The 144179-nt window shown below is 33.9% G+C and overlaps 1 protein-coding gene across 2 annotated transcripts; it reads right to left on the reverse strand.

The window, feature by feature from the left end:
• Positions 1-19266: 19266 nt before the first annotated feature.
• Positions 19267-108106, reverse strand: Hfm1 (helicase for meiosis 1). 2 transcript variants are annotated; one of them, XM_026403104.2, is made up of 38 exons: positions 108036-108106; positions 103011-103123; positions 101473-101770; positions 86879-87135; positions 86573-86620; positions 82290-82360; positions 81700-81832; positions 80657-80808; positions 80025-80102; positions 79658-79816; positions 76466-76666; positions 76295-76383; positions 73283-73326; positions 73077-73178; positions 72524-72669; positions 71114-71208; positions 70293-70426; positions 67770-67817; positions 62429-62509; positions 56983-57074; positions 55289-55395; positions 55149-55196; positions 53537-53634; positions 53323-53454; positions 52535-52620; positions 52240-52323; positions 51956-52113; positions 50109-50212; positions 49510-49656; positions 37936-38016; positions 37579-37694; positions 34859-34938; positions 33773-33876; positions 22650-22763; positions 21148-21238; positions 20575-20686; positions 20333-20484; positions 19267-19336 (listed from the first exon to the last, which is right to left on the reverse strand). In XM_026403104.2, exons 1-38 carry the CDS (start codon positions 108104-108106, stop codon positions 19267-19269), a joined length of 4296 nt encoding a protein of 1431 aa, XP_026258889.1. The 2 variants fall into 2 exon arrangements, with proteins under 2 accessions (XP_026258889.1, XP_077647527.1); XM_077791401.1 differs by having other exon boundaries at positions 22650-22895.
• Positions 108107-144179: the final 36073 nt, after the last annotated feature.

The following is a 144179-nucleotide window of genomic DNA, read 5'->3' on the forward strand; positions in this document are numbered from 1 at the left end:
ATGATTTACAAAAAGAATGTAAACAATTTGTGATCTGGCCAGTTGTACTTTTTAGCTCCCAGAGAGTCGGTAGTGTTAAGTAAAAACCATTCAGGAAATTTGAGGGAGCAGTCTGTTGCCAGTAATTGTTCCATGTGTGTGCCATTAAACCACCTCCAGATGACTGGGGCTACATTCCCTTTTTAATTTTTTAATTGTATTTGGAATTAATTATTGCTGTGTACTAAGAATTTGACCTAAATAAAATCACAAAGTATATAAAAAAAATAAAACACTTGGATGCAGGAAACGCTTTTTTTTTTTTTATAAATACAAATAATTCAGAGAGAAAAGCAAATGTTTCTTCCTATGTAGAAATATTTCACTTATTTTAGTAGGCAAAAATTTCAAAAGACAAAGTTATTTTGAAAGTGAAAAGTAGTGATATGAACTTATTACAGTGTGTTCTCACTATATATTAAAAATGAAATTAATATCATTTAAAATAAAAGAAGTATGACATTGTAATGCAAACAGAAATTAAGGAAAATCCCAAAAGAATAGGAAACGGTTGATGGACAGCACAAGAAAATGAAAAGACAGAGGAAGCAATAAAGTCTATTGGGAAAAACTTGAAATTTATATATTGAAAGTTCATAATTTTTAACACAAAAATCTAATAATAACTGCTAATCCCTTTCCTTTCTTTAAACTTTAATTTAAGGATAAAAATAGAACTTCAAGAGTAACTTTATTCAGTCATATTTTTTATAAGATAGACATCTAATGCTCTTTGTAAAGATTTGTGTTTAATTTTCAAACTTTTCTTCAAAACAACCTCATATTCCTATATGAGAGGTATAAAAACAAAAAAATCACATAGACTATATATTATGAGAGGAAAATGGAAAAATGGTAATCAAATTTCAAAGTAGATGTCAATGGAGTGCTATGATCCCAGAAAAGGTAAGAAAGAACTGTGCTTCTCTCCCCTATTAGAATAATTTTCACTGGTATCAGCAGAGGAGCTTTATAACACATTTCTGGCAGCCAATACCAAGCAGCTCTTACTAAGAATGTTTTGTTGAAAACAGAGCTCCCCTTGACCAGATATTTGGTTCCAAAATGAAGTCACTTACCCCGGAAAGATAAATAAATGGTCTTCAGAGACCCAAAGGCAGGTCAAAAAAGCTCATTAAAGTACAGAAGTTTAAGTGTGAAAACAACCAAAATAGGCGTCTGAGGGTTCAGGGATAAATGGGAAGAAGGGATGTATACTATTGTTGACAGACCTAAATTCAGAAAGTGACCAGAACAATGAACAAATGATCTAGGGAGAAGTCATAACTATCTTCCTTCTCTAGGAACTAGAGTTAAATTAGAAACCAAGAACATAGAATATGTCTTAACTAAAAGGTTGCTTGAATTTGCCTTAGATTCTCCAACCAAAAAACTATAAAGATTAGGAAAAGCATGGGTTTTGATAGACAATTTGTTGTAACTTTAAAGATGTAGCCATCATCTCATTCATTTCTAGGCAGAATAGCTTATTGGTTCTGCTAGGAATTTTTGAATTCCTAAAGTTCAAGCTTTGGAAAACTTTCGTAAATTTAGTTTCCTCATCTGTAGAGTAAGAAGAAAATACATAAATGTGTGTATATATATATATACACATATATGTATATATATAGATAGATACAGATATCTACATATACATATCTAGATATAGATACCTATATATCTACACACACACACACACACACACACACACACACACACGAGAATTCATACCATAGGATTATTGAAATGATTAATCTAAATAAATCTTCTAAAGGGCTTAGGAAAAGTTCTGGCACCTAGTACATATTCAATATATGTTAGCAGGTATTGTAGTAGTTTGTAGAAAAAGCGAGAGTGGTGAATGTTTACCATTTGTGCATCCATCTGCCTGAGACATCGATGGGAGGTTAGTATGTTGAAATGTTTTTGATAGATCTTATTCAATGTGAAGAAGACATTATTTGCTACTCACATTAGGAAATGAAACTTCTTTCAGATCTATCACTAATAATACAGCGGGCACAAATCTCACTCCATAATTTCAAGTATACAGGAAACATTGTTTTAATTTCTATTTTAAGTCCCCATTCCACTAAGATGTTAGAAAATAATCTCAGTCAACTCAAGGCTCCCCCACCCATGCTCATAATAATCCTGAAGGACACAATCCTGAAAAATTAAAATCCCAAATGATGAAATCCTGAAAGCTGAAATTCAGAAAATTGCAATTCTCCAGGGGTTGGGGGAGGCTATATAAGGTGTAGAAAGCCGAATTCTGGGGAAAGGACTGGCCACGCTATACAGCAATGACAAAAACTTCAGTTTAATAATACACCATTTGTCAGCATTGGTATTTCTTTCAGCTAATGAAATTACAGGAAATTTTAAGGAAGTAAAGTTGCATTTACCTGAAGAAGCCAGTGAAGGAAACTAGTATAGTTTCTGCCAAATCTTTGGTCTGTACATGAGTGCCTAAAGAAAGGATTTCTGCATATCCAATACAATATAGAAGCATGGCACAGAAGATGGGAAATGTATTAGGGAACACTCATGTTGGTGTATACTGAATCATTAAAGAGTGTGTCTTGTAAAAAGTGAATGTGAATTCATTCTCCAAGCAGAGCCATGTCCTAAATGAAAAAAAAAAAAAAACACTATTCATCATGATGCGAGACTTCAAAATATAGTTCATTGTAAAGTTGGCCAGTTTATAAGAACTCCCTCCCCACAATTGCCTATAACCTATCTTTGAAACACACTCTCATGTGTCACAGGCCATCCATGGTATGTGTGTGTGAGCTATGCACATTTGAGCATATGGGAGGACTGGCCTGGTGTTGCATGCTCTTTGGGCCATGCAACACGTGTGCACTTTCCTCTTGCTCTGTGTTCCCACACAGCAACTGAGATGGGTGTGACTTGTCAAGATGTCCATCAATCTAATGACCATAAGACATCACAAAGCTAGACTCAACCCCTGGAAATCTGACCCCTTGCCTTATTTGGAAAGAACATTCCATCGAACCTCCCTATGTGTGCCACCCCCCCCATAAAAATAAATAATCCAGATGCAAGCTCTCTTTCTAATGAACCCCTAAGGTAGAGAGCCATCCCAGATTTTGAAAAGGTATTTCGGAGTGCTTGGGTGCTTTCTTCACCATTTTCTCAGTTATTGATGTAGTCCAATTTTGTGAACCCAACATAGGTCGCCAGCTGGGCTAGCTGGCGATACTCATATGTTGAACTATTTTAGTTTTTGTTTTTCCTTTTTAAAGTTTTTTCTCCAACTATTTTAAATTGTTTTTTTATTTATTTTTTATTTTTTATTGTTGGTTGTTCAAAACATTACATAGTTCTTGATATATCATATTTCACACTTTGATTCAAGTGGGTTATGAACTCCCATTTTTACCCCATATACAGACTGCAGAATCACATCGGTTACACTTCCATTGATTTACATATTGCCATACTCGTGTCTGTTGTATTCTGCTGCCTTTCCTATCCTCTACTATCCCCCCTCCCCTCCCCTCCCCTCTTCTCTCTCTACCCCCTCTACTGTAATCCATTTCTCCCTCTTGTATTTTTTCCCTTTCCCCTCACTTCCTCTTGTATGTAATTTTGTATAACCCTGTGGGTCTCCTTCCATTTCCATGCAATTTCCCTTCTCTCTCCCTTTCCCTCCCACCTCTCATCCTTGTTTAATGTTAGTCTTCTTCTCGTGCTCTTCTTCCCTAGTCTGTTCTTAGTTACTCTCCTTATATCAAAGAAGACAATTGGCATTTGTTTTTTAGGGCTTGGCTAGCTTCACTTAGCATAATCTGCTCTAATGCCATCCATTTCCCTCCAAATTCTATGATTTTGTCATTTTTTAATGCAGAGTAATACTCCATTGTGTATAAATGCCACATTTTTTTTATCCATTCGTCTATTGAAGGGCATCTAGGTTGGTTCCACAGTCTTGCTATTGTGAATTGTGCTGCTATGAACATCGATGTAGCAGTGTCCCTGTAGCATGCTCTTTTTAGGTCTTTAGGGAATAGACCGAGAAGGGGAATAGCTGGGTCAAATGGTGGTTCCATTCCCAGCTTTCCAAGAAATCTCCATACTGCTTTCCAAATTGGCTGCACCAATTTGCAGTCTCACCAACAATGTGCAAGTGTACCCTTTTTCCCACATCCTCGCCAGCACTTGTTGTTGTTTGACTTCATAATGGCTGCCAATCTTACTGGAGTGAGATGGTATCTTAGGGTGGTTTTGATTTGCATTTCTCTGACTGCTAGAGATGGTGAGCATTTTTTCATGTACTTGTTGATTGATTGTATATCCTCCTCTGAGAAGTGTCTGTTCAGGTCCTTGGCCCATTTGTTGATTGGGTTATTTGTTATCTTATTGTCTAATTTTTTGAGTTCTTTATATACTCTGGATATTAGGGCTCTATCTGAAGTGTGAGGAGTAAAGATTTGTTCCCATGATGTAGGCTCCCTATTTACCTCTCTTATTGTTTCTTTTGCTGAGAAAAAACTTTTTAGTTTGAGTAGGTCCCATTTGTTGATTCTAGATGTTAACTCTTGTGCTATGGGTGTCCTATTGAGGAATTTGGAGCCCGACCCCACAGTATGTAGGTCATAGACTACTTTTTCTTCTATCAGATGCCATGTCTCTGATTTGATATCAAGCTACTTGATCCATTTTGAGTTAACTTTTGTGCATTGTGAGAGAAAGGGATTCAGTTTCATTTTGTTGCATATGGATTTCCAGTTTTCCCAGCACCATTTGTTGAAGATGCTATCCTTCCTCCATTGTATGCTTTTAGCCCCTTTATCAAATATAAGAAAGTTGTAGTTTTGTGGGTTGGTTTCTGTGTCCTCTATTCTGTACCATTGGTCCACCTGCCTGTTTTGGTACCAGTACCATGCTGTTTTTGTTACTATTGCTCTGTAGTATAGTTTGAAGTCTGGTATCGCTATACCACCTGATTCACACTTCCTGCTTAGCATTGTTTTTGCTATTCTGGGTCTTTTATTTTTCCATATGAATTTCATGATTGCTTTCTCTATTTCTACAAGAAATGCTGTTGGGATTTTGATTGGCATTGCATTAAACCCATAGAGAACTTTTGGTAATATCGCCATTTTGATGATGTTAGTTCTGCCTATCCATGAACAGGGTATATTTTTCCATCTTCTAAGATCTTCTTCAATTTCTCTCTTTAAGGTTCTGTAGTTTTCATTGTATAAGTCTTTCACCTCTTTTGTTAGGTTGATTCCCAAGTATTTTATTATTTTTGAGGATATTGTGAATGCAATGGTTGTCCTCATTTCCATTTCAGAGGATTTGTCGCTGATATACAGGAATGCCTTTGATTTATGCGTGTTGATTTTATATCCTGTCAGTTTGCTGAATTCATTTATTAGCTCTAATAGTTTCTTTGTAGACCCTTTTGGGTCTGCTAGGTAGAGAATCATGTCATCTGCAAATAGTGATAATTTAAGTTCTTCTTTTCCTATTTTTATGCCTTTAATTTCTTTCGTCTGTCTAATTGCTCTGGCCAGTGTTTCGAGAACTATGTTGAACAGAAGTGGTGAGAGAGGGCATCCCTGTCTTGTTCCAGATTTTAGAGGGAATGCCTTTAATTTTTCTCCATTCAGAATGATGCTAGCCTGAGGCTTAGCATAGATTGCTTTTACAATGTTGAGGTATGTTCCTGTTATCCCTAGTTTTTCTAGAGTTTGAACATAAAGGGATGCTGCACTTTGTTGAATGCTTTTTCCACATCTATCGAGATGATCATATGGTTCTTATTTTTAAGTCTATTGATGTGGTGAATAACATTTATTGATTTCCGTATATTGAACCAGCCTTGCATCCCAGGGATGAATCCTACTTGATCATGGTGTATAATTTTTTTGATGTGTTTTTGTATTCGATTCACCAGAATTTTATTGAGGATTTTTGCATCTAGATTCATTAGAGATATTGGTCTGTAGTTTTCTTTCTTTGAAGTATCTTTGTCTGGTTTAGGAATCAGGGTGATGTTGGCCTCATAGAATGAATTTGGAAGTTCTCCCTCTTTTTCTATTTCCTGAAATAGCTTGAAAAGTATTGGTATTAGTTCCTCTTTAAAGGTTTTGTAAAACTCTGCTGTATATCCATCCGGTCCTGGGCTTTTCTTAGATGGTACTTTTGATAGTTTCTTCTATTTCTTCAGTTGATATTGGTCTGTTTAGGTTGTCTATATCCTCCTGACTCAATCTGCGCAGATTATATGACTTAAGAAATTTATCGATGCCTTCACTATCTTCTATTTTATTGGAGTATAAGGATTCAAAATAATTTCTGATTATCTTCTGTATTTCTGAAGTGTCTGTTGTGATATTGCCTCTTTCATCCCGTATGCTAGTAATTTGAGTTCTCTCTCTTCTTCTCTTCGTTAGCATCGCTAAGGGTCTGTCGATTTTATTTATTTTTTCAAAGAACCAACTTTTAGTTTTGTCAATTTTTTCAATTGTTTCTTTTGTTTCGATTTCATTAATTTCAGCTCTGATTTTAATTATTTCTTGCCTTCTACTTCTTTTGCTGTTGTTTTCTCTTCTTTTTCTAGGATTTTGAGATGAAGTATGAGATCATTTATTTGTTGGTTTTTTCTTTTTTTAAGGAATGAACTCCAAGCAATGAATTTTCCTCTTAGAACTGCTTTCAATGTGTCCCATAGATTCCGATATGTTGTGTCTGTGTTTTCATTTAACTCTAAGAAGTTTTTAATTTCCTCCTTGATGTCTTCTAAAACCCATTGGTCATTCAGTAACCTATTGTTCATTCTCCAAGTGATGCATGATTTTTCCTTCCTTCTTTTATCATTGATTTTCAGTTTCATTCCATTATGATCAGATAAGATGCATGGTATTATCTCTATTCCTTTATATTGTCTAAGAGTTTCCCTGTGACATAATATATGATCTATTTTTGAGAAGGATCCATGTGCTGCTGAGAAAAAAGTGTAACTGCTTGATGTTGGGTGGTATAATCTATATATGTCAATTAAGTCTAGGTTGTTAATTTTGTTATTGAGTTCTATAGTTTCCTTATTCAACTTTTGTTTGGAAGATCTGTCCAGTGGTGAGAGAGGTGTGTTGAAGTCTCCCATGATTATTGTATGGTGGTCTATTAGACTCTTGAACTTGAGAAGAGTTTGCTTGATGAACATAGCAGCACCATTGTTTGGGGCATATATATTTATGATTGTTATGTCTTGTTGGTGTATGGTTCCCTTGAGCAGTATGTAGTGTCCCTCTTTATCCCTTTTGATTAACTTTGGCTTGAAATCTATTTTATTTGATATGAGTATGGACACTCCTGCTTGTTTCCGCAGTGCATATGAGTAATATGATTTTTCCCAACCTTTACCTTCAGTCTATGTATATCTTTTCCTATCAAATGCGTCTCCTGTAGGCAGCATATTGTTGGGTCTTGTTTTGTGATCCATTCAAATAGCCTGTGTCTCTTAATTGGTGAGTTTAAGCCATTAACATTTAGGGTTATTATTGAGATATGGTTTGTTCTTCCAGCCATATTTGTTTATTAATGTTACTAAACCTGATTTGTTTTCCTCTTTGATTATTTTCCCCCCTTTACTGTCCTACCTCCCACTGTTGGTTTTCATTGTTATTTTCCATTTCCTCTTCCTGTAATGTTTTGCCAAGGATTTTTTGAAGAGATGGTTTTCTAGCTGCAAATTCTTTTAACTTTTGTTTATCGTGGAAGGTTTTAATTTCATCTTCCATCCTGAAGCTTAATTTCACCGGATACACGATTCTTGGTTGGAACCCATTTTCTTTCAGTGTTTGAAATATGTTATTCCAGGATCTTCTAGCTTTCAGAGTCTGTGTTGAAAGATCAGCTGTTATCCTGATTGGTTTACCCCTAAATGTAATCTGCTTCCTTTGTCTTGTAGCTTTTAAAATTCTCTCCTTATTCTGTATGTTGGACATCTTCATTATAATGTGTCTAGGTGTGGATCTCTTATGGTTTTGCATGTTCGGCGTCCTGTAGGCTTCTAGGATTTGGGATTCTGTCTCGTTCTTCAAGTCTGGGAAGTTTTCTCGTATTATTTCATTGAATAGATTGTTTATTCCTTTGGTTTGGACCTCTATGCCTTCCTGTATCCCAATGACTCTTAAGTTTGGTCTCTTTATGTTATCCCATATTTCCTGAATGTTCTGCTCATGGTTTCTTAACAGTCTTGCTGAGCTGTCTATGTTCTTTTCAAGTTGAAATACTTTGTCTTCATTGTCTGATGTTCTATCTTCTAAGTGTTCTACTCTGCTGGTAGTATTCTCAATTGAGTTTTTAAGTTGGTTTATTGCTTCCTGCATTTCTAGGATTTCTATTTGTTTGTTTTTTATTACTTCTATCTCCATGTGTAATTGATCTTTTGCTTCTTGGATTTGTTTATGTAATTCATTGTCAAAGTGATCTTTCATTGTCTGATTTTGCTGTCTCATGTTTTCCTTCAGACTCCAGATCATCTGAAGCATGTATATCCTGAATTCTTTATCTGACATTCCATCTGTTGCAGCTATTACCTCTTCTAGAGTTGAGTTGACCTGCATTGCTTTTGGTCCTTTCTTTCCTTGTCTTTTCATAGTGCTTGCGTTTCTTTCTGCCTGGTGAAGCTGTTGTGTTTTTGAAATTTTCCTTCTATTTATTTATATTGCTCTTGTATAGTTGAAAAATCTCCCTTGCAGGGCGGGTAGTGGCTGTGCTCCTCCTCCAATTGGGGTGATCTGTTCTGCTGGTGGGTCTCAGGTCTGCCTACCCTGCAGGCGCGTGGGGCAGCTCTGCCACTCCGCAGGTTGCTGGGCCTGACCTGCCGGTGGTTTGCAGGTCCGCCTACCTTGCAGGTGCAGGGGGAGGGGGCGGCTCTGCCCCTCAGCAGGCCGCTGGGCCAGATCTGCCGGTGGTCACAGTTTCGCCTACCTTGCAGGCATGGGGGGAGGGGGCGGCTCTGCCCCTCAGCAGGCTGCTGGACCTGTTTTGCTGGTGGGTCGCAGGTCCGCCTACCCTGCAGGCACATGGGGCAGCTCTCTATTTTAAATTGTTAACATTATTTTTTTACAATGTGCTATACTCTGCATTTCATCTTTGCATCATTTCCAATACTGGAGGTACAAATTGTGTAGACTTTCAGAGAGTTCTAATCATTTTATGCATTTTTTTGCAAATTTGACTCCACAAAAGTGCCTTAGCACAACAATATTGAGTTTGTGTGTAATCATTGTGTGTGTATGTAAAAATATTAAAACTTCTTCAATAAATAAAGAGATGTCCTCTTTTGTACATCTGCATTTGTAAAAGATAAAATTTCTTCAGATCTTGACTCTTAGGATGACTTAATATGTGGTGTAAGCCATCATGGTTTCGGATTGATCTTGTAAAAAGACTTAGGTTGTCCATTATGGTATTTCAGATGAGCATGGTTTTAAAGCTGGGTCCACAAATTACCCACTGTAGTGATATGTATTTACAGACTTCACTGTCTGTCCAATTTCTTTATGAGTATAGTTCATCTGCTCATAACTATTATTCCTATACAACTTGAGTGTTTATGCTTGCAAAAATAAGTGTTTTATAATTACCTATTTTGTTTTGTAAAGTTTTCTAGAAAGTGTTCTATCATGTTTTTGTTTCTCATATAAATCCCCCTTTATAATGTTAATACATAAAATATAAATAAATGTCTTAAAAAAGTTTTAAATCATTTTTTTTCAGAGTTATATTGTTTTTGAAATTTTGATCTTTCTGGATTTTAGATTTTAGAGAATTTGATCTTTTGGATTTCAACATTTGGGATTATGGCATTCAAGACTGTGTATTCTGGCATTATGATGTAAATGACCCCATACCCTATAACACTAGATTACACATGTTCCAGGAGGTAATAACATTTTGTTAGTTGTCATCATCTGGCTATGCTACTATCTGCTGAGGCATACATTTTTGTCCTGGTTGGTGAGTCCCCTAAATTTAAAGCTGTGTCCCCCTTGTGTTGGACACTAGATTCTGTGACTTTTGGGACAGAGAAAAAATGAGTAGTGAGACACTAAAAGGATTCTCAGCCCTCTACTAGCCCCTGGCTCATGGAAAAAGATCCTGCTTCTCCTTCATGCCATGCGACACAATAAAGGTACTTTATGAGGCTATTTCAGGCCCACTTCTAAGTCTAACATATCACTGTTATCTCTTTATATTGCTCCTGTGTCATTAACAGGGTGAATTCTGGGATTTGTCACCTTCCCAGATTAAATTGAAAAAGCGATATTCCTTCTTCTCTTGAGTCTCCAAAATTAAGGGGAGGGGAGTGTTCTATTATACTTTAAACCTACTGCCCACTCTACTTTAGAAGAAATCCAGGAGGAAGCTGGAAGTGGATCTTCTTTGAGGTACCCAGCATCTAAGTGATTTTCTTTTCCTCTGACTTCTCTCCTTTTCCACAAGTCTATAGAATCTCCACTTTGGGGCACAGAAAAAAACTTTTTGACCCATTAGGCACTTTCCAATTCTTTTGTGTTAGTCTGGATCTTGGCTTTTGAAATTAAAAAAAAAAATCAAGAATTTCACAACTCTTCCTTGAAGAATATCTACTTCATAATCTAGCTGCCTCAACAAGGGAAGCAACAGGAAAAAAAGTAAAAATAAACTACCAACAATATTGGTTAATACAGCAAAATACATCAAAGTACATACGAATGCCTGTTTTTCCCTTTCCATCTAAAACCTCATTTTAAATACACGTAAGTAGTCTTCCAAATAAAATAGTTTCTTTTAGTTAAAAGCATAAATTGCTTTATATTCTATTGAAAAGTGCTTGACTTTTTAATTACCTGTCAGCTCAAATTATAAATATTAATCACATAATTAAATGCATATATATGATCTTTATATCAGTCTTTCAGATGAGGAAGACTCATTGTCTTCAGTACTTTTTATTGCCTCTTCTTCTCTTTCCTTAAATCAATCTGTTCCTCAGTGACTTTTTGTCCCTTCTCAACTTTACTCCATCTTCTAACTTTCCTATTTGAATAATCCATTATCCAAAAGAATATGTAGCTTTGCTTTTTGCAAAATGTGTACTTATCTGTATGTTACCTCCTTAACAAATTCAGACATCATAGATTTAGGTAGACTCTAGAAAAACTTTAAAAATCAAGAGATATCTGGAAATATAACTTCATGGAGATAATATTAATTTTTAAAGCTATTAATAAAACTTTCAAGGCCCATATTTTTATTGCATTTTGATCACTGTAACTTGAATTAATCATCTATTTTTTGGCCCCTTGAAATAAGACTTAGTCATATTCATCTTTCCAGGATGTGCAGGGATATAGCTTGACATGACTATAGCCATCTTGGTTATAAATGCCATTTTATCTGTTAGGTGACCCTGGTACCCACTCCAAACCCTATAAAATAAACAAAGTCATTAAGATAGCCAAACTGTTTCTTAGCTGATGTTTGACATGTTGATAGTTTTAGAGAAAGTCCAGGTATGTTCCAGTTGGCTGACGCCCACCTTTGTCTAGCTTAGCATATAAACCCCTTACTCCTGCTTTGGGATGTGGGGATCCTCGTATCTTGCTGCTGCCCAAGACATGTTTCTGTCTGTTAAGTCCTTAATAAATTATACTCTGTGCAATCCTGGATTCGTCTGCTTTTTATTGGGGCTCTTAGCAGTTTCCATGTTTGGCAGCTGGTTCTCATACACAAGGTTTTTCCCAGACTTCTGCAAGACACAATAGGTAGCATATAGTAGGTGTCCAAACACTATAGAATGAAAAAACAGTGAGATATTTGTTTCCAAACAACATGTTGTAGCAAGATCATCATAATCTACATATAACATATGGTATATGCCTGTAATGTTTCAAAATGGTAAGTGCAGCTACAACTATGTGTAAAGTTGTGTTTAGAAATGAGCTATTGCTGGGCATTATGGCCTATGCCTATAATTCCAGAGGCTCAGAGGTTGAGGCAGGAGGATTGCAAGTTCAAAGCCAGCCTTAGTAATTTAGTGGGTTCCTAAGCAACTCAGTAAGACCCTGTCTAAAGAAATAAAAGGGGGGGGTGCTGGTGTGGAGAGTGGTGGGGACAGAGAATAGGAGGGCAGTGTCTGAAATTGGGGACTCTGATTACCTCATGGCTGTGGCATGGGAATGTTTCTGTGCAAAGGTGCAGGATGCCTAGCTGCTGTGGCAATGCCCTACATGAGAAGCATCTGCAGAAGAGTCCTATCAGCCTTGACCTTGATCTCAGGCCCATAGTTCCTCTGCCCTGCTAGACAACCACAATGTTCACCAGCTTCACTACTTCTGAAGCTGCCTGCTTAACAGTAACTTTAAACAATGGACTTTCTTGAGAGCTACACAAAGCTCCTAATGTTGCCTACATTGCAGCTGTAGAATGTAACTGCAGAATAAGCTGCATTACGTTGCTAACTCTGTAACTTTCATGAATACAAAGAATAATGCTTGCACAATCTCTAATCTGACAATGAGACATGTATCAATAAAGATTGCTGGGCCTGGGGCAGTAGCTCAATGGCACAGTTCTTGCCCAGCATGTGTGAGGCACTGGGTTCAATCCTCAGCACCACATAAAAATAAATAAAAACTAGCTACCCTGGCTAAAAATAAAGTACAGTATGAGTGGGGAAAAAAAAAAGATTGCTGGTGTAATTCTTTAGACCTGCTTCTCCATCAAAGAGCAGTGCTCCACCTGATCTTAGCTGTTACCTTCACAATCTGCATCCATGAGTCTTTCTTTTTTAAAAAAAATTATTTATTTTAATTAGGTGTATATAACAGTAGAATGAATTTTGATTTATTGTACACAATTACAGCACAACTTGTACACAATGTATCACCGTACCATATATGTAGTCATACATATACCTAGGGTAATAATGTCCATCACTTTCCACCATCTTTGAGTCTTTATTTTTCTTATTCCCCTTTAACCCTCACTGGAAGCTACAAGATTGGCTGTGCTGGTCATGGCAGGCTGGGTTGTGGCTCAGTGGTAAAGTGCCCTTAGGTTCAATCCCTGGTACAAAAAGAAAAGAACTATTATAGTTCATAGCTAGAAAAATAATTTGTTAACACAATTAAGGAAGAAAAGTGGAATGAAATACATTTACATTTCTGATCAAAAGACAAAAAGTTTAAAAAAGTGAGCATGGAGATACAACCCTTAATATTGAAGTAGAAAAAGCATGATACAACTTGGATTCCAGTTCTGTTTCTACAATTATATGCTGAGAAACTAAGGGCAATTAATATTTTCTATTTGTTCCTTTTAGATATACATGACAGTAGAGTGTATTTTAACATATTAACACATATGGAGCATAACTAATTAGGATCCCATTCTTGTGTTGTACATGATGTGGAGTTTCACCATCATGTATTCACACATGAACATAGGAATATTATGTCCAATTCATTCTACTGTCTTTCCTATTCCTATCTCCCCTCCCTTCCCTTCATCCTCCTTTGTCTAATCCAATGGATTCTATTTTCCACACCATCCCCACCACCAATGTGTCAGCATCCACATCAGAGAGAATATTCGGCGTTTGGATTTTGAGATTGGTTTATTTCACTTAGCATGATAGTCTCAAGTTCCATCCATTTACAGGCAAGTGCCATGATTTCATTCTTCTTTATGACTGAGTAATATTTCATTGTGTATATATACCATAATTTCTTTATCCATTCATCTGTTGAAGTGCACCTAGGTTGGTTCCATAATTTTGCTATTGTGAATTGAGCTGCTATAAACATTGATGTGGCTGCGTCACTGCAGTATGTTGATTTTAAGTCCTTTGGGTATAAACCGAGGAGAGGGATAGCTGGGTCAAATGGTGGTTCCATTCCAAGTTTTCTGAAGACTCTCCATATTGCTTTCCATAGTGGTTACAATCTGCAGTTTCACCAGCAATGCATAAGTGTACCTTTCCCTCCACATCCTTGCCAACATCTATTGTTGCTTGTATTCTTGATAATTGCCATTCTTACTGGAGTGAGATGAAATTTCAGTGGTTTTAATTTGCATATCTCTAATTGCTAGAGGTGTTGAATATATTTTCATATATTTGTTGACCATTCGTATTTATTCTGTGAAGTGCCTGTCCAGTCCTTTGCCCTTTTATTGATTGGGTTAATTGCTTTTTTGGTGTTAAGTTTTTAAGTTCTTTGTACATCCTGGAGATTAATGCTCTGAGTTACACGTGGCAAGGATTTTCTTCCATTCTGTAGGTGCTCTCTTCATGCTCTTGATTGTTCCTTTGCTGTGAAGAAGCTTTTTAGTTTGACACCATCCCATTTATTCATTCTTGATTTCACTTCTTGAGCTTGGGAAATTAATATTTTGAGGGGTTCAATTTTCCCTAGAACAAACTGAAATTTTGAAGTAGAATCTCTAGGTTTTTTCATTGTATCAATTATTTCCCTTATTTAAAAAATATATCAGATAACAATAGAAAGAATAAAAATAATTTAAAAAACAAAACTCATTATAAACCCTTATTTAAAAAATATAAAATTATTTTAGCTTAAAAAAATGTTTCCAGACTAGGGATGTAACTCAGTGGTAGAGCACTTGCCTAGCATGCACAAGGCCCTGGGTTTGAGCCTCAGTATGGGAGGGGAGGGTTATAATTTTTTAAAAATATATATTTTTAGTTATAGATGGACATAATATCTTTATTTATTTTTATGTGGTGCTAGGGATCAAACTCAGTGCCTCATACATGTGAGGCAGGCGCTCTATCACTGAGCTACAGTCCCAACCCAAGGATTATAATTTTTAACTGGTAAAGAGTTTTTAAGTTTTCAATCTGATCAACATAGAAACTAAAATAACAATGACTTTATAGTTAAGTGTCTAAAGGGTTGAAACTATCTGCTGTCATAAAGGAGTCCTCAGAAAAATGCTAGTGTTAGCTTAGTCAGAATTTCTTTTTAAAATAAAAATTTTACAGCTGTAATATATGTATGCAAGTGTAGGTTTATGCACATTTTTCTATTGTATTATTCTTTCAGATATAATTTTAAAATTTTTAAATAAATTTATTTATTTTAATTAGGTATATATGACAGAAGAATGCACTTTGATTCATTGTACACAACTGCAGCACAACTTTTCACTTCTCTTTACACTATGTGGCGTCGCACCAGATGTGCGATTATACACGTACCTAGGGTATCAGAATATTATGAGGGTGTTTCTGTTTTGTCTTGCCAAAACATGCAGTAATTGTTAAGATGTGTTAGTTTAGGGAAAAGTTTCCAAATTGAAACAAAAATTGCTCTTTTGAATTGTCTGCTTTTATTATGTTAGTTGAAAACTCTATAGAGTGTCTAAGTACCTCTCAAGCTGCATAAAAAATACCCAGTTGATGCATGAGAATTATAAAGATAATTTATACAGTTGGTGAAGAAAAAAAACTATTCTAAAAGGCAATTAAACAAGATCTATATCATCCTATTACATTTTAAATAGGAAATATATGTACAGAAAACAAAGTAATCATCATTACTATTATACTTGTCTTCTGGAATAGATCCTCTTAAAATTCTGATATCATCTTCCTTCCTTTCCACATTATACAAGTGCTCCTTACACTTTAATGTACACATAATCACCTGGGGATTTTGTTAAAGTGCATATTCTGACTCAGACCACCTAGGGTGAAACCTAAGACACTGAGTTTTTAGCCAGCTTCCAGGCAGTTCCCATATTTCTAGTCTTCGGATCAGACTTTTGAGTAGCAAGGTTTAAAACTATGGGCAGCCAAGAGTTGAAACGACAAAAGAAACGGCAGGATTTCCCTTTTTGTTTTGTTCTACAAACTAACCAATACTCAGACTGAAATTTACTTAGTTTAATTCTAAGCTTAGCTTACTTTTCTTTGCCCCAACTTCGTCCTCATTGGTGCCTTCTCTATTCCCACAAAAGTAAAAGTTCTTAAATACAGTCAATTGTTATTATCTAGGATGTCACAGGCAAATATTATCCATGTGAGTCATAGACTGGGGTTCTCAAAGAGTGGTTCCCTACAGTGCCTCATGAAAATGTTTTCTAGAAATAGGGTCAGAGTAAAGAGACTGGTAAATGAGTAAATTGTGATAAAACTTAGAATAATGAGTAATTTAACAATCATTTCTATTTGGCTTTATAATGTATAATAATAAAAATTGTAGAAGACTTATTTTCTAATTATGTTTTACCTAAGGTAATAATAATACAGATTTGTATTCTCTGATCACATATCAACCAATAGAGTTGGTGAGGAGATATGGGTAGGGATATCTTCCTGAAAGAAAAAGTTTATGTAGAAGAATGATCTTGGAAAACATTTTTTTTTCCCTATGAATGCTACATCTATGGAAATTCAAATCCATATGCAAATCAATGCAACTTGGATATTGTATTATTCCCCCCTTCTCAGTTGGTCATTTAAAGCGGTACAAACAGCTATCACTTACTGAACAAAACTATGAATCCATCCCTAAATTAAGTTTTCTATGCAGTGACTTATTAAATTCTCACTACATTCTTACAAGGTACATACTATTATGCCAACAAAATAAGAAAACAGCCTACTGAGGAATTTTCAATTGAGAAAAACTTAAAGATTTTAATCCACCAGTGATTTTTGTGAAAAGCTCTGTTGTATGATTCACTGTATATAAATAAATAAATCCAATATATAACTTACAGATAGAAAAATTTAGGACTATTATTTACTTCCTGAAAAGAACAGCCAGCAATTGGACTCCTTTAAGTGGTTAGTATATATGTGACAGCACCATTGTTGTTGTTGGTTTTGAGTTACATATATTTAGCATACACATAATTTCCCAGGTAATCACTTAGGAGGTGAATCTATTATCTATGTGTTTCTCAAACTGACCTGATCATAAGTACCATTTGGAATCTTTGTTAAAACTACAGAATCCCTAGTTCCCTCCACTGGAGATTTTGAATCAGTAGATCTGAGGTGAGGTTAAGGTACTCTATATATTCAATACCTTATTCATTTTTTTAAAACGATGAAACAAGTTTGGGAGACACTAGTCCACTGAATAAACCTGAGTTTCATTTAAAGCCCCTCCTAGTCGGGCCTTATATTTCAAACAACCATAAAATTAACCTATGTTTAAAAAAAAATCTATCCATTTTCCCCCAAATAGATACTTTCCTCCTTTGCACCTTTGTTCAGGCAGTTTTCTATTTTTTCCCCCACAAAATCTTATTCATCTTTCAAGGTTCAACTCAACTCAAATTTTAAACTTTCTATAAATAATTCCCTGACCCTCCAGCCAGGATTATATTCTTTCATATATACACCCACAGCTATTTTAATCTCTTTTGCAGTGATTCTCTCAAAGTGTGGTCCATGGACCAGTAGGATCAGCACCATTTGGGAATCTGTTAGAAATTTAAATTCTCAGGAACTTTCCAGACACACTGAGTCATAAACTCAGGATAATCTGTTTCAAACAAGCCCTCTAGATGATTCCATGCACCTTTAAGTTTAAGAACCACTGCTCCAATGTATTCTAGATTTTATATTATAGACATACTTTGTTTTATTGTGCTTCACTTTATTGCACCTTACAGACATCACATTATTTATTATTTAAAGGCTTGGGGGCAACTCTGCATGCAGCAGGGCTATTGGTGCCATTTTTCCAACAGCTCAGATGACTGTTAGCATTTTTAGCAATAAAGTATTTTAAAATTAGGGTATATACATTTTTAAAGATATAATGCTATTGCATACATAATAGACTACAGTATAGTGTAAACATAGTTTAATATTCACAGAGAAACCAAAAAAAGTTTGTGTGACTTACTTTATTGCAATATTTGCTTTATTGTTGTGGACCAAAACCTAACCTGCAATCTCTCTGAGGTATGCCTATACTGTATATCTCAACTTCTCTACTAGAATGTAAAGTAAGCTCCTTAAGAACAGAAACACTGTTTTCATTTTGCACAGTATCAACTACAGTGCTTTTCACTTAGCAGATCACAATAAGTTAGGTTGAATTAAATTGCTATTTCTTTAGTGTCAAAGTCTGTGTACATAAGATAAATAGATTTTAGTGCATCATTTTTTTCATTTTAATGGTGTTTAAAAATCTTTAAAAGTAGTAGTATGATTGATTCAGATACAGATGCATACCCATTGTAAAGAGGACAAAAATAAAGGAACTAGTTGCCCTTACTTTTCAACATGAGACAAAATCTCTTTTGTTCTAATCTTTTTATCTAAGCTTAATACATATCATTCCTTACAAATATTTACTAATAATAAAAATAACAATCTTATCTGGAAATTTCTCATCTCTAAAGTTTTTATGCTTAAAGAAAATAAGTATTTTCTAAAATTTTTTAAGTGGGTATCAACTCCACTTGGTATCTATGTATTAAATACATTAGAAATAAACATTGCTTATGGTACCCTATATGCTACTTATTAATAAAGTTAATCAAAGTTGAAGTTGAGACATAATTTATTGGAAAATAATATAAATACCTTTTGCTAAAGGTCAACAAAACAAGGTTTTTGAACTCATGACACTGAAAAAACAAACTAAACAAAACCAACAATCTATATTGATTAATATTTCATTTGTCATTGCTCAAAATTAGATAACAGTTCAAACAGCCATGGGATTTCTAAAAATCTAAAATAGTAAATAATAAAATAAAACACATGAAAACCATATGAGTGAATAAACCATACAATAGATTCACTGATTTAACATTATTTTCCTTTCACAGAATAACCTTCTTAAGAAAAATTTAAAAATGAAAACTTATATTAGTCCTGTCAAAATTCAATCAAAATCCAATTGGTAACTACACAGTTATTTCTAAGTATAAATTTTTGAATTTCAATCAGCTTACTAAAACAAAGCTACCATAAAAAGCATTTTTCAAGATGTTATAATATAATGGTCAAATCTTTAGCTTTCATTGCACAAAAAAATCAACAAAATTGATCTCATTTAAGATACAAAAATCTGAACAATTATGAACTACTTTTCAAAAATATAAAGCACAAAAAATACAAATAAAAAACCTGCTTTGTGAATAGCTATCTTTATACTTTATTTTGTATTAATAAGAAGCATTATTTTTTTGTTTGTTTTAGAAAATGCCATCAAATATTCCCAGAAAAGACTTCATTTCCTCAGCTTCATCATCAGGATGATACCTACTGGATAAAAAAAGCAAATGCAAAAATAACTATTTCTGTAAGACAATTTAAAAAAATACACAATAAACAATACAGTACTAACAGAACATATAAACTTGATTGCTGTGAGGTTAATATGTCAAATAAACTTCAGTATGTATAACCTTGCAAGAAATTTGTGGGTAAAAAAAATTAGACTTTGTAAACTATAAAAGGACCAAATATCAGACATAATTTATTTAAATATATTGGAAAGTAATGTCATTTAATGAAAGTATAAACATACATGTAAACTTTGACACCTGCAGTTTCTCTTTAAAAAATGGCCAGAAGATTTAACCTGACAATTTCCCCTCCCTCCCTTCCTCCTTTTTTCTACCCTCCCTCCTTCTTCCCGCCCTTTCTTCTTTCTTCCCTACCCCCCCTTCCTCCCTCCATCCCTCTTTCTTTTTTTTTTTTGTACTGGGAATTGACCCCAGGGGTGCTTATTTTTTATTTTGAGACTGGGTTTCACTAAGTTCTTAGTGTCTCACTAAGTTGCTGAGGCTGACCTTCAACTTGGGATCCTTCTGTCTTACAAACTTCTGAGTTACTGAGATTATAGGCATATGCCACCACCTCTGGCTGTGACTTTTTTCATTGAACCTATTGAATTGTGAAATAACTGTATAGCTCAAATACAACTGAACTTCTTAAAAATTAGCTGATTTCATTTGTATTTCTCAAATGATGCTATACTTTAGACAAAAAAGCTATATTTGAATCAGTAAAAATAAGTTTATGAACTCAATATAGTTTCAAAAATTAGAATATTTGATGCTATGAAATATCTTAAAAGAGCTTAGCTCACTACAGGTCTAAAATTTCAATGTCAAAAAAAATAAAATAAAATAAAATTTCAATGTCTTTAATATGTTTAGGTTCTGGTCTTTAAAATGAATCAAGGAAAAAGGAAAGCCGAATTTATTTGTAAGATGTCTTTACTGACATAATCATGAATATATTAAGAGTTCTTACCTGGAATCAACTTCCTTTATGGATTCACTGTTTCTAAAAAAAAAATCTACTTTCTTGAAATTTGAAAAATTTGAAATATTTTTGAAGTGAGTAAAGGACAATTTCTCAATCTCTGGTGACAAACACTGCTTTTTTCTTTCCTGTAAATGGTCCTATATTTTGATGTAAAAAAATTGCAATCAATGAAAGTTTAAGTATTTAGGCAAAATTTATAGGAAAAACAAAGAAGTGCTTTTGCTTACAATATTTGCATTTCCAGCTTGTTGAGATAATTGTGTCATGGAGGATATATCAAACTTGGACATAGCAGAATTTGACAAACAAATGGCTGGCTTCTCGTGTGACGAAACAAAACTAAAAATTAAAATTAATTATTTGTAAAATATGGCAAATGGGAAAACAAACCATTTTAATTTGCATTAATAGTGATTCTTTGGGAAGTACTATTTATCATATTTATCACAAAAAATTGATGCTGTTTCTTATACTCAAGGAGAACTTGGTGTATTTCCTTTCATTTAGACCATATCATAATTTATATATTCCAAATTTGATAATAGTACTATTTTTAAGGGGCTATAGAAATAATCATTCAACAACGTTTTAAAAATTTAGTCTTATGCTTAACTGTCCATCATCTGAAATTCTGTTTTGACAACAGCACTTTGAGAAACATACCTCTAACATTAAGAGGGTTAAATTCACCAATACCATATATCTTCTCTGACACCTAATGACTTGATCCTCATCTCCAATTATGTCTCAAGAAAATATAAAGTTGTAAGAATAACAAACCAAAGTTTTTTAACACTTGCCTGTTTGACATTTCTCTTTGGAATTTGCTCTTTGACTCTTGGAAAGGTAGCTTACTTCCCCTGATATTTGAAATCAAAGTGTTTTCAGACCCTATATAAAGAGATAATAGTTTCAAATAAAATGCCAGTAAAGGGCTGAATGAAGTTTTTCACAAGTTCTATCAGGGAGCTGTCCAACAGATAAGATCTGGTTAATAAAGGAATGACTAATTCTTTTCAATATCAAATTTAATTTGCATAAAGTGAGGGCATAAAGATAAAGGAGTAAAATTATAAAACACAAAGGTTAGCTTATTAGTTACTATGTTAAAAGGTCTTCAAACCACCACTATTTATTTATTTATTTTTTAAATTCAGGTAAATGATCAAGTTGAGATTCAGTCAATATTTTCAATGGTCTTCATGTGATCATTTAGAAGTGCTCCACAAATGAGGGTAAGTAGCATTTATTGATTTTCCCAGTGATAAATCTATGCCTTCATAGAATTAGGCTACATCAAAGGATTAGCATGTTGCCTATTAACTTGCAGAACATAATAACATTTAATTGTGAGAAAGAGACTGTTAGTTGACATAGAAAATGATACATACTGATCTAATAAAAATTTTTCAGGCCTATTTTGTGAAGGTAAGCAAAACCTTATCTTTCTGAGAAAAGCGTTTACTTTTTAGGGTAATTCTTAGGATCCTAAAACAACATTTCCATGGCTAATTGCTTCTCTTAGAAATATACATGTATATTTTTTAAAAGAGCATACAGTGGTATATATTAAAAATCAACAAAACTATAATTTTAGGAATAAGAGTCTGTACTGAGAAGGCTGAAGGACTGATTTCCTTCTGTTAGCCCTTATGGGTAAGAGTATCTCCATTTGTTATCTTGTCAAACACTTGACATGACTTTCAATTTCTGTTTCAGTGAAATGGAGTAACTGCCTGTAACTCAAAGAACTACATCTCATTATTTTGGGTTTGTATATTATTTAAATATAATTGCCCACACAGGAGAAACAAATCCTTTCTTTTGTACTTATTTATATCTGAAGTCAATATTTTGACTAGAAATAAAAGGTTTTTTTTTTTTGCAAGCTGATGAATACTTTCAAAAATAGAATACTTTTGTCCTTCACAAAAAGTAGCAAACCATGTGTGATCTTAGAATGGAGAGCAGGACACTCTGTATTATAAGGAAAAATTCAATCAACAGTCTGAATTTGAATAGTGTCTTTAAGCAGAGAGAGGGGAGCAACAAAATAGAAAAAGTTCATTTGCTATATCACCATTGTGAAGTAACCTTGACCTTTGTTCTTAGTAGGTTGATGGTAAAATGCTTTTTATGGAAGGGTCACTTTTTCAGTTTTGCTAAAAATTATATTACTGAATCAAAACTAATTAAATAAGCACACATAAAAAGGTGAAGAAAATTACTCCTTGGAGCTAAAATGAAAAACATTTAAAAGAATTACTAATGAAATTACTTCATGCTAAAATACAAAATTTACCTGGTGTCTTTATATTCTTAGTATCAACCGAAAAGTTAGTAACTTCTATTAAGTTTTCATCATCAAAATCATCCCAAACTTCATTTCCCAATTCAAAGTTCACATTCAAAACCTCTGAAAATGGGGAATTACTTTTATCCGTATCTATCAAATTTTGGTTTCCAGATATATTAAGATTTCTGTTGAACGCCATTGTTTGAGGGTCTTTCTCCTTTGAAGTTGTAGAATAGTTCCATCTAAAAAAATCTGTTATGTGTATATATAAAAGAGTATAATTACTTTTAAAGTCTCAAACATCATTTTTACTGATATATCCAACACATCTTTCAATTACTAAGTAGAGTTTTTGAGCAGCAGTTTCCAAAAGCATTGTGTCAAGCATTGTTGAATATTATATTCAGTCAATTCTATTTACCATATTACAAGTACTGATAGTTGCACTATATTTTTCATTAGATTTTAAAAGACAGAATTAATTTTTCATCTTAATTCCTATGTAAAAATGATTCTACTCTAATTGGCTTCCAGCTCTTTACAAATTAATTTTGAATATTGTTATGACATATATTTGTCCAAAATACATATTTTTTTAATACATATTTTTCTGCTGCTAAAAAATCCTCAGTATTTTCATTGTTTATAGCCTGGGTTTAGGAACAGACTACCTGTGTGAAAATTCTACTTTTTTTATTTGTATGACTTTAGAGAAGTAATTCAAATTCCCTGAGCCTAGTTTTCTCCCCTGAAAAAGGAAAAAAATAATAGCACCTATTTCAAAAACTTGTTGTGAAGACTAAATCCCTTTACTTAAACACTTTTGCATAGATGTATACTAATATATATTTAATAACTGCCTCTCTGAAGAGTATGCACATGTATATATACATAACTTTACCCTAAACTTTATAGATGTATATTACATAATTTACAAAAATATTATATACAGTATGCTTAATTGTAAATTCCATATAATAATAATAATAATAATAATTATTATTTTAAACCCGAGTTCGAAGTAGGCTCCCTCTTTTTTTTTTAAAGAGAGAGAATTTTTTTTTAATATTTATTTTTTTTTTAGTTTTCGGCGGACACAACATTTTTGTATGTGGTGCTGAGGACCGAACTGGACGCATGCCAGGAGAGCGCGCTACCGCTTGAGCCACATCCCCAGCTCCCATATAATAATTTGATTCTCATTAAATGTTTTCATTCAGTTTTGCCACTCTTCTATCTATAGCCAACCTATGGTTGCAATTGACAAATCAGTAAAGTTCTCTCATAAATGTTGCTTAATATTTTTGTTGACTTTAGCAAGATAAAAGTAAAATAAAGACATATGTTGGGACTTCACTCATCCATCATTGATTAAGTAACTTTTTTTCTGAATTAAACAGTAGTTTTCAAATACTAAAAGAATATTCCCTTAATTTTTTGTGTTATTTTCAATTTAATGATTCTACAACATACTGTTAAGTTTAATCTTCACTATTGTCTCTTAAATCTAAACAACAAACCAATAAGTCAAATCCTGATAGGCAGTATTTTTTTATTCCAATAGTAAAACTTTTCTCACCAAAACTGATTTTAAGCTATGTGTGATATTACTGATGAGAAGTTGGGAAGAAATGTACAGTAGCACCCCATTATACATTAGTTACACCATATAGATAACAGCCTCAAGAATACAGATAATAGTAAAATGTAGTAGAATAATGAGGAAGTGATGAATTTTGAGCATTTTTGCTTTTGTTTTTAACATAATTTATTTAATTTAATTGAAATTTCATATAATTAAAATTATAATAATAAATGAAAATTCCAATCATATTTCATAAGCTTGTGCCAGTACACCACTGGGTCATTTTACTTTAAATATCCCCCCATCCTTAGTTGGGAACACTTTGCATATCTGTAACCCAGAGACTTGAAAGGTTGAGGCAGGAGGATCACAAATTTGAGGTCAGCCCGGGCAACTTAACAAGACTCCATGTCAAAAGAGAAAAGAAAAAAAAAAAGATGGGAATATAGCTCAATGATCGTGGGTGGTGCACCACTGGGTTCAATCCCCAGTACTGTAAATAAATAAGTAAGTTAATAAATAAATAATCTCTGCCCTCTTATTCACCTATTCAAATCCTACTTTATTCTTCAACTGTACCTACAATTATAGTTCACATTACTCTACTTTTATAAGTTGATCCATACACACAATGTACTAAAAATGGAAGTAGATACAAAGTATAATGGGAAGGTAGAAGAAAGAGCAATGCGAGTCAAAAAGACTCCTCAAGGTGAAAATAGATGAAAGAAAAGTAGTAGGATTCTAAGCTTGATAGAGCTGTGATTATGAAGAAAGGCAAGATACATATGAAGGGACAATAGCATGTGAAAGACATAGGATGAGAGACCAAAGAAGATGGGAACTATAAGTTTTCAGGATTTTTGGAGCACACAGCACAAGGAGAAGGCAGACCCAATTGAGACTGCACAGGGAGACATGCCAGGTCATGTTGAAGTTTATTTGTCACGTTAAGGAGATGTGAAGATGTTTTAGTAACAGGTTTACTTAATTGAGATGCTTATTTGATTATGTATTAGAGGATAGACTAGAAAAAGAGAGAAAGTTAATTGAAATAAATGAAAAACAATGAATGCTTGAGCTAGAGTATTAGTAAAAAGATAGAAGAGGGAAGAATTGATATGAGAAATGTGTAGAAGGCAAAATAATTAGGATTTGGTGATTAGTTACATGTGGGATGAGATATGTATGACAATTATTTTCTGCCTTTAGCAGCTTAAATAAGCAGAGGGTTAAATCACAAGGTTAAGGAAAATAGAGTGAGGCAAAAAGAAGACAGAAGGAAGGACTTGGGGTGCTGCTATGTTTACTTTTAGGCAGACATCTCCAGGAAGGTGATTATATAGAAGGAATTGGAGTTATATTTCGATGGGAGATACAGATTAAAAAAATCATCAGAATATAGTTAAGTGATTTAAGACATAGGCTTAGGTGATAATGTCTAGAAGTTTTGAAGTGAGAAGTGAGAAGAATGAAAAAGAAAAAAAATCTTTGCAACATCAATAGGAAGAAAAGCTCAAACGATCTGAGAAGCAGGAGAAAAATGAATAGAATGATTTAATTGAAACCAAAGGAGAAACTTGTGGAAGGAAGGAAAGACTAGAAAATCAAAAGTGTCAAATACTACAAAAGGCCTGGCATAGTGGCACATATCTGTAGTCCCAGCATTTGGGAGTTGGAAGTGGGATGATCATTTGACCTCAGGAGTTTGAGATAAGCCTGGGAACACAGAAAGATTTTGTTTCTAAACAAAAACAAAAACAAAAACAAAAAACCTGACTGAGGTCCAAAAGAGAATAAGTTGAAAGAAAGTTCACTGAATTCAGTACTTAGGAGGTCATTAAATGACCAGAGTAAAAGCCATTTCAAAGTAATGATAGAACCCAAATTTTAATGAATGAAACATGATAAGGCTGTAAGAAAATAAGCATGCTAACAGTAAAATGCTATTTCAAGAATTTTTGTTTGGATGAAAAAGCAAGAGATAGAGGTTACAGAGACTCTAGGATTCTGCTTTTGTCTGGCATGCTTGTTTTCATAAAAGTACCTCTATTTTCCTTTGGATAAACAAGCCTTCACCATTCCATGTGATCCTGGGAAGGTCATCATTCAAGGTGGCCTGCTTTCGCTGGGGCCACAGAGATAAAATGACTCCCCACCCCAGGCCGTAGGAATTAATGAAGAATAAACATGGGACTCAAAGGAGGATAGTCAAGATTAATTCAGGTCTGAGTTCAAAACTAACATGGAAGAGTAACTTTTTGTACTGAGTATTCTAACCTGGGAAGATTTAAATTAGGGACTACCTGCCATGTGAAAAAGCTCATTCAACAAATAAAGCCAATCAGTAACCAAGCATAACTAAAAGACTGAGAGAAAGCCAGAGGCAATGATGAGACCACTGGAGATTAAAGCTTGGATTAATGCTTGGACTTCTCAGTTTACGTGAGATAATCAATTACCTTTTTGTGTGTTTAACTCACTTTTATAGAATTTTTATCACTTATAATCAAAAAGGTCATGACCAGCTAGGTGAAGATCTAGAGATGAAGAAGAAAGAAATTTAAGCTTATGCATATGTTAGAGAAAAAAGACAATAGAGAAGGAAGAATGAAAATATAGGAAAGAGGAGAGGATTAATTGGTTTTCTAAAGTCCCAGAGAGGATAGCATTTGATAAGATTAAGAAAATTTGGAAGAAGCAGACAAATTTCTGGACACATATAACCTACCAAAATTGAACCAAGAGGATATAATACAAAAACATAAATAGATTAATAACAAGTAATGAAATTGAAAAATAAAGTTTCCCAACAAAGAAAAGTCCACACATGGATGGGTTCACAGCTGAATTTAATCAGACTTTTAAAGAGGAACTAACATCAATGTCTTTCAAACTGATCTACAAAAAGAAAGGGAAGGAACCTTTCCAAACTTTTTCTTGGAAGTCAGGATTACCCTGCTACCAAAATCTGATGAGTATACAACAATAGCAAAAGAAAATTATAGACCAAATCCCTGAATGAGCAGAGATGCAAAAATCCTCAACAAAATTCTTTCAAATAAGATTCAACAGTACATTAAAAACATTATAAACTATGATCAAGCTGGTATGGAAGGATGGTTCAAGATATACAAATTAATAAATGTAACACAACACATAGAGTCAAAGATTAAAAACCACATGATCACAGCAATAGGTGCAGAAAAGTCTTGATAAAATTCAATATTCCTTTATGATAAAATCTCTGAATAACTTAGGTATAGAAGAATCATACCTCAACATAATAAAGGTTACATATGATAAACCCATAGCCAATATCATACTTAATCGGAAAAAAACCTGAAAGCATTTCCTCTAAGATCAGGAACGTTTCAAGGGCATCTGCTCTCACCACTCTTAGTCAATATAGTACTAGAAATTCTACCCAGAGCAATGAGGCAAGAGAAAAATAGAAGGCATGTAAACAGGAAAAGAAGGATTCAAATTATCCCTCTTTGTAAAAGATATGATTCTACATATAGAAATTGGGCTGGGAATGTGGCTCAAGCGGTAGCGCGCTTGCCTGGCATGTGTGCGGTCCAAGTTCGATCCTCAGCACCACATACAAACAAAGATGTTGTGTCTGCCAAAAACTAAAATAAATAAATAAATATTAAAATTTAAAAAAGAAATTACTTAGAACTCCATCAAAAGACTTTTAGAACTGATAAATTCAGTAAGATAGCAGGATATAAAATATACAAAATCAGTTGCTTTTCTACATATCAATAATGAACTCTCTGAGAAAGAAATGAGGAAAGCAGTCACATTCACAATACCCACTACACATAAAATACCAGGAGTAAACCCAACTAAGTAAGGATGAAAACTGCAAAACACTGAAGAAAGAAACTGAAGACAGCACTAGGAGGTAGAAAGACCTCCCATATTCAAGGATTGGAGAATTAATATTATTAAAATGGCCATACTACCCAAAGTGATCTGTAGATTCAATGAAATCCCCATTGAAATACCAGTAACTTTTTTCACAGAATTAGGGAAAAAAACAACCCTGGAATTCATAATGAAATGCAAAAGACCCTGAATAGCCAAAGCAATCCTGAGCAAACAGCAATAATACTAGAGGCATCACAAAACATACTACATAACAACAGTAACAAAAATAGCATGGTGTTGGCATAAAACAGACCTATAGACAATGGATAGATAGGAAGCTCAGAAATAGCTGGGTCAAATGGTGGTTCCATTCCAATTTTCCAAGAAATCTCCATACTGCTTTCCATATTGGTTGCACCAATTTGCAGTCCCACCAGCAATGTATGAGTGTACCTTTTTCCCCATATCCTCACCAACACTTATTGTTGTTTGTCTTCATAATAGCTGTCATTCTGACTGGAGTAAGATGAAATCTTAGAGTGGTTTTGATTTGCATTTCTCTAAATGCTAGTGATGATGAAGATTTTTTCATGCATTTGTTGATTGATTATATATCATCTTCTGAGAAGTGTCTGTTTAGGTCTTTGGCCCATTTATTGATTGGGTTATTTGTTTTTTTTTTTTTGGTGTTTAGCTTTTTGAGTTCTTTATATACCCTAGAGATTAGTGCTCTATCTGATGTGTGAGGGATAAAGATTTGCTCCTAAGATGTAGGCTCTCTATTTACCTCACAGTTTGTTTCTTTTGCTGAGAAGAAACTTTTAAGTTTGAATCCAACCCACTTATTGATTCTTGATTTTAATTCTTGCACCACAGGAGTCTTATTAAAAAAGTTGGGGCCTAATCCCACATGACGGAAATTAGGGCCTACTTTTTCTTCTATTAGATGCAAGGTCTCAGGTTTTATTCCTTAGTCTTCGATCCATTTAGAGTTGAGTTTTGTACATGGTGAGAGACAGGGGTTTAATTTCATTTTGTTGCATATGGATTTCTAGTTTTCCCAGCACCATTTGTTGAAGAGGCTATCTTTTCTCCTATGTATGTTCTTGGCACCTTTGTCTAATATAAGATAGTTGTAGTTTTGTGGGTTAGTCTCTGTGTCCTCTATTCTGTACCATTGGTCTACCAGTCTACTTTGGTGCCAATACCATGCTGTTTTTGTTACTATTGCTCTGTAGTATTTTGGTGCCAACACCATATTGTTTTTGTTACTATTGCTCTGTAGTATAGTTTAAGGTCTGGTATAGTGATGCCTCCTGCTTCACTCTTCCTGCTAAGAATTGCTTTAGCTATTCTGGGTCTCTTTCTATCCCTCTTCTTGGTCTATACCCAAAGGACTTAAAAACAGCATACTACAGGGACACAGTCCCATCAGTGTTTATAGCAGCACAATTAACAATAGCTAAACTGTGGAATCAACCTAGATGCCCTTCAATAGGTGAATGGATACAAAAAATGTAGCATATATACACAATGGAATATTAATCAGTAATAAAAGAGAATAAAATCATGGCATTTGCAGGTAAATTGATGGAGTTAGAGAAGATAATGCTAATCGAAGTTAATCAATTCCCAAAAAACAAATGCCAAATGTTTTCTCTGATAAAAGGTGACTGATTCATAGTGGGATAGGGAGAAGGAGCATGGGAGGAATAGACGAACTCTAGATAGGGCAGAGGGGTTGGAGGGGGAGGGAAGGGGAATGGGGTTATTAATGATGGTGGAATGTGATGGTCATTATTATCCAAAGTACAGGTATAAATACACGAATTGGTGTGAATATACTTTGTATACAATCAGAGATATAAAAAATTATGGTCTATATGTGTAATAAGAATTATAATGCATTCCACTGTCATATATAAATAAAAAAAATAAAAAAAGAAAGCCCAGAAATAAATTCATGCACCTTCACCAACTGACTCTTTATATAAAGGTGTCAAAAGCAAGCGTTGGAAGGAGAGTCTCTTCAACAAGTTGGGAAAACTGAATAGCCAAATGTAGAAGGTTGAAATTTGATGCCTATCTCACACTCTGAAGAAACAACAACTCAAGACTTTAATAAAAGACCAAAATCTTTAAAACTACTGGAAGAAAATACAGGAGAAACACTTCAAGGTATTGGCACAAGCAATGATTTCCTCCCTTACCCCAGGAAACAAAAGTAAGAATTACCAATTGGGATTACATAAAATTCAAGTTTCTGCACAGCAAAGGAAACAAAACAGTGAAGAGACAATCTACTTAATGGGAGAGAATCTTTGCCAGCCATTCATCAGACAGAGGATTGATTTCCAGAATACAAAAAGAACTCAAAAAACTTAACAAAAGCCAAATAATCTAATTAATAAATGGGCAATTGAACTGATTAGACACTTCATAAAAGAGAAAGTACAAATAGCTAATAAATATATGAAAAAATGTTCAATATCTTTAGTCACCAGGGAAAGCAAATCACAACTACATTTATATTCTACCTTAACTCAGAATAGCTACTATCAAAAACAGACAAACAAAAAACAATAAACAAACAAAAAATAACAAATGTTGGTGAGGTTGTGGAGAAAAAGGAACCCTAACTATTGATGGGAAACAAATTAGTTCAGTCTCTATAAAAAATAGTGTGACAGTTCCTCAAAAAACTAAAAATAGAGCTACCATATGATCCAGCTACACCATTCTGGGTATATACATCTGAAGGAAATGAAGTCAACATGCAAAAGAGATTCTTGCACACCCATGTTTATTTTGCCATTTTTCACAATAGCCCAGATATAAAATCAGCCTGGATATGTACCAACAGATGAATGGACAAAGAAAACAACACACACACACACACACACACACACATACATATATGGATAGATCGATAATGGAATATTATTCAGCTAAAAAAGAATAAAATGTTGCCATTTGCAGAAATATGGATAGAACTAAGACAAAACGTTAAGCAAAATAAGCCAGACCACATAAAGACAAGTAATACATATTTTTTTTCTCATATAAGGAGACTAAAAAAAGAGATGACTTGAAAGTAAAAGAGGTGGATGGTGGGGCAGGATTACATAGGAGAAGGGAGAGTGGACATGATCAAATCTTAATATACACATGTATGGAAATGCCTCAGTGAAACCCATCAATTTGTACAATTAATGTGTTGGAGAATTACAATAAAAGAAGTTTGCAAGAGGAGAAATAAACCTTGAATAGAAGAAAAGATAATTCATCTTTCCAGACAAACAGAGGATTAAGGATAGGTTCAGAGACAGAGAAATAACATAGTTAAAGTTGAAAAGGATGGCGGAAAGCTGAAAGAGTTCATACACTATAGGTTCAATTTTCAATTCTCCACTGATATCTAAATGCCAATTTCGTTTTCTAGAAATGGCACTGGACTGGGAATCAACAGATATGGAATGTATTTCTGGCCCTGCCATTAATTAGCTATGTGATTTTGGGCAGGCCATTTAATCTCTCAGAGTCTTGGCTTCTTTCACTGTAAAATGAGAAATTGCACAAAGGTCCTTTCCAATTTAAATTTTATGATTCAACACAGGTTTCTCATATAACTTCTAACATTTTTTTCTCTTCTGAAATTGGAATACAGATAGTAAAAATTGCCATATTTTTCTTAAAACATTCTCAAAAGTAGTATTTGAATATATTTGAAATATGTTTTGCTAACAAAGACTAATGTATCAAAAGTATAATAAACATGCTCAATTACTATTCTAAATAGTTGAAAATATTATTCTAAGAGCTTTATATAAGTTATTTCATTTAATTCTAAAATTTCTAAAACATACTCAGATGAGGGAATTGAGACAAAGTGGTTAAATATACTATAAGGGGCCACAGTAAATGACATAATTAGAACTTGAACCTAAACAGACTGTTTCAGATCCTGTGAGCTTAACTTCTATACTATATGACTCCTTACTTAAAAAACAAAGAGAAAAATAAAAAAGTAAAAGAAAATATGAAAAGTGGCCCACTCAGTAAAACTGGAAAATGGTTATTATTGAGGGTCAAAGTATCTTAGATAGAACTTTCATATCATGATATAAATTTGATTTGGGATGGTGGTAGGAAAGAAATAATAAACCTATGTAAATACAACATAAAATAAAGTAGAGGGCCTGGATATTGTAGCATATACTTGTAATCCCAGCAGCTTGGGAGGCTGGGGCAGGAGGATCACAATTTTGAGGCCAGCCTCAGAACTTATCAAAGCCCTGAGGAACTTGGTTAAGACCTTGTCTCAAAGTTAAAAAAATAAAAATAAAAAAAGGGCTGGGGATGTGGCTCAGTGGTAAAGTACCCCTGGTTCAATCCCAGTACCAAAAAAGAAAAAAAGAAAGAAAGGAAGTAAAAAGAGGAAAAGATAAGATAAACTACAGAGAAAAAGGCAGGGAATAGAGTGGCAGTACAGGAAGAAATAAGTCATAGAGCTATAGATTGAAGTAAGATAAAAATAAAAGGGCTGAAAATTTTAAACCTCCTATCCATTTTCTAATAATATCTGGCCCTCTCCCTCCTTCCCTCCTTTACTTCTTTCTTCCTTCCCTTCCTCTCATCTTCCATATTGGGTCTAATTACCACCATGTCATAAGAAGTTCCAGTCTTTGCCTCCCTAAGGTGTCTTCCTTCCTCCCTCCCTCCCTGCCTTCCTTCCTTCTTTCTGTCCAACCCAGGGCCTCACACATGCTACATAAGCACTCTATCACTGAGCTACATTTTTAGGCCTCCTAAAATGACTAAAGAAAGTATAAAGTGACAGCAACAAAGAAAAGAGTGGGAATAGAAGTCAATGTTAAACATGAAATTATTTTCAGAAAACATCAAGCTTACCATTTCATTTATATTAACATACAGCCACTTGAACAAACAACTCAATGGATAGGATTATTTCTCATGCATTTTAATAGTTTTATAGTTAATGGCATGATCAAAGGAAATAATGCTCTTCATAGTAGGAAGCAGACTAATAATAAGCCAGGCATAGTGCTGAAGAATTTATATGCATTATCTCATATTATCATAGAAACCCTAAGAATCATAGGTTAAGAACTGAAGAGGTATTAATGGTCTGCCCATTTCAATCCTGTCATTTTAAAGGTACCAATAAGGTCCAAAGAGGTTAAGTAGTTTCCCCAAGGTCACAGCTATTTTGTAAAACTGAACTAATTTTTTAAACATAAAGTTATTTTAAATAATTCTAAAATACATGAAAGTAATAATTTAACATTTTAATCCTGTATTTATCCAAGAATCCCCTATTTTCTCTCAGATTATCATTAAATTAGGCAACACCATGTAGGAAAAAAATATATATATATTCATCACAGTCATATCTAGTACATAAAGTCCAGAAATCAATGAACACACACATATGTGTGTATATATATATACTTTTCTAAATCCATGACTATCTGAATTAACAAACTCAAGAACTTAAAATTGGTTCAAAGACCCAAGGAAAAAAAATGCTGCTTAGTTAAAAGTCAAAATAATTGTAGGTGTTGGTTTTTCAATAATATTACTTGTCAATCTAAAGTAGTGACAAATCATATTCCCTCTCAGATCAGTATCACCAATAATTTACTTTTGTCTTGATATTCAGATGGCTCATGTTGAACTTTTCCATGGATTTCATGCTGATCACATTGCTCCATTACAGGCAATTCAGGTATGTTTAAATATTCTGACCTTTATAAAGGTAGAAAAAACAGTAAAAATGTAAAAGTAAATATTAAAAAAGAACCTAGACTTAAAAATTAGTTACTTATAACAAAGGAAAAACCCATGGTTTATCAACTCAGTACTTCAATGATAAAATATATTCAGACTAGGTAGCAAAGGGTAAAAACAGATGTTCAATGGAAGAGACCAACATTTAGTCCTCTTTACATGCTCCCAATAGATATTGCTATCACTGTACAATCTTTAAACAAATCTATTGCTAATGCTATTTACAGTTAGATAACAAAAGCTGAAATCTTTAAAAGCAGTTCTGAATTTAGTATTCTGATGGTTAGTTCTTGTTCTGTACTGATTGTTGAATAAATTGAATGTCATCCCTATATCTAGAATGCTCTTGTCTGAATGGAAAATTACATGTGCTATTGGTTTCTAGGCATCATGATAGAAGAACACTGAATTATCACCTGAGGTCCTTGGCTTACTAATTGGGAATACGAAGTTTGGATTTTTTCATCAATAAGAAGAGATAAAAATATCTTATTTTATAAGCCAGGTTGTTGTTAAGGTCAAGAGAGATAATGCACAAAAGTGAAATTTTAAAATTACAAAATATTTTATAAATTTGAGGTATATTAATATAGAATGAGCACCTGAATAGAAAGATAAGACTTTGTATACCAATATGGTTTATCTTTTTAAAGCACAGTATATTCCTGTCACTTAAGTTAAGAAGGCAAAGAACCTGAAGTAGTTTCTTAGGAAAGAGACAATTCAATGAATGTTAAAGTATTCTGTAACTGTAGAGTTCTAATTAAATTTAGGGTATAAAAGATAATGAAACCCTTATGATATTATTGCTTCATTATAGAACTAAATGATTACTGTGAATAGTAACTAGTGATCACCTTTTTCTGAACAAGTAGTTATCTGAAGGAAAAGAGAATTTAAGATAAATATTTTATCTTAGATATTAACATTATATTTGTACCTTGATAAACTAGGAAGGGAAGGTTTGGGAGTAAAACCAAACCCTTTAAGGTCCACACTTTGAGATTTATTCATCTGTACCTAATGAAAAAAATTATGAGTTCAACTATCAGTTTTACATGAAGACCTTTTAATAAATGAGTCAAATGGCACATCACAGTCATATCTAGTATATACACAGAAATCAGTGAACTAGAAACAACTCAGGCTAGTTCTCAGCTCAAATATTTCTCAGATCATTCATATATATATATATGAATATATATATTATATATAATTTTTTTGTAGTTGTAGATGGACACAATACCTTTATTTTATTTATTTATCTTTATGTGGTGCTGAAGATCGAACCCAGGGCCTCACACATGCTAGACAAGTACTCTACCACCGAGCTACAACCTCAGCCTGTCAATCTTTCTTAAATGTTGCAATCTTTATGGTTCTTTACTAGGTCTTCTCTTTTCACTCTATCTGTTCTTAAAAATTGATTTAGTCCCATGTCAACTATTATTTTTCATGTGAATGACTCTCAAATCTGTTTCTAGCTTAGCTCTCCCTCCTGATTTTTCAGTTACATCCAACTGTGTGTAGGGCAATTATACTAGACATTTTTGTACCTCTAAATTTGGTTATTTCCAAAATCGAATTTATCCTTCTCTGTTTCCCCAAACTTGTTTTTCCTTTACTGCTCCTACCTAACTTTTCTCCCAGTTGTTCAAGTCAGAGAGTGGAAATCAGTTTTGACTACTTCCTTCAACCTTCCCCTTTAGGATCAGTGAAGTACCAAGGTAGTTGATCCCTTCTCTGAAAATATTTTAAGCTCTATCAATTCTCCCCATTGCTACTGGCACTCCCATAACTTAGGCCATCATTTTCCTTGAAATATTGCAAAAACAAACTAATGAGTCCCATTTTTCATCCTCCAATTCCTTCTCTACATTGCAGTCAGCGTGATCTTTATGAAATGTAATTCAAATCATTTCACTGAGTAAAGCCCTCAGTGCCTTACCAATACTTTCAAAATAAAATATAAATCCCTAAATAGTGAAAAGGTCAGTATGATTTAGTTTGTACTTAGCTCTTTAGCCTCATCTCACTCTATACTACTTGCAACTGAACTCTAGACATACTGTATTATTTCAGTTCCTTTAAAGATCTTTCTTTTCCCTACCTCTCCCTTGGGATATTTGAGTATTTTTTAATACCTCAATATATTTTTCTATCTCTCCCATTGGCCATTCTGTTCTCAGATACCTCCATACTTGGCTTATCTTTTGGGTCTCAATCACATCTACTAAGAATCCTTTCCTGGCCCATCGAATGAGGCTTCTGTATACTTTTGTTTAAATCTAAACTGAGCATTTAAAAAACTTTTTTAAAATTTGTTCTTTTTAGATATACATGACAGTAAAGTGTATTTTGACACATTATGCCTACATGGAGTATAACTTATTCTAACTTGGATCCCATTTTTGCGGTTATACATGATATGGAGTTTCACTAGTAGTGTATTCACATATGAACATAGGAAAGTTATGTCCAATTCATTCTACTGTATTTCCTATTTCCATCTCCCATCCCTTCCCTTCATTCCCCTTTTAAACTGAAGCATTTTTATACTTCTGTCATAGAAGCACTCATCACACTATATTGAAAAGGCCTGTTTTACTTATTTGTATCCTTTGTTCAACTATAAATTCTATGAGGACTGGAAATAAAACTGTCTTATTTATCACTGTATTTTAGCCCTGGGAATATTCTTAATATTCAATGATTACAGAAGGAAAAGAGAAAGAAAGGAAGGGAAAGGGAGAAAAAAGGGGAGGAAGGGAGAAAGGGAGGGAAAACATGTCAATAAAAATTATCTTCTCAGAGAAGATGGTGACTATTTCCTGAGTCATTCCTCTCCCTGTTTTCAGACATTTTTCTTGTTTAGACTCATGCCTTAAAATATTTATTCTTATAAGAGCCCAGAATAGGACTTTTCTAGGATATAACTTAGGTTTAAGAATAGTCACTTAGTGACTAGCCTATAAACCAGTAGACTCTCATTTTTTTATCTCTTGGAAGGAAGGCTCTTGTTCTTCTAGATTCAAGAATCCAAATCGACTTCAGAATTTCCAATCCAATCCAGCACAGAAAGAGCAAGGATTCCTGCCCACCCAGGGACATGCTGCAAATGGGTTCCTGTGGAGCGTACCCAGATGTTTTCTTGGGGTAGGGTTTAGTGGCGCAGGCCTATAATCACAGTGACTTGAAAGGCTGAGACAGGATGATTGCAAGTTTGAGGCCAGGCTTGGCAAATTAGGGAGACCCTGTCTCAAAATAAAAAATAAAAAGGACTGGGGGTGTAGCTCAGAAGTAGAGCGCCCCTGAATTCAATCCCCCAGCATAGAGGAAGAGCAAGAAAAGGGCAAGAATGTCTAGTTCAGTTGTTGCTGAATTAAGCTAAACTCATATTCTTTTCATTTTCTTTCTTCATCTTCATTTCTCTCTACACTAAAAAAAAAAAAAAGGTTTTAAAAAAAAGGCTAAAGGGAAAGTAGCTATATAAATGCATTCTGAAAGTAGATTTACAGATTGACTATAATGGTCATATTTCTATTCAAGTCCATAAGTAATTCTAAAGTACACTGTGAATACCTATCTAATTGAGATACAAAATAAGTGATATTTATTCATTTAATTGCAGAACAAAGGGTAAATGTTATTAGTACTAACCTTGAGACGTTTAACTGGAGGAAGAGATGAAATAGCATTCCTGTTTCTTAAATCAGATAAATATGAAGAAATTGTTGGTTCTTTAATTTCTGACTTCTGTGCAACTCCAGTTTTACCTATAAAAATAAATTTCAGATACTTTAGGTTAAACTTTACGCATTGTTCATATAAAGCCAAATTTCTTCAAAATTTCAAATCTAATATTTATTTCATGTTGCCCACAGAAGACTGAATATTATATGAGATTTATAAGTTGCATGATATAAATATCATAGACAGATAATTAGGATGTTATTACTATTTATCAAAGACTTTCAATTTTTAATGCCTAAAATGAACTTGTTTTATGGAACTCACAGCAGTCATGTCCACATGTATGTTTATTTTTACAATGATGATTACATTCTCGGTTCCCAGGTTTTTTGCAGAGAGTTATTCCTAAATCAATATAAAAAAAAGACCTATTTGTTAGGATAGCTATTATAATTAACTTAATATAATTAATTTTTATCTAGTTTCTTTTCTCTCAGACAGACAAAAGGATTTTGACTTCACATTTCCTCAAGTGTTAACCTATACTATTAAAAAAGTATTTTTGGTAACAGTACATGTCCCATTAATAGCCCTAACCCATTTTCACAAAGAATATCTAGCCATCTATAAATTTATCACAACCTCTCTGGTATAGACAGAATCAAATACAGTGAAATATAAGTAACAAACTTTGTCTTTAATGAAGTGAGAATGAGGATAGAGATTTAAACATTGCTTTGCTTTATCCTTATGCTTGAGAATCTGGAAAGAAGCAAACCTCATGGCATTTTGATGGCACTACTGACTCATTAGTAGATAGGACACCATTCATATTTCATAAGTGTTAAAAATAAATGCATTAGGGATATAAAAAATTTGATATTTGAATTCAAAGAAAGGAAAGATTGCTTCCAGCTTGACTTCTCTAAGCTAGAATTAACATACCCATATATATATAATTTATTCCTCATTTATTGTACTTTGAATAGGCTTTTTCTTGATCTTAATTCTGACTAGTAACATGGATAAGAAGAGAGATATTTAAATTGGTCCTTGAAGGATAGACAGGATTAGGATATGAAAAGGGGAAAAAGAGAAGATATTCCAGATAGATGACATATTATTTATATTATAGGAACCAACATCAGCTTATTTTTGCTAGAACACAAATTTTAAGTGAAGTAGAAATGTTGGAGATAGTAGAGAGTTTTTAAAGACTTCTACAACCTTTCTTAGATTTTTTATTCCTCATTTTCAGAGTCACTCTTCAATCAACTTTAAGTCAAGTCATGATACATCTAGACAATGATAATATATGTCTAGCAGTGTGGGATAAATGGATGAGGCTGCTTCCCAGATGAGGCTGGTTTCTCTGTTTTTTTAAAAAATATCTACTTTTAGTTGTATATGGACACAACACCTTTATGTATGTATGTATGTATGTATGTGGTGCTGAGGTTTAAACCCAGTATCTCACTAGTGCCAGGCAAACGTTCTACCATTGAGGTATAAATCCAGCCAGAGGCTCGTTTCTTTTGTGGCCTTAATTAGTACCTTACCTTATCAAGGAATTAAGTACTGATAAAGTAATTTTTAAAAAATCCCTGGTAGCTGAAAACTGACAGGTAAACCACAGTGTTCCCAACTAAACATAAACAACTAGGAGAATATAAACAATATACAATGTTACCATAGTGGAAGACAAAGATTACTATGCAATTATTTCTGAAACTATAGACAAGAACACTCAAGAACCACAAAAATAATGAAATATCCCCCTCTTCTGGCTAACACAGATGACTACTATTTTTAAAATCCACCTCCAAGATAAAAAGACCAAAATAACCCATTTTTCACTTCCCAAAAGTATCCAATTTAGAACTAATCTCTGCTTTCCCTAAACCCTTCTAAGAATCACCCAACATAAGATGAAATCCTGTCAGTTTCTCCCAACTTCCTGAGATGATCGATAGTTCAGCTGGTATTATATTCTTGTTTGCTGAAGAATGTTAGATAAAGCTAACTTTCTTCAAAAGCAGGTGCATTCCTAGGGGTCTTTGGTTGAAAGGCTTGTTGGCATTATACTCTGTAAGGAGTGCCCAGACTTACTTGTTTGGAAGTTGTGCCCAGAGTCATGGTCTCATTACCTATAACTTAGATGGTATCTGGTTTCTTTGAAGTCAATCCTTCATGCTTCATATATTCCATATACTGTTGCTTAATTAATCCTCATAAAGTTCAGCTCTGATTAGATAATTTTCCCACTTATCAACATTAGTTACTTCGCACTGACAAAATTAATTCCACATCCAAGGTCCTGCATAATCTGGAATTCCCTTTATAGCATCAATATTAATCCTACAACCATCAAAACACGTTCAACTGCCATTCTTCAAATAATCCCATGCCTTTTTCTGACTGTATCTTTGATATTACCTCATCTTAGAAGACCCTCACTTTCTTGTCTATCAGAAGCTTATCAACTTTTAAAACAACTCAAATGGCACCTCTACCACAAATCTATTCTGATCACTTCATCTGAAGTAATTTCTTTCTCCTTTGAGTCCTTGTGGCTTATTATTGTACATTTCGCTTACTATATGCTACCTTATATTTATATAGGTAAAGTACAGGGCACATTAGAGTAAAAAAACATGAGTTCTAATGTGAACTTTTATCTGAAAAACAATATAAAACAAGAATTAAAAATAATACCTGTTGGGGCTGGAGTTGTGGCTCAGTGGTAGAGCACTTGCCTAGCATGTGTGAGGCACTGGGTTCAATTCTCAGCACCACATATAAATAAATAAATAAAATAAAAGTCCACCAACATCTTAAAAAAATTAAACAAAATAATACCTGTCACTAGCATAAAAACAGACACAAAATCAATGGTACAGAATAGAAGACACAGACAAACTCACACAGATATTATCTTATCTTTGACAAAGGTTCCCAAAATATAAGTTGTAACAAATTGTGCTGGGAAAACTAAATATCCATATGGAGAAGAATAAAACTCTATCCTATAGCTCACCCTGCACAAAAGTCGATTCAAAATGGATCAAAGACCTAGGAATTGGACCAGAAACTTTGTAAATACTAGAAGAAAACCAAGGGTCAACACTCAACATGTAAGTGTAGGCAATAACTTCTTCACTAGGACTCCTAATGCTCAAGAAATTAAAAAGCCTCTGCATAGCAAAGGAAACAAGTGTGAAGAGAGTACCTACAGAATGGGAGAAAATCTTTGTTAGCTATTTTTATGTCAGAATTAATATACGGGGGGTTGGCATTGTAGCTCAGTGGTTGAGCACTAGCCTAGCACGTATGAGGCACTGGGTTCAATCCTCAGCACCACATAAAAATAAATAAATAAAATTAATATACAGAATATATAAATAACTCAAAAAATAACACCCAAAATAAATGAATAAATAACCCAATTATTAAATGGGCAAATGAATTAAACAGACATTTCTCAAAAGAAAAATTACAAATGGCCAACAAACATGAAAATGTCCACCCTTTTTAGCAATTAGGGAAATACAAATCAAAACTATACTGATAGTTCATCTCATTATAGCTAGAATGGCAGAAATCAATAATACAAATAATAAAGCTCAAATGGATGCTGGGGAAAAGGAATACTTTTATGCTGTTGGTAGGACTGTAAATTAACCATTGTGAAAATCAGTATGAAGATTCCTCAAGACTAGGAATGCAACCACCATATGACCCAGCTATACCCCCCGTTGGTATTTAAAGTCAGCATACTATAGCAATACGTGCAAATCCATGTTTATAGCTACAAAAGTAGCCAAATTATGGAAGCAGCTTAGGTGACCATCAATGGATGAATAAAGAAAATTATACATGTGTATATATGAGATAATTTTATTTACCATAAAGAAGAATGAAATTACGTCATTTGCAGAAAAATGGATGTATCTTGAGAGCATTATGTTAAGTAAAAAAAGCCAAACTCAAAAAGTCAAGGGTCATATTTTCTTTCATATGTGGAAAGTAGATAGAAAAAAAGGGGAAAAGGCAGTGAAAATAGAAGGAAGACCAACAGAATAGAGGAAGGGGACCACAGGAGGCAGGTTAGGAGATAAAAGGGAGGTACTGAGGAAAAAAATTAATTAAATTATCTTCTTATATTATGTGCAGGTATGAATGTGTAGCAACAAATCCTATTATGTATAATAACAATGGACTAATAAAAGTCTTTAAAAAATACCTGGTCTCTCTAACGTCAGAAAGGTAAAAAGAGAAAATAAACTTAAGTATCTAAAAGTATTTTTAAATTAAGTGAAAAATTATATATTAATGTGTGTATCATCTATAATCTTACATTAATTCAAGATTATACAAATAATCATAAAATTAAAACCTCTGATATCTGGGGTTGTGACTCACAGAAAGAAAGCTTGCCCAGCATGTGTGAATCAGTGGGTTTGAGTCTCAGCACCACATAAAAATAAATAAAATAAAGGTATTGTGTTCATCTACAAATAAAAAAATATTAAAAAATAACCCTCTGAATATCATGAAGAAGAGGAACACACTATACATATCACCATGCTATGTGATAATGAGGTGTTGTCCTAGTGAGGAATGTTGGGCAGAGGATTGAAGAAAGAGTGGGAGTTAAAAAGGCAAAGAAATAGGAGAAAGAGTTTTAGGCAGAGGGCACAGCACATACTAAAGCTCTATGAAAGGAAAAGCATAGCCCACTGGAGAAATCAAAATATTAATTTGGTTGATGCAAGCAAATAAGACAGAGTACACGAGACTACTGGTAGAAAAGACAGCTTATGTGTGTAGGGGAACAGCTCTACCATAGGCACCCTGGCAATTGCATGTTTTCACATAGACCATGTTGATAAGGCTCAATTACTGGCAGAATGGCCTACCATCCTCCTTGGAAGATAGGCAGTCTTATGAGGAGCTGTTTCTCATTTGACTCCTTAGCTTGTAGGAGGCTCCCTATCTTGCATGAGGCTGCCATGAAGCGGTTTCTCATCTGCTTTCCTGATTCCAATAAGGCATGAGACTTTCCATTTTTCCCATTTCAGACATAGCTGCAGGATAGAGTTCATACCTCAAAAAAAGCAACCCACCATTCATGTTTGGCCCCTAAGGTCCAATGTCATCCTGTGGGATGAAGGATGTTGAGTAGCTGATACCATGCTGATTGTGATTTGCTGTTTGTTTAAGTATTAAACTGCGTCTCATGTCATTTCCAGCCAACTCTTCAGAAATGAGGCAAGATCATGTATAAGCTGCCATCACATTGTTGCTTAGGCACAGGTTGACCATATGACTGTGTGGAACCCTGTAGGGTATGCTAAAGATTTAAATTTTAAGAGCTATAGGAAGTCACTGAAGTGTTTTTAACCAAACAAGAGACATCTTAGATTTGTATTGTGAAAAACATTACTCTATGAAAAGTAATATGGAAAAGAGATTTGAGATAGAACAAAATGTATGCAACAAAACTAGTTAAGAAGCTACTATAGGAGTCTAGGCCAAAAAAAAAAATGATGTTAACTCAGTCTATAGTAATGGTAGTAGTAAAACCAGAAAAATAGGCTGATTTGAGAGACATAGAAAGTAAAAATATTTTTAATGAAGAATCAAGTGAAGTGTTTTTCTTTCTTAAGCAGCACACTGCGTCCTCTGAAGTTTTATTGCTTTTTTTTAGTTTAGCAATATCTACCTTATATTTTTTAAAGTTTACTCAATATTTCAGGGTTATATAGAAAAATATAAGGAAACACCTTGCCCATTTATTTCCCCTTCACAGATACCTCCATTCTTGAGCCCTAAATCCTCTTCTTAATACAATGGAAGCCTGCCTTATAGCTGTCATCCTGGAACTTCCTTTCATTAAGCTAAATAAGCTGAATTCACTATACCTGAATTCTTTTGACTTTTTCTTTCCTGGTAACTCTCTTGTTTTATTGGTGCTCATCCTGAAGCAACTACCTAAGAATGAATGTATAAGAGTGAAACTTAAGAACCTTTGAATGTACTGAGTCTTTATTTTACTTTTGCACTTAATTAAGAGTGTGATTGGATATAAAGAACACAGGATTGAAAATCATTTATTCTTTGGAATTTATGTCCATTATCTTCTAATATCCAATTTGCTCATAAAAGACCTTAGTTTTTTTCTTGGAAACATTTATGATTTTCTGTTTGTCATGATGTTCTGAAATGCTGTAATTATGCCTTATCTTTCATTCACCCTAATTAGTATTAAGTGAGCCTTTTTGAGGTGCAGATTTGTAGCTTATTTTAGATCTAGAAAATTTTCTCAATATTTTTCTTCTAATTCTTATTTTTCTGGAATATTTGTTAGTCAGATAGTAGGCTCCTAGATTGCCTCCTTTGTCTCTTAAATTCACTCTCTCCCTTTCTTTTTCTTTCATTTAGTGTTTTTGTTTTTACAATTATAGTTTACTTCCCTGTACTTGCTCTTGTCCTTTTTTCACCTTAGGAATCCTATTTAGTTTTATGGTTGCAATTTAATCTTTAATTTATCTGAAGTTAATATTTGAAGTTTTATATTGTTTTATTACATTTCTGAATTATTCTGTTGATGTTTCATCCACTTTCTATTTATTTATATTGTTCTATAATTTTCCTCACATATCTGGTCATCCTTGGTTGTTTGCCTATAAGGTATTTCTGTTACATTTTCACTTCAATAAGAGAAAAGTAATTAATGCAGAGGTTAAATAACATGGTCAAGACCATACTCTTAATAATGAGCAAATTTGGCATTCTAATTCCTGTAGTCTAATTCCAGAGTCTAATCTCTCAACAATTTTGCCTCTCTGGTAATACTAATTGTTTTAGAGCTACTCAAAGGATTCATTTAATGTATTTAGAGAAGGAATTTATTATTTTGGGAATGGGAAAATTAAGAAGAAATGCCTTGCAAGTTTTTTTTCCAATAAGGGATAGAGTTGCTTTGTCTCTTAATCCAAGGACTTCACACACAACTGCATTTTTAAATATTGCCACAAGATGGTGTACAATGACTATGCACAAACATTTGCTGCCCGCAGCAAAAACTGACCCAGGATATGGATGTCTATCAGTTTCTAAGAGCTCCCCAATATTTCAAAGCAGAGTTGGCACATCTTGTCAGGAATAAGAATTGTATACAAGTCCATTAAGAATGCTAGCACATGGATGTTATCTAAATGTTAAAAAAAAATTTCCCTGTATTTTTGTTAGAAATGGTACTTAGACCTAGGCAGTAGGGCATGCCTATAATTCCCACTACTTATGAGGCTGAGACAGAAGGATCACATGTTCAAGGCCAGCCTGGGAAACTAAGGAAGTAGCTCAGTGATAGAACAGCCCTGGGTTCAATGCCACGTAGTATATAAGTGCTTCTTCACCCACCCTACATTCTGAGAATTATCTGAATTTGTCTTATTAACAAATATGGAGATTAATAATTTTAAAAAAATAAGGCTCTCAGAGAATATTAATCTATACTTTTCAGTATACTTTCAAGATAGCAGATCCTATATTATCACAATGTGAGATGCATAAAGTTTCATAGTCATAACACATGAAATTTTAATTAACATGTTTTTACAGCCCCCAGTTCTAGGTCAAGCAAATTTATTAATGACACTAACTAGAAATGTATTGAATTATATGCTCTGAACTAAATATAAGACACTTTCCAATAATATAGTGGTTCAACTTAATGTTTTTTCAATTTTATAATGGTTGAAAAATGATATGTTTCAGTAGAAACCATACTTCAATTTTTGAATTATTCCAGGGGTAGCACTATGTACACAATATTTACACAATATTCTCTCTTGTGATGCTAGGCAGTGGCAGTGAGCTATAGCTTTATCAGCCACATAATTATAAGGGTAAACAATAGATTGTCTACAGTGTACTATGTTGCTAAGCTATGATGTTCAGTAATTTAGTATTAAGGTGTATTTTTGATTCATGATATGGGCTTATCAGGATATAACCTCATTATCATGAGTCAAAAAGCATCGACATTAGTTTGTATAATTTAATAACATGATCTGACAAGAGATCAGAACAGCTGAAATTTGGATTGTGTTACAACTGTAGTAGGGTAAAACTATGGTCTCTTTGTGTTTGTTACTAAGAAAGAGAATGTAGACAGTGAATATATGTTATGTTTAAAGGTATAAAAATATTTTTTTATTTGGGAATATATGAATTTTCATGTAAAAACTGAATTGTATATCAAGATGTATGTAAATTCACAAGATTTGGGATGGGTGTATAGATATATATGCAAAAGGTGTATATTTGTGTGAATGTAATAAAACATTACTTGTCTGATAGGGTGCATGATCTGTCTGCTTTCCACAGGATTTTCCTGAGTATAAGGGGAACTTCTGCCTATAAAAAAGACTCGTGATAGTAGAAAGTATAGCAGACATTCCAGCTTTCACTACAGGTGCAAGTAAGAGAAACAATCAAAGAAACAATTCAAGCCATTTTAAAGAAATAACTGTTGGTAAGTAGAAAAAAATATGCAAACACAGGAGAGAGCTTGTGAATGGCTGCCTTTCCCTGCGTCTTCATGTAGTCTTCCCTCCATGTGTGTCAGTGTCCTAATTTCCTCTTTCCATAAGGAGACCAGTCATTTTGGATTAGAGTCCCTAATGATTTTAATTTAATTACCTTTTTCTAGACCCTCTCTACAAATACAGTCACATTATGAGGACTTCAACATATGAATTCAGCCTACAATACCCAGGAATATGTATTGAAATTTTTTTCTCATACTCCATGAGTTGCCTTTACTCACTTATTGGTGTATATTGATGAACAGTTCTTAATTTTAACACAGTCAAATTTACCAAATGCTTTATAATTAGAACTTTTGTGTGCTATTAAATCTATATATTCCAAGGCCTGAAAAATCTGTTTTTCCTCTAAAAGTTTTATTGTTTCTCTTTTACATTTAAATCAGCAATCTATTTAGAAGTAAGTATTATTCAGAGTATGAGTTTGGGACCAAGATATGATCTATATTAGTCTATTTTCTGTTGCTTTAACAAAATACTGGAGGCTGGGTACATTAAAAAGAAATTTATTTAGTTCAGTTTTGGAGTATATTGAAGCTCAAAGGAATACAGTGGTTTAGCCTCTGGTTAGGGACCATTTCACTATATCACAATGTAGAGGAGAAGTGAAAACTACCTGCATAAAGAAGGGGGCAAGCATGTGGAATGGACTCACTTTATAAAAACCTGCTGCTCTTGGAAGAACTCACTTACTCTAGGAGACCAGCATGAATCCTTTCCAAGGGTAGGCATGACCCAATCATCTTCCATTATGCCCCACCTTTTAAAAGTTCTATCTCAAAACCACAAGACTGTAGATCAATCTTTCAGGATATGAATCTCTGGGGAACACATTCAAACCATATCCAGATATGGTACATAAACAATTTTGTATTCCAATATTAATTCAATTAATCTAGTCTCATTTATTGAAAGACTATTTTTTCTCTACTGTGCTTTGTCATAAATCATTGCTTATATAACTATAGGTCTGTTTCTGAATCTTAATCTATTCTATTAGTTAATGTGTCTATCCTTATGCATACATCAAAATCTCTTAGTATCTATTGATTAAGAGGTCCTGATATCTAGTATAGTCTCCCAGATATATCTTTCTTCAAGACTGTCCTGAATATTCTTGTTATTTTGAATTTTCACATGAATCTTATAGCTACCTGTTGTTTCAGAAAAAAAGCAAACAACAATAACAACAAAAATCCCACTGGGGTTTGGGATTGGGATTATATTGAACCTAAAGATTAATTTGAGAACTGACATCTTTTACAACATGAAATCTTTCAGTCCTTGAAATAGCATATCACTTGATTAATTTATGTTTTCCTTAATTTCCTCTTAATAGTAATTTTTAGTTTTCATGTATTGGTCTTGAACATCTTTTATTATAGCATCATTAAGTATATATTTTTGATGTTATTGTAAGTGGTTTTACTCCCCATAGCACCACCCTGGAAACAAGGCCTTTAAGACATGGGCCTTTAAGGGACATTCAAGACCCAAACTTTAGCATGTAGGTTTAACTAGGTAGCTTTTCATAGTTGCTGCTGTGGGAGCACCAGCCTGCTACAAACTACTATATCCTGTTCCGAAATGAAAGCTCTTTTGTGTTTTGAGTTGAGTACTCAGTGGTTCACAGATTATTTGTAAATATACTCTTTCTGCCACTACTCAATGCAGTTTCTACCTATTATTATAACTACCAATACATTCAGAGTAAACGACTATTCAGGAACTTTGGTATAAGCTACAGCTCTCATATTCTCTAGTATCTGTTAACAGCTCCCTTTACAGAGTGAAAACAGTGACAATAGAAGCAAGTGAGTGAGAAACAGCTACATGTTCCATAGTCCAATCTACAAAACAAACACTAACTACTGTTAGTACTTGGAGGCATAGATAGTCTACCATGTTGAAGAACTATTCCAAGTGATTTTAAACCCATTAATTTGACTGTATATAAATAGATATATTCTGAGAACAAACATATCTGTAAAATATTCTTAAATTTTAATAATCACGTTAAGTGGAATAGCTTGGTATTGCTATCCTTTATATTGTTCATTGTGAGTATATTGTGTATGAATGATTGAAAATTAGGAAGATTTTATCATTTTTTGAGTCACTAAAACCATATTTCTCAGCATGATATAAAAGAGATATAGATATTTGTGTTAAGGATAAAGCCTATATTCCTGAATTTGATTTGGACTTGTAAGAATGAATTATACATATGAGTATGATGAATTTTATCTTTTAAAACAAAACAAAACAAAATTACTTATTTCCTAACTCTGCATGGAAAAATCCAAGTGATCACTCAATGGCAAGGAATTCCTCTAGGACACAGACTGTGATGTCAGAAAACTACTATTATTAAAAGAAACCAAGGCTCCTTGGAGAAAAGGGTTATTAAAGGGATGAAGCTAGAAATATACAAGCTGAACCTGGAATAGCATATCAGCCTGGACAGAAGGAAACTGTCAAAACTACCAGGGACTCAGGGGTCAATATCTACCACATGTATGAGACAATTAGTAACTTGAACATTGATTCAGTATTGGATGGCATTAATTTTTATATAATAAAGTAAAGCAGTTATGTTTTTGTGAAAACATCCTTACCATTTACAAATATACAATGAAATATTCACATAGTGAATAATATATCTGTGATTTGCTTTAACATATGAAAGGAAAAACTGAAATGAGGTATAGCTAAAACAATATTAGCCATGAGTTGATCACTATTTTTTTTCTTAGAGAGAGAGAGAGAGAGAGAATTTTTTAATATTTATTTATTTATTTTTTAGTTTTCGGCGGACACAACATCTTTGTTTGTATGTGGTGCTAAGGATCAAACCGGGGCCGCACGCATGCCAGGTGAGCGTGCTACCGCTTGAGCCATATCCCCAGCCCCAAGTTGATCACTATTTAAGGTAGCTAATGAATACCTGAGAGTTTATTATACATTTCTGTCTACTTTTATGTATGTTGGAAATTCCCATCACAAAAAAATTTAATTTATTTTCATTCTAGTTTGCCTCATCAAATCTGTAGATTCTTGTACATCACTTGCTCTCCCTCTGATAATGGCCATAAGAATAAAGTTGGTATGAGAAAGGGGAAATATATATAAAAAGACTAATAAAATAGCATGTGTTATAAACATCAAACAATGACAAATATTAACTACAAGAAAACATTTCTACTATATTTTACTAATGTAAATATTATAAGGTCTAAATATCTAGTTCTAGAGTATCCATAATCTGACTAGAGCTATTTACCTTTATTGGGGCCTGCTACAGTAGATCCAGCTGAATATTTAGAATGGGAAATCTCCATTTCTGATTTTCTTTGTATAATTATTTGATTTCCAAACCTCTTGGGTCCTAAGTAAAAGACTGTAAATTTCTGCTGAATATCAAGTCCAACTGAAAAGAGAAAAAAGTAAATAAGTGCTCATTTAAGTTATACAAGTCCAAAAATGAGACCACTTATTTCTTTTTATATCTCTTATATTATTGTAACTCTAGAGTCGAGAAGTCCAGGAAATGAAAATATTTCAAAAAGGTTAAAAAATATAACCAATAAAAATTCAAACATTCATCTTAATAAAAATAAGTCAATATTCCCATAATAATTGAAATTCAACTATCTAGAAAGAAAATGTTTATAAATGAACAAAATATGAATTATATTATCTTGTCCATGTTACCTATTCCATATCTAATACATGAAACTTCCCTTAAAGTTTATTCATATTATTTAAATATATTATTTTTACATAATAGTTTTATTTTTTCTGTATCAACATAAAGGAAATAATGTTTAAATACTATTGTATTTTTTTACATTTATATCTTCATTAATTTAATTAACATACCAAAATCAGAACTAATTAGATTTATGCTAAGATCTTCAGATATAAGAGCTCTCTTCACATCAATTTTTTTAGTCCAATTTCCAGTTTTGAGCAAAGCAGAATCCCTGAAAATAGTAATGCATAATTTAAATAGTGATCCAAATACTAAATGAAATAGCATTAAATCCTAATGGCTGACTGTCTCTAAGATAGGTACTCTGTAGTAGTAGAGTGAAATTGATTACTAAAAACTACTTTACCCAAATTCTGAGGAGGGAGAATAAAGTATCAGAGAAGTTATGGTGACCATAATTTTCTTAACTATAACTATCTCCAATTTGCATTGATTCATTTGAGGCTCATCTGGAATATATAGCTGCTACCAATAACAAACGAGCTTGTCCCTAAGTCACTACCATATTAAAGTGGCTATACATAGTTACATTTATTTGTAAGAAAAACTTAAATAATATCTCTTTTTTAAAAAGAAATGCCCTTTTTTTTGGGTTGTTGATGGACCTTTATTTTATTCATTTATTTATATGCAGTGCTGAGAATCGAACCCAGTGCCTCACACATGCAAGACAAATGCTCTATCATGAACCCCAGCCCCAGACCTCCAATAATATCTTTAAAATTGTTCTGAAATAGTTTGTATCTAATAATATCACAAACCAGCCACCAATTTTATAATTAAATTTAGTTTAGTCTCAGACAGTCAGGGCTATCATTAGATTTAAGATTCACAGAAAACAAAGATTTGTACAGCAGCATATTCTAAGTGTATCATGGTTAATTGCAGAGAGCAGTTACCAATGAAAGAATTATCTTGTTATTTCTGCAGTCTCTTTAGTAACCTTGTATATGACCTTTTGGGAAGGTATCCTTTATACTGTCAACCATTAGGAGATTCCCATGTTAGATTTACTGTCATTCCTGTGCTTACAAATACAGTAACATAATTAGGAGCACAGGTTCTGGAATAGGAATGCTTAGTTCAAATCTAGACTTTGCTATGAACTATATATGACCTTGGCAGAAATTACTATTCTTTTTCTCAATTTACTCCTCTACAAAATGTAGATGATGATAGCTCCTGTCTCATATAAATATTAAACAATTCAATATTTGTTTTGTTTTTTAAAGAGAGAGTGAGAGAGGAGAGAGAGAGAGAGAGAGAGAGAATTTTTTTAATATTTATTTTTTAGTTCTCGGCGGACACAACATCTTTGTTGGTATGTGGTGCTGAGGATCGAACCCGGGCCGCACGCATGCCAGGCGAGCCACATCTCCAGCCCACAATTCAATATTTGGAACCATCCAAGTAGTAGCTATATAACTGGAATGAAAATCCTTAACAGTTTGCTATGATATCCTGGAAGAAAATAATAGTTTCTGGAAAAATTATACTATGGCATGCTAGAGAACTAAGCATAGGAAGGGTACCTCCATTTATACATGTGATCTGGTGGCCTGGATCCTACAACTAACCACAGTAGTTTGTTAGATTTTAATCTGGAAATAGAAGATAAATTTTGAGATGAGAAGGAGGAAAACTATCAAAAAAGTAGGAAGGCCATAAATGACTGGAGAAAAGCAGCAAAATAAGAAAGATCTCCTAAAGTTCATCTATTTACTTGTTTCAGATTTTAAGCTTTGTTCATTTGAATACTAAATATAAAAATCTAAATAGACCTAATGTTAATACTGTCCTTAATAGACAAATTAAAAAACTACCCCATTATTGTCTTAGGAAAATGTAATTAAGTTGATTCCACAGTGATATTATTACTCTATTTTTCAGTAAAAATTTTTTATCCACAGTATATGCTTAGAAATAAAATCAAATAAATGTCATAATTACTTACATAACTCTGTGCTTAAAAACCACTTGATTATCTGCATCACCTATGATTAAGGTAATATAGTGAGAATCTGGTGCTGTTCTTTTATTTTGTAGCTGTTCAAAGTTCCTTAATATAATAGTCACTAATATTTCAGCCACAGTATCACTATATCTTGTAATCTTCAAAAAAGGATAGGCATAAGAAATGTTAAAATATAACATTATTACTCACACTCAGTTCTAAGTCTAGTAATGGGAGCTTTATTCCTGAAAAGAACCAAAATATTTAATAAACAAAATATTTACCTGTTCCACTTCAAGTTCATATTTTGGCAGATATAACACAGCTTCTTTTATTTGGGTTCCAAAAGGGGGGTGTCTATTTAAAATCTAAACATATTTACATCATTATATTCTTACCACAACACTTGAAACTTTTTAGTAAAATGTTTTTAGGATAAGGCTTTAGTAATGATAATGAAGTTATAATACTTATGAATATAAAAAAGAAAATAATTCAAAAGAAAAGAAGATATAAAAATTAGGTTCTAAAATTTAAATAGAATTAAGGTAACATTAGGAATAAGTAAATACTAAATACCAGTTCAAGTTCCCTTGCATCTGTATCTTCTATTTTTTTAAAGGAGGTCAAACCTGCATTTACCATGGTATTTGACAATGTTATACCTATGGAAAAGTAATCAAAGGACAATTTTTAAATAATCCACTTAAAATGAAATCTATACTTTAATTATTTAATAACATATTAGTAAGAACATTTTTAAAGATAGAACTTTAAAAAAAAGATTCAGTCAAATATCTAACTGCTATGGTTTGGATATGGTTTGAGTGTTCCCTTAAGGTTTGTGTGCTCCATGCTTGATCCTAAGTGTAGCAGTACTGAGTGGTAGAAACTTTGTTTACTATTATTTTATTTTATTACTTTATTTACTATTATTGAAAACAGGTAAAAAGTTCAAATACAAATGACTGATATAATTTTCTGGTAATTGAGAATATCCAAGATTGTTACCTTTGTACTTTGGCATTGAGATCACAGCAAAATATTAATCACAGAAGTGAAAGAAACAGCATCATATAGTTAGTTACCCAATTACTAAAAGAAAATTTTACTCTTGGTATGAAAACAAATTTTAAAATAAGAGTATTTTTATTAGATTTCTTATGTACTATTCAGCTGCTTTCAAAAGGAATCATTTAAGCAGGAGCAAATGAAAACCAGATTTTCAAAGTACAATACAGTACCTTATTTATGTCTATAAACACATATTTTCCTAAATGATTTATAAACAGAATAATTTGCTTAATGGTGAAATATGAGATAAATTGCTGACATTACTAAACTGGCTTCCTGTACGCAGTACCTACCAATTTTTTCTAGCTGTTTGGATACATGCAGAGAGTTTTCCCATAGTTTGCATCTAAAACATTTAGCTAAAATCAAACTATTCAACAGTACGGCAAACTTCTTTTCCTGAGCAGCCACAAAATCTGACAACCCTGAAAAACATATTTTTTTAATATTAAACCCAGTACTAATTTATTGGAAAAATATTGAAAACCCACTAATCCTGTAACATACATCTTGTAATTCGTGAGCCATTTCTGAAAATCTTTGAGGTGTCTTGTGTCAAAGCAAAATCTTGTATTGGAATACATCCTAATTGAGCCTGTATAAGACTGGAAGAAAGAAGAAATTTCATTATTTTATTTTAAAAGCTAGAATCTCACAGTATTTAACGTTATTTATTTTTATTTATTTATTTTGGGGTTCCGGGATTGAACTCAGGGGCACTCAACCATTGAGCCACATCCCCAGCCCTATTTTGTATTTTATTTAGAGACAGGGTTTCACTGAGTTGCTTAGCACCTCACAGTTGCTGAGGCTGGCTTTGAACTTGGAATCCTCCTGCCTAAGTCTTCCAAGCTGCTGGGATTACAGTCATGTGCTACTGCACCTGGCAGTATTTGACATTATTGACTCAAGTATTTCTTCTTAGAATTATCTATGCTTGATTTCCACGTACTGCATGATTCTGTATCTTGCATTATTATTGTTGCAGGTCATTTTTGACTTACTTTTCCCAACCCTTAAATGTTCAGTACTTATTATTATTTTTTTTATTTTTTAACTCTTCTACACTCACTCAATATCCCTTTCTCTCAAAAACCTTTTATTTAACAAAGAAGGAACTGATGGAAAAATGTGCATCAGGTGCTTTTAAATACAGATAAGTAAAACTCTTTAAGATGTCTTGGGATATACACAAATGTGGGATATATTCATTACATCTGAAGTAAAAATACTTTATTTAATATAAGTATTTCTATTAATAAATAGGACACTTTTCAATATCAAACCTCCCTGTTATTACAAGTAGTAGTAAAACAGGAATGGGAGAGAGAACAGGGATTCCACTAGATATAGAACCAAGACACAGGGCTAACTATTGCTTTCCACCAGATAAAGCAAGCCGTGATGTACTGTGATCTTAACTTCCTATGATTGTCCTCACATTCTCAGTTGTGATGGTCCCTCTGCCCCTAACCAGCGTAGCAGACATAGCAGTATAATCTTAGTTTACTCTTCCAGTTACTACTCCTCCATACAAAATCCTCATTTTTAGCAAAAGTTATCCACAGGCATATATGCATGCTTTTACTCAGGTTTTTGCTTTTAGTATTTTTTCTCCCCAAATGCCACTACCATTCAAAAGACATTGATTATATGTATTTTAATGTGCCCATTATTTTAAAAAAATTTAGTTGTATATGGACACAATACATTTATTCTATTTTATTTATTTTTATGTGGTGCTCAGGATTGAACCGAGTACCTCACATATCTAGGCAAGCACTCTAACACTGAGCCACAACCCAGCTCTACCCATTATTTTTATATGCATAGTTTTCATTCAAGCTAAATTGAAAGCTCCTGATTATGAGAAGCATATATTCTGTTGTCTATCTTGCCTCAACAGAACACATTCTCAACAAATATTTGTTGATTAAAAATATCCACAGTTCATTTTAATTAACACCTCAGAGTTCTTGGAAATTAATTCCATATCTATATTTTTACTACTTACTTTTATTTACATGTTCTTATTAAGAAAAGCAAATTTAAAATGTTTTAAAACTTTAAAAAATTTCATAAATATGAATGTTAAGACATTTAAAAATAATATTATTACCAATTTACTTTCATTTCCCTTGTTTTAATTCTTCCTTCCATTGGAAATCTATAAATAAAAACACAAGGCAAAAATTTTATTATTTGTTTCCACTAAATAAAACCTCTTAAAATTATTTAAAAGATATGTAATTTCTGTACCTGATGGTTACCCGATTTGGATCTTTGTTCAAAGTATTCAGTGTTTTCTTTTCATTTATCCTTAACTGCACATCTAGAAATTCATTGCAGCTAGCTATCATTGCAACCTATAAAATTTAAGCATTTGTCAATTTAATTAAGTACACTTTTTTATTTCCTTTCTTTCATCTTCTTTCTCTAAATTTATTTATTTGTTTATGTTGTCTTGGGCCATCATAGTTTTATTAGTTAACATAACAGTTAAAAACCTGCCTTACACATTTTGCTTTTTTAAGGACTTACTTATTTACTACATCTTATGTACTTACATACATCTGTTATATGTCATGATGATGAGGCCTATAATGTTTTTAGACATTAGAACTATACCAATAAAATTGTAAAGATTAACAAGATAAAATTTACAATTCAATGCCCACCACATAGTAGCAGGCACTCAAAAAATGCTGTTTTTGTTACTACTACAATTACTACTATTATCTGCTTTTCTATAGTTTGCAACTCATTATCCCAAGTATTCAGTATTGGAAAGAATGCTTTATATATTAAGAATTTGGATAATATATCCCGGTTCTGCCAGATAACTGGGCAGGAACTCTCGGTGCTTTGTTTTCCCACATCTGCAAAATAAAACTAACTCTAATTTTCCTACATACTTGCTGAACTCAAGATAAAATGAGTTAATATCAATACTGGGCATTTTCTATTCCTGATTTCTTCTTAGTAAGAATAATATATACATGAAAATATAAATCTTCCCAGGTGATCTTGAAATCTGTACATGTGGAAAAATAAAATTACGTACCCCATTTGAATCAAATGTATGAAGATATGTCAAGATCATTGTAATGTTTTGAGCAACTAATAAAAAAATTTAAAAAAAGAAACAAAAAAGAAAATATAAACCTTTCACCTTTTAACATTTTTGTTCATGTGACTCCTTAATAATAGACTTTTATTGTTCAATTTTTAGTATAATCTTATCAGATATTTAAAATAGAAATGAATGGCTTAAATTTGAGAATAAATATTTTCTTTTGCAAGTCCCTTATTTCCTGTTCATATCTTCAGTAAAGGAAGAAAGGACCAATGTAATTCCCATACTCCAAAATATACCCATGTTCTGTTAATTCCTACAACTGCAAATTTTCCCCCACTAGTTGATATTTTAGTATTTTCTCAACAATCACTTTTTCTGGGGTATCACCAGTTTTCCTCTATTTTCACTGTTATTGCTATTCTGATACAAAAGACTTAGTAAGGGACTGCAAGTACAAGGCACCACTGCACCATGTTGCAACTCGTCATCATACATGGCAGACTCACCTAATATGTGATGCTATATTATCTTGGATTCCTGCATATTACATTTGGTAGGCACTCAAGGTAATCATTATTGACAGGCAAATTGGGTAATTCTTGCATATTACATTTGGTAGGCACTACCAAGGTAATCATCATTGACAGTCATCACACCTACTTTATGTATATATACTTTCTAAGTTCCAATAAGAAACACAATATATTCTAAGGAGGAATATTCCATATCACATGATCAGAGATACACTGAGGCATAAGCATCATTAGAAATGATCATTCATTCTTAAATTATATGAGATATAAATCAGTAGTTTCTTCAATATCATTCTGTACTCTATCATTATCTATTTATTTTCTAGTGAAAATTAATTTACCAGATCTGATAAAGATTCTTTTCCACTGATTGTACAAAATTTCTTCACTGTTTCAAATGTAATATAATACCAAGCCATCAGTCTTCCTGCCTCTGTGAGAAAAGATGGAAAAATAAACATATCCCACATTAGCTGAAACACCTTACCTTTTCACCAGTTTAATAAATATTTCCTTAATATCTACTCTGTGTCTACAGTGATACCTGGCACAAAAGATATACCAAAAACTGTACAACACACATCTCTGGAACTTGTAGGTTGCCTAGGGAGATGATTACATGTTAAGTAGCTAGAGGACAAAATCCAGAGAAATAAAACCAATGAGTTTGGGAAAAGCAAGTATTGTTTATTGAAAGAGTAAAATTAAAAAGACTAGCTTTAGAATACTGTAATGAAAGGTATGGCTTAATAGTGATTATAAGTTCAGGTCAACTGAGTTAGAATCCTTGTTTTCTCCACTTATGAGGTAGATAGATAATCATATGCAACTTTCTTACCAGTTTCTTAATGTAGTGTAGGATAATAAATGTATGCCTCTTGGAAATTTGTGAAGAAAATTAAATGCAATTTAAAAAAATACATATACAGCACCTGGCATAGTGATTAACCTTAATAAATGTTACCTACTTTTATTATTAAGAAATGATGATAGACTAGAGAGGCCCATAAAGAGCCTTGAAATGCTATTTAAAGGAGTTTACATTTTGGATTTAATTTGGAAAATAACAGAGGGCCACTTAAAAGTATCAAGAAATAGTTTAATTGAATTGGAGTTTCAAATTAACTGTACAAAAAATAGAAAAGCAGGTCAGTTGGGGATAGGGGGTGAACGCCGTAGGGGTAGGTAACTGATGGAATGAAATACACATAAGAAGATACTAGATTCAATTTTAAGTTGTCTAAAAGCATTTCAAAGAATTTCAAGCATTGTGAACATACACAGAAAACAGCTGGGAAGATGAAAGTAACATGCTGCTTCTCAAGGAAAGGGTCAACATTTATGTAGGCACTACTGGTTTTGCTGAGGAAGAGAATATTTTTGGCATTTCAACAGAGTTATAGGCATGGAAGACATGGTACAGCAGAGAGAATTAACAATCAGAGATAGGGAAGTAGCCAACCCAATTTAAGAGCCATTTTCTCAATTAGGAGCTTGGTGAATATGTCAGCCAAAATGTGGGTGATGCAGTGAGTCAAGGAAAGGAGCTTCTAAGAGAAGTATGTTAGGAATCATGAGTAGGATTACCAAGGGAACTAGTATATTAATCTTTATTTTATATTTAAACATGGTCCTTTCATTCTTGATGTTTTAAAATTAATGTAAGTATCTCCCTGCTAGAGAAAATGAAAAGTTTTAAGAAAAAACTTGATACTTGCTGGCTTATTAGCAGGGATGAAGCTCTTAGGTAAGACAGAAAAAATAACCTTGAATGAAAACCATGAAGAAAAGGAGTCAAAGTTGAAGGAATGGAAAGAAATGAGAAAGATTTGAAAGTAAACAGGAAATATAGGCAATTTGCTATCAGGATAGCTAACAAAAGCTCTCACAGTATTGAATAGTCAGTTTCACAGTAACAAATTCAGATTGATTCAATTTAAAGACCATAGAGTTTTCAGGGAGGACATGGAGGCCATGAAATTGTAACTCTCAGACCTTGCAATGGTTAATCTGAATTGTCAACTTGATTGGATTAAGAGATGCTGATGATTAGGAGGCTTCTGGGTGTGTCAATGAGGGTGTGTTTAGGATTGGCATGTGGGATAGCCAACTGAAGTGGAGACTCTCCCTAAGCATGGACAGCACCATCCAATAGGATGGCAGCTTGGATAGAATAAATTTGGAAGAACAAGGAAGCAGCAGTAGATGCAAGCTCCATTCTTCTTGAATGGGTTCTTGATTGCTGCAGGGATCATCTGAGGATATCAGACTCTTGCTTCTTCACTCTTCCAAAGTGGACTCTGCCAGTGTTTCTCCAGGGAGTTTCCAGAAGCCTGTGGTCTCAGACTAGGGTAGCACTGTTGATCCCTCTTGTACTGGAGCTTCAGCCTTTTGAACTACGCAGCTATTGGTTCTTCTAACTTTCCAGCTTGCAGATAGCCACTGTGGACTATCCAGCTTCTGGTTGTGTAAGCCAACCTATAAATCCCTTTTTTATAATCACACTTCCTATTGATTCTGTTCCTCTAGAGAATCCTAATACAGATCTCCTGTTGCAAGAAGTGTCACTGACTGATGGTTGCTGTGTTCTGAATTCATCACCATGGAATCCACACCAAGCTCATGTTTTTGTGAGATCCTCTCAATGACTGAGCATGGCAGAAAGAGTAAGGAAGATCTATGAGATAAGAAATTTCCCTGATGGACCTTTAGCTTGAAGATTCTCCACCAGCTTTGCCAAATGTACTTAGTATTTAATGGGGGCTAAGACTCTCCCTTCCTCCATCATTTCCTTCATAAAAGTAAGATCTATATTCCAATTTAATGACTCTCAGGCCTCTTAAGTTACTATTTTAAAGGGTTAATCCTTCTTAAAATAGGCAAAACCCTGGGTCTGAGCACAAGTTAACAAAAATACCTAGATACTTGAATATTATAATCACAAACTCAAAAGCAAAAACTTTAAGAAACAGAATTAATGAAACATATAAATTAATAATTGATATACAAAAAAGAAGCCCAAAAGGACCAAAAAATATTAGTAATACAAAGGAACAAGAACTCATAAAAAAAGAACTAATTAGAAATACTACTGGGGCTAGGGATGTGGCTCACTGGTTAAGCACCCCCAAGTTCAGTTCTTGGTACCAAAAAAGAAAGAAAGAAAGAAAGAAAGAAAGAAAGAAAGAAAGAAAGAAAGAAAGAAAGAAAGAAAGAAAGAAGAAAGAAATACTACATAAGAAATTTCCACCTATATTAATGTCAGGCTAAATAATTATGTAACAACCCTCCTGATAAAGGTAACTACAATAGTTAAATGAAATACGAGTATCTTCTAGAAAGCATCAAGGAACTAACAATGCACACACAGTGCGGGGGGGGGGCTTAAATCAAACAGGTAAAATAAAAATTCCTAGGTTTCAGTCCTAAAAATTGAAGATTGTATGTCTTGGGTGGAGTTAATTAATTTCATTTTTAACATAATAGCACACTTAGTCGATTTTGACTGTAAGTAGTAAACCTAATCACACTTAAAGAAACATTACCCTAGTGTGTGACAAGAATATTTTCAGTTCTAAGTCTAGATTGTGCTTTCAGTGTTTAATAATGAACTGAATATGGAGTAACTGAGGAATGAAAGAGAAACCAAAGGTATCCAATATTTTATCTTAGGTTTAGCAAAAATGCTAATAATAGGCAAGTAATATTTTCCCAGCTATGAACAATTCCTGTTACAGTAAAATGTTTTTATATTCATTATTCCATTTGATCATCACAACAACCCAATAAGGTAAATAGGACATGTAATAGATTTCTGTTTTTCAGATAAATCACTAAGGCTTATTTAGCATAAAGTCACACTAGCAAGCAGTAGAACTGGGACTGAAATCCAGGTATTTAAAACCCAAAATCTATGTTCACCCCACTTCACAATATTCTAGGTCAAATGAATTCTTTTTTTCTCAATTTATTGATTTAATAGTACAATTTGGCCAATATCATTAAATGCCAAAATCAATTTTCAAGTCATATATGTAAGTGAAGATTTACTTTATTTTACTTGAAATTGAGGGTCAGTTTTTGCAGCGCAGTTGAGAAACTAGGATCAAAAATATAATTGTAAATTAATTTACATAATGATTATAGATACAGCTGTGAAGGTAAATTCTATTTTCAAAGAAAGGAACATAAACTGGGAATAAAGATCCACGACCTGAAACTTTAAGCCCATAGTAAGCAGAAAGGTAAACAAAGAGAGACTGAAAAAGCAAAAGGAAAACCAAAATAGAATTTTAAGAAGAAAAAATTTAATCAGGTTGTATTCACTGATGACTGAGAAAGAAGACATGCTTATTATATATATTAAAAGACAGAAGGTATTGTATCAGATTCAAGAAGTATCACAGGAAAAATTGATAGTGGGAATAATATTCTTTATGAGGGTAAAGTATCTGAGAATAAATGAAGAAGTTAATTAGTATTTCTCATGTTCCCTCTAATGAGATACCCTAGAACACACAGAAACCAATGCTCACAAACAAAATTAGACTTGTCAAAATAAGGACCAGAAAACAAGGGGGAAATGTTATTAATTTAGGCCTGAGTAGGGCAGTAAATTATTTTTAAAACTCAACTTTATATTAAATACAAATAAAACATAACATAAAATCATTAACTTCTATAATATGGTTATAAAAATGTAAAAAATGGAAGGATATGTGCCAAATGTTAAAAGATTTTAAAACAAAAACTTTTCTATACTTACCAACTTTTATATAGTTAAATATCTTTTCTTAAAAGGATTAATTAGAATAATGAAGTTGATATTTTCCCTCAAATGCTTCTAATCATGAGGGCTAAAAATCATGAAACATTTTTTTTCCCTCTTCTATTACACTATAAACAAAACTAAACGAAAAAAAGAGGGAACAGAATTGGCAGGGCTTAGGACACTCTCCCCCAAAATATGACATCATGACATATTAAATATTTTAAACTAAAGGAATTTGAGAAGCAGTATGTGCAAGGAGGATTTTCTAATCTTCCCACAATGCATGAACCTCTCATTTGAGATTTTCCCTCCCTATATTTGGAGAAAACAGGACCCCATCTCTGAAGACAAAGGACAGAGAAAGGAATCTGAATGTACAGGCCTTGTTAAGTTTCCCCCAGTTTATTATACTTAGTTCATATTCCCTTTGTCCTATTATATTTCTCTATGACTTTCCATTCTTCATCAAACTTAGCATAAAAACATTCAGGTTTAACCTCTTCTTTGGGTTCTTTGGGTCTTTGTTTTCTTATGATGGCTTCCATGTCATGTGAAACTTACATTAGATAAATCTGTATGTTTCTCTTTTGTTAATCTCTTTCATTACACGGGCCCTAGCCAATGAACTTATGATGAGTAGAAGGAAAAGATACTTTTCTGCCCTTCAAGAGCCTAACGATCCAGATAATTAATGCTTGCATAAAGAAGAACTGGCAAAATATCTACAATAGTTATATAAGGTATGAAGCAACCAAAGATTCAAGCATTTCAAATCTTTTGCGAAAAGTACCAGAATCAGTGAAGATAAATTCTCTCTATCAAAAAGATGCCCTAGACTTTTATAAAGAGTACTCATGTAAATTTATTATGCCCTTCAGCTAATAATAATGATACTCTATTGGGAATAGCTATCACAATTCAATTTACCATCATCTAAATTTTAGTACAAAAATTTTTAAATTTAGTCTTAAGTAAGCAATTATTAAATACACTAACAACTTTCAAAGGAAAATTACCCGTTGGTTTGAAATTAACATCTTCATCCATCTTTATCAAGTCAAGAGATGACAAATCATTCAGATTCTTCAAACATAATTCTGTTCAATTATAGAAAATATATTTTAATTGTAGTAAAATAAGGAAGCAAGACAAAATAGAAGTTATTATTAAATATGCTAAAGTTATGTTTTAGTGTAATTGTTCTGGGAACAACTGTATTCCCTATTTAAGGAGTGAGAAAAAACAATTAAAATTAAGAAGCCAAATAACATGTTAAAAAGATTTTCTAATAGTAACAGTAATACAAATAATAAAAATAACATTCAATAAGTGGTAAAATAACATTTGCCATTTGGAGCATTTAAAACGATATACATGTGCTACCTTATTTAATTCTCATAATAACACAGTAAGGTATTCATCAATATTATTTCCATATACAGGTTAGGAGACTTAAGAATAGAATCTAAGTAACTTGTTCCAGATGTTAAGTAACTGCTTTGTTAGCTGTCTTCCATTATAGCAGTAGTTTTCTATTTCTTTTGTCTCTTCTTTAATCAAAGATATATATGCATAAATTAAAGATAGTTAAATACTTCTAAAAGTTTGTTACTTTCCCTACATCCCCATTTGCCACTTTCTTGAGGCAACCTCTTAAATCTGTCTCACCTGATGCTTTTAGTATTTACTTCCATTTCTCTGTATATTCCATCATTGCTACCAGGAAGGAACCTCTGAACAGGAAGCAATACTATTTCATGTTAATTGATAGTTAATTGATACTAATTGCAGTCTGGTGCTTACATTTCTTACTATACCCCATGCTACATCCCAGAAGTGAGGTAGTTCAGAGCAGAGTGAACATGACAACCTGTTCAATCATAATAAAGTCAATACATTATTCAGCAAACCCTCACAGAGCTACAACAAGAAACCATCTTGAGAGGGTCCTACTGATAGAGACCAAACCACTCTGGGGAGCAGAAAACTCAAAGAGTAATCACAATTAGGGGTCTCAGTGGACATGTACCACATTGGCTATGTGGGAGATGGCTATTCAAGACAGCTGTAGGTGGTGAGAAATATAGAATGAGTCTGATAAGTAGTTTAAGCAGCAGAGATCATGGGTTGGGACAGAGAATGGAAGACACAGAGGTTAATGGTCTCTCCCTCTGTGAGGAAAGAGAAAAGATGTGGGTATCATGGCAAGAATCTAGGTCTGAGAGTGCTGGGACTCTGGGTGGCAAAATGCTTGGTTCTCATGACTCGCCCTCTGGTGAGGAACTTGCTGGCTTGACTCACATGAGGTATCCTGATTGATTGGTTCAGCTTTGACATTTGCCAGGCCACATTGACCATCTCACCAGGCATTCAGACTAAGGGTCTCTGGCATGAGTGTGCACATGCTCAGAAAGAAGTGTCTCCAATCCAAACATCTCAGCTAGGAGGAATCTTAATTTAATTCTCTCTCTTTTTTTTTTAAAAAAAAGCAAGTGCATAATAATTACACATAATAGTGGGATTCATTGTGACATATTCATACATGCACTTAACATAATTTGGTCAGTTTCATTCCCCAGTACCTTCCCTTGCCTTTCCCTCCTCCTTCCCCTGAAACCCCTTTCTCTACCATACCAGTTTCCCTTCTGTTTTCATGAGTTCTCTTTTTTTCCTCTCCTTTTTGCTCTCTAGCTTCTGCATATGAATAAAAATATATGACCTTTTGACTTTCTAAATTCAGCTTTAACATGAAGCTTTAGGGGAATTTTTAACTGGTATATATTTTTTTCTTTTTTTCACTATTCTACCTTCTATTATTTTTATTTTATTACTTTTTATTTCTTTACTTTTATTATTTTAAATTTTAATTATAATTTAATAGGATTTCCCTCTTTACTCTTCCATTGTCTCATTTTCCCTTTTAGTTTATTGTGTAATTGTTTGCCACATTTTTTGTGTAGTTATTGGTGTTATTGTTGATGCCTACTGTTTTTATACATCTGTTTTGTTTTATGTTATGTGTATTACTGTTACTAGTTTTCTTCCTTCTGAGTGGAGCAGGATATCAAGCCTACTGCTTCAAGCAGGTTGGGTGAGTGCTCTGTACAACCTTAGCACAGTTGAGAAGAAAAGCACTTTATTCTAGTCACAACCTAGTCCCACCTAAACTTTGGCAAATACTTCAACTTTGAGAACAGGGGAGATAAATACCCCTAGCTGATGACCCAGTCCCAAGTAGACATATAGTGCTATGGGGGCTCTAAGTTTTTTCCTGGATACTAGATCCCCTGGCCCCAAAGCAGGGGCAGAGAGAAATAACATAACCGTCGTAGACACTGTAACTATGAGGGATCGCACCCTAGGCACTCCTATCCTTGCACACAACACATTATGAGTCCATACATTAAAAAAAGAAAAAAAACCTGAAAGATCACAGATAAATAACCTTATGATGCATCTTAAGATCCTAGAAAATCTTAAATCAGTGGAAGGAAAGAGAAAATAAAAATCAGAGCAGAAATTAATGAAATAGAGACAGAAAGAATAATACAACAGATCATTGAAAGAAAAAATTGGTTCTTTGATAAACAAGATTGACAACTCTTAGCCAAACGAACCAAAAGAAAGAAAGAAGACCCAAATAAATAAAATTAGAGACAAAAGAGGGATATTACATCAGTTACTACTGAAATCCATACTTTTGTTAAAGACTATTTTAAAAAATCACATTCTGATAAAATGGAAACTATAGAATGGACAAATGTCTAGCAAAATTGAATGTTAAAAACCTAAACAGATAAATTCAAACAATGAGATTGAACTTCCCAACAAAGAAAAGCCCAGGAATCGATAGATTCACTGCTAAAATTCACCAAACTTTTAATGAAGAACTGACACCAATGTTCCTGAAACTATTCCATGAGACAGAAAGGGAAAGAACTCTTCCAAACTCCTACTATAAAGTAATATTACCCTGCTACCAAAAACTAAAAAGGGCACAACAACAAAAAACAAAATTGTAGACCAATATTCTTGATGATCATAGATGCAAAAATTCTGAATAAAATACTTGCAAATCAAAGTCAAGAACACATTAAAAAGATCATATACCACGATCAAGTTGATTTGATTCCCAGGATGCAAGGAAAGTTTAACATATACAATTAATGAATATAACACCAGACAAAATCATGAACAAAATCAAATGATCATCTCAATAGAGGCTGAAAAAGCCCTTGATAAAATTCAACATACCTTCATGAGAAAAAAGACATATAAAGAAACTAGTTATAGAAGGATCACATCTCAACATTTTAAAGACTATATATAACAAATGTATAGCAAATATCATACTGAATGGGGAAAAACTGAAAGCATTTCCTCTAAAACAGGAATAAGACAAGAATCCATCTACTGTCATCACTCCTATTGAAATTTTAGCCAGAGCAATAAAGCAAGAGAAAAAAAATGAGAAGCATACAGGTAGGAAAGGAAGAAGTCCTTTGCAGATGATATGATTCTATCCTTAGAAGACCTAAAGAGTCAATCAACCAAAAGACTGTTAGAACTGATAAATGAATTCAGCAAAGGAACAGGATACAAAATTAACATTAAAATATTTTTAGCTTTTCCATATACCAATAACAAATTCACTAAGAAAGAAATCAAGAAAACAATTAAAAAAAACAAAATTAGGAATAAACCTAACCAAGAAAGTGAAGACCTCTACAATAAAAAATTATGTAAAACTAATGAAAGAAATCAAAGAAGACACTAAAAGATGGGGGAAAAACCTCTTATGTTCATGGATTGAGAATTCTCAGTGTTAAAATGGCTGTACCACCAAAAGCAACTTACTGATTTATTGATATCCCCATCAAAATACCATGATATTTTTCAGAGAACTAAAAAAAAAAGTCCTAAAAAGTCATAAAAGAACACAAAAAAACCCAAATAACCAAAGCAGTTAACTGAGCAAAAAGAGCAATGCTGGAGGCACTGGTTCTTTGAAAAGATAAATGAGATTGACAACTCTTAGCCAAACTAACTAAAAGAAAGAAAGAAAGAAAAAAGACCCAAATAAATAAAATTAGAGACAAAAGGGGTACCACAAAACCTGATTTCAAAATATACTACAGAGTCACAGTAACAAAAACAGCATAATACAGATATAAAAAAAGACACATAAACCAATGGAATAGAATAAAGAACCCAGAAATAAATTCATGTGTATATATAGTCTTCTGACTCTTGACAAAGGTGCCAAAAACATGTTAGGGAAAAGATAGCCTCTCAAACAAATGGTGTTGGGAAAACAGGTTATCTATCTGTAGAGGACTGAAATAGATTCTTATCTCTCACCTTATATATATAAGAAAATCAACTCAAAGTGGATCAAAGACCTTAATAAAAGACCTGAAACCTTTGACTTTTTAATCTATTAGGAGAAATACTTCAAGATATTGACACAGGCAATAACTTCCTAATAGAACTCACGTAACTCAGGAAATAAAAGCAAGAACTGACAAATGAGATTACATCAAATTAAAGGCTTCTGGCACAGCAAAAGAAACAATATAGTAAAGAGACAATCTACCTAATGAGAGAAAAATTTTGCCAGCTACTAATGGCAGAGAACAGTTATCCAGAATATATAAAGAACTTAAAAGACAAAAGAACAAGTAATCAATTAAAATGAGCAAACTATCTAAATAAACATTTCTCCAAAGTAGTACAAAAAGGAATACAATAAATACATGAAAAATGTTCAACAACTTTAGTCATCAGGGAAATGCAAATAAAAATTCCCTTCAATAACATCTTACCTCAGTCAGAATGACTGTCATCAATACAAAAACAAACAAAATATAACAAATGCTGGCAAGGTTCTGCAGAAAAACCAGAATAGTATTCAGCCATAAAAAATGAAATTATGTCACTATGTTAAGTGAAATAAAGCAGACACAGAAACATAAGTATCACATGTTTTCTCTTACACGTGAAAACCTTAAAAAAAATCCTGAAAGGAGAAGAAGAACTAGTAGGGGAAAGAGGAGGAGGTGGGGGAGGGTAAAAGAGGGCAGTAGGAAGGATGGATATGATTAAAACATGATCTATGCATATATGGAAATGTCACAGTAAAATCCATTAATCTGTACAATTAATGAGTTAATTTTTATAATAAATAAGAAGGAAAAAGTATCTTTGCCAAGCTTTATTTGTGTGAAAAAAGTATTATTTTTCTAGACAAGTTTATTTTTAAAAAATTATAAAAAAATATCCTTAACTGTAATAATAACTGATGTTTTTCATTAAAATATATAGAATATATTTTTTATAGAAGGAAGTACATCTAACCTTGTAATTTTGCTTCAATTCCATCTTTGTTCAATCCAGATGTAAAACCTGTATAAGTCATGAAAATATATAAAAAATAAAATGAGTTTAATTCATCTTTATAGTCTCAATTTATACTCCACTTAACTAGAAAAGAGCATCTAATTAAATCTTATATAGGAAAAAAGAAAAAAGCTTGTTAAGTTCAAACAAGGCTTAAATATCTATAGAACACAACCACTATTTTGAAATCCTTTCATATCAATTGGCTCTCTTTTGCTTATTATATTATGTAAAAGTGATCAGGAATATTATATTTTAAAAGGAATGATGAGAACAGACTTCTAATGTTTATGAATAATAAATTTCTGTCAAGTGATGAATATTTTCTAGTGGACTTTCATTATAAAATAGATGTGCCTATGAAAAAATGTTTGATAATACTATCACTTTAGAAAATTGCTATATACTGAAGTTGAAACTACACATACTCTATAATAGTAATTTCACTCTTAGGCATGTATGTATATAAGGGTATCAAAGGACATATAACAAAGTTGATAGAGGCATTATTTAAAATTTTTTATATTTATTTCTTAGTTTTAGGTGGACACAATATCTTCACTTTTTATTCTAATGTTGTGTTGAGGATCGAACCCAGCGCCCCCCGCATGCCAGGCAAGCACGTTACCGCTTGAGCCACATCCGCAGCCTTATAATGGCATTATTTAACTAAGAATTTTCTTTTATCAAAAATTCCTTAAGAAAGTGAAAAGTCAAGCCTGATTGTGAGAAGACATTTAATACATATATTTGGCAAATAACTCATCCAGAGTATGTCAAGAACTCCTCTGTATTAATCATAAATATACAAACAATTGAAGTAAAAATGGATGAAAGACTTGAAAGGACATTTCACAAAATAGCATATCTAAATGCCCAATAAGCATATGAAAAGATCCTCATGCTAATATTTGTCTTAGAAATACAAAATAAAATCACAAAGAAACCACTACACACACACAAAAGAATGGCTAAAATAAAACCAACCATTGACAAGAACGTAAACCAGGATGTAAAGCAACTAGAATTCGGCAACTAGATTTTTTTTTTTTTTTTTTTGTAGTGCTAGGGATTCAACCCAGGGCCTCCAGGGCCTTCTGCATGCTAGACAACTGCTCTACGACTGAAGTACCCATCCAGGTTCTTTTCAGGTGGATGGGATATCACTATGTTGCCCCAGCTGGCCCTGAACTTGTGCAAGGCTCAAGTGATACTCATACATTAGCCTCTCATGTAGCTGGAACTACAGATTGCTTTACCTTGCTAGACTTAGAATTCTTACACATTGTTGCTGAAAGTGTAAATTAACTCAACTGCTTTGGAAAATTACTGTATTTGAGGGTATCTACTAAAGCTAAACATGGTTAATAAGTCTACCTGATTTATTCCCAAGTATATACTTGAGAAAAATGAATGTCTTATCCATCAAAAGACATGTAGAAGAATATTCATAGTAGTTTTATTCATTATAGTAAAAAATTGAAAATGACCCACATGTCCTTCATAAAGAAAATGGATGCTTAAATTGTGGTATATTCATACAACTGGATATTTAATAACAAAGTACAAATTACTACTAAAAATCCAATAATATGAATAAATTTCATAAACAATATGTTGAACAAAAGAAACTAGAGCTAAAAAGAGTGAATACCATACATACGTATACACACATATGCCTACATTGATATGAAGTTCAAGAATAGACAAAACTAACTAACCTATGGTGAAAGAACAGTAGTTACTTCTGGGTGTGTAGATACTAACCAAATCAACATGAGGGAACCTCTGGGAAATTCTTTGTATGTTGATCTGGGCAGTGGTTTTGTGTGTGTGTGTGTGTGTGTGTGTGTACACATGTAAAATTTCACTGACACTGATATTAAAGATTTGTACATTTTATTGTATATTAGTAATAACTCAATATAAAAAGGAACTGCAATATATATGTATGTAAATTAAAAAAATAACTACAAAAATAAAGTGATCATGAGAAGGAAAAATGCAAATTAAAGCATATCATTATTCACACATAATATTTTAAAAATATACAACTATACACCCTTAAGGTAAGGCTGAAGAAATAGAAGGAATATGGCATTCTCAAACGCTGCTATAGCTATGAAAATTGAAAACCAATCACAAATTCGGAATAAGAAAATAGCTAAACACTAAGTACAGAAAAAAAAACTGTAACTTATTTTAAATTACTTTAGGCATTTTTGCTATTTCTACTAGAATTGAATTTTTTTCTACTATATCTGTTTTTAAAGGCATTGATTTCAAAGCTTATTAAAAGACTAGAAGTAAAACAGATAAAAGTTTTCTCACTTTTTTCTACTTTTGCTTCTAAACATATTTATGATGCTGTTACCTTTTATTACCTTTTAGTTTCTGGAGTCTATTCAGTAACTTATTAGTCTAAACAGAGTCACAGCAGGATTTTAAAAAGTACTACTTTTCTAGGTCAAAGTAACAAACCATAATGAGATGGGTTTTTCAAGGCTCTGATATAAAGCAAAGTTGATCGTATCCATTCCAAAGCAATATTCACATCTGTGATGGTATGCAATACTATCTCTGCATTTAAATGTTCAATAAGATGTCTGTGCAAACTAATGGGGGAAAAAAACACCTCTGCATTACTAATATTTATTTCAGTACTATAACTCTTACTTTTTAAACTTTAATAATATATAATATACTCATTGCTACATTAATAATTCATGAAAGACAATTTAATTTCAAAAACTGTAAAAAAACCTTAAGTCAGTTCAACTCTTAAAAATTTTTACATTTCTCTTTACTTCATTGGTCTAGAAGGCAAACTATTACTTAAGAAAGTGTATATGTGTGGTGGTGGTGGGAGAAAATATTCTATTTTCCCCAAGAAAAAATATATCAAATACTCTACTAAAAAGTCCCAGATTATCTCTCTTATTATTGTTATAAATTAAAATTTTAAAGATATAAAAATATTTCCACTTACTACAAATTAGTAATTATAAATGTATATAATTTAGTATGTAAATTATAATGATAATTAGTAAGAACTTACTACAAGGTAGGCCTTTTATAACAAGGATACATGTTACCATATGCTAATAAACATCACTGAGTAAAATTATTCTATAATCTTTTTTAAAAAAACTATTAAATTTCTTAAAATAACACAAACATTCTAATTAAATTATTAAAAATTTTCTGAAAAATAGCCTTACAACTAAAAATTTCCTTTTAACATTTTAAAAGAAAATACTTGTATTAGTATTATTATCTTTTTTGGAATTTTTCTGTATTACCTGCTTTCTACAGTGTCACTACAAGCTAACATTTGAATGTACTTCTCTCTTGTATTTAACCGAGTCATAATAACTGCTGTAGCTGTAGAGTCAAACTAGAAATAAACAAACATCATATAGGTAAATTCAGTAAAGAAGGACATATTGTGGCAACAGTCCTTTTATTTTCTCTCTCTCTCTCTCTCTCTCTCTCTCTCTCTCTCTCTCTCTCTCTCTCTCTTTTGTAGTTGTAGATGGACAAGAATGCTTTCATTTCTTTATGCAGTGCTGAGGACTGAACCCAGTGCTGCACCCATGTTAGGCAAGCACTCTACCACTGAGCCAAAGCCTCAGACCTGCACCAGTCCTTTTAATACTTCAAGACTTTAAATTTTATATTAAAGAGTTTCTTATCCCTTTGTCTTAAATAACAAGTCAAAAGGCCTAAAAAATGCTTCTGAATTTAAATGTTAAATTTAATTTTAAAACCTTCCAAGAGTATGAATGTAAATGCCACTTTAGTTTCAATGTAACAAAATTTTGGCAATGTTAAAATCAAAGCAAACTTCAGTAACTAGGTAAAAGTTTGTTTTTTTTTTGTTTTTTGTGGTGGGGTACCAAGGATTAAACTCAGGGACACTCAACCACTGAGCCATATTCCCCGTCCTATTTTGTACTTTATTAAGAGACAGAGTCTCACTGAGTTGCTTAGCACCTTGCTTTTGCTGAGGCTGGATCCTCCTGCCTCAGCCTCCCGAGCTGCTGGGTTTACAGGTGTGCGCCACCATGCCCAGCTAGGTAAAAGTTTTAAGATTTGATGTAGTTTACACATAATCTAATTTATCCTACATAATTATAAATATGTATAACTTAATATTTTGACATTCTTTGAAAAGATATTCTTCCTGAATGTTGCCTTAGTAACCTATATGAATGACTTCTCCAATCAAGTATTTGTCAGAATAGGGTAAGTTCTGAAATGTATATAAGCTGACTTTTAATTGTTACAATGCCTGGGGACACTACTGGAATTTAGTGTTAGAACCCAGGAATGTTCTATAATGCACATGACAACCCTATACAATGAAAAACTTACTCATCCCAAATGCTAAAAACATCCCTAGATTCAGAATAAAACAAAACAGAACCACCAAAACTCAAAACCAAAAATCCTTCAACAGTATATTCATTCATAATTCCATCCCTTCATTAACCAATGGAAATTGAGAGACCGTGGGAGTTTGAGGAGAGGTCTGATAATATCCCAGTTAGTGAGGGTTGTTTTAATCCTATTCCTTCATCAAAGTAGATTTTCTGAGTTACATAACTTTCAACTTTAATTATGAAAAGCTACTAAAAAATACACAAAACGGTTTTTATTTTGCCATGTCTCTAATACAAGTTATGAAAAGTAAAATTACTGTTACTTACTTGAGGACGACCAGCTCTACCGATCATTTGTAGAATATCTGTTTCACTATATTCTTCAAACATCCCTCCAGTATAATGCATTGTAGATTTTATAACTACTAGGTGAGCAGGCAAGTTTACTCCCATAGCTAAAGTACTGGTAGTAACTGCATCAGATTAAGGATTATTAATCTCAAACCTTACAATTTTTTTCACTCCAGGAAGACATTTTCTTATAAAAGACATCGCTATAAATGCAATAAGACTCATTCACAAAAAAATTTCAAAGAGGAAGAAAATAATAAAATTTTAATCTAAACTAATAACACATGCTAAAACCAAAAAATTATTAAGTTTTTACTTCTCAAATTGTACTTCATTCAATAACATGATAAAAAACTAAAAACATTGCTAAGAATTTACCACAGCATGCACAAACATAGGTAGTTACATAATTTTAGCTTCTTAAAAGAAAAGCAGAAACAAATCATAATATTTAAGATTTTACCTTTTTCTCTTAGAAATAATTTTTCAAAATAATTTATAATATGGGTAAGAAACACATTCTACTTACAAAGAACTGGTAGATCTCCAGTAGTAAAAGCTCTTTCAACTACTTTTCTATCTGACAGCTCCATGCCAGCATGATGATAAGCAACACCATGTATTAGGATATCTATAATAAAAATATGACACCTGTCAGTTACTGTTAATATTTCATCAATTGACTCATTTTATCTATATTTGAAAATGTTATTCAAAAATTATCTCTAAACCTACCTCTCAGTTTTGAATCTCTTGTGGAATATGCATACTTCTGTAACCTATTTTAAAATATAATAAAATTATTGAGTTATTCCTATTAACATCAGAAAATTCTAAAAGTTTCTTAATTATTTTGAAACTTACAAATATAAAAGAGTTTTCATAATATTATCTGAAAACTATCTTTAAACAGAATAGACTACATAACATTCATATTTAGAAGTCCCTAATTTATTAGCTAAAACACTACAGTTCCCTTTCAAACCCACAGGGGGGGAAACATTATAAATATTATGTGCATGGATCAGAATATGAAAGTCTATATTCATAATTTGCCTAAAATATATTTGTAAAAAATAACAAGTTTTAAAATTCTGCTATATTACCAATAAGTAAACCAAAAAGACTGAAATAAAAAAATTGTTTTTTATTGTGCTCTGAGATATGTCATGTAAAGAAAACCAAGAAAACATTAAAACAGAAGTTAATAAAGTTTCTTAATAATTTAAAAAGCAATTCTTGTACTTTCAAAGATTTTGGAGGTTGGTAGGCTTGATTCTTGAACATGTCTAAGATCCCCCAAACTGGTGTTTTTCCATTTCCTTGTTGCAGACATGAAAGTAAGAAACATTATTTTATAATACTTGTGATTTTTTCAAAAGAATTCACAATGGAATGAAGAGAAGTCAAGTGGAAAGGGCAATATACTATTAAACCTAAACTATTTTTTCTATAATACACAGGTATTACAGAAATGTTGCTTAATTTAATTATCAGAGTAAAATGATAAGAAAACTGATTCCCATATGTTGAAACTTAATTAAGAAATTGAAGCTGATAGGCTGAGGATTTAGATTGGTGGTAGTGCATTTGCCTAGCATAAAGTGAGGCCCTGGGTTTGATTCACAGCACCAATAGAAAAAAAAAAACAAGTAGAAGAAAGAAAAAGAAGGAAGGAAGGAATAAATTGAATCTAGGAAGTAATATGCCTAATTTCTAACAACTAGAAAAAGTGGTACTGTTATTCAAATCTGCGTTTCTACCTTCTTGCTAGTTCTAATACCAGTATTTTATTGACAAAAAAACCCCACAAGAATTTAAAAAGAGATAAAGAAAGAAAAAAAAAATGAGGGACAAAGAATGAAGAAAAACAAGAGTTGAAGGAGAAATTTTCCTTGAGTAGCTAGGCAAAAGTGGGAAATGATAAAGGAATTTAGATACTGCATATGCTTCTGTTTAAGAAAATGATTACCTGAAACAAAATTAATAATCTGTGCAGGGATTAGGGAAAAATAGAAAGGATGGAATGTAGTGGCAAAGGGAAAGACTGGTAATTTGGAAGCTGATCTGACCCAAAAGCCAAAATTAATAATAAGAAGCTTGGGGCTGGGGATGTGGCTCAAGCGGTAGCATGCTTGCCTGGCATGTGTGCAGCCCAGGTTCGATCCTCAGCACCACATACAAAGAAAGATGTTGTTCCGCCAAAAACTAAAAAATAAATATTAAAAACTTCTCTCTCTTTCTCTAAAAAATAAAATAAAATAATAAGAAGAAGCTAATATTCATTAAGTAGTAATCAAGTGCTAGTACTCCACTAAGACCTGCCAAGATTCAGGGGTAAATAAGATGAACATAAAGTCCCCCTTTCCTCAAGAAGGTTATAATCTAAGTTAAACAAATGTTTTAATAACAATTGAATAAAAGGATATTTATTACAATTATAATAAGTGCTATGAAAAAAGTACACGGTACTTATAAAAGTGAATAAAGGGAAATTGAAGATTATAGAAAACTGATATTAATGATATGACCTAAAGAATAAGTAGGAGTTAGGTAAAACAATACCAAGAAAAGAAAACATGATGCCTGACAGCCCTGGCTATAGCAGTTTAATATATTCACAGAATAGAGAGTCTTATATGGCTTGATATGAGTATAGAAAAAAACATGGTCAAGATGAGTCTGAAAAATAGTTAGGCATCACATTATATAGAGTACTGCAAACCATATTAAGGATTTAGGATTTTATATTAATAACAAGACAGAGCTATTATAAAGATTTTTGATGGGAAACTGATATGATATGGAGTTTTAAGCTCCATATCATGCATCTTTTGAGAATCATATCTGGTAGTTATAACTGCAGAAACAAATTAGCTTTGCTGGTTTGCAGACAGATTTGGCATAGCACTCCTCACTTTGGGTAGAAAGAGATGTTCTTTCCAAACAGATGAATGTATGTAACACTGTAAAATGTTGATTTCTACAATTGTTTAACCAGTTTTATTTTTGTACAGTATTAATGACCTAAGTTATTTTGCTATCCCATTTTTCTAAATCAAATGAAATTATCAAAGAGGATTCTACCAGTAGATATTTTACTTATGTATATATGCTGTCCAAATAAAAATAATAAATGATAAAGATTTGGGGGAAAAGAATGAGCCTCAGGCAGACCCCTCTACAATGTCAAAATTTAAGAACTGGGTAGTATTATGGTTTAGATATAAGATGTCCCCCCAAAGATCCTATGTTAACGCCGGAATGTTAAGAGGTAAAGTGATTGAATTGACTGAGAATTGAATTGATTGAGAATCAGTGGCCTGTAAAGCAGGAAGAAAACTGGTAGAAGATGATCATGGAAGAGCAGAATCCAGTGTGTTAAAATAAGGTAGACATGATCAAATATGTTAGAGATTCATGAGAAATTACTTGGCAAGATTTTTAGTGAAAGATAATTTTTAGTGAAAGATACTGGATTCAAAGTGGATGAAAAAATGAAGACAGCAATATGGATAACTTTATATTTCAAGAAATTCAGTTATGAAAGAAAGATACAATCACATCTACACTAAAGAGTTGTTATCTCAATCCTCAAAATTACTATTATTCTTATGATACAGATGAGAAACCTGAGGCTTTGTCAAGTAACTTGATCAAGGTAAGGGATAAACCCACTTTTCTCATTTCATCTAAGTGATCCTAAAAGTCCTTCTACTTCCAAGGAAAAAAACCAAAAAAATTTACCTTTGTTTCTGTTCCATAGTCATAATAAATTTAGCATCTTTCACAAGAACAGAAGCAGCCTGTTGCACACCTTTCCTAGTTGCACAAAACTGAAAATACATTAATAATTTCTATATTAATCATGTTAAAAGCGAACATCACTCTAAAAGATAATCGACCAATAATCCATACCACAAGTGTGGGCTTCTGATCAGAGTATGTTTGTATAACACTGGCAATTTTGTAGTTGAGGGTTAAATCAAACTTAAATTCAGTTTGGTTACTACTGCAGGGAAATCCCAGGACCACTTTCCGAAGTTTCACAGGTCTATGGCTTTCATCCATTTTCATACATACAGCAGGTCTTTCACCATCTGAAATCCATTCTGCAATCTTGAAAAAACAAAAAAATGTACATTAAACATTTTTTCTAGTCAATTTTTATGGCCTAAAACCCCCAATTTTAGATTACTTTAAAGTCAAGGTATAAAAGTACTGAATCAGATAGTCTTTTTCAGTATTACATATTCCATTGATATTACTCTGTTGATAAACTGGTAAATGCTATTGGTAAATATTGCTAATAGCAGTATTTCTGGTTTTTTTTTTTTGGTGGGGGGTAACCAGGGATTGAACTCAGAGGCACTCAACTACTGAGTCATGTCCCAAGCCCTATTTTGTATTTTATTTAGAGACAGGGTCTTACAGAGTTGCTTAACTCCTTGATTTTGCTGAGGCTGGCACTGAACTCTGGATACTCCTGCCTTAGCCTCCGGAGCCACTGGGATTATAGGCATGCGCCACTGCGCATGGCAGGTAATTTTCTAATTAGTTATTTTATTTTCCTTCATGAGGGTCTAAAGTAAAATTAAAATTGCTTTGGCAAGAGTTGATAATTTTTAATTAAAACATAACACTTGAGAGAAAGCAGAGCCAAAAGCATATTTCAGGCTTAATGCAAGAATCAGTAGTTAGTTTACAGAGCTGTGTCAAGCTATCCTTATCTTTGCTTAATCTGGTTAGTAATCAGGCTCCATGCCCTGCTATGAAATTGACCACTGCTTTGACAGGAGAAAGTTTCTTGTTGCACAGGAAGGAATACTGAAATATTCTCAAGGTTATCATGAGTAGGAATAAGATCACACAAGAATTTACATTCTGAGAGGAGCAGAGGATCAAGGATAAAGACTTTAACATATGGGGAAATTGAGGAAGAGGACCAGAAGAAAGGGACAGAGAAATAGCAATCAGAATTGGTAACTACCACAAAATAGAAGAAAGTTTTAAGAATTGGAGGGTATTTATATTTATATAATTATTGCTTACAAATCAATAAGTAAAAGTTTCCCAGTGTGAAAAAAGGATAAAGGGCATGACCTGGCAAGTAACAAAAAACAAAAGTTTAAAAGTTGTAGATAAATATATTTTAAATATTTACTACAGTAAAAATCAAAGAAAAAACTTAAAATAAGATATATTAAGTAATAAATTTAAGAAATATTTAATATTCAAAATTAAATAAAAATAACAATTTTATTATTATATTACACACTTAGGATATAGGAAAATGACAGCTGGCAGGATTCAGAGAAATGGCAGCTAAAATAAATGAATGTAACATGGAAGGCAGTGTATCCTTAAAAGTTCTGCATCCTTTGACTCAATTATTTAACTCTAGAATTCATCCTAAAAATAATTATGGATGTTTTCAAATTGCAGGATTGTTTATAATAGAAAAATGGAAATAATTTAATCTTCCATAATTATGATGTTAGATACATAAATTATACCCCCAACACAAAACAGTAGTAAAGACTAATAACATGGAAATATTTGTAGGTAAAATGAAAATGTAGATCAAAAAACTATAATATTATAATTTCATGTTACTATAGTCTGAATATGGTTAGAGAGTGTGTCTCAAAATTTCCTTTGTTGGAATGCCTGTTCCCCAGTGTAGTAATAGTACTAAGGTGATGGAATCTTTTAAGAGGTGGGACCTAGTAAAAGGTGGTTAGGTTACTGGGGACAATGTTCTTGGAAGGAATTAATGCTGATCTTCCAAAGTAAGCAAGTTCTCATGAGAGTGCGTTGTTAGAAAAAGAGTGAGTCTGACTCTAGAATCTCTCTGGATTGCATGGGATCTTTCCCTGTCAGGCATACTCCTGCCATGATACTGTCCACCATGTTATGAGGTAGCCAGTAGGGCCCTCACCAGGATGAACAGATGAGGTCACCCAATCTTGGACTTTCAGACTCCAAAACTGTAAACTAAATAAACCTCCTTAAAAAAAATATTACCAAGCCTCAGGTATTTTGTTATAACAATGGAAAAGAGACTGATGCACATATAAACATTTGAAAGGACAAAGTATGGGTATTAGTTTTATCGTTTTTATAAACTTTAAATTTTTATATATTATTCTTGAATATGAACAAAACAAGTTTTCATTTTATGAATAAGAAAATTATTAACTGTGTAAATTTAAGGATAAAGACAAAATTTTCCATTGGAAGAGCAAATACAGGAGGTATTTTTTCTAAGAAGTGTTGGAGAAAAAAAGCTACATTATAGTAGGCTGACAAGTAAACAGGAGTAAGAAAGTAAAGTGAAACTGTATCATTTCTCAAGAAGTTTGCCTAAAAATGAAAGAAAAAGGCTGGACACAGTGGTACACACCTGTAATCCCAGCCATTCAGGGGGCTGAAGTAATAGAACTACAAATTCAAGGACAGCCTCAGCAACCTATGGAGATCCTGTCTCAAATAATAAATTTTAAAAGGATACACAAATTTCAGCATGTCAAAATGTAGTTCAGTGGTAGAGCCCCGGGAGTTCAAGCTCTAGTACCCCTCCACACACAAATTAAGTTGTATATTCATTATATGAAGTATAATATTCCATGTAACTATTTCTTTCCATGTCCTTCTACCATTAACCATGAGATCCTCCTCAAGGACAAATTCCATATGTTCTCACTTTTGCATCAATCATTTTGGCTTACTGCAATGCTAGGCATATAGAATTGTGGGGAGAGTGATAATCATCTCAGCAATTATTTTTATGTCTACTATACTTCTCTATACAATTAGAGACAGCTGGCTATAATGACCATGTTATTAGTCAAGTTATGACAGGTGGATGAAATCCATAAAATTAAGACTTTTAGATACTAGCTAAAAACAGCCATCTATTAAAAATATTAAACTTGAATGACCAAATTTTTATATCTGAGAAATCTAACCATAAATTTCTACAACATACTTTATCAAGTGACTGGTAAAAAAGACGAAAACCCTCACTGTTCTCTAAGATCAAAATAACTAAACATTTCACCAGTCATAAAACAAAAACCCTGATGGTATATTGAAATTCTAACTTACATCCTCAGCATTTGGAATTGTTGCAGACACAGCTACAAATCTCATTGGGATAAAAGTGCTAGTATTTTCTAAAGGCTGAGATAAAGACTGTACAGTTTTCATTCTGCTGACTACAACTTCAAGAGTTGGACCACGATATTCATCTTTTACAATATGTACCTATACAAGAAATCAAGAAAGAATCATTAGCTGTAAGACTACAATCTACTTAAAAAATCAAAATGTACAATGAAATTAACATTTTTCTTTGAGAAAATGGGCACTTTCCAGCAATTTTCCCCTAGAAGCAATTAAACAAACATTGAAGTTGTCTTCTTTCTAAACATCTTTTTATGCTATCTCTGAAAGTGAATAATGTGTTCACTACCTCATCAATGAGAAATAGTCGCACCAGTTGAACCAAAGAGTTGTCTCTCCATTTCCTAGTCAAGCTATCCCATTTCTCCTACAGAAAAAGTGCAAGTAGTTTAATGTGATAAGGAATTATAATAAGTACTGTTTAGGACATCAACAAAAATTTTACCATGACATAATACAAATGACAGGTAAAGGTTTGATTGATACATTAAAAGTATTCTGAAAAAGATTTAAAGATTAAAAATTTGAATTTTGATAGTTTGGTCAGTGTTTTAAAACTAGGCCTTCAATTCTTTTATTAAATTTAACCACACAACATTTAAATTCACTGATTACATACTTTTAAACTCTACCAAGGTACTCCCTCTATAATACATAATACTTGGGCAAAAAAATAAGAGGAATAAATATGATTATAAATTATCAACAATAACAAATTGGATATTCTTTGTCCATTTTTCCTATTGGCCATTTGTCTTTTACTTATGTTTTTGTAGGTAATTTTTTTTGTACCTTGAATACTATTACTTTTTTACTTTGCAAATATATGCTTCTACTTTGTATTTTCCTTGAACTTCTTATGAAAAGAAACAGATTTTTTCTAATAAACCAAGGAAATAATAAAGGATAAATAATACCTACTGGAGTTGTCATAATAATATGGGCATGCTGAATCTCAAATAGGTCATCTATAACTGTATCTCCAGTGAGTTCTTTACAATTCAATCCAATTGGTCCAAATTTTTCTTTCCAGTCATCAAAACGCTGACTACATAGGGCTTTTATTGGTGCCACTATAATGATACATTTTTTAATATAAATGCAATTTTAAAATTATTTTTGCAAACTTTAGTTAAGAAAATTAGGACAAAAGTATACATCTAGGTACTAATATTGACAAATTAAAAGTTAGTAATTTAGGCATATCATTTAGAGATAAAAAGGTAATCACCAAAAAGAACTAAAGATAAATAGAAATAATTACTCAGGAACTTACAGCTAAGAGCAGAGAGAGAGGTTGGGTCGGGGCTGAGTGCAGAACATTAGTGCTTTTCATTATAAGGCTTTTTGTAATATTTGGGTTTTTAAACCATGTACATATACTACTTTGAGGAAATTTTTAAAAATACACACCCAGAACAGGAGAGCAGAGGCGTCTATGCAAATTTCTAGAATTATAAATGTTTATTTTGTTCATTTTAACTGACCTTTAAAAAACAAGCATGTGAAGTTAAAATCCTCAATTTAAATATTACTTTTTATTTATAACTCTGAGAAAATGTGTTTTGAGTTTAATGGAACAGACAAAACCAATTGTAATATATCTATTAAAAATATATGAGGACTGGATGTACAGGTCAATGGTAGTGTTTGTTTAGCAGTACAAGACTTCGGGTTCAATACCCAGCACCACCAAAACAAACAAACAAACAAACAAACAAACAAACAAACCAGAAGGAGAATTTATTAGAGCTGGGAGCATAGCTCAGTGATAGAATGTTTGCCTGGCATACATAAAGCCCTGGGTTTGACCGCCAGCAACACAAATAAATAAATAAAATCAGTTTCTTTAAAAATGTATGGGAAACCAAATAATAATGCCTATGACTGAGCTGAATTTACTTCATTTTTGCTTTACTGAGCTTTTATTATAATTAATCACTATTCTTACAATATATACTTACTGTAAACAATTTTAATGTTTAACCATGGCAATGGTACTTCCATTAACAATCTTGTTATGGCTAGTTCGAACATTACAGTTTTTCCAGAACCAGTTGGAGCACAAATTACAAAATTTCTATCTGTATAAAGAAGCTAAAAAATAAAATTTAATCAATTATGTAACATCAAATTTTTCACACACATCCTCAACTTGTTAGAAAATATGTCTTAGGAAGACTCTAAGGAATAATAATACAAAATAATAATACAAACATTCAATTATTCAAACTGTAACCTTGCTCCAGACCCTCCACCATCAAAAAATAATACTATTAATATTTAATCTCTTTTATTTGTCAAAGTGATGTGCTAGACATAGAAGAAAATCATTCCTTTATCTTCTAGAGAAATTCTCATAAATCTAACAAATACGAATTAATCTACCTGCGAGAATTGTATATATGTATCTAACAAACATTTTCTGAGCTTCTATAATGTACTAGTCACTGAATGTGGCACTGGGAACCAAAATGTGATCTAGTCTCTCTCCTTAGAGAGCATATAACCTGGTGAGAAGAGGAAGATAAGTAAATAATTATAAGATACTTACATCATCAAAGGCTTTGGACTGTATATAGTTGAAATACGGGAATTCTTTGAAAATACTTCTAAATTTTGCTGCTTTGAATAACATTAAGGAGTCAAATATTTCAGAAATTTAAAAACAGGTTACATCTGATTTGATTTTAAACTTCAGTTAAACTGATATTGACTCCGACAGCATTTAATAATGAGGCTTTCACATTTCTATTTTCTTAAGAAATTAACAGTTTTTATTAGAGTCTCCACTCCCACTCTGTTTTACAAAGAACTTATGAAGTCCCTATAGGGAAATAAAAGATTACATAAGGCTTATAACTTGAAAGTTAAATATGATGGAAGAGATGCAAATATACAGAGATTAAGTCTATCAGAACTTTGCTTCTAGTTTATCTTTTCCACAGTACACTTTGACGAGGCTACTTTATTTTTACTTCTTTAATATTTCAAATTTCACTAATTATTGATTGTTGATTGTGCTTCATTAGATAATGTCTTATTTCTGGTCACCTAACCCTGAAATGAAACCCTTTGTTTGTGATAATTATAACTGAATTATCAGCATACTGGCTCTTCAGGAAGAATTTAAATAATTCTTTAAATCATCCCCTGAAAAATTTTTTTTCTTTTTGGTACTAGGGATTGAACTCAGGGTCACTTGACGACTGAACCACATCCCCATCCCTATTTTTGTATTTTATTTAGAGACAGGGTCTCACTGAGTTGCTTAGCTCCTCACTTTTGCTGAGGCTGGCTTTGAACTCATGATCCTCCTGCCTCAGCCTCCTAAATTGCTGGGATTACAGGCATGTGCCACTTCGGCCAGCCCATGAAAACGTTTTTAAAATTAATAGATTAAAGAATAAACATCTCTCCAAGGTGAGACTCTATTGCAAGCTTGAAAGAGATTTTACAGCACTCTTCTTATTCTGAATCACTATTAGTTAACTACATTTATTAAACACTATAAGCATGATGCATTTATTCAATTTAGAAAACTGCAAATAAAGAAGAAAATGAGTTCCTACCATAGAGACTTTATACTCTAATAAATGATATGACAGATAATATATATGAAAACTCAAACATAAAATTATGTACGCAGTATGTTTTTAAGAAGATATATAAGAATTCATGGATTGTTCTAGTGATCCTTTTATAGCTCAGATTATATGACTCTGTAAAAAAACCCTCTTTCTCTTGATGTAGACTTGTCACCCTACTACTGCTCCTTCCTGCACCTGATTTAGCCTTTATTTCTCTGACTCCATGTTCTACTACTGGCCCCCACTCCCATTCCTCTCCCCTGCCTATACTGCCGTTCTTTGAAAACATCAGTCATATACCTTCCATGAAGCCTTCCCCCTGCCTAGATTATTCTTCCTTCCAAATTTCTTTGGCTATTTCACATCCTTTAATTGCTTAAATTGTACCTTCTCATGAAGCCCTATCCTAACTATTCTATTTAATTCTACATCCTGAGTCCTCAAATCCAGCAGTCCCAATTAAACCCTCCTTTACCCTGCTCTACATTTTTCTTTTTCAATATTACTCATTGCCTTTTAAAATACTATATGACTTATTTATATACTATTATAATTGTTCAGATCTATCTTCTTCCCCACCCTTATCCCAAGGTTAACTCTCCAAAGACAAGGATTTACTGTCTATTTTCTTAACTGATATATCCCAAATACCTAGAACAATGCCTGACAGACAGTAACTCAGTTAATATATGATTGCATTAAGTCAAGCCATTAATTTAGAAATTTTCATTTTACTTTCTGTTATGCATGTCAGAATATTTATTCCAAAATAAAAATGAAATTTTGAGTTTGTCAATCCATCAGATTTTGAAGGAATCTCATTTTCCTTCAAGATATGTCTTTTCTTCTAAAATATTTATTCATAACAAGCCCAGAAGTAGGTATCATGCTGTTTTTCTCTCATTAGATAGTTATACATCAATTTATATTAACAAAAATGAATCTTTGATTCAGAGTAGGTACAGAATCAGTTTCCCTGCTAGTGAAAAACTCAATCACTAACATCATTTATCATCATTATCAACACTCAAAAAAATTTTTAACAAACTAAGTAGTGGCACTATAATTATATGTTATAAAGGGGAAAACTGTCTCTAGAACTGAAAATGACAAGAGTACTGTGACAGGATCAATCTGACAAAACTTACTGTCCTGAGTATTCAAATATTGTAAAATATTGGAAAAGAATCAGCAAATATATTGTGTCCAAGTAATCCACAAACTCAAATTATCAGGAATAGCCTTCAGTCTTCTACTGTATACATTCAGAAACAATAACCCATAGTACTTCAGTTTTATAGCAAATGAAATTTTTTGACAATAAATCAATGAACAGAAGTATACATAGTAGTCTTAACTAACAAAGATACCTAAACTACAGAATCACTTAAGCTAATATATAGCATGAAAATCTCTAAAAGTCTTAAGAAGAAAGCCCAGTTATACAAATAGTTGATTGTTTAACTATCTTTAAACATGCTTTTTACTAATCTATTTCCTATGTTCCATTTTATTTAGATCACAAGAGAGAAGTGCAGCAGGATTGAGACATGGTGCTGAAGAGCAGTGCTAAAGACTGACTACGTCTGAAGTTTAATATCATGTCGGCCTTCCCCCATTTTAACCCAATTTAGTTATCTGCATTGGATACAACTTTTCATAAGTGTTCAGGAAAATATTTTCTAACCATACTTCAGAATTGCCTCAAATGATCGTCTGAGTACTTGGGACTAGAGTCACTATTGCCTCGATTTCCCAATATCTGGAATTCACTTTTTGTTTTGCTAACCAAACCATAACTTTTGTGAATTCTACAACATTCCTCAGCTGTGAGTCACTAATTCCATAAAGCATAGTTTAGATGAGTTAGCTTGACTGCTCAAAAATCTTATCATTGTTTAATAAATTTATTAAAAATAAAAACAAGGGCATGGGGCTACGATTGTGGCTCAGCAGTAGAGCACTCACCTAGCACATGTGAGGCCCTGGGTTCAATCCTCAGCACCACATAAAAATAAATAAATAAAGTAAAGGTATTGTGTCCAACTTCAACTAAACAATAAATATTAAAAAATAAAACAAGATCATGATGGCATGTAGCTATAGTCCCAGATACTTGAAAGGCTGAGGCAGGAGGACTGCTTGAGCCTAGGGGTTCAAGACCAGCATGGGTAACATAGCAAGACTTTATCTCAAAAAAAAATTTTTTTTAATTAAAAAAATAAAAACAAAATGCTAAGAGAACAGATCCCAAGTATTCTCACCACATATACCAAAAGGCAAATACATAAGGTGACAGAAATATTGATTATGGTAATCATTTTCAGACTGTAAAATAATAATAAACATCATTGCATACTTCAAATACATACAGTTTTTACCTGTGAATTATATGACAATAGAGTTAAGGAGGAGTTTAAAAACAAAAACATAAAATATTCTTTATGTTGGTATTTATGGCATTAAATGATCTGATCCAGGATTATTTCCTATTTCTTTTATATCTTTAATCAAACTGGAATGCTTGTTATTTCCAAACAATTTTTTACCCTCCCCCTTGCTCATGGCTACTTTTCTGCCTACAAGGTTTCTTACTTATGTGCTTTACTTTATCTGCCTTTAAAAGTATCTGGAGATGGGAAAGTAGATAAAGCACAACCCTTGCTTTCAAGGAGTTCTTAGGTCTTGAGGAAATAGTCACATAAACAGCTGGTAAGTTGTAATAAAATTGACATGCACAGGGTATTAAGAGGCAAAGAAGATATTACCATCAGAATACACCCAAAATATTTACACTAGAAATGGCCAAACATGTAAGTTGGATTATATGTATAAACTAGGTTCTTTCAAAAATGTTAGATTTGTAAAAATGTACCCAATTAACAAAAAGTCCATTTCTTTCCATTTCCCCTATTCAGTTTAATCCACTATGGTTGATCTTATCCAAAACATAAGATATTATCTGTATCTATGTGTAAGTAAAGCGACCAGAGTTCTGCCAATAATACAAATCTGATTTCTGTATTTACCTTGTCTTCTACTGGTACATGCAATTCAAGCTGGCACCAGAACACAGACCACACTTGGAATAGCACTATCATACACATGTATCTCTTACATGACTCAAAAGATACACTTTTCATTTTTTCTTTGTAACCAAAACAAATGTACAGGAACACAATGAAACAATATTTTAATAATGTGATTTCACAATATCAGATATGTTGTAAAATAATTTAAAGGATACGAATTTCTGTGACAGCCTTCAAGAAACCTATATCACTTCTGGTTACCCCTAAAAAAATCATAGATGAATATTTTTAAACTTTTTCTACAAAAAAAATTGCTTCAATAAAACTTACACAACTTTTTTTTGAGAACATAGGCAAAAATATTAGAACACAGCTAAAAAATAATGCAACATAATAAAGAAAGGCAGAAATTGCACATAGATAACCCACTTAAACATACTATAATTTTGTATTTTCTCTATGCTACAAAATGCAGATTAATTTGTATTTTTATAAAACCAAATGAAAAAGCAAGAAATCACCTTGAATATTATGAGGTTGGGATGCAAGTGAAAATGATGGTACTTTGAGTATGTCATCTCCAATTTCAGAAGATGAAAAAGCTTCATTTGCTATAAACATGTTTGATTGAGGTTTTTGCTTATTATTGCTACAGTTCCATGATTTCTCCTTGTTCATTTCTGTTTGAATAATTTTCACTGAGTTAACTACGGAGTCCAAGTTTGCACTGTTATTAGAATAAGTACCTCCATGCATATTGTCACATATTTTAAATAATCTGAAAAAGAACCACATGTTTTTCACCTGTAACAGTTGCTTAGAATATTAAAAATAGCATTAAATTGTCTCTTTAAACATGCCCATAAAAATAAAAAATTCAATCAATCTCCTAAAATGTGACTTTTTAAATTTACTATGGATATACATCTTTTCATTTTCCTAAAACTCAGATAAATCCATTTGTGGTAGCCAGTGTCTAAGATGGCCTCAATGATCCTTGCCTCCTTTTTTTTCACCCTCTTGCAGTCTGCAACAAATTGAATCATTTAATCAGAACTGGCCTTTGTAACTAGTGGAGTACTGCACGTCCAAGTGTGTGACTTCCAAAGCTAGGTCAAAAAGACAAAGACATCAGACATTGTCCCTTTCACATTGTCTCTTAGATGACTCACTCTGTGAAGGAACTCTATCAATAACACCATATCCTAAGAACTCTCAAACAACCTTATGAAGAAGGCTCATGTGGATAGGTACTGAAGCTTCCTGTCAAGAGCCAGCACCAACGTGTCAGCCAAGGTGAATGATCCACCATGAAAGCAGATCCCCTGTCAAGTGTCAGATGACCACAGACTGTGCCAAAATTCTGATTATAGCCCTGTCAGAGGTTCCCAATCTTTTTTGCATTCTCATGAGAGACCCCAGGCCAAAACATCCAATTAAATTGTTCCTAAGTTCCTAACTTACAGAAACAATGAGAAAAGCATTTATTGTTGTTTTTAAGCCACTAAGTTTGGGGATAAGCTGTACACAACAAGATAATTAATGACTGCTGAATAAGTCAGAAAAGTGCTAAAGGGAGGGAAAAAGGCTACACAATATAGTCACAAAAAAAGTAATTCACCTAATAGTAGTTATATTTTACTAAAGTGATTCGATATAACAATATATTAACACATGTATTAAATTTATAGGAATAAATCAACATACTTGTCATGAATTAAAAGTTGTTAGCAATAACATTTAGCTTCACAGAAAGTATCAGTTCATTCAGTTTTACTTGCCAGTCAATTCAAGGTTGTATACCCTAGCCTACATCATCCCCCCAAATAGGAAAGTGTATTAGCAGATCAAATCATCCCAAACACTATCTAATAATAACCCTAGTGTAAAGAATACTTCTTGGCAAAGTTCTGAAAAACAAGGAGACATCATCTTTATGACTGTATTATATTTGATCAAAAGAAAATCTACCACAGTAATTTGTTCAAAATAGCCTCAAGAGATGTAGTAATCATTAAGATTTCCAATATAACACTTACATCTTATAGAATAAGTAATGGGGATGATATAAGGTATCAGACTTACAGAATTCTATAAGAAATGATACTTAAACACTATGCAAATATGAAATAATTTGTAAATTACTCTGTCACAATGATATGCTTTTGTATAAGAACAAGTCTTTGAAAAAACTTAAAAAATGTATTTTAGCATCCTCTAATGTTTTATCTTTGAAGATGGAAAATTCAAAAGCAGATAATCTTAGATAATACATATTGTACTGGGAACAAGGATATTCAAGCTATAGTATGATTCCCTGCAATATGCTGTGATATTGGTTAGACTCAGACAGACCTAAGTTTAAGTTTAAAGCTCCTCTGCTTTGTAGCTGTGTGACTTTAAAGTTAGTAAGAGTTTGAAATAAGTTTTACAAACTGTAAAGACATTATCTACATTCTAGTTATCAAAATTCTCTGGAACTCAGAATCTTCCTAAATCCTCTGGAACTCCCACTTAATAAACTCCCCTAGGTCCTTGACTTCCTCATTGATTATTTATTATCCCTGGCCTTAAAAACAAACAAACAAACAAACAAACAAACAAACAAACAATGTGGCTCTGCCCTAGAAAACTGTTGCTTCTTAAGAAAACCCCTAAGTGGAAACTCCTAATTCTCTCACATTCAATGTACTTGAAGATTGAGAGTGTTTTCTTCTCTATTCCAAATCTAGATCATTTTTCCACTCTCACAATAGTAATCTACACTATTCATCTATGACACTTCCTAACAGCATATATCACTTATCAACCTTCTGGTCACTTTAGAATACTTTCCTCTTGCTTTCAGAATTTTGCCAATATTCTGTGCTACTGCAACATTCATGGAGACAACCCATTCAAAATCCTTATCTCTCAATTCCTCAGAAAATTCATTTCCAAAGGCATTCTCCTTCACATGACTTCAGTCATCTACTGTCTCACCAGAGTCTGTCATTATCCCAAACTGCCCTTCCTCTCAATAATCTGATGAATAATGATTCTGATATATTATTTTCTAACTTCAAACTTTTATTCTGTTACTTTATTTGCTCAAGGAACCAGTGAGTTCAAAGAACAAGTTAACTGTAATTAACCTATTTTTTCCTAAGCTATCTTCCCTTTTTCTTTTCTTGTCTACATTTTGTGGACTTAAATTCCATGGCCACTTTCTTACCAATATTCTAAACTCTGCTTATCCTGTTAATATAAAAATAACAACAGAAGCTGGGCACAGTGGCACATGTCTGTAATCCCAGCCACTTGGGAGGTTGAGGAAGGAGGATCACAAGTTCAAAGCCAGCCTTAGCAACTTAGCAAGGCCCTAAGCAACTTAGCAATATTCTGTACCTATATAAAATAAAAAATAAAAAGGGCTGGGGATGTGGCTCAGTGGTTAAGCACCCCTGGGTTCAATCCCTGATACAAAAACAAACAAACAAAAATAAACCCAAAAATACTAATTTAAAAAAACAGAGCAAGAATCACAGCTTTTGGGACAGGAGTCCCCTGTGTTTCTCCTTTGCTAGCAAAGTAATAAACCTTTTTCCTTTTTCTCAAAACCATGTCCTCGTTATTGTACTGGCACCGAGGATAAGGACTGAGCTTTCTGCAATATGGAGCTTAAACACTGGAGAAATACTGAAGAGAAAGGCCCAGGGTGAGATGTCTTTGGAGGTGAAGCAAAGAATACACATTCAAGGGAGAATGCCAGACATCTGCAGAGGGAAAGACTGCAACCCCTTGGTCTGGGATGTTAATATTCACAGAGGAACATATGCATACTAAAATTGGAGTGGTACAGAGAAGAATAGGTGACACACAAATTCAGGAAGCATTTCACATTTATTCAATGGACCAATGGATAAAGAAGACAGACTGCATTTCCAGAGGATGAGAAAATGGACTCATTCATCTATAAAAATAATGATATGCTGTCAATTTCAACATGGATGAACCTGGAAGACAATGTGTTAAAAGAAATAAGCCAGGAACAGAAAGACAAATGCAGCATGAGCTCATGTGAAATAAAAACATTCATCTCATAGAAATTGAGAATAGAATATTGGTTATTAAAGGCTGGGGAGGGTATAGGAGTAGGATGGGAAGAGATTGGTCAATGGATACAATGTTACAGACAGGTAGGAGGAACAAGTTCTGATGTGTTATTGCATAATAGGGTGATTATAGTTAATGATAATATATAATCTATTTCAAAATAGCTAGAAGAGAGGATTTTAATTTTTAATTTCTCTCATCACAACAAATGATTAAAGGTTTAAAGTGATGGATATGCTAATTACCCTAATTTGATCATTACACAGTTGTATATATGTATCAAAATATCACATGGTATCCCATAAATATCTACAACAATTGTGTCAGTCAAAAATAAAATAAAACTTTAAAATAGTAAAAAAAAAAACAGAGCAAGAGGCTCTACAAAGAAATGAATTTACTTGGAGTAATGGCAAACCATATGCATACCAGAGAGGCAAAGAATGGCAAGGCTTCTGAAAGGTAAAATAAGGTTAATAAGTTGCACTGAAACAACTGTCCTCAGCAAGGATTAATAAGAAGAGCAGTGTCAGTTCAAGGCTGACAAATTGTTGGGCAAATGTCATTGCAAAAGTATTCTTTGTATAAGGATGTGGTACCTTAATGCCTTTATGCAAGGTTGTAGTTTTCAGAGTACTCATAACAGTTTTTATCATAGGCCATTGTGTGAGAGATCCCCTTCTTTATGACCTCTCTATTCCCTTTTTGTTAGAGTTTGACAAAAGTGACTCCATTTTGATTCTAACAACTTTTATCCACTTTATTATTTTTATCATACTTACATCACAAAACCTCACTCCTGAATGATTTTTTAAAATAATTACAGCAAGGCAGTGGAATATGAATGGGTAAAAAGCACAACTTTGGAGCAGGTGATTAGTATTAAAATTCAGAGTCATCATCAACAAGCTTGCAGGATATAATGTCAACATACAAAAAACAATTATATGTTCATAAACTAGCAATGGAAAATCTGAAGAAAAAAAATTAAGGAAAAAAAAGAGTCCATGTAAAATAACAGCAAAAAAATAAAATACTTAAGAATAAATTTAACAACATAAGTATAAAACTATCCACTGAAAAACTAAAACATAATTGAGAGAATTAAAGAAAACTTTTAAAAATGGAAGGACAACTCATGTTCCTAGATTGGAAGATTTTAAATTGTTAGATGGTAAGATTCTTCAAGTTGATCTACAGATTCAACACAATCTCTATCAAAATAACAGCTGGCTTCTTATACTAAAATTCATATGAAAATGCAAAGAACACAAAATAGACAAAACAATCTTGAAAAAAAAGATCAAAATTGGAAGACTCACACTTCTTAATTTAAACTACAAAGCTCCACTGTAGGATTAGCATAAAAATAGCATATATTAGTCCATGGAGTAAAATAAAGAGTTCAGAAATGCTATAGTTTGGGTCAGAAATGCTGTAGTTTGGGTCAAAAGCCCAAGTGTTAAAGGTCAAATCCCCAGCTACTGGGACATAATGGAGACTTTTAGCTCAGTGGGAGGTGTTCTAGTCATTGGAGGTGTGCCCCAGAAGGACTCTGATCTCCTTTCTCTCTCTCCCTTTTTTCTCTTCTCTCTCTCCCATCCAATCATGTGCTTAGCTGGTTGAAACTTTTGGTCTCCCTACTCTTTCCCCTTTGACCTTCAGGATGGGCTGGAGATTAAGTTCATTGCCACTGACAAATCATTTCATCAATCATGCTCATATAATGGGACCTTTGTTAAAACAAACAATGGTGCTCAGAGAGCTTTTGAGTTGGTGAACACATCAAGGTGCTGACAGGGTGGCACACTCATAGAGGCTTACTCTACCTCATCCCCAATAGTCAGCCCTATGAATTTCTTTATTTGGAGTTGTATCCTTTATAATAAACCAGTAAATGCAAGAAATGTGTTTTCCTGAGATTTAAGTCATTCTGGCAAATGAACCTATACAGACTGGGTTGTAGAAACACCTGAGTTTTTCAGGCACATAGAGAGGTAATGAGTCTGGGCACCCTGCTTTCCTGGTTGGCATTCTTTAACAGAAATAATTTTGTAGGACTTTATTAATATTAAGTTTCTTTGGGTGGGGGGTAATGAATATGTCTTAAAATTAAATAATAGTGATGGCTGTACAACTATATAAGTATTCTAAACACCAATGAGTTTGTGCATTCAAAAGGGTGAATTTCATGTTATCTGAATTATAACTTATTAAATCTGATATAAGAAATCATACTTACCTCAACTGTTCTTTTTATAATATCCAGCACCATTTATAGTGCCCAGCATTAGTCTAATTAGATTGCTTTCCTAATCTCCATAATTTTTCCTATTCTTCCCAATCTTTCATAATGCCCTACTTATTCTCTCAAAATGACAGATAACCTCATCTGTCATAGAGAGAACAAAAACTATAAACTAGATCTCTTCTGAATCTTGAACCTATATATTCAATTGTCTGTCTGCATAATTTAAAGTACCTAAAATCAACATGTCCAAATCTATTCATCACATTCCCCTAAATCTAATCTTTCTTTAAGGTTTTTTTTTTTATATTACTTAAGGGCCCACCATTCTTCATTATTCTGGTTCAAACTAGAAATGTAGGTTTAAGATCTCACATATAGTAATCATTTAAGTCCCCATGGGATTCTACTTCCTAAATAACTTTGGACTCTCTTCATTTCTGCTATCAAAGTCCTAGGTCAAGACTTCTCTCCCACCTACACCAATATAATAACCTTTTAATTGACTCTTCACAATATATTCTAACTCCCTTCTTGTTTGTCCACCATACTGGGGCCAAAATCAATTTTAAAGGAAAAGAAAATCTAATTTCACTCCTTTGCATGGACTTTTAGAAAAATGATTCTCAAACTTTAGTATACAAGATGATCATCTGGAAAATTTGTTTAAAATTAGTTTCTAGATCCCATTCTCATCTTTACTAAAACTATGATTTAATAGGTCTAAGGTAGGACCCAGAAATCTAAAATTTTAAAAACCATTCTAGGTGCCTGAATACAGTGTGTCTAGGGGCTATAATTTAAGAAACATGGCCTTAAAGTACAAGATGTTGATCATGGTCTATAAGATTCTGAATGGCTTAGTTCCTTCATACCTTACCTCTCAGCATTCTCTTACTTCAAACTAAAGGAACTTTTTGCAAAGAATTGCTTAACTCTGTGCTACCTCAGGAATTCTGTACATTCTACTCTTTCTACCTACTAACACTCTCCCTCTTTATTTTCACCTACTTTACTTCTATTTTTCTTTAAGGTTAAGTGTAAACACCACTTACTCAAGAAAGTTTTCCCTGATTGGGGTAGATCATGTCCTCATGTTAAATGTTCCAGGACACCAGTTTTCAAAGAACAACCTGGGACTCTTTCAGGGAGTCCATTAAATCAAAATTATTTTCACAATATTACTAAGCCAAGTCACAAGACATCACGACAGACTTAAAAGACATAAATGAGAATCCAACTATATTGCAAAAATATAAAACAATGCCACTTTTCTCACTAAACTATTTTTTTGTTTTAGAAAATAGAACTTAATTTTTTAATTTTAATAGATAACTGGTAATTATATATAATTATGGGGTACAAAGTGATATTTTGATACAAATATACAGTTTATAGTAACCAAATCAAGGTAATTATTAAATCTGTCACCTCAAACATTTATCATTTCTTTGGAATGAGACCATTCTCTTCTAGCTATTTTGGATTATACAATACATTACTATGAACTGCAGCTACTACACAACAGAACACCAGAACTTCTATATAACTGCAACTTTGTTCATCAATACCTCTGCATTCCTCCTTCACATCTCCCCCAGACTCTGATAACTGCAATTCTACTCTCCATTTCAGAGTTCAACCAACCTCTTTTCTTTTTTGCAGTGCTGGGGATCAAACCCAGAACTTCACATATGCTAGGCAAGTGCTCTCCTCCTGACCTACATACCCAGCCCTATGTTTGACTTCTTTAGATTCCACATACAAGGGAGATCATGTTATTTGATTCTCTGTGCCTGGCTTAGTTTACTTAACATAATGTCTTCTACATTCATTCGTGTTGCCACAAATGACAAAATTTCCTAGGTTTTTAAAAAATATATATTTATTTTAGTTATAAATGTACCTTTATTTTATTTATATGTGGTGCTGAGAATCGAACTCAGGGCCTCACACATACGAGGCAAACACTCTACCACTAAGCCACAATCCCAGCCCCTCCTAGGTTTTTTTATGGATCAATAGTATTCTATTATATACATAGATGCTCCTGGACTTAAAGTGGGGTTATGTACCAATAAACTTATCATAAGCTGAAAATCATAAATAAAAAATGCACTTACTATATCTAACTTACTGAACATTACAGCTTAGTAACACAGTACACTGCAGATTATCTTTTGTTTACCCTGGTTACTGAGTGGCTGACAGACAGCTATGGCTCTCTACTGTTGCCCGCATACTTTCAGTGAGAAAGTATGGTACCATATATTGCTAACATGGAAAAAGATCAGAGTCCAAAATTTGAAGTACACTTTCAACTGAATGCACATTGCTTTCAAACCACCATAAGGTCAAAAATTCCTATATCAAACCATCACTATGTCAGGGACCATTAGTATACAATACATTATTTTTAATATGTTCCTCTAATGTATTTTTAACACATTATTTCCTACATTTCATGTGGGAAAAGTCTTTTTAACTGAAAATTCATTAATTAGATTAATCGGTAGTAGGTTTAGTATGAGTTTTAGATGAATTAGTAAACAAGAACTTTTTAATTTTTTGGTTTTAATTTCTAATATTATTAAATACTGATATATATATATATATATAACCTACCTTAATAAAAACTTTTTGGGAATCTTCAATACTTTTTAAATGCAATGGGGTACTTATGATAAAAAGTTTAACAATCTCAGGGCCAGGCTCGTCCCCTCCCCCAGTGTCTGCAAGGTAGGTGGGACTGTGAACACCAGCAGATGGGGCCCAAAGCCTGCTGAGGAGCGTAACCGGACCCTCCCCCAGTGCCTGCAAGCTAGGCGAACCTGCAACCCATCGGGAGGTTAGGCCCAGCAACCTACGGAGTGACACAGGTGCCCCTGGCGCCTGCTGGGTAGGCGGACCTATGACCGACCAGTAGAGCAGACATAAGGCCTGCCAGCATGGTAGACGAATCACACTAATTGGAGGAGGATCACAGCCACTACCTGCCCTGAAAGGGTGATTTTTCAACTATACAAGAGCAATATAAATAAATAGAGGGAAAATATCAAAGACACAACAATTTCACCAAGCAGAAAGAAACGCCAGCAGTATGAAAAGACAAGGAAAGAAAGGACCACAGGCAATGCAGGTCAACTCAACTTTAGAAGAGGTAATAGCTGCAACAGATGGAATGTCAGATAGAGAGCTCAGGACATACATGCTTCAGATGATCTGGAGTCTCAAGGAAGACATGAGACAGCAAAATCAGACAATGAAAGATCACATTGACAAACAAATCCAGGAAGTAAAAGATCAATTTCACAGGGAGATAGAGGTAATAAAAAACAAACAAATAGAAATCCTAGAAATGCAGGAAACAATAAACCAACTTAAAAACTCAATTGAGAATACTACCAGCAGAGTGGATCACTTAGAAGATAGAACATCAGACAATGAAGACAGAGTATTTCAACTTGAAAAGAACATAGACAGCTCAGCAAGACTGTTAAGGAATCATGAGCAGAACATCCAAGAAATATGGGATAACATAAAGAGACCAAACTTAAGAGTCATTGAGATACAGGAAGGTATAGAGGTCCAAACCAAAGGAATGAGCAATCTATTCAATGAAATAATACGAGAAAACTTCCCAGACTTGAAGAATGAGACAGAATCCCAAATCCTAGAAGCCTACAGGACTCCGAATGTGCAAAATCATAAGAGATCCACACCTAGACACATTATAATGAAGATGTCCAACATACAGAATAAGGAGAGAATTTTAAAAGCTACAAGGGAAAGGAAGCAGATTACATTTAGGGGTAAACCAATCAGGATAACAGCTGATCTTTCAACACAGACTCTAAAAGCTAGAAGATCCTGGAATAACATATTTCAAACGCTAAAAGAAAATGGGTGCCAACCAAGAATCGGGTATCCCGCGAAACTAAGCTTCAGGATGGAAGATGAAATTAAAACATTCCACGACAAACAAAAGTTAAAAGAATTTGCAGCTAGAAAACCATCTCTTCAAAAAATCCTTGGCAAAACACTACAGGAAGAGGAAATGGAAAACAACAATGAAAACCAACAGTGGGAGGTAGGACAGTAAAGGGGGGAAATAATCAAAGAGGAAAACAAATCAGGTTTAATAGCATTAGTAAACAAACTATGGCTGGAAGAACAAACTATATCTCAATAATAACCCTAAATGTTAATGGCTTAAACTCACCAATTAAGAGACACAGGCTAGTTGAATGGATCACAAAACAAGACCCAACAATATGCTGCCTGCAGGAGACGCATTTGATAGGAAAAGATATACATAGACTGAAGGTGAAAGGTTGGGAAAAATCATGTCACTCATATGGACTGCGGAAACAAGCAGGAGTGTCCATACTCATATCAAATAAAATAGATTTCAAGCCAAAGTTAATCAAAAGGGATAAAGAGGGACACTACATACTGCTCAAGGGAACCATACACCAACAAGACATAACAATCATAAATATATATGCCCCAAACAACGGGGCTGCTATGTTCATCAAGCAAACTCTTCTCAAGTTCAAGAATCTAATAGACCACCATACAATAATCATGGGAGACTTTAACACACCTCTCTCACCACTGGACAGATCTTCCAAACAAAAGCTGAATAAGGAAACTATAGAACTCAATAATACAATTAACAACCTAGACTTAATTGACACATATAGAATATACCACCCAACATCAAGCAGCTACACTTTTTTCTCAGCAGCACATGAATCCTTCTCAAAAATAGATCATATATTATGTCACAGGGAAACTCTTAGTCAATATAAAGGAGTAGAGATAATACCATGCATCTTATCTGATCACAATGGAATGAAACTGAAAATCAACGATAAAAGAAGGAAGGAAAAATCGTGCATCACTTGGAGAATGAACAATAGGTTACTGAATAATCAATGGGTTTTAGAAGACATCAAGGAGGAAATTAAAAAATTCTTAGAGTTAAATGAAAACATAGACACAACATATCGGAATCTATGGGACACATTGAAAGCAGTTCTAAGAGGAAAATTCATTGCTTGGAGTGCATTCCTTAAAAAAAGAAAAAACCAACAAATAAATGATCTCATACTTCATCTCAAAATCCTAGAAAAAGAAGAGCAAAACAACAGCAAAAGAAGTAGAAGGCAAGAAATAATTAAAATCAGAGGTGAAATTAATGAAATCGAAACAAAAGAAACAATTGAAAAAATTGACAAAACTAAAAGTTGGTTCTTTGAATAAATAAATAAAATTGACAGACCCTTAGCCATGCTAACGAAGAGAAGAAGAGAGAGAACTCAAATTACTAGCATACGGGATGAAAGAGGCAATATCACAACAGACACTTCAGAAATACAGAAGATAATCAGAAATTATTTTGAATCCTTATACTCCAATAAAATAGAAGATAGTGAAGGCATCGATAAATTTCTTAAGTCATATAATCTGCCCAGATTGAGTCAGGAGAATATAGACAACCTAAACAGACCAATATCAATTGAGGAAATAGAAGAAACCATCAAAAGATTACCATCTAAGAAAAGCCCAGGACCGGACGGGTATACAGCAGAGTTTTACAAAACCTTTAAAGAGGAACTAATACCAATACTTTTCAAGCTACTTCAGGAAATAGAAAAAGAGGGAGAACTACCAAATTCATTCTACGAGGCTAACATCACCCTGATTCCAAAACCAGACAAAGACACTTCAAAGAAAGAAAACTACAGACCAATATCTCTAATGAACCTAGATGCAAAAATCCTCAATAAAATTCTGGCGAATCGGATACAAAAACATATCAAAAAAATTGTGCACCATGATCAAGTAGGATTCATCCCTGGTATGCAAGGTTGGTTCAATATACGGAAATCAATAAATGTTATTCACCACATCAATAGACTTAAAAATAAGAACCATATGATCATCTAGATGGATGCGGAAAAAGCATTCGACAAAGTGCAGCATCCCTTTATGTTCAAAACTCTAGAAAAACTAGGGATAACAGGAACATACCTCAACATTGTAAAAGCAATTTATGCCAAGCCTCAGGCTAGCATCATTCTGAATGGAGAAAAATTGAAGGCATTCCCTCTAAGATCTGGAACAAGACAGGGATGCCCTCTTTCACCACTTCTGTTCAACATAGTTCTCGAAACACTGGCCAGAGCAATTAGACAGATGAAAGAAATTAAAGGCATAAAAATAGGAAAAGAAGAACTTAAATTATCACTATTTGCAGATGACATGATTCTCTACCTAGCAGACCCAAAAGGGTCTACAAAGAAACTATTAGAGCTAATAAATGAATTCAGCAAAGTGGCAGGTTATAAAATCAACACGCATAAATCAAAGGCATTCCTGTATATCAGCGACAAATCCTCTGAAATGGAAACGAGGACAACCACGCCGTTCACAATATCCTCAAAAAGAATAAAATACTTGGGAATCAACCTAACAAAAGAGGTGAAAGACTTATACAATGAAAACTACAGAACCCTAAAAAGAGAAATTGAAGAAGACCTTAGAAGATGGAAAAATATACCCTGTTCATGGATAGGCAGAACTAACATAATCAAAATGGCGATATTACCAAAAGTTCTCTATAGGTTTAATGGAATGCCAATCAAAATCCCAACGGCATTTCTTGTAGAAATGGAGAAAGCAATCATGAAATTCATATGGAAGAATAAAAGACCCAGAATAGCAAAAACAATACTAAGCAGGAAGTGTGAATCAGGTGGTATAGCGATTCCAGATCTCAAACTATACTACAGAGCAATAGTAACAAAAACAGCATGGTACTGGTACCAAAACAGGCGGGTGGACCAATGGTACAGAATAGAGGACACAGAAACCAACCCACAAAACTACAACTTTCTTATATTTGATAAAGGGGCTAAAAGCATGCAATGGAGGAAGGATAGCATCTTCAACAAATGGTGCTGGGAAAACTGGAAATCCATATGCAACAAAATGAATCTGAATCCCTTTCTCTCACCAAGCACAAAAGTTAACTCAAAATGGATCAAGGAGCTTGATATCAAATCAGAGACACGGCATCTGATAGAAGAAAAAGTTGGCTACGACCTACATGCTGTGGGGTCGGGCTCCAAATTCCTCAATAGGACACCCATAGCACAAGAGTTAACATCTAGAATCAACAAATGGGACTTACTTAAACTAAAAAGTTTTTTCTCAGCAAAAGAAACAATAAGAGAGGTAAATAGGGAGCCTACATCATGGGAACAAATCTTTACTCCTCACACTTCAGATAGAGCCCTAATATCCAGAATATATAAAGAACTCAGAAAATTAGACAATAAGATAACAAATAACCCAATCAACAAATGGGCCAAGGACTTGAATAGACACTTCTCAGAGGAGGACATACAATCAATCAATAAGTACATGAAAAAATGCTCACCATCTCTAGCAGTCAGAGAAATGCAAATCAAAACCACCCTAAGATACCATCTCACTCCAGTAAGATTGGCAGCCATTATGAAGTCGAACAACAATAAGTGCTGGCGAGGTTGTGGGGAAAAGGGTACACTTGTACATTGTTGGTGGGACTGCAAATTGGTGCAGCCAATTTGGAAAGCGGTATGGAGATTTCTTGGAAAGCTGGGAATGGAACCACCATTTGACCCAGCCATTCCCCTTCTCGGTCTATTCCCTAAAGACCTAATAAGAGCATGCTACAGGGACACTGCTACATCGATGTTCATAGCAGCACAATTCACAATAGCAAGACTGTGGAATCAACCTAGATGCCCTTCAATAGACGAATGGATAAAAAAAATGTGGCATTTATACACAATGGAGTATTACTCTGCAGTAAAAAATGACAAAATCATAGAATTTGGTGGGAAATGGATGGCATTAGAGCAGATTATGCTAAGTGAAGCTAGCCAAGCCCTAAAAAACAAATGCCAAATGTCTCCTTTGATATAAGGAGAGTAACTAAGAACAGACTAGGGAAGAAGAGCACGAGAAGAAGACCAACATTAAACAAGGATGAGAGGTGGGAGGGAAAGGGAGAGAGAAGGGAAATTGCATGGAAATGGAAGGAGACCCTCAGGGTTATACAAAATTACATACAAGAGGAAGTGAGGGGAAAGGGAAAAACAGTACAAGGGGGAGGAATGAATTACAGTAGTGGGGGTAGAGAGAGAAGAGGGGAGGGGAGGGGAGGGGAGGGGAGGGGGGATAGTAGAGGATAGGAAAGGCAGCAGAATACAACAGACATGAGTTTATCAATATGTAAAGCAATGAAGTGTAACTGATGTGATTCTGCAAGCTGTATACGGGGTAAAATGGGAGCTCATAACCCGCTTGAATCAAAATGTGAAATATGATATATCAAGAACTATGTAATGTTTTGAACAACCAACATTAAAAAAATAAATTAAAAAAAAATTAAAAAATAAACTGTGAACTTTGAGACACATCAAAAAAAAGTTTAACAATCTCTGCTCTAACAATATACTTATTTCATGAAAATAACTGTCATATCATGAAGTATTTAGTCAATTATTTTTAGTTATGTATCTATGCTTCCCACTAAATTGTAAGGTCCTTAAAGGTAAAAATCTAGAATCCCAAATATAACAGAATGTTTAATGTATAATACTTTGTTATTACTGTTTTTCTCATTCAGAATTTATCATGTTTAATATTTTTGGATGAACACATTAATATTCCACTTTATTCACTGAATGTTATTTATTACATTTAATTAATTACCTTTTTCGAAATGCTGGTGTGCTCTCTCCCTTTTCCTCTATAACGTTACCTAATTTTGCATCAGTATCCTCAGGTGCTATCTTGGTGCCCATGTGGTTTGTATATTTCTGAGAAGAACCATATGTCAGCTTGCCAGCAACATGTGATGAGTCATTAATACCTGCTACTCCTAAATTTAGATAATCATATTCATATTTATAAGAGGGAAACTGGAATTTTTGTGTTGGTGAAATATAATTTATGTCTTCATTAGTAATCTTTAAATTTGACATTAACATTTTTGGATTATTTTCCTGACCTACAAAAGAGGAATATATTGGTTATTATATATTATTCATTAAAACACATTTTCAATATAATAATGAAAAATTTAATTAATTTTTAAAAGTTTACTAGTTAAGTTTTTTTTGTTAAATATGAAAGTCAAGAAAAGTATTAGTATAATAACAAGATACTCTATAATACCATATATGGCTTCGAAATACCAGGTTGTTTCTGAAAGCAACTTAGAAATTACTTCAGAATTATTAAGATTAAATTCAAAATTTATACAGCATCTATGTTATAAAATAGGTTTAAATCCTGATGACAAAAGTAGTAATAATTTTAATATTTAACTATTTTGGCTACTACAAATGGCATATTTATACAAGTAATTATGAGGATGTAAAATTTTATATAAATAATTTACACACAGAAATACAATGATCAATCATATAAAATCTTAATGAATATGATCCAGTATTAAAATATAGGACACAGTGCTTTTTTTAACTTTGTAATCCTGCTTCTAAAATCAAGATAAAGAAATATCTTCATCAGAGTGATAGAATTTTAAACATTTCTTTAGAGTTTTTTTTTTCCCCAGAATCTATGGGATGTTTAGAGGAAGTTCAGAAGTCTTATTAGAGCTTAAATTTGCTTTACCATCTATTTATAAATATTACACCAGATGTATACCATACATGAAGTATAGTATTTGATACATTCAAGAGTATACACATATCTATTTATATATAAATCATGTAACTTATAAGCTTAATATTAAAATATTTATGCATGAAATTACCAATTTAAGATTAAAATTTTACCAGTAACATCATATTAGATAACATATATTGTTTAAGCATTCCTCAAGATTAAAAAAAAATGGTCTCAATATGTATAATCTTTCGTTATCTTGTTCTTTCACATAAAGTTCTGTCTCCCAGAAGATCTTACCAATTAGAAAAGAGCAAAACTGAAGAGCAGTGACAGGAGTTTTAATGGTTAAAGAGAAACAAATATTCACTGAACAACAGTCAGAACAAGTATGTGATAGGATATTATGTATTATGCACACATATGTGTATGTATATATGGAGAAGGTAAATGTGTTAGATCATAAGGTTTGGTGAGCATTATTTTGAATAAGAGAAGTCTTTGACTCTCATTTTTTCCATTAAAATAAAGGAATTAATATTTTCATGTGTTACTAGGTTTTTTATATTGATATTAATGCATGCATTTGGTTTCACAACAAATATATGATAACTTACCTTGCAATTTATGACTTTCTATTTCCTCCTCTAATTCCTGAGTATCTGGAATTTCTGAAATCAATGGAGGAGGAGGGAGAAACCAATCCAATGATTTTTCATTGTCTGGATAGCTATATAAAATATAAAAAATGTGAATATATGGTTAAAAAGATCTACAATCAGAAACATATATTTATTAATCTTTACTCAATTTCTGTTACCACTATGATTTATCCCTATACAGCAATGTTCTCAACCTTTTTTCCCTTGTGTGTCACAGAATTAATAATACGGGGACTGGAGTTGGGATTGGAACTCAGTTGGTAGAGTACTTGCCTAGCATGTATGAGACACTGGATCCAATCCTCAGCACCATATAAAAATAAAATAAAGGTATTGTGTCCATCCACTATAAAAATATTTTAAAAAATTAATAACACTGCATGTAAGATATGCTACCTAAATAGGAATGGCAATAGTTCCACTTCATTTTCTCTAATTGAAATGCCAGTGATAGGAATTTTAAATCTATTCCAACTTTTTAAAAAGTATTAAACCATTCTCAAACTCTGCACTTTAACTATTACATGTAACAAATTACTTATGATGTATCTTACCTATAATCATGGGTCTTTACTGGGTAAATCACTCCATTATTAGTATTCTTGAGTATTCCTACAACTTGAGTGAAAATTAATGTCCTAACCCAAATACTTGGTTCAGAACCATATGCAACCACAAAATCTCTAAGAAATTGGTTGAAATTGGTTGACTTTATAAGTCAATGGTAATTGATGAGATTTTTGCCACCCTGTTGGCATCTTTACCTGTCCATACATTTCAGCTGTGACCTTATTAACTGATACTGCTTTAACATATCTTTACCAATCAAAGTTGACTTGCTTTCATTAAGATAAAAAGAAAGTGCTAGGTGACAGGAAAAACTTGAGGAAAAAAAAATATATACTGCCTACACTGAATCCCAAGCATTTTAAGATTAATTTATTTTCATTTACTGTACTAAGTTCTCCCAAGTAAGAGACTTAATCTTTGAAATTTCTGTCCCTCTTAGTACCTAGCACATAGCTACTATGACTATATTTTTCAAATAAAAATCCACAACATTATTTGACAATGTCTGAGAGACTGAGCAAATGCCAGAGCATTTGAAATTTAGGACTATGACAGAGGGTTCCTAAGATTACACCCAGTTCAACGATTTCCTAGCTGAGTCCTACTCCTAGCAATTGGGCAAAGTCCTAGGGAAACCAGGCACAAGTTTCCAAGAGTCCTCTCCATACAAGGGTCACATTAAATAACCAATTGTGACAACATGCATGAAATGTTACCAATGAGGAAAGTTCATTTGGAACTCAATGGTCAGGGTTTATTGGGGGCTAATCACCCCCAAGCATTCCCTGTCGGACATATAAATTCCAGAATCCCAGAAGAAAAGCAGGTGTTCGCATAAACCACATTATTTGTATAAACAGTTTATGCACAGTGAGCCACTGTTATCAGTTAATGGTGGGAACCTTCCTGAAATCTGTTCTCAGATTCCAACCAAAGGTCAACCTTGCAAACAGGCTTTGCAAGGATAGCCATTTAGGCCTGTTATGTTAACTCTTTTCTATATAGAGACCATTCCAGAAAATCCAAGAAAGAGAATAATGGGATATAAGAAGTATACATCTAGCTCTACTATTCAGTCTCCTCATAAAATTAAATCTTCTTTATGATTTCCCTCTTTTCTTCTAGAGGTGCCATCATTCTCCCAGTCACCAAATCCAAACCATAGCATAATCCTTTTTTATTCACAATATATAGATACATATTCCTTTTAATGCTTCTGAAATTCATCATTTTCTTTGTATTTCCATTGCCACTATTATAATTAAGATCCTAATCAACTTACATCTGATTGAGAACAATAGTGTTTTAACTGAATTCACTGCCTCCAGGCTTTCTCTCTAATACACCTTACACATTCTTACATTAATTTAGAATCATTTTCATCATAGTACTCTATTCAAAATTCTTCAGTGGCTTTCAGATAATGACAAACTTCCCAAGGGACTTAGAGTACCTTACAGTTTTAATTCTCCTACACATACCTTTAGGTTTAGGGTAAACTGAACTACTTGTTATATACCTGTTAAAGTTTGGATAAGTGTCCTCCAAAGGCCCATATGTTAAAAGGCTAGCTTACCAGCTTGTGACACTATTGGGAGGTGGTGAAACACTTAAGAGATGGAGCCCAGGGGGAGGAATTTATCTCATCAGAGGGATGCTCTTGAGAGAGAGTGTGACTCTGACCCTTTTACCTCTCTTTGATTCCCAGCTGCCATGAAGTGAGGGCTTTTTCCACCAGGTGCTCCCACCATGATATATTGCCTCACAACAGGCCCAAAAGCAACAAACCAAATGACCATGGACCAAACTCCTCAAAACTACGAGATAAAATAAACTTTTGCTTTGTTTAAGTATTTTGTCACAGTGATGGAAAGCTAGAACAATACCAAACAGATAACACATTCTGTGCCTCCTCATCTTTATTCAAAGATACATCCTTTATTGCTGGAACTGGGTACACACCTGTAATCCCAGTGACTCAGGAGACTGAGGCAGGAAGATTCCAAGTTTGAGGCGAGCCTTAGCAAGTTAGCAAGACTCTCTCTTACAAAATAAAATTAAAAAGGACTGGGGATGTAACTAAATAGTTCAATCACCAGTGCCACCTTCCCCCCTAAAAAAAATTTAAAAAAATAAACTCTGTACTCTTCCGGACCTTTTACTCAGCCTCATACCCATATCCACCTATAGAAATTCTACTATTATTCATTCATTAATCCATTCAACAACTATTTAGCACATGCCAGGTGCTTTTCTAGGCACTAGAGTTTAAGTTCATTTAAAACCCACTTCAAATTCTACCTTTTCCAAGAAATTTCCATAGGTGCTCAAAGATTTTCTCCCCCTCTTTTTATACACTGAATCCACAATATTTCTCATACTTATTGTATTGTGTGTGTGTGTGTATGTGTGAATGTGTGTATACAGATAATAGATAGAAATAGCTAATTAGTCTGATACTGTCTCTAGATTGTAAATATCTAAGGGCTTTGCTTTTATTTCCATTTATATAAGCAGTACTTAGCACAGTGTTATATATAATTAGGTGTGTTGTTCAGGAAATGTTTGTTGATTTAATTTCACAGCTTTTAACACATAGAGAATTATACAGCATTTACCACCCACCACAATCTATGCTCAACTTTAGAACTCTATGCACCATTTGTCTCCTTTATGAACCATCTACTCTAAAAAACTTCTATATACTATCCCCTCAAGTACTGTGACTTGTCCCATCTTCATTCCTTTTTTTTCCCCTTTAACAGTGGGCCTTCAATGCCTACTTCCTCTATGTCCAAAGAATTATCAGCTATTTCAAAGACTCCTGAAGCCTCTCCCCACTAAGCCTGACCTGATCAACTTGCTAAAGGTTACTTTCTTCCAAATCTGAAATTTTATTGCATGAATATTAATCATTTTTCATACATTTTAATGTTTTATTGTTAGAACAATCATATGTTCCAAAATTTGCCTAACCCTAATCCTAATACACTGACTTACAGTCCTGATTTACTCCTGCTGCTCCAGCAGGATGTACTTTTTTACTCTCAAAAGTTTTCCACTCTATACATATATACACAATGGAATATCACTCAGCAATAAAAGAGAATAAAATAATGGCATTTGCAGGTAAATGGATGGAGTTAGAGAAGACAATGCTAAGTGAAGTTAGCCAATCCCGAAAAACCAAATGCCGAATTGTTTTCTCTGATATAAGGAGGCTGGTAGTAGGGTAGGGAGAGGGAGCATGGGAAGAATAGACAACTCTAGATAGGGCAGAGGGATGGGAAGGGAAGGGACAGGGCATGGGGTTAGAAATGATGGTGGAATGTGATGGACATTATTATCCAAAGTACATGTATAAAGACACAAATTGGTGTGAATACACTTTGTATACAACCAGAGATACGAAACATTGTGCTGTATATGTGTAATAAGAATTATAATGCATTCTGCTGTCATATATATAAAAAATTAATTAAAAATAATTCCCAAGTGACATATTTCTACTTTCTCATACTCTTAAAAGGAGCTAACCACAATTCTCAAACAAGAACAAACTATTGTCCTTCATCATCATTGCCACCACCACCTTCATAAGTTTTTAATATTTAAAAGTATTTCCTTTATAACTAACCATAGAATATTTCAAATACTGATTCTGTGTCCAAAAAACCCGAATATGAGTCATGGATATGTTATATCATACTATGTAATGAGTTTAAATACAGAATATTGAAATATGTGGTTAAAAAAAAGTATTCCAGTCTGGATCATGATTTACATAGTCATATTATTTATTAATGACTTCCCATATGTGTGTTTAAACTCAATTAGATTTTAACTTTTAGAAGTGAGTTTCTTTCTTTTTATATCCTTTCAGCATTCAATCAATATTTGAATTACTATTAGAATGAAGGAGTGAAAGCAATAAGGGGGTTCATTAAAATAGGTTATTATAACAAATACATATAAAATTCAGAATTGAGAGCAATCTACATGGTCTCACATCTTTATTTCCATCCCTACACATTGCCTGTGCTAAATACGCTTATCACAGTCTTTGGTACATGCTCATTATGTTTTCAAAACGTGTCATCACTTCTTGTTCTTGGCTACTCTTTGACCATTATTTCCAGTCTTTACCTTAGTCAGGAACAACTTGACAAATTAGAAATGTAAAGCAAATGAACATAAAACTGGCAGGAATTAATTGAATTTTTAAAACTATAACATTTAAGATGCTGAACCTTACTTACCAGTGAATCTGAATTCCATGTTTCTAAATATACAATCATTCTGTTGATCTGCCATTTTTATTTGTGTATTTATCAGAAAGAAAATAAACTCCCTAATTTTTTTAAACTCTAAAATAATATACTGTATTATTAGCCCTTGAGATAGACTTACTTTTCAATTTCATCTGGGTTTTCAAAAAACAAACTATCCACAGAAAACAAGCAGTCATTTAGTTTTGACATCTTTGAAAACTGGACTTTGTCATAAATCTACAAGATATAGAAAAGGTAGTTTATATTTTATTTACAAAGATGGAGAAAATATAGATAAGTAAACTATAGTCATTAGTTTCTTAGAACATCCTTTAAAATATAACCACAGATGAGTCTTACAGTTTCAATTTCTGTGACTTTCAAAGCATTTCAATATCAACATACTGTGTTCTCTACTCATTCATATATTTTCACATTTTGTACCCCTTTCTTCATACTGCACCAATATTTAAAATATTTTCTTCCTGGAAAATTCTTGTCCATTCTTCAAAGTATAGGTTAAATGTCATTTCTTCTTCAAAGACTTCTCTAAATTTGTCTTCTTCAATAACACAAAATTAACTGCTCCTTTTGGGTTAATACTTTGTTTATAGTATTATTTTTGAGTTGAGATATTACAATTTATTGTGAATGTGTGTACCTCTAATACAACTATGTACCTATGCAGGAATTTGCTTCAAAATAAAGGGGGAATGGTAGAAATGTACTGATAAAATATTATTGGTGACAAGTTGGTAACTGCTAAAACTATGTAACGTGTATGTGTGGGTTCATAATAATAGTTTATTTTTCATGTGTTTGAACTTTTACAAAATAGACAAATTTAACACATACATATTTTTACACTCAAAAATGGTGTAAAATCTTTTTTTTTTGCTTTAAGATATTCAGACATGTAAAGGTTAAAAATGTTCACCTCTGGCCACCAGGAATATAATAAAAATGTAGGGCTGAAAAAAGACTCAAATGTGAAAGGAAACCATAGCACCATTTCTACAGGTTCACATTGCTTCTTTCTTATTCCAATTACTTCCCTGTGCACACTAAATCTACCTTCCAATTTTTTCTCTAAATTCTGAAACAAGACAGAACATTCTATAGGTCAAAACATGAAATAAGATGCACAAATCATAAACGTGAATTATATTTCACTTACTCTGTGATAGTTAATACATTACAAATTCATCCTCAGGATAGAAATTAAAATCAAAGAAATTATATGAGTACCATCTTGAGGAGAAATCCTCATTACCAATTTTGAGAATTCCCTGATGTGGAAAAAAGATACAAGTAGAACTGATGTGGGGAAGAAAGGAATATTTTCAAGTCCATCTCTGGAGAAATACCACTGATAAGAGGGCTAAACCTGCAAATGGCTTTAAGACTGTTCTTACTGATCTAGAATGTTGTGGAGTTTTTCACTGTTTTAGTTGCTGGGTTTTCTGTCCTCTAATATGTTTAACTGGCCTCTTTATTTTTCTCAATTTACTAATCACTCAGTCATCAACAAAAAGATATAGTAAGAAAAAATTAATATGGTTTTATATATATCTCGGACAATCTGTTAACATCGTTATTAGATAACCAATGTTAAAACTTGAAAACAATTATATGAAAAATAATAAACAAAAATGCTAGTCATTTTTATACTGTCCAAAAAAAAAAATAACAAATGTTTCTTGGCTTTAAAATAATACCTCAGAATTTAAGAAAATCTGAAGGCTAACATCATTTATATGCTTGTGTTTCTTTTCTTCTTTTTCTTCCTCTTTTTTTTTTTTTTGGTATTAGAGATTGAACTCAGGGGTGCTTGATCACTGAGTCACATCCCCAGCTCCCTTATTATTTTATTTTATTTATTTTTTTAGTTGTGAGTGGACATAATACCTTTATTTATTTATTTATTTCTATGTGGTGCTGAGAATGGAACCCATTGCCTCACACATGCAAGGCAAGAGCTCTACCACTGAGCCACAACCCCAGCCCCTCCTTTTTTATACTTTGTATTTAGAGACAGGGACTCACTGAAGAGTTGCTTAGGGCCTCGCTAAATTGCTGAAGCTGGCTTTGAACTGGATTCTCCTAAGCCTCCCTAGCTGCTGGGATTGCAAGTGTGCGCCACCACGCCCAGTTGAGTAAAATAAGCTGCAAATAAGACAATAAAATTACAAATAAGACAATAAAACTATTAATTTAAACTATTATAGCCGGCGCTCTGGCACCTGTAATCCCAGTGGCTTTGGAGGCTGAGGCTGCCTTCTCTAATTACATTGATAATATTATAGCACTTTTTATCTTTTAGAATCCTTATTGATAAAATTTTCGTCCCTATGACTTTATCATTTTTAATGTTTTTACAATTTCAAAAGTGCAGAAACTCATATACAAATAAATTACTGACTTGTTAGAAATCGTTAGTGAAGAAACCGAGACCAACATTCAGCAACTGCAGGGAGTTTGACACAGTAAGGGAACACATTCCCGCAGTCTCCAGGTCTCAGGCAGCGAAAAGCACCCCAGTCGCAGCCCCAGCCCGAGGCTCCCCCTCCCACGTGGTGGCCCGCGGGGCGCTAGATCCCAGATCGCCCACTAGAACTCACTCGCCCTGAGGCGCCCGCGCTGCCCACTCCCGGAGCTCTGGGGCCACGCACTCCACCGCGGCCTCCTTCCCGCTGCCGTAAGACGAGGCGTCTAAACAGATACGGAGGCCCACCCAGCTCTAGCTCAGGAGAGAAACCCCGACACACACCCAAGGGGGGGCCACAGCAAACGGGACAAAACACCACACGACCAGCCCCGTGGCGGGCGGGTCCCTTAACGTGCGCGAGTCAAGTGGCCTCGCCGTCTTCTGACAGGAACGCGATGAGGAGCCTGGGGCCGGCCCAGACGCGGGCCTGAAGCTTGGGGACCGCTGGCCAACACCGCGCCCCTCCTGGGCTGGGTCCCTACCTCCCTGCGGGCCTCCAAGCCGGTCCCCACCTTTCCTGCCTGCGCTCCCAGTCCTCACCTCCCCGCCCGCAGCTCGAGGCGGAGCGCCGATTCTCTAGCCCCTCGGAGGACCCCCCTCAAGGGGTCTTAGCCGAGCTCCAAGCAATGGATCGCTGGGACTCGACTTCTCCTTTTCCACTGCTCCTGGTTTCCCCAGTATTTATGATTGACTTTGAGTACATTATTCGCAGTGTGCTGTGTCAACTCTCATTACATGAATATCTTGATTTTAGGTGTTAAAGAGTCTACCAAGTGATAGCAGGAACAGCCTGCTTCTCCCACTGCCCCAACAGCACCCCACTCCCAAACACACTCCAAGCTGCCTTTCTCATGGAAGTTAGGCCTCAGCTCTGGGACCTCCATTTTATTATTACCTAAAAAGTGCTTTATTTATTTATTATATATATTTATATATATATATATATATATATATATATATATATATATATATATTATTTATCAAAACACCATAATGACACCCATGAGGGCAATAAGACCTTTATGAACTTATTTTAGAGATAAAATTAAATTTCAAAAATAAATATTTTTGAAAGTGCAATGACATTGAAAAATGTTTAACCATCAAGGGTGTACAGAAAGAGTGTATGTACTCATAAATGTGTGTACTCATAAATGTGAACAAACTATAAGTTAACCTTTTAAATTTCCTTAACAGAATTGTTGTCTGAAGATTGACAGGGGTTGCTTTTGCTGAAAACTTTTGTAGATGGAAAAATAGCAACTAATCAATGATGTCTTTCTTTCAGGGATATTTATCCTTTCTTTGACACCCCCCACATCTCACATATAGAGTCCATATGCTACTATCTGCTTGATTCCTGTTGGTTCCTCTCTCTGCATCTCTGTTTATTAGCTATGTAGCCTTGGAAAAACACAAACTTTAAGTCTTAGTTCATTATCCCCAATGACACTAATGATTCCTAATTCAAAAGGGATAAATAAAATAATAGTGGTAACAGTCCTAGCACATGATAAATGCTCAATAATATTTTTTCATCTTCCCTGGAACATAAAATCATTCCAGGACTTTGGTAAACCAAATATTTTAATAATGATAAACCAATAAACTAAGTATTTGGGGCAAAGTAACTAATAATCTAATGACCTTATAAACTATTCATACTAGAAAAGCTTAATTACCATTTCTCTCAAAGGTACTGGACCTATATATAAGAAACTGTCTTAGCAAAATAAGATACATATGTTAGGAACTGAATGCTTGTGAATCCTCCAATTTGTTAAAATTCATATGTTGAAATTTAATCCCCAATGTGATGGTATTTGAACCTTTTGGAGACAATTAGTTCAAGAGGTAGAGCATTCATGAATAACATTATTGCCTTTATAAAAGAAGAGGCCAGAGACCCAACTTGTTCTTTTCCCCCCTTATGAGAATGTAAAGAGAGTCAGAAAGGAAACCCTCAGCAGACACCAGATCTGCCTGCACAGTCATCTTGCACTTTTCAGTCTTCAGGACTGTGAGAAATAAATTATTTAAGCCACCTATTTTATGGTATTTTGTTGTAGCAACACAAACTAAAACAGCATCTGTGATAAATTAAGGGATTCAGCAACAGGCTAGTACAGAGAAACCTATCGTCAAAGCACACAGTAGCAAATGGTACCATGTTCATAAACAAATCCAATCATTTATTCAAGAATGTACTAGGAATGCTACAGAGCCTTGCCTTTCCCCTAAAATAACTTCATAAAAGTATGAAAAGTTTAGTTTTTAAAAGGAAACATCAGGACATTGATTACTCAAAATCCCATTTGGGGGATATTGTCTTGTTTTTAGCCATGCTGCCACATTTCTCAAGAGAATATTTTAATCCTAAAGATTTAATTTTACAATCAATGCTATAACTATTCTCCAAATTAAATAGATTAACTTAACATTTGAAATAAAAAGTCATACATATCAACTTCTGAGTGAGGAGCTCTGCTAATTCATTCCCCAATGAAACTGGTGAAATTATAGAAACAACTAGTCATGTCCTCTGGAAATGGTCATAGGAGCAAACAGAAAAAAAAAATCGGTCTGTTCAAGGAAAAAACAAAATCTATAAAGTTCAGCAGGAAAGGCAAGAGTCTAGTATTTTAACCAAGACTGATTCCTCCTTCTGCCTTGCAGCTTAGCAAGACAGAGAGTCTGACTATTCTAGACTCTTATGGTCAAGAACACAGGGCTCCTTCTGCCTCCGCCTCCACCTAAAGAGCTTTCTTTTTCCTTCTTTCCTTCCTTCCTTCCCCCCATCTTCTCTCCCTCCCTCCTTTCCTTCCTTTTTAAATGGTGGTAAAATATGCATAGTATTTATAATTTCTACTATTCATAAGTTTATAATTCAATGACTTTGAATACATTCATACTGATGTATAACCATCACCATTATCTATACCTAAAGTTTTTCATCATCCTCCATAAGAACTTAGTACTCATTAAACAAGAACTCCTTTTTCCTTTCCTCCCCTCCAACTCCTAGCAACCTCTATTCTACTTTGCATGACTTTGAGCTTGGATATTCTAAGTTCCTCATACAAGAGGAATCATCAGGCCATGAATCCCACTAGGTGGGGAGTGGACTGCTGGGTGTGAGGGTTGTGGGGGCTCCTGGTGGGATAGAGATGTGCTGCCAGTTGGGAGGGACCTCTGCCAGACAGTGGGGTGGGGTCCATCACTGCAGTGAACTGTAAAGTCTGCCCTCAGTGAACCTGTAAATGTGCGTGTGTGTGTGTGTATGTGTGTGTGTGTGTTTGCAATCTTTTCTCCTATTCAATAGATTGTCTTTTATGATACTTTTATGATAGTATACTTTGGTGCATTAAAGTTCTTAATTCTGATAAAGTCAAATTTATCTGTTTTTCTATTGTTGCCCTGATTTTAGTGATATATTCATGAAGTTGTTGTGAAATCCAAAATTAAAAAGATTTATCCAGGGTTTTTTTCTCAAGAGTTTTATAGGTTAAGCTCTTATGTTTAGATCAATGCAAGGGGAGGTAGGATCATCATGGATCAACAAAGTAGATCCATGTGGACTAGGGTTAAGGGAGGACCCTATTTTAAATAAAAATGGAGGGCAATATATAATTTCCAGGAAGACTAGTTTATTTTTTAAATTTTGTATTTGCTCTTTTTAGTTATATATGACAGTACAATGTATTTTTGACATACATACATGGAGTATAACTTCCCATTTTTGTGGTTGTACATGATGTGGAGTTACACTGGTCATGTATTCATATATGAACATAGGAAAGTTATGTCTGATTCATTCTGTCTTTGCCATTCTCATCCACACTCCCTTACTTCCACCTCCCCACCATCCAATCTGGTGAACCTCCACTCCAATCCTCCTTCCTCCCCACATTGTGAGTCTGCATCCTCATATCAGAGAGAACATTAGGCCTTTGTTTTTTTGGAATTGGCTTATCTCATTTAATATGACAGTCTCCAGTTCCATCCGTTTACCTTCAAGTGACACTATTTCATTCTTTATGGCTGAGTAATATTCCATTGTGTATGTGTACCACATTTTGTTTATCCATTCATCTGTTTAAGGGCACCTAGTTTGGTTCCATAGCTTAGCTATTGTGAATTGAGCTGTTATAAACATTGATGTGGCTGTATCACTGAAGTGTGCTGATTTTAAGTCCTTTGGGTATATGCTGAGGAGTGGGATAACTGGGTAAAATGGTAGTTCCATTACAAGTTTTCTAAGAATTCTCCATACTGCTTCCACAGTGGTTGCACCAATTGTCATTCCCACCAGCAATTTATGAGTATATATTTTTCCCTACATGCTTGCCAACATTTATTGTCACTTGTATTCTTTTTAATTAATTAATTAATTTATTCTAATTAGGTATATATAACAGCAGAATGCATTTTGATTAATTATGCATAATTGCAGCACAACTTTTTATTTCTCTGGTTGTACATGATGTAGCATCACACCATGTGTGCAGTGACACATTTACCTAGCATACTGAGGTCCATCTCATTTCATCATCTTTCCTGCCCCCATCCCCCCTCCATTCGCCTCCGTCCCCTTTGCCCAATCACAGTTCCTCCATTTTTCCCATACCTCCCCCCCCCTGGCCCGCTTATGGATCAGCAACCACTTATCAGAAAGAATATTCAGTCTCTGTTTTTTGGGGATTGGATAATTTCACTCAGCATTATATTCTCCAGCTCCATCTATTTACCTGCAAATGCCATAATTTTATTCTCTTTTAATGCTGAGTAATATTTCATTGTGTATATATACCACAGCTTCTTGATATCCATTCATCTGCTGAAGGGCATCTAGTTTGCTTCCACAGTTTAGCTATTGTGGATTGAGCTGCATTACTATAATATGCTGTTTTTAAGTCCTTTGGGTATAGACTGAGGAGTGGGATAGCTGGGTCAAATGGTGGTTCCATTCCAAGTTTCCAAGGAATCTTCATACTGCTTTCCAGATTGGTTGTACCAAAAATTTGCAGTCACACCAGCAATGTATGAGTGTGCCTTTTCCCCCACATTCTTGCCAACACTTATTGTTGATTGTATTCTTGATAATGGCCTTCTGACTGGTGTGAGATGAAATCTTAGAGTAGTTTTAATTTGCATTTTTCTAATTACTAGAGATGTTGAACACTTTTTTTATATGTGTATCGATCAATTACATATCTTCTGCTGAGAAGTGTCTGTTCAGTTCTTTAGTCCATTTACCAGAATAACCAAAGCAATTCTTAGCAAAGAGTGAAGCAGAAGGCATCAAAATACAAGACCTTACACTATACTACAAAGCTATAGTCATAAAAATGGTATAGTATTGGCCCCTAAATGGGTATATAGATCAATGCTACAGAATAGAAGACACAGAGACCAACCCACATAAATACAGGTATTTCATACTAGACAAAGGCACCAAAAACATACGTTGGAGAAAAGATTCTCACTTGTATTCTTGATAATTGCCATTCTGACTGGAGTGAGATAAAATCTCAGTGTAAATTTAATTTGCATTTCTTTAATTTCTAAACTAGAGGAGTTTAAAAGACAAATAAGAGGTGTTAATGACACTGAGAAAGACAGTTTTTGGCTAATGCAATTGATGCCATGATTTCTAGAACATATATCCAACATCATCAAATGTTTCTCTGTAATCTTCTTTTAAATTCCAACTATTTAGAAGGAGTTGATATGGAAACACTAAAATTGGTGACTCTAGAGAAGCAGGAACTATGAAATGTTGAAGATGTAGAACTATTTTTGTGGGTGAGAGCCAAAATGTGTTGCTTTATATATTATCAGACTTGGATAAGAAAAGGTTAGGCAATCATTTGAGAAGAAACTGAAAACTGTACCACTAATACCTGAGAAAATTAAAGAATAAAGGAAATAATGGTAGTTCTTTTGAGGATGGAATTCTTGGAAGGAAAAAGAAGTTTAGGGAGTTATACACAATTCTGTGTGGAAGAGTCCAATGCTATCTATGCATTTAGTAGATGCTCAAAAAGCAAAAGGATGAGGGAATGAAGCACAAATCCAGGGATAATTGGTCTTTAGGGAAAAATTCAATAAGCAGCTATGTAACCAAAAAAAATATATAACAGACTGCATTGATTAGAAAATAGCTTCCTAACTTTCAGCTATTAAAGAGAATGTTTAATGGTGTTGCATAAGACCTCATACCTATATTTCAGGAAATCTCATTTTAATTTTTTTCTTCAGGAAAAATATTTACTCCTCCTGTGTAAAAAGAACCCCAAAAAGACAAAATCAAAAAGGATTTTCTTCAAGACACATTATAATCAAAATGCCTAATACAGAATATAAGAAAAGAATATTAAAAGCTGTGAGAAAAAATGTCAGATTGCATTTAGAGGCAAACCAGGGGCTGGGGTTGTGGCTCAGTAGTAGAGTGCTCACCTAGAGGCAAACCAATAAGGCTTACTTCTGACTTCTCAAATCAAATTTTAAAATTAAGGAGGGCCTGTAATGAGATATTATAAGGGGAGAGTTTATAACTTTGAATCTCTACATTAAAAAAATAAAGAGATCCCAAGTAAATAATCTAATACTACACAACAAGGCTTTAGAAAATAAAGGACAAACTAATGCCCAAATCAGCAGAAGACAGGAAATAATTAAGATGAGAACCAAAATGAAAAAAAAATTAGCTCTGAGGATAAAAAAGAAAAACAATATACAGGATTGATGCAACAAAGAGCTGGTTCTTTGAAAAGATAAACAAGATTAATAAACCATTAGCCAAATAATTTGAAAGAGAAAGAAGACCCAAATTTACAATATTAGAGATGAAAAAGAAGATAAACCCATAGACACTTCTGAAATCCAGAGGATCATTAGAAACTATTTTGAAAATTTATAAATCTAGAAGCTATTGACAAATTTCTATACACCTATGATCTGGCCAGATGAAACCAGGAAGATAGAGAAAACCTAAACTGACTAATATCAAGCAATGAAATTGAAACATCAATTAACCGCCCCCCCCGCCCCCGCAAAAAATGACTGGATGGATTCTCAGCTGAGTTCTACCAGACCTTTAAAGAACTAATACCAGTCTTCCTCATATTATTCCATGAAACTGAAAGGGAGGGAACACTTTCAAATACATTCTATGGAACCAGTGTAACTGTGATACCAAAACAGACAAAGACACATCCAGGAAAGAATACTATAGACCAATATCCCTGATGAGCATAAATGCAAAAATCCTTAATAAAATACTAGCATTTACAAACACATTAAGAAGATGATACATCATGATCAAGTGAGTATCATCCCAGGTATGCAAGGTTAATTAAACATATGCAAATCAATAAAATAATTCATCCCACATAAATGGAATTAAGGAAAAAATCATATGATCATCTCAATAGTTACAGAAAAGATCTTTGACAAAATCCAGCACCCATTCGTGTTTAAAAACATTGGAGAAACTAAGGCTAGAAGAAACTTACCTCAATACTATAAAGGTTATATATGACAAACCAAAGCCAACATCTTACTGGATGGAGAAAAACTGAAAGCATTTCCTCTAAAATCAGGAACAAGACAAGGCTGTCCATTCTCACCACTCCTATTCAATATTCTTCTTGAAATTCTAGCCAGAGCAATCTGGCAAGAGAAGAAAGTTAAAGTCATACAAATAGGAAAAGAAGAAGTCAAATTATCTCTGTTTGCTGATGACATGATTCTATATCTAGGAGACCCAAAAGACTTCACAAGAACACTTTCTAGAGCTTATAAATTCAGCAAAGTAGCAGATACAAGATCAACATTCATTAAGCAATAACTTTCCTTCACTCCAATAGTGATTCTGCTGAAAAAAGGATCAAGAAAACTATCCCATTCACAATAACATCAGAAAATTAAAATATGTGTGAATTAATCTAACCAAGGAAGTGAAATACCTTTACAGTGAAAACTATAGAACACTAAAGAGAGAAACTGAAGATCTTAGAAGATGGAAAGACCTCTCATGTTCTTGGATGGCAGAATTAATATTATGATAATGGCCATACTAAAAGAAGCATTATGCAGATTCAGTGCAATCCCCATCAAAATACCAATAATATTCTTCACAGAACCAGAAAAAAAATCATAAAATTCATTCAGAAGAAAGAAAGACCCTCAATAGCCAAAGTAACCTTGAGCAAGAAAGGCAATGATGCAGACACTAAAATACCTGATCTCCTGGGGCTGGAGATGTGGCTCAAGTGGTGGTGCACTCGCCTAGCATGCGTGAGGCACTGGGTTCGATTCTTGGCATCTCGTAGGACGGAATGAGGATATTGTGTCCACCTAAAACTAAAAAATAAATATTTTTTAAAAATACCTGATCTCCAATTATATTAGAGCCATAGTAACAAAAACAGCATGGTATTGGCATCAAAAAGACATGAAGACCAGTGGAACAGAAGACACAGAGACAAATACATATAATTTCAACTATCTGATACTTGACAAAGGTGATAAAAATATATGTTGGAGAAAAGACAGCCTTTTTAACAAAGACACATCAAGGAAAGAAAACTGGATATCCAATATGTAGAAGAATGAAACTAGTTCCCTATTTCTCACCCTGCACAAAGGTCAAATCAAAGTCAATCAAAGACTTAGGAATTAGACTAGAAACTTTGAATGTTTAGATGAAAACATAGGGTCAATACATGGCACAGATGTGACTTCCTTAAAAAGACTCGTAAAGCTCAAGAAATAAAACCAAGAATCAACAAGTGGGGCAGCATCAAATTGAAAAGCTTCAGCACAGCAAAGGAAAGGAGAGTGTGAAGAGAGAGCCTATAGAACAGGAGAAAATCTTTGCCAACTATTGCTCTCACAGGGGATCAATTTCCAGAATATAGAAAGAATTCAAAAAGCTTAATGCCATAAACCAAATAACCCAATCAATAAAAGAGTTAAAGAACTAAATACACATTTCTCTAAAGAAGAAATACAGATGGCCAGTAAACATGAAAAAAACGTTCAACATCTCTAGCAATCAGAGAAATACAAATAAAAACTACATTGAAATTTCATCTTACTCCAGTCAGAAAGGCAATTATCAAGAACACAAAGATTTGGGGGAAATGGTACATGCATACATTGCAGGTGGGACTGCAAACTAATACAACCACTCTGGAAAACAGTATGGAGATTCATAAAAAAAAAAAAAAGAAAGAAAAAAAACTAGGAATGGGGGCTGGGGTTGTAACTCAGTGGTAGAGCACTTGCTTAGCAAGGATGAGGCACAGGGCTTGATCCTCAGTACCACATAAAAGTAATAAAAATAAATAAAACAAAATTATAAAAAATTTAAGAAGATTGTTAAAAAAAAAACTAGGAATGGCACCACCATATGACCCAGATATTCAACTCCTCAATATCTATCCAACAGAACTAAAATCAGCATACTATAGTGATACAGACACATCAATTTTTACAGCAGCACAATTTAAAATGGCCAAGTTATAGAACCATCCCAGATTCCCTTCAATTGGTGAATGGATTAAGAAAATGGGGTATATGTACCCAAAGGAGTTTTACTCAGCCATAAAGAAAAATGAAATTATGGCATTTGCTGGTAAATGGATGGAAATGGAGAGAATCATGCTAAGTGAAATAAACCATACTCTGAAAATCAAAGGTCAAATATTTTGTCTAATATGTGGAAGCTATAGCAAAGTAAGAGGGAAATTAAGATGGTAGGGTAATCAGATCTCATAGAATAGAGGGAAGAAGACCAGTGCAATAGAAAAAGGAGACTGCAGGGGAGCTATAAAGATAGGGAAAGGAGAAGATAAGTGGAATTAATTTGTCAAAATGACACTATATGCATGTATAAATATACTGCAGTGAATTTCACCTTTATGTATATCTATAAAGCACCAATTAAAAATGAATAAATATAAGGAAGACTACTAGAAAAGAGGAAAGGGTATAAGGGGAGGAATGGAAAAAAGAGTCATGAGGACTAAAATGGACCAAATTAAACTTTGTACATGCATGAGTATGTCACAATGAACCCAACTATTATGTACAACCATAATGCACTAATAAAAGTATTAAAAAAGAAAATTTGACACTTCTTAACTTTTGAGTTATGAGCATTACCAAAAGGTGAAACAATTACTTTAGAGAAATGTTTCTCAGATAAAACAAATTTATTACTCCTGCAAAATGAATTTAAAATATCTCTCTTCTTCAAAGCCAAGCATGTTCGTTCTAATAGGACTTCCAGACAGGGTTCCCAGACAGCAAAAAATGTATTATAAGTCAGTTGATAAAGATTCAGTTAGTATTCAATCATTGTTCTTTGTACTTGATTATATAAATAGAGTCCAAAATGTGGTAACACAAAATCCTGAAGTAAGAAACATATATCCCAGAGATAAAGGTCAAACTTGGGAAATAAAATCATTTTCTAGTTTTAAAAATAATACCAATTCCTCAGGAGGGGTAAGTGGAGAGTGGTAACCAGTGAATGTCTTCTATGGTTAGTTGTATTGAAGTCTGTGTAGTATGTACACACTTCTCATTGCAGAATACACTAGGTTTGGCCATTCTTAATAAATTCTTTCATTACCATTTTAAAGTCCTTAGATAAATAAGAATTAACACATTCCTTCAGGTGGTTAGAACCTGAATGGAATAGACCTCAGCTGACTCTTACAAGATTCTGACATTCAGAATCTTCTGATCTTATATAAGGTTGTCAAAATGAAACATGGAACACATTATATCTATAAAAAGATTACTTGAAAAAACTTTCAAAAACCACTAAAAGACATTTTAAAGATATTTAAATGTCAGGAATCAGATTTTTTAAACTGGCATTTTTGTTCTGTCTTTATCTTAAGGCAAAAATAAAATTGGCAGGATCTTGAAATAATATGATCAAGGGTTATTTAATATTGTCCACATATTGTTTAGAAATAAGATAGTTTCTAGAGATTATATTAAGAGATCTTGTTGTGTTATAAATAACCAGTTATGGTATTGGACAGATTAAGATGTGAACAGAATAAAAAATGAGAAATGTCACGAAGAAGCAGGAATAATACATTTGCCTAGAATCCTTTCCAGGAAGGGGGGGAGGGTAGTGAGAGATACTATTGCAACTGGCAGATCATTATTCATTTGTGATCTATGTTGACTTACAATGCTTTTAACCATGGGTTATCTTATGTTTAATTTTGTCAAAGCATTGAGAAAGCACAGTACATATAATAGCATGTATTTTAACATTTTGGATGATCCTTGAAACAATGTTGAGAGTGTTGTGTCCATATCTGCCCTGAGTCTAAAGCCAAAGAAAATAGACACATCAGTTTTCTCACAACAGCCTCCACTATTGATTATCACCAGAGAAGGAAGGGGGTTAAATCTGAATATTTACTTTAAAAATTATGGCTGTTCATGGCTCCTGCCAGTCCTAAGTACATGAGATATCTTTCTTGAAGGAAATTTTAGAAGGAATAAAAACATCTCAGTGCTTAAGTTAGGCACCTAAAAGTTGTAGGCAACCTAAGGAAGAGGCACTGACACCCAGGAAGCAAAGAGCTGAATGTGAAGCAGTGGAGCAGAAGCATTTAAGCCATGCTCACAGACATTACCTGGGCCTACCCTTAAGGCTTCCAACGTCAAGCATCTTGCTTAGGAGAGATCCACTACCCTTAGAAAGCACATAGCTCAAACAGGCAGATGAAGTGTCACCAAGGTTAAAGGATAGCTTCTTATAGTATGGATCTGGAATGTCTCCCAAAAGCTCATGTATGAAAGCATCTTCCCAATGCAAATAGATTCAGAGGTGGGTTTTGGGGCAATGACTGAATCATGACTTCATCTGTTGATTAATCAATCCATTGACAACTGGATACTAGGATGTAGAGCCTACTTGAAGGAAGTAAGTCACTAGGGGTGTGCCCTGGAAGGGTTAATCTTGTCCCTAGCCCCTCTCCTTATTTCCTGATTGCCATGAGATGAGCTAAGCAGATATCCTTTGCCATGCCCTTCCACCATAGTATTCTGTACTTCAGGCCCAGAGAAATGAAGGTGGCCAACCATGGACTGAATCCTCTGAGACCATGAACCACAATAAATCTGTCCTCTTCTGAGTTTTTCTTGTCAGGTATGTAGGTCACAACCATGAAAAGCTAACATACAGCTCTAGAATTGTAGACAACAACTAGGATATAAAATCATCTTTGGAAGGTGAACCTGGCTTAGGAAAGGCACATGCTATTTTCAGTGGTTAATAGGGCATATTACTAAAGGTGACAGTTCATCAAGTCCATTCCCCCAGTTGTCAGTTAGGAGACAAGAGGGTCTGTCCTCTTGTCAATGGGATGTGTCAGAGAAACTAGGATTCCAACAAAATGGTCTCAGAGTAATAATTTGTCTTTGGTGGGGAAAGAGTTCTCTATATTGTTATCTTATGTTGTGTACATCAGATTAACAGCCTAGGAAACACCACTGTCACAAAAAATTGAGATATCATTCAACCGTTTATAAGCATTTGCTCATTTACTGGATGTGGGAAAATTCACATGCCTGAGAATTCACATGAATGGTGTATGTGTGTGCATGCCTGAGTGAATGAATGAGAGTTTATATATATTGTATATATATATATATATATATATATATATATATATATATATATGTGTGTGTGTGTGTGTGTGTGTGTGTGTGTGTGTGTGTGTTATGAGGGAAGAATGCAGTAGACAACTGGTAAAGAATGGATTATATATTCAAGCAGAAGGAATATTGTCCTTCCATTAGTACCTAGAACAGTGTGGGCTAAAGTAAGTCCAGGTGAAAGTGTTCGGGCTAGGAACACATCCCAAAAAGTGAAGGCTTAGAATTTAAAAAAATACAAGGAGACCTGATCTGAAATAAAATCCCTGTAAGTCCAGAAAACAAGTAAGAGAGTTATTAATACATTAATGAAATAATTTAATATGTATTATTAGAAAAATTTCAGATACTCATGAATAAGTATAAAATTATAAGGTATCATTGAATAGCAGGAACTTTATTTTGGTATTTTTTATGTTTCTTACTTAACAGTACAATTAAAACATGCTGTCCTGGAAAAAATTACAGCAGTATCTCTAAAAAGAAGTCCTGAAAAATTCCACAACCTGTGTTGACACTTTCTGTTGATTCAACACATATAGGAATGAGCAAGTAACTAATAGGAAACCTCTTTTTCCAGCAGAATGCTTTGTATCACAAGCTATTTGGGGGAAGTTTTGGCTTATAGCCTATAGGATAACTCATTTAGTGAGTTTAAACATTTTTCCCAATGTAAAAATACCATTTTTAAGATTTAACTGAAATATTCTCCAAATTGGGAAATATCCTAGACATAAAAATTTGATATCTAATATAGTGACTTTGTGTATAAACTTCCCTAGACCTGATCCCCAGCTCCTTCTACAAATTATAACATTTCCCTTGAACAGATGCGGACATTGATTTTTGTTGTTGTTTAAATGTTGCAATTAGAAAAAAGTATACTTTTAAAATCTCTGGCTCTGAACAAATTCACGCTTTATTTGCAACACCTATTGTTATCTGGAGTAGAACTAAAGTATAAAATATATTTTTTCCTTTTGACTTAACTTCCAAGTGGCATCCTTCCCAATATATTCATATACACAAATCACATAAAAATATATATAGCATAGCATACTCTAAATAGCTCTGAAATTTTTAAATATTTTATTTCTTCCAACCTAACATCTGAGCTCCCATATGTTTTGAATTTTTCCAACTCACAGATGCTGCATAGCAAGTCACAAATCTGCATGGTCTAAAGCACATGATTGGACCATTTCTCAGCCTTTTGGCCAAGACCAAGCATGTAGTGTCTGTTCTTATAGTCTTAAGCACTCTCATAACTGGAAAAATCTCCAACAGCAAAAGTTAGTGGTATTGATCCACATGCAAATGGAAAAATGTATATCACTTCAAGCAAATCTAATACAAAGCTAAATAATTCTTTCCAAGTCACAAAAAGAATTTTTAAGCCTCAGTCACTTATAAACAACATATCTCAGTTGATTTTGTTTCCTAATTGAGAAAGTTTCTCAGATGTTTCTTATCTATACTTTCATTTCTGGATGGGAAGATGAATAAAATAATCTTAGTTCAAACAAATAATTTCAACTCTTTTATAATTCTGAGAAATCTGGAATGATTGCTTTGTTTAAAAAAAAAAACTAGTCAAAGGCAGAGACAGAGAACTCAAATTGCACTATACCTGGTCTGTCTGTTTGTTTGGCACTGGGGAATGAACCCAGAGAATTTTACAACTGAGCTACTTCACAAGTCCTTTTCCTTTTTCATTTTTGAGACAGGGTCTCCCTTACTTGCCTTGAACTGTGATCCTCCTGCCTCAGCCTATCTGCTGAAATTATATGCACGTGTCACTGCACCTGGCTGGTCCCCTGCTCTTTCTACAAACCACACTATTTCCATTGAATAAGACTTAGCAAATAACATTAGAGTATTGCATTCAGTTTTGGATGATTCATTTTACAAGGAATGATGACAAACTAAAGCATGTTCAAAGGTGAGAAAATAGGAAGGTTAAGGAACCTAGGACTTAAGAATATCTTATAGAAACAGGCTAGGAGACTAGAGAGGAACAGTATATAATTTGGACAAGAAAAGACTCAGTAAATAACTGGCTCTTTTCTGATATTTGAGGGACTCTTGTAATGGAATAAATATTTTTCTTTGTGCTTTTGTAGGCATGATTTCAGAAGGGAGAACCAGAACCTCTGGATTAAAGTTACTACTCAGTGAAAAGTGAATTTCAGCTAAGAAGATGTATATGAAAAAGGCCTTTCTATTTTTTCTCATAAATTGCATTGATAAGTAATTTATGTATAACAAACTACACATATTTAAAATATACAATTCAAAGAGTTATGACAATTGTATATATATATGAAAAATCACCACTTGAATAAAAAAATACAACAGAATGTTTCCAGGACCCCCAAGATTCCTCCTTTCTTTTATAGTCAAATTTTCTATCTGTCCATAGACCCCGCCAACCACTGATATGCTTTTTATTACTATGGTATAGTTTGCATTTTATGTAAATGGAGTCATATATCAATATCCTTTTGTGTCTGTTTCTTTCACTCAGCCTAATTATTTTTAGATCCATTCCTATTGTTTTGTGCATCAGCAATTTATTTCTTTTGCTGAATATTGTTCACTATAGTTCAGTGGTATTGCTGAGTAGTGAAGTCTTTGTATGGATATATTACGTTTTGTTTATTTATTCACTGATTGATGGGCATTAGGGTTTTCTCCAATGTGGGGTTATTGTGAATAAAACTTCTATAAATGTTTTTGTAAAAGATTTTATGTGGACATATGTTTTCATTTTTCTTGTGTTTGTACCTTGGAATAGGATGAATAGACTATATGATAGCAAATGACTGCGTTTTAAAGAAAATTCTGTATTTTCCAAAATGGCTGTACCATTCTCCATTCCTGCCTCCAATGTTTAAAAGTCCCAGTTAATTTTCCACCATGCCAACACTTACTATTGCCAGTCTTTTTCACTGCACCATTTGTAATATTTGTTGTGGTATCTTGTCATGGTTTTATTTGCATTTCTCTGATAATAATTAAGCATCTTATCATTTATTTAAGATAACTTTTGTGAGATGTTATTGAGTTGTCTTCTCATTGTTGAATATTCATTCTGAATGCCAGTCAGTCATATATCAGATATATGATAGAGAATATTTTCTCCTATTCCGTGGCTTGCCTTTCACTTTCTTCAATAGTGTCTTCCAAAAAGCAAATATTTCATTTTGATGAAGTCCCATTCACAAAATTTTTTCTCATTTTTTTTAAATACGTTTTGTGTTCTGACAAATCTCTGCCTACCTCAAATTGACAAAAAAATTTTTTCTATTTTATTTTCTAGTAGTTTTAGAGCTTTAGGCTTATTTTTAGATCCCTCGTGCATTTTATTTAATTTTATGTATTATATGAAGCAAAAGTAGATGTTCTTTTGCTGTTGTTGTTTCCATATGGATATCCAGTTTCTCCATCAGTGTTTGTGGATTTTCTTTTCCCTATTGAACTGCTATTGCAATTTCATTGAAAATAAACTGACATATATTTAAGATTCAATTTTTTGACACTGATTCCATTAGTGTATGTGTTTGTGTGTATGTAACCTTAGCTTTATATTTAAAGTACAGCTTCATATTTAAAGAACATTTCTTATAATCAGTTGATGGTTAGTTCTGCTATTTAGCTTGTTCTGATTATCATTATTTTTTCATTGGAATCTTTGGTTTATTTACACTTACTGTAGTTATTGATACGGTTGGATTTATAGCTACCATTTTATTAATTTTTCCATTTGTCATCTCAGTTTTTCTCTTTCTCTGTTCTTCCTCTCCTAGGTTTTTTCAAATAATTTAAATAGTTTTTAGATTTTCATTTTAATTTATGTTAGTTTTCAACCATACCTCTTCCTAAATTTTAGTAATTGCTTTAGGTATCACATATATACATGCTTAAATTTTTCACAATTTAATTACTGTTAATATAGTATCTTACAGCAATTTAGGTCTATTTACCCCCATTCCCACCATTCTTTATGTTATGGCTATTCTAGGTATGACTTCTACATACTTTTGCTTTGTTTTGTAGTACTAGGATTTTGTAGTACTCAGGGGCGCTCTGCCACTGAGCTACATCCCCAGTCCTTTTAATTGTTTATTGTGTGTGAGACAGACTATCACTAAAGTGCCTAGGCAGGCTTTGAATTTGCCATTCTCCTGCCTCAGCCTTCCTAGTTGCTGAGATTACAGGCATGTGTGCACCCTGTGTTACACATATGTTTTAAACCCATTAAGAAAATGTTCTCGTTTTTGCTTCTTAAATTTGTATATATTTTAAAGAAATTATGAGAAAAAATAGTTTTCTACCTTAACCCATATATTTAGCCTTTTTCATCCTCTTTCTTCTTCTGAAGAGCCAGGCTTCCATCTGGTATAATTTCCTTTCAATTTGAAGAAATTCTTTTAGCATTTCTTGTACCATAGGGCCATGGGGATAAATCCCCTTAGCCCTTCCCTTCCCTTCCCTTCCTGTTAAGGTCTGTAAACAAGTCAAAATAACACCTGGTATTTTGCCAGAGAAATGTTAGAGTTCGTAAACAAGTCTGGATGGTGCCTGGCAAAATGTTAGAGGGAGTGGTTTGAGAAGTAACAAAAGCGAGCCATTAAGTGTGGAGATTCCTTATTGGTTGACTGATGTATCTAGTTTATGCTAATTAAGATAAGCTGTGCAAAATGTATAAATAGCTCTGTTGCCCTACAATAAACGGCTCCCATTCCTGCTGTATCAAGGTACACAAGTTATTCGTCGCCCCCCGGCTATTTTGCTGCAGCCGGACTGCGGCACCTTCCCTTCCCTTTTCCCTTCCCTTCCCTTTTCCCTTCCCTTCCCTTTTCCTTTCCTTTTTCCTTTCCTTTCCTTTTTCCTTTCCTTTCCTTTCCTTTCCTTTCCTTTCCTTTCCTTTCCTTTCCTTTCCCTTTCTTTCTTTCTTTCTTTCTTTCTTTCTTTCTTTCTTTCTTTCTTTCTTTCTTTCTAACGTGGAATGTCTTTAATCTGGCTTCATTTCTCAAAAAAATTTCACTGGATCGAGAATTTTGGGTTGATTTTTTTCTTTTAGCATATTACTCCATTGTATTATGGCCACCATGGTTTCTGATTCTATAGAAGTCTGTAATCATCTGAACTATGTTACTTGTGTCATTATACTTTGGTGTAAGGTTTTCCTCTTTGGTTTTCAGTAGTTTGACTGTGATGTGCTTAGGCTCTGTTTCTCCAGATTTATCATTTGGAGTCCATCAAACTTCTTGATTCTAAAAATTTATGTCTTACTTCAAATTTGGGGAGTTTTGTGTCATTTCTTCAAATATATTTTGCTTCCCCCTTTTTTCTTTTCTGTTTCAGCTCTAATAAATTCATGTTAGATGTTTTGTTTTTGTCCCACAAGTTTCTGAGATTCAGTTAATTATTTTTTCAATCTTTTTTCCATATTGTTTCTTTAGTGTTAATCATTTCTATTAAGCTGTCTTCTAGTTTACTGACTAATTTGTCATCTCCACTTTGATATAGTCATAGAAATTATATTTCAGGGATTATAATTTTATTTTTTATTAGAGCTCTATTATAATTTTATTTTTATTTTTTAGTTACAATAGTAACTGTGTTCATTCCAACAAACTCACACAAACATGGAAATTGATTTTATTTCATGACTCTCCCTTTTCCCTCCCACCCTCACTCCCCTCTTCCATTCTCCTTCTTCTATTCTACTGGGCTTTATTTTGCTCATCTATTAATTTATCTTTTATTGGCTCTTTACATTATCCTATCCTCTCCTACCCCTTTCCTTTATTTTACTCCAGCTTCCACATGTGAGAGAAAACATTCGACCTCTGCGTTTCTGAGTTTGGCTAATTTCACTTAGCATGATGTCCATTTCCATCCATTTACCAGCAAATGTCTTAATTTCATTCTTTTCTATGGCTGGACTAGTATAACTCTGTGTGTGTGTGTGTGTGTGTGTGTGTGTGTGTGTTATTTCACAATTATTAATCCATTCTTCTACTGATGGACATCTGGGTTGATTCCATGATTTAGCTACTTTGAATTTTGCTGCTATAAAGGTTGATACGGCATTTCACTATAGTATGCTATTCTTAGATCTTTTGGGGAAAAATCAAGGAATGAAATAGAGCTGGGTCATACGGTGGTTCCATCTCTAGTTTTTGAATAATTTTCATACTGATTTCCAGAGTGATTGTACTAGTCTACAATTTCACCAGCAATGCACAAGTGTACCTTTTCCCCCCACAACCTTGCCAACATTTATTGATGTTCGTATTCTTGATCATTGCCATTCTGGCTGGAGTGAGATGAAATCTTGGTGTTGTTTTGATTTCCATTTCCATGATTGCTAGAAATGTTGAACATTTTTTCCTATATTTGTTAGCCATTTGTGTTTCTTCTTTTGAGAAGTTTCTGTTTAGTCATTTTTCCCCATTTTTTTAATTGGGTTAGTCATTGTGTGTGTGTGTGTGTGTGTGTTTTGATGTTAAGTTTTTTGTGTTCTTTGTATATTATGAATATTAACTCCCTACAAGAGGAGTAAACCGCCAAGATCTTCTCCCATTCTGTAGGCTTTCTCTCCACGGTCTTAATCATTTCCTTTGCTGTGCAGAAGCTTTTTATTTTGAAGGTTTCCCACTTATTAATTGATTCTTGGTTTTATTTCTTGTGCTTTGAGAGTCTTGTTCAGGAAGTCAGAGCCAGACAGAGTGTTGAACTTATGTTTTCTTCTAGCAGTTGTAAGGTCTCTAGTCTAATTCCTAAGTCTTTGATTCATTTAAAATTTAAGTTTTATTCAGGGTAAGAGAGAGGGGTCCAATTTCATTTGTATACATTCATCTATCCAGTTTTACCAGCACCATTTGTTTAAAAGACTGTCTTCTCTCCAAAATATTTTATTGGCACCATTGTCAAATATTAGATTGCTATATCGATGTGGATTGTTTCTGTGTCTTCTATTCTGTACCTTTGGTTTCTGTGTCTATTTTGATGCCAATACCATGCTGTTTTGTTACTGAAGCTCTATACTACAATTTTAGAACAGGTATTATGGTACCTCTTGCTTTGCTTTTCTTGCTTAGTGTTGTTTTGTCTTTTGGGGGTCTCTTATTCTTCCAAATTAATTTAAGAATTGCATTTTCTAATTCTGTGAAGAATATCATTGGTATTTTGATGGGGATTGCATTGAATCTGCATATTGTTTTTTGGTTGTAGTATGGCCATTTTGATAATATTGATTCTGCCTATCCAAGAATATAGGATATCTTTCCATCTTCTAAGGTCTTCTTCAATCTCTTTCTTAAGTGTTCTATAGTTTTAACTGTAGAGGTCCTTCATCTCTTTTGTTAGATTGATTCCCAAGTATTTGATGTTGTTGTTGTTGTTGTTTTAGGTTATTGTGAATGGGATGGTTTTCTTGACTTCTTCCCTGGCTGGATTACTATTGGAATATAGAAAAGCTATTGATTTATGGGTGTTGATATTATATCCTGCTACTTGGCTAAACTCATTTATAAGCTCAGAGGTCTTTTGGTGGAGTTTTTCGGGTATTCTAGATATAGGATCATATCGTCAGCAAACATAGTTTGACTTCTTTATGTACTTGTATCCCTTTAATTTCCTTTTCTTCCCTGATTGCTCTGGATAATGTTTTGATGACTATATTGAATAGAAGTGGTAAGAGTAGACAGTCTTGTTTTGTTCTAATTTCAGAGAAAATGTTTTTAATTTTTCTCCATTTAGTATGATGTTGGCCTTGGGTTTGTCATAATGGCCTTTACAATGTTGAGGTAAATTCCTTCAATCAGTGTTTTTTTTCCTTTTTTTTATTGGTTGTTCACAACATTACAAAGCTCTTGACATATCATATTTCATACATTAGAATCAAGTGGGTTATGAACTCCCATTTTTACCCCAAATACAGATTGCAGAATCACATCGGTTACACATCCACATTTTTACATAATGCCATATTAGTGACTGTTGTATTCTGCTACCTTTCCTATCCCCTACTATCCCTCCTCCCCTCCCCTCCCATCTTCTCTCTCTACCCCATCTACTGTAATTCATTTCCCTCCATGTTTGTTATCCCATTCCCCTCACAACCTATTATATGTAATTTTGTATAACAATGAGGGTCTCCCTCCATTTCCATGCAATTTCCCTTTTTTCTCCCTTTCCTTCCCACCTCATGTCTCTGTTTAATGTTAATCTTTTCTTCCTGCTATTCCTCCCTGCTCTGTTCTTAGTTGCTCTCATTATATCAAGGAAGACATTTGGTATTTGTTTTTTAGGGATTGGCTAGCTTTACTAAGCATAATCTGCTCTAGTGCCATCCATTTCCCTGCGAATTCCTTGGTTTTGTCATTTTTTAGTGCTGCATAATATTCCATGGTGTATAAATGCCACATTTTTTTTTATCCATTCATCTATTGAAGGGCATCTGGGTTGATTCCACAGTCTAGCAATTGTGAATTGTGCTGCTAGGAACATGGATGTGGCAGTATCCCTGTAGTGCGCTCTTTTAAGGTCTTCAGGGAATAGTTTTTAACATCAATTGATATTGGATTTTGTCAAAGGCCTTTTCTACATCTATTGAGATGATCATGTGGTTTTTGTCCTTAATTCTATTTAAGTGAAGAATTGCATTCACTGATTTGCATATGTTGAACCAATCTTGCATCCCTGGAATAAACCCACTTCATCATGATGTATTATCTTTTTGATATGTTTTTTAATACAGTTTGCTAATATTTAATTAAGGATGTTTTCATCTATGTTCATGAGGAAAATTGGTTTTCAGTGTTCTTTCCTTGATGCATCTGTTATGGTTTGGATATAAGGTGTCCCCCAAAATTGTGTAAGACAATGTGACAATTGTGTAAGACAATGCAAGAAGGTTAAGAGAATAAATGATTAAGTTTAATGATTAATCTTAATAAATGATTAAGAAGAACTGATTGGGTTGCTAGAGCCTAACCCAATCAGCAAATTAATCACCTGATGGGATCAATTGACTGGAAACAGAAGGTAGGTAGGGTGTGGCTGGAGAAGGTGTGGCATTGGGGGTGGGGCTTTGGGGTATATATTTGTATCTAGCAAATGAAGTCTCTCTCTCTGCTCTCTGATCATTATGTGAGCCGCTTCCCTCCACCATACTCTTTTGCCATGTTGTTCTGCCTCACCTGAAGCCATGAGGAATGGAGCTGGCGGTTTGTAGACTGAGAGCTCTGAAACTTCCTTTACAATTGTTCTGGTTGGATCTTTCAGTCACAGCAGCAAAAAAGCTGACTAAAACAGCATCTTTGTCTGGTTTTGGTATCAGAGTTATACTGGCTTCATAAAATGTATTTGAGGATGCTTCCTCTCTTTCAACTTCATAGAATAATTTGAGAAAGACTGGTGTTAATTCTTCTAGCAAAAGTCTGATAGAACTCAGCTGAGACTCCATCAGGTCCTGGGCTTTTCTTTTTTGGAAGGCTTTTATTCGCTGTTTCAATTTCATTACTTAATATTGGTCTTTTTAGGTTTTCTATATCTTCCTGATTCAATTTGGGTAGGTCATATGTGACTCTTAGTTTGTCAATGTCTTCCAGATTTTTCAGCTTATTGGAGTATAGATTTTAAATAGGTTCTGATAATTCTCTGGATTTCAGAAGTATCCATGGTGATATCTCATTTTACATCTCTGATCTTGTGTATTTGCTTCTTCTAGCTCTTTCTTTTGGTTAGTTTGGCTAAGGTTTTATCAATCTTATTTATCTTTTCAAAGAACCAACTCTTCACTACATTAATCCTGTGTATTATTTTCTTAGCCTCAACTTTATTGATTTTTACTCTGATGTTACTTATTTCCTGTTTTCTACTAATTTGGGAGTTAGTTTGTTTTTCTTTTTCATAGGCCTTGAGATGCAGCATAGGTGTATTTGCTTGGGATCTCTTTAATTATTTAATGTAGGGGCACACACTGCTATAAATTTACCTCTTAGAACTGCTCTCGTACTGTCCCAGAGATTTTGCTATGTTGATTACCCTCCTTATTTGTTTATAAGAATCTCTTGATTTTTATTCTCATTTATTCTTTGATCTGTTCTTCATTTAAAATAGTATTGTTCAATTTCCTTGTGTTTATATGGTTTCTATTCTTTTTCTTGCTGTTGATTTCTAGCTTCATTCTATTGATAGGTTATCTGGGATTACATTGGTTTTTATGTTTGTTTGTTTGTTTTTTTTGGTATTTGCTAAGATTTATTTTATGGCCTAGAACATTGTCTCTTTTGGAAAAAAGTTCTGTGGACAGCTGAGAAGAAGATAAATTCGTCTGTTTCAAGGTGGAATATTCTGAAGATGTACATTTGGCCCATTCAGTTTATACTGTTGTTTAGGTTGGAGAGATCTTTACTGATTTTATGTTTTCATGACTTGACTATTAGTGATAAGGTTGTATTGAAATTACCCAATATTATTGTGTTGGGTGTATGTGGGATTTAATGTCATGGAGTATTTTTTCTCACAAAATTTGATGTGTTGGCATTTGGTGCATAAATGTTTACTATTATTATATATCTTCATATTCATGTTGGATTATTGCTTTTTATTAGGATGTAGTGACTTTCTTCATCTCTTCTGATTAATTTTGGCTTAAAATCTGCTTTGTTGGATATGAGAATAGCTACTCTATTTTGTTTTCTTGGACTGTAGTTATCGAATATTTTTTGCATCCTTTTACCTTCAGCCTATTGGTGTCTTTGCCTATGAGTCTCTTATAAACAGAATATTGGTGGATCTTTTTTTTTGGCTGGGGAGGGATACATTTTGTTAATCTGTGTGTTTTAATTGGGGATTTGAGAACATTAACATTGAATGTTTGTGATTTCCTGTCAATTTGTTTTTTTGTTATATGTAACCTATCTTGATTCTCATTTAATGAATTATTCTATTGAACTTCCTTTGGGAGTTTGGGGAATTGTTTTTTTAGTTTCTCTGTGTGCAATTTATTTTTGAATATTCTTTGTAGTACTGGCTTGAATTTTTTTTAGTTTATTCTTGTTATATAAAATTTTTATTTCCCCTCAAATTTGATATTCAACTTTGCTGGGTATAACTTTGGTTGGCAGTTGTATTTTTTATGGCTTGGTGATCTCATTCCAGGCTTTTCTTGATTTTAAGATCTGAACTGAGAAATCAGAATTGAACCTTATTGGTTTGCCTCTAAATGTGACCTGATGTTTCTCTCTTGAAGTTTTTAATATTCTTTCCTTTTTTTCTATGTTGAGCATTTTCATTATATGTCTAGGTGAGCTTCTTATTTGCCTAGGTCTGTTTGGGGTCCTGTAAACCTCCTATATGTGGGTGTTTATCTTGTTTCTAATATGGGAAAAGTTTTCTATAAATATATAATTGAAAATTTTCTTGATGCCTTTAGTTTGTGTCTCCACATTCTCTTCTATCCCAATGATTCTTGGGTTTGGTCTTTTAAAGTGGTCCCAGAATTCTTGTATATTCCGGTCATGCTCTATAATTTTTTTTCCTTTGTTTTCTTCTGTGTTCTTAAGATCACATATCCTATCTTCAGTGCTTGAAGTTCTGTCTTCAAGGGCTGAGGTTTTATTTTCTATGCAATCTAATATGTTAGTGATGCCTTCAAGTGAGTTTTAAATTTGGGTGATTATGTCTTTCATTTATAGGAGTTCTGCTTGGTTTCTTTTTACTATTTGTATTTCTTTATTGAAGTGGACTTTCCTCTCCTATAATTGCTCTCTTAATTCGTTCCTTAGATCTTCTTTTAGTTAATTGAACATTGTAATAATCAGTTTTTAATAAACTTTCTCTGGGTTTTCATCCACCTTGCCTGTCAGTGGGATCCTTTGTTGGGAAACTGTGGATTTGGAGGGGGCGGAGATTGCCTGTTTTCTTATGTTTTCAGAGGTCTTGGACTTGTGTAGGAGGTGGATCCCCCTACATCTTTTATTAATGTGTATCCTTTTATGTGTGATTATCTTACTAAGTTGTGGGACTTCTCTCTGTATTTGATGTATATGTAGATGCCAATGGAGGGACCCGAGTTCCCTCTCTGATTGTATCTCCTTTGGTTCTTGTTGTTGGTTTGAGGTTTTTATCTCCTCACTTCTTGAGTTGAAATAATGTCAGGGAATGTTAAGTTCAGAAGCAGAGTCTCAAATTTGTAAACTGTTGTGTCCCTGTAGGTTGTCAGCACTTCAAAGAATAAGGCAAAACAAAAGTAACAACAGTTGCAAACAATGAACAATTCAGAATGTTAAATACCTAGTTCCTATTATGATGACATCAACATTAATTGTCACCAGTAAAGAGGAATGGTGGGTTCAGCGATTGTCAACAGAAAAACAATAATCATGAACTAGATCTGGCTTTAAAGCAGACAGCAAGTGTCAATAATATCATCCACAACAGTAATGATCGTATTATCATTAATGGTGGGGACAGGAGCTATGTAAACAAATTAATTCTGAAATATGTTAAAATATAGTTATTTATGGGACATAGGAAATGTATTAGGAAGTTGGAAAAGACTTTACCATTTCAAAAAATGAACATACATGATGCATAAGAGATGTAGCAGGTGACATTTATATGAAAGAAGAGGGAAAAATTAGAAGAAGCAAGGTATTGGGAAAGAGGGTGATAGAATAATAAAATCTGAAAATTTGTCCACTAGCAGAAGATAGGAGAGAAAGAGAAAAGAGAGACATAGTCAAATGAAAATAATATAAACCAAACCAAAATATACAATCTAAAAAACCCAAATTTTTAAAAAACAATGCTATGAAAAGATAATTACATTTAAAGAATGCTAAAAATTAGAGGAAAAAAACACATAAGTGTATGCATATATGTATGTATATATGTCTCTAATCAGCATTCACACACACACACACACACACACACAAATAATAAAATAATAAAAGGATGAAAGGATGAAGGAACCTTCCACTGAGGTGGTCAAAATAGTTGACCAGCTGGGTGGTCTCTGTCTATGTCCAACAATCTTTCTTTCCAGTTCTTCTTGAGTACACTGATAGAGTAAACAGCGGAAGTTGATAACCCTTTCCTATTTTCTTGTTGCTCCCTGAGCTGCAAGTTGGAGCAGCCTATGTTTGAATATAAGACTTTATTTAATATAAGACTTTGCTTTCTTTCTCAGCAATATGAGATGGGATTGGGTTAAAGTGTATTGTCAGTTGGTGATTTGTCTATTCAGAACAGTTTAGTACGTCCAGAGGAATGATTATTGTTTTTCTGTTGACAATTGCCCAGGATACAGCATTCTGTGAGGGGAGTTTCAACAGATAGAGGTCACGTGGAATCGGACCCTAGGGGCTTTGTTTGATGGTGTCTTCTTTGGAGAGTGCTGCGCCCCTCCCCTGACTCAGGCAATGGCAAGGCCCTACTGAGGTGGATGGCGCAAGGCGTCCATCCTCTGGTGGAGCGCAGTATGTTTCTGGGAATGGGCTGATTTGTTTTTGTATTCCTTTAATAAGTATAGTTGTGACTTCTCATATGACCATTAAGTATGAAGGAAAAAACATGACTTTCCCAATTAATGCAACTACTTCTAACGAATTGATCCGTTTGCTCTAAATGCAATGATTCAGCTGTGGAGTGTAAATTGTTAATGTCTAATGAAAAACTCCCTGTATTTCTGTCAAGGAAGTTTTTGAGAAATTAAATTAAAATCTAGAGAAGAAAAATTAATGTTAAGAAGACAGATTAGTGCTTAGTACTGGGCAACTTGTTCTTGTTCCTGTGCACAATGGTTTGTGCTCTTACTCTTGTTTGATTAAAATTAATAACAAGTCAACCACTTGCCATAACCATGGCACCGGTTCCAGTCAGTAAGTCAAGAAAGAATAGTCAAGGTATAGGCCAATAGTTTGGGACATTTCTAACTATTATTAAAAGTTAACTAAGCAGAAACAGCTCAGAGCAAAACTCGAACTGAAAGTACAAATGCTTGCTTATGCATAAGCCAAGATACATTCTTCTATTCTAATTGTAGCTACGTAATATTTTGTTTCTTTGTATAATGATTCCTGTTTTGTAACCACAAAGTACTGTGAGCCTGCCAAAATGAAAAGTATATATGATCTGAAAGGGTAAAATTTCTAAGCCGCAAAGCCTGAGTTAAAATGTAAAGGACCAGGCATTGTAAACCTGCTTCTAAACTGCAAAGCCTGGGTTAAATTCCTGAGGCAGTTAAGACAATGCCCTACTGGCCATCTGGTTGTTCAATAACTTAGGACCCTGTGTAGCCCAGCACGTAGGCATTCAAGGCCCAAAACCAATCAGTTTGAATGTGTACCCCACTTAGAAGTGACCAATCACCCCTGCCCAGCCTGTTCCCACCAATGAATGTACTAATCAAGTCTAAGAATTATTGTTTGATTTTCCCGCGGTGTATGGTGATTTGTTAAAGGAGACTATGATGTGTATAAAGTCCCCGCCCTCCCCAAAAAGTGTACTTAAGCACTGCTCAACCCTTGCCCGGGGCTCTGGGCTACTCTATCTTCCTGAGTGGGCCTAGAGCCTCAGCGCGCTGAATCAGGATCCTCAATAAAAATCCCTTTATGCTTATTGCATGAAGCCGGTCTCTTGTGGTCTCTTCCTCCGACGTTTCTCCGGTCCCTTACAGATCAACTTCACAAGTAAAGATTGGGATCAACACCTTCACTTTGGTGTCTGTGTTGTTTCTCCACCGACTCCTCACCATCCATTCGTCTCCTGAGACCCCCTGTTGGAGCTGGACTCCGACAGGAGAGACTAGATTGACCTGCCCATGTGGTAGATAGTAGCAGATCTCTGATGCAGGTTTGGTTCTCAGGAACCTCCCAAGAAATCCAATAATGGGGAAGGGGGATTGATCCTTCAGTCACTGCTGCCCAAGCGTCTTCCCCGGCTTAGTCCTGGAGTATATTCACCCCCAACTGCTCAGACTCCTGGTGCATTTTAGCTGGTCATTAGAACCACCAGACACAAGGGAGAAGCCAGTCAGGCTCCCCCTTGCCCTTCTGACTGGAATCTCCCTGTGTACAGTCCACACTGTGTCAATAGGTACCTGCTGGGATACTGTGGCTGTGTGTCTTTTATGCTTTGCTTTTGTGATCTCCTGGGTCAAAAGCATGCTTTTCAAGCACTTCCATGCAGTGCAGCCTCTGGATCAGCTAAGATTAGAGGTTTCTCCATACTAAGACTATGTTCCCCCTCCCCTGTGGTGAATCTGCACCCGCAGTGGGGTCAGTGGGCTGAGTCAGTGGGCCAGCTCCAATGTATTCTTTCTTCTTTGTTTATTGTACCTAAATTTCTGAGTCCCCTAAGCTGCTTTGAGTGTCCAATATTAAATTTTAGTGAAATCCCTCTTTCACATACCTCACTGAGAATCTGTACACCCTCTGCTTTGGTCCAATGCCACAGTACCTCTTGGAATGCAGTTTCTTATATTCCACCATCTTCTGTCTCTGGGGCTTATAGTTTTCATTTGTAAAATTTCCATTTTGGAAATGTCCATTTCTGGCAAGATGGCCATACTATTCTTTATTTCTTCCACTTAGTATAAATAAGACCCTGGACATTATGTTTAGAATAAACATAAGGAGATTCTGAAAAGTAGAGAGAAGAAGGCAAACCACTTAGGAACTTTGGGGCATGAGGAATCACATAGTGATGAATTTCTGGTTTTCTTTTTGTCTCGTTTATCCCAAGCATGGAGCTGATGAAGCCAGCAAACCAGAAACACCAAGGGCACAAACAAAACACCAACAAAACAAAACACCAACAAAAGCCTGCTTTCTCCAGCCAAAGAATCAGGTTGATAATCAGAATACTAGAAGAAGTTACTTTACTTACTTTAGAGTTTAATTAATGTTTCCTACATATTTTTCTCTTTATGTTATTGCTCTTAAGTACAAGTCCCATTGCCAAGGACATTGAGAGGTGGCTATAAGTTTCAGCATTTTCTGTGAGAATTGATTCTTTTTGGTGAAATATGTGCAACGTTCTTGACTTACTTTATTCTTAAGGGCAAAAGACTGCTAAATATTCCATAGTCTTACCTGCTTCATCTCCCTGTTTTGTCTCACCTATACAATATGTCCTGAATTCGCCAACTTCCCATAGTCTGCTTCAAATATTTAATCTTGATATATCTCTTCCTCCATTCATAGAGTTTTCATCTCACTGCGCGTGCGTGCTCTGGGATGGGGCCTTCTCTCTTTTTGCACCAGGGGTGTTTTACCACTGAGCCACACCCCAGTCATTTTCTATTTTTCCCCTGAGACTAGATCTTGCTTAGCTGCCCAGGCTGACCTGGAATTGGTTGTCCTCAAGCCTCAACCTTCCAGAGTCACTAGGCTCTTTTCTTTCTTTCTTTCTTTCTTTCTTTCTTTCTTTCTTTCTTTCTTTCTTTCTTTCTTTCTTCTTTCTCTCTCTCTCTCTCTTTCTCTTTCTTTCTTTCTCTTTCTCTCGTTCGTTCTTTCTTTCCTCTTTTCCTCTATTATATATCAATATCCTCCATTTGGGAATTTAGAATCGAAGTAATCATGTAAAACTAAATCCTTCCTTCCTTTCCTCCCTCCTTCCCTCCCTTCCTCCTCCTCCACCTCCTCCTCCTCCTCCTCCTCCTCCTCCTCCTCCTCCTTCCTCCTCCTCCTCCTCCTCCTCCTCCTCCTCCTCCTCCTCCTCCTCCTCCTCCTCCTCCTCCTCCTCCTTCTTCTTCTTCTTCTTCTTCTTCTTCTTCTCTCTCTCTCTCTCTCTCTCTCTCTCTCTCCCCCTTTCTTTCCGGGTTTGAATCCAGGGGAGCTTTGCCACTGACTTACATCCTGAGCCCTTTTTATTTTTGACGTTCAGATAGGATCTCCCTGCTGAGGCACACTAAATTGCTGAGTCTGGACTTGAACTTATGATTCTCCTGCCTCAGTTTCCCAAGTTATTGGGAATACATGCACATGCCACTGCACCCAGATCATTTTTTTTTAAATGATATCTCCCTCTCAAAAAAAAAAATCTCCTCTCAAATCATGAAAGGACATTTCTTCCTCGTACCTTTTAATGCAACAGGATTCCTGATTAAGATGCCACTGGGTAACTCTTTGTGTTCAAATTTCTATTTCCTTGCTAAACACCTCAATGATCTGACTCTAGTTCCATATGTATCAGATATATGGCAGCTCACAAAACATGTTTGCTCTTCTTCAGTATAACTTACTACATTTCCCAGCCCATTGTGTTTTACTGGACCAGGTTACTAATTCTTATTACATGACTAGAAGGTATATGTCATCTTGGGGCCAAGTATGCTTTCTCCATTCTTTTTTGTAGGATCCAGGAGGTACTGGAGGTGCTAGAGGAAATGTGAGTCATTAGATAGAAGGAGGCTAGATCCTTGAATGTGGAAGGCCACCTGTCAAATACCTAATTAGACTGTGATAAGTGTTAGAAATAAATTTTTATTATTTTAATCCATTGAAATTTGGGAGCAGGGCTGAAGTATGTGTGGAGGGGAGGAAACTTTGTTACTACATCATAACTTTGCCTACCTTAATTAATACTCCAAGTCATTTTTCCTCTATTATATCTCAATATCCTCCATTTGTGAATTTAGAATCGAAGTAATCATGTAAAACTAAATCACATAAAAGATACATTTAAAAAATACTTTTTAATAAAACAAATTTAACTCTAGAATTTTCTACTATTAATTTTAGTAGGTTGCTATTCAGGTTGTAACCACAAATGTGCTCTAAGGAAAAAGAGCAAGAGATTTAGATGGTCTCAAGTAAACATTTTGAACTATAACATATAAACATATAGAAAGTACAAAAATTTTTTTTTAAGCTAACACCTTACCATACCCCTAAGCAAGAAATAAAATAATGATCCTTTTCCAAAGGCAATGTTCATGGGTTAATATTGCTTGCACTGCAACTTTATATAAAATGAATTTTATAATATGTACTCCTATGTGACTGGCTTACTTTGTATGTGTACTAGAGATTGAACCCAGAGCCTTACATATACTAAGCATGTATTTTACCACTGAATTACATTCCCAGTCCCTGTCCCCTGCTTTTTGATACCCTGTATGTCTCTCTTAAAATACATTCATACCATTGTATAATACTGATTATTATAGATTAACTATATAATTATTTAATATCAGTCTGCCACCTAGAAGCACAAGGACTAAGTCTGTCTGAATTCCTTATTCACTTCTATATCCCCAGCAACTGAGTGGTACTGGAGGGTGTAAAAAAAAAAATTACATAGTATTATTTTCTAAGAAAGGCCTAGACTCCTGCTGCTGTTTCTTAAAATAGAAGTCATTATAATGCTAATAGGGACAGTCCAACTGGAGTGGTGGGAACATGAAGTTAAGGGAATAATTCTATAAACCAAGCCTACTCTGCTGACCCCCACATGCATTTGCCTTTGAAAAGCAATTTACCTGCAGCCCTGCCTGGCTTAAGTGAACAAGATATGTTACATTTCTCAGCAAACTACTTGTTATCTGAAGGAGAAATATAGGCCCCAGATAATTACGATAAGAGAAACACGTGTTACCCTGAAGGGGGAACTTTTGTGACCCTTTCACAGACCAAATCCTGAAATTCAGGGAGATAAGGATAATTCCTCCTAAGGATAATAAAATCTGTAAGAACAGATTCAAATCAGAACTGGTCAGCATCAACCAAAGGGACCTAGAATTGTCATGGCAGTGGGGACTTGAAAGTCTGATCCAACCTACAGTCAAAAGTCAAGACGTGGACCTAGAGGTATACTCTCTGGAAAATTCCCTGAGACCCCAATGAAACTGAAGGACAGGAGAGGTACACTTCCCTCTCTCTGAGAGGACCCAATCTCTTCTTTGACAGGGTTTCCTTTTCCCTTTTCATATCCCTTCAAATAAACTCAGGGCAGTTACTCTAAGCAACACGTCTGAAATCTTTCCAATCTGATCACAAGAACCAGGGTTTGAAGGGAGTCTTTGTGCTATCTCAGTTTCCCAGAAGACCCCAGGTTTTAACATTGCCAACACTTTGCTTCAGAAAAAAAAAATTATTTAAATGTTGTCTGCTTCTTTTATTCTCTGGATTATTAATATACTTTATCAGATTTCTTAGGCTAGGGAGGGGATACCTTCATGGCCCCCCCAGGCAAGATTGACTCAATCAAAAGACTCAGTGTGCTGTTTAAGTTTCTAAACTGGAGAAGCTGTGTTGCTGGCAAGCTCTGCAAGTCAGTGTTGTGCTAGAATTTGGCACCACCCTTTGGATTACATTCATGGCATTGCTGCTTTATCTCTGTACTCTATAATTTCTGTAACCCTGCTCTAGGTCCAGTTTCTCTCATGATGTGTTCACTGCCATGATGTGTTCTGCTCTTGCTCTCAAGGCTGCATTTTCTCTTTGGCCACCTGCCCTCCAAGGACAGCTGGAAGGCCACCCTGACTGCCCCATAAATCTCCTCCTTATCTGCCTGGTCATGCTGACCACCCTGGCTATGGGAGCCACACACTGTCACAGCTCTCTAACCCAACTTCAGAGACAACAAAAGAAATAGCCTATGTATGTGTAATAAGAATACATTCTGTTGTCGTGTATTAAAAAAATCAATTAAAAGAAAGGAAAAAAAAGAGAAAAGAAATAGCCTAAGATTTGGAATTAGGATACCAGAATAAACAGCTGTTTGCTTCCTGTGTGACCTTGAACATGTCATTCAACTTCTCTTCACCTCAGGTATATTATATCTGCCCTCCCTACCTCAGAGATGGTTTTAGGACCAAATAACATGATGTATCATGCTAGAGCTATGGTAAGTATAAATGAATATTAGTTATAATTAACTAAAGTTTGTTATATATAATTAACCACTTCAACCACCGTAATATTTGCATGATGGGAAAGACTATCCATACATTGTGATTTTTAACAAGAAAGACATCCTTCTTCGCCCTGTCCTATTCCTTTTTAAGAAATAAACAAAATGACTATTTTCTTCTTTGACTTAAAAATCTCCCTTACATTGTAGCTTTGACTGCATAGTAAAATATCTTAGTACTTTTTGAACCTTTTTAATTTTTAGTACTTGTCTCTGTATTATACAAACTTGCCTTGATAAAAATGATAGTTCTTTTTTAAATATCCCTTACTTTGGGTTTAAAGTTTTTTAAGTTATTATTTTATTTTATGGTGCCAGATTGAACCCTGGATTCTCATGTGCCAGGCATGTGCTGTACCACTGAGATACAACACCAGTACAAAAGTAATAGTTTTCAAGTAATGAAAGTAAACAAGTTTTAAGTTGGTCTTCTAAATATCCAAAACTATTGCCCTTATAGTGTGACATAATGATTCCCACCTTTCTAATGAACTTTAATTATCTCTCCTCTTTTATAGATCACCCAATCCTATTGATTCTTTTCACTAGCTCTCAGTTCTTCTCCTTCCCCTGTATTGCTGTTGTATTATTCAAATACTTTTCACCCTTAATAGTGACCATTATAATTCTTTCCTAACTTGCTTAACTGCCTTCATTTGCTGCCTTCCAATTCTTCCTTCTTACTGCCATCAGGAGTCATCAAACTGTGCCTCGTGGGTAAAAGCCAGCCCATAAATTTTCACTGAAACATAGCCACATGCATTCATTTACACATTGTCTGTGGCTGCTTTGGTGTTACTGAAGAACTGAAGAGTTTGTGAGAGACCATATGGTCTGCATAGTAGGTTAAATCATGCCCTCATTCCCAGAGATAAATTCATCTCCAAGTCCCTGGGGCCCTTTGCAGATATAATTACCCTAAGGATCTCAAGATGAGATCATCTTGGATAGCCCAGGTGTGCACTAAATTCAATAAGAAACGCACAGAGAAGAAAACAAGGAGCCAAGGGCAATGCAAAGATAAAGACAAAGAAAGATTGGAGTAACGTGGCCACAAGCCAAGGAAGCCAAGGAACACCTGGAAGACACAAGGAACAGCAGCTTTCCTAGAGCTTTGGGGGGCCACACAAGCCTGCCAACACCTTGAATTTGTTC

This window comes from Urocitellus parryii, chromosome 11 (assembly GCF_045843805.1).
Source record: "Urocitellus parryii isolate mUroPar1 chromosome 11, mUroPar1.hap1, whole genome shotgun sequence".
NCBI classification, from domain to species: Eukaryota; Metazoa; Chordata; class Mammalia; order Rodentia; family Sciuridae; genus Urocitellus; species Urocitellus parryii.

Coding starts and splice junctions, on each gene's coding strand:
- Hfm1 (XM_077791401.1), bottom strand. CDS start 108,106: ATGTCAAAACTAAATGACTGCTTGTTTTCTGTGGATAGTTTGTTTTTT. Junction 81,833..82,289: donor AGTCCAAAGCCTTTGATGAT/GTAAGTATCTTA, acceptor TTTATTTTTTAG/CTTCTTTATACAGATAGAAA. Junction 19,337..20,332: donor ATAAAGGAAGTTGATTCCAG/GTAAGAACTCTT, acceptor TTTTTTATCCAG/TAGGTATCATCCTGATGATG.